Source organism: Syngnathus scovelli, chromosome 22 (genome assembly GCF_024217435.2).
Source record: "Syngnathus scovelli strain Florida chromosome 22, RoL_Ssco_1.2, whole genome shotgun sequence".
Classification (NCBI taxonomy): domain Eukaryota; kingdom Metazoa; phylum Chordata; class Actinopteri; order Syngnathiformes; family Syngnathidae; genus Syngnathus; species Syngnathus scovelli.
In genome coordinates this window covers 6606094-6750272 of record NC_090868.1, presented here as the reverse complement: position 1 = coordinate 6750272, position 144179 = coordinate 6606094, and the positions used below count along the sequence as shown (strand labels likewise).

General features: G+C 43.3%; 5 protein-coding genes and 2 long non-coding RNA genes across 32 annotated transcripts in view; 4 read left to right on the top strand and 3 right to left on the bottom strand.

Annotated features, from left to right (window-relative positions):
- Positions 1-32756: 32756 nt before the first annotated feature.
- On the top strand, positions 32757-45785 carry tmtc1 (transmembrane O-mannosyltransferase targeting cadherins 1). Of its 2 annotated transcripts, none has more exons than XM_049761363.2 (19): positions 32757-33193; positions 34715-34892; positions 35509-35582; positions 36379-36555; positions 36670-36751; positions 38732-38835; positions 39705-39783; positions 40692-40813; positions 40927-41094; positions 41349-41462; positions 41809-41952; positions 42218-42326; positions 42696-42798; positions 42870-43005; positions 43156-43300; positions 43808-43945; positions 44257-44379; positions 44554-44631; positions 44759-45785. In XM_049761363.2, exons 1-19 carry the CDS (start codon positions 32898-32900, stop codon positions 44882-44884), a joined length of 2496 nt encoding a protein of 831 aa, XP_049617320.1. In that variant the 5' UTR covers positions 32757-32897; the 3' UTR covers positions 44885-45785. The 2 variants fall into 2 exon arrangements, with proteins under 2 accessions (XP_049617320.1, XP_049617319.1); XM_049761362.2 differs by having other exon boundaries at positions 39705-39894.
- Positions 45786-46407: 622 nt separating this feature from the next.
- cog5 (component of oligomeric golgi complex 5) lies at positions 46408-58979 on the top strand. 6 transcript variants are annotated; one of them, XM_049761358.1, is made up of 22 exons: positions 46408-46566; positions 46655-46794; positions 47425-47482; positions 47571-47625; positions 47884-47953; positions 48078-48198; positions 49130-49260; positions 49461-49620; positions 50220-50332; positions 50407-50484; positions 51096-51177; positions 51280-51475; positions 51542-51703; positions 52409-52508; positions 52788-52898; positions 52979-53041; positions 53200-53303; positions 54245-54482; positions 54560-54636; positions 56515-56641; positions 56764-56843; positions 57842-58979. In XM_049761358.1, exons 1-22 carry the CDS (start codon positions 46410-46412, stop codon positions 57960-57962), a joined length of 2544 nt encoding a protein of 847 aa, XP_049617315.1. In that variant the 5' UTR covers positions 46408-46409; the 3' UTR covers positions 57963-58979. The 6 variants fall into 6 exon arrangements, with proteins under 6 accessions (XP_049617315.1, XP_049617314.1, XP_049617313.1 ...); XM_049761357.1 differs by having other exon boundaries at positions 56734-56843; XM_049761356.1 differs by having other exon boundaries at positions 56731-56843.
- Positions 58229-70309, bottom strand: LOC125992393 (NADH dehydrogenase [ubiquinone] 1 alpha subcomplex subunit 5). Of its 7 annotated transcripts, XM_049761373.2 has the most exons (12): positions 69701-70301; positions 64703-64934; positions 64477-64584; positions 64212-64398; positions 63736-63860; positions 63593-63660; positions 63385-63498; positions 62495-62648; positions 60833-60877; positions 58673-58789; positions 58548-58613; positions 58229-58389 (listed from the first exon to the last, which is right to left on the bottom strand). In XM_049761373.2, the coding sequence occupies exons 1-12, from the start codon at positions 70162-70164 to the stop codon at positions 58288-58290; spliced, it is 1782 nt and encodes a 593-aa protein (XP_049617330.1). In that variant the 5' UTR covers positions 70165-70301; the 3' UTR covers positions 58229-58287. The 7 variants fall into 7 exon arrangements, with proteins under 7 accessions (XP_049617330.1, XP_049617333.1, XP_049617336.1 ...); XM_049761376.2 differs by lacking the exon at positions 58673-58789 and having other exon boundaries at positions 69701-70306; XM_049761377.2 differs by lacking the exons at positions 58229-58389; positions 58548-58613; positions 58673-58789; positions 60833-60877 and adding an exon at positions 61796-62024 and having other exon boundaries at positions 69701-70309.
- A 6138-nt stretch (positions 70310-76447) lies between these two features.
- On the bottom strand, positions 76448-82349 carry LOC125992413 (uncharacterized). Its single transcript, XR_007489618.2, has 2 exons — positions 77450-82349; positions 76448-77312 (listed from the first exon to the last, which is right to left on the bottom strand). It is a non-coding gene; the product is annotated as an uncharacterized lncRNA (long non-coding RNA).
- An 823-nt stretch (positions 82350-83172) lies between these two features.
- LOC125992283 (uncharacterized) lies at positions 83173-93487 on the top strand. Of its 2 annotated transcripts, XR_011086230.1 has the most exons (4): positions 83173-90643; positions 90769-90840; positions 90919-91157; positions 91234-93487. It is a non-coding gene; the product is annotated as an uncharacterized lncRNA (long non-coding RNA). The 2 variants fall into 2 exon arrangements; XR_011086229.1 differs by having other exon boundaries at positions 83173-90840.
- An 18299-nt stretch (positions 93488-111786) lies between these two features.
- LOC125992022 (pleckstrin homology domain-containing family A member 5) overlaps positions 111787-144179 on the bottom strand; it is a 139727-nt gene continuing 107334 nt past the window's right edge. For 5 of the 13 annotated variants that reach the window (XM_049760550.2, XM_049760546.2, XM_049760552.2 and 2 more), the window contains 16 exons: positions 143232-143285; positions 141389-141469; positions 140364-140420; positions 140203-140283; positions 139972-140124; positions 138849-138950; positions 138660-138765; positions 138467-138510; positions 135133-135357; positions 134109-134247; positions 133908-134032; positions 132697-132891; positions 132483-132620; positions 114812-114954; positions 114540-114700; positions 111787-114459 (listed from right to left, as the gene is read on the bottom strand). In XM_049760550.2, coding sequence (XP_049616507.1) covers positions 114425-114459; positions 114540-114700; positions 114812-114954; positions 132483-132620; positions 132697-132891; positions 133908-134032; positions 134109-134247; positions 135133-135357; positions 138467-138510; positions 138660-138765; positions 138849-138950; positions 139972-140124; positions 140203-140283; positions 140364-140420; positions 141389-141469; positions 143232-143285 — 1839 coding nt within the window. In that variant the 3' untranslated portion in view covers positions 111787-114424. The remainder of the gene's footprint in view (positions 114460-114539; positions 114701-114811; positions 114955-132482; positions 132621-132696; positions 132892-133907; positions 134033-134108; positions 134248-135132; positions 135358-138466; positions 138511-138659; positions 138766-138848; positions 138951-139971; positions 140125-140202; positions 140284-140363; positions 140421-141388; positions 141470-143231; positions 143286-144179) is intronic. The other 8 variants (XM_049760549.2, XM_049760554.2, XM_049760553.2 and 5 more) reach the window with 6 other exon arrangements.
- On the top strand, positions 117845-119965 carry LOC137839848 (uncharacterized). Its single transcript, XM_068649656.1, has one exon. It carries the CDS (start codon positions 118433-118435, stop codon positions 119231-119233), a length of 801 nt encoding a protein of 266 aa, XP_068505757.1. The 5' UTR covers positions 117845-118432; the 3' UTR covers positions 119234-119965.

The window sequence follows — 144179 nt, the reverse complement described above, 5'->3', positions numbered from 1 at the left end:
GGAATGAGTGGAGCCAGGGTGACCAAATGCAGCTTGAACCGGGGTTTATTGAAGGGAAAAGGAAGTTAGAAGGGAGGTAGGTGGGCAACGAAGACACAGACGGGATAGAGACTCATGGCCAGCAAACAGACAGACAGAAGTCCATTCGGACACAGATAAAATTCTGACCGTGAGCCTCCAGACATAACCAGGGGAAAACTGGGCAAGCAGGACAGGAACACAAGGCGCGGACAGGGACGCGAGACAACAGTAGACACCGACAAGGAGGAACACAGGGGCAGGGTTTAAATACATCAGGTAACAAGAGGGAGCAGGTGACAGACATGACGATAACGAAGGGGTGTGGCTTAGGGAAGTTGCCAGCCGAGCGTCTCTGGCACGGCACGTGACACAGAGGACTGTTGATATTTCAACACTTGCTACCAGTGAACAGAAATCTCTTGTCTCTCCTCGTTTGATGAGTGCATGTGCTCTGGACCTGGGTGACCCTCTCCAGCATGTCTTTAACATCAGTCTGGAGAAAGGTGTGGTGCCTCAGCTGTAGAAAACATCGTGCATCGTCCCTGTCCCCAAGAAACCGAGACTAATGGAGCTAAATGACTTTAGACCAGTTGCACTGACTTCTCACGTGATTAAGACTCTGGAGCATTTGCTGCTTCACTACCTCAGGCCTCAGGTTTGCCATGTTCTCGATCCTCTACAATTTGCGTAACGGGAGAACGTGGGAGTGGAGGATACTGTTGCCTATATCCTGCATCGCTCTCTCTCTCTCACCTGCACAGGGGAAAGGGGCTGTGAGGATTACATTCCTGGATTTCTCCAGCGGAGAATTACCTTCCTGGATTTTCAGACAGACCTCAGTACGTGCGCTTGGGAGGCTGTGAGTCAGGCAGGTGAGGATCAGCGTGGGGGGACGGCAGGGAATGGTGCTCTCTTCCTTCCTGTTCACCCTGTACACTTCTAACTTCCCGTACAACTCTGCCATGTGCAGAAGTTTGCAGATGACACTGCTATTGTTGGCTGCATTAGAGATGGACGGGAGGAGGAGTACCGGCCTGGTCCGGCGCTTTGCTGATTGGCGTGGCTCCAACCACCTGCATCTAAACACCGCCAAGTCCAGGGACATGATGGTGGACTTCAGGAGGCCCAGGCCTTGACTTGAGCCGGTGACGATCAATGAAGACTGTGGAGATAGTGCAGACCTACAAATATCTGGGAGTGTTGTTGGATGACAAACTTGACTAGTCTGTGCATGTGAACTTTATGCATAAAAGGACAATGCCGACTGTACTTCCTCAGTCGGAATCCTTTAATGTACATCCTTTAATGTCTGCAAGGTGATGCTGCGGATGTTTTATCGTTCTGTTGTGCCGAGCGCCCTCTTCTTAGCTTAATTAGATCTGTTGATTTGATTGAAGAGTTTGTCCTTAATGACTTGAGACATCAGGCCGTGAATGGCTTTGATGGTCGTCTTATATGGTCGTCTTCGATGGTCAAATGGCGGGGGGGTCACTAAGAGGGATGCCTCCCGCCTGGAGAAACTAGTGAGGAAGGTGGGTTCTATTGTGGGCACGGAGCAACCTCATCTGGCGTCTGGCAGAACAGTGAGTGTTGGCCAGGACAACCCCGAACACCCACTGTCAGCACCATCACTGGACGGATGAGCCGATTCAGTGACAGGCTGTTGACACCGTCTTGCTCCACAGAGAGGGTGAGAGGTTTCTTCCTTCCCTATGCCATGAGCTCGTCGATCTATTTACTTATTTATTAACATTAATCCATATTCTATTATCTATGTTAGTATTGTTATCAATGTATGTATTGTCTATCTTTTTATTTATCTGTGTATTTCTGCATTTAACTGCTGGCACCTGAATTTTCCCCCAGGGATCAATCAAGTACCTACCTACCTACCTACCTACCTACCTACCTACCTACCTACCTACCTACCTACTAGGTAGTAGGTAGGGTCAAAATACAAAAAGTCCTGCCTAGCTACAAAAACGGATATGCTCAAACCTCATTGAATAAAGTACATAAGCAGACAAGTATATTCACATATTAAATAAATAAAAGAAACATTTTAAGCATATAATTATACCTACACACCAAATCAATAAAGAAGACATAACTAGACATTTTTGATAAGTGGTGATGAGAAAGGTTTTTATAACTTTATGATCTGATATATATTTCTGAGGACTTTGAAATAACAAATGACTTTTGATATATTGCCTAAATAGCTTAATGACCCTTAAGGAATTGTGTAATGCATGCCTGATGTTTTTCTCTAAATCATGGACACGGCCAGAGTCGTCTTGACTGTTCAGTACTTGATTGTATCTTATGTTTTGACTAATGCTAGACGCCAGTTTTTGATTACTACTGAACGCTCTGCACAGAGGGCAATATTTTGCCTAACAAAGAAAAGATATGGTTGGAAGCATGATTAAACTAAGAATATAATGACGTAAGCAAAGACATGAAGTATCAAAAGCACAAACTTTACATAGTCAGGGAACAGCAATAGATTAAAGATGTCACAGCCAAAAGCTAACATAATTTCGTACAAAATGACAAAATTGAAAGAATGAGGTACGACAGTGTATGTCCAAGATTGGAGAAGAATGTTCACAGGAAGGTCATGTGGAGATAAAACCAGCAGGTGCCAGAGGGAGCCAGCCAAGGACTCGGCCAAAGATGATCGCCAAGGCCGAAAGACGGGATGGAAGACAACAGCCCCCACACACACACCGAATCGCCCATAACCGGCACCCACTCCCATGGCGAACTTGCCCCACCCCAAAGACTCATCACCCATCAATCTTGGCCCACAATGCGCAACTTAATATAAGCTGATCAAAGAACCTTGAACATTGCCTTTTCTGAATGGAGACTTTCCGCTCTTGAAGGGCCCAGCGCTGTATTGTACTTTCCTGAAAACAGAGCTGTCTGAACAAGAATTGTGATTGAACTCAACCAACCTGTGTAAGTCTAATTTGTGCTTCAGTGTCTTAGCATTTTCCTAAATATGAAGAAATCAAACGAGCACGCAGTGAGTAAATTGGATAACAGGTGATTGGCAATGGCTTCTGCCGTGAGGCGCAGATAACGCACTCCCTAAATTGTGGACAAAATCCAACAAATGGTGACCATCCGACGTGATTTCTTCAGAAGGGAAAGTGCATGCTCCACAAAGGGTTCTTCCTTCTCCGCTCTTGCTCAACAATATTGCAGTCCAATCGGCACAAAAGGTAAGGGGGAACCTTTTTTTCTCTCTCCCAGTTCAGCAATATTGTGGAGTGAAAGTGGAATACAAAAATTAATAATTTCAGCTCTGTGTTCAGGAATGGTGGTTGTATAGAAGTGTGTGTTTGTGTGGAACATGGTAAAAGTGATTTGTGGAAAAAATTAAAAATACAAAAACAGGTGAAGGCGTCGCTGATATAGCAGGACGGATGCCGAGCGATTCCAATAGTGTGACCTTAGAACATTATAGGGCTGTCTAAGGCAAGGCACATCTGGGATGTCCGAGTCGTGGTGAATTAAGAGAAAGGTGGTGAGGACTTTGTCTGATCAGCAAAGGGCGCTCACACCGCTGGAACTTGTGGGATGCCAGTGACTAGCATATGGGCACCTGAGTGGCCTCAATAGTAGACACTTAGGAACTAAAAGGAAATGTGCTTTCGGCAGTTTGCAAACATATTTTTGAGGTTGTGTTAAACTTATAATCATATTAATGTAATATCTAGTATTGGAGTGCTCGTGTGGATTGGTGGGTGGCGAAGAATGTGGAGGCAAACTGCATGAACTTGTTTTCTTCGAAGTGTTGTGGAATAGGCCCAGACAGGGAGTACCGGACGAGAACACCTCAAGGTCGGTGAGAAACGAGAACAACAGCACGTCTATGTGGTCGGGCTTCGCGGGGAAAACACAACCGCCAGACCAGCGACACCTAGACGGGGAGGAGATGGCCATCGACTAATCATCTCACAATATTTTGCATGCATTCATATTCATATTGTGTTTCTTCAAAACCAGGCAGCCCGGAAGAATGTGTCGTCTTTTGGTGGTCACAAAAACGCACGGGTTTTAGTGTGAGGGACCCGGGACCCAGGCCTGTATTAGTGCGCTTTGTCAGGAATAAACAATTGGTAAATTTGGTCTGATTGATCTACTGGTCTTCTCTTTGACAGAACGAGCTCGCAAAATTGTTAGGTGCGCCAGTGTGTGGATTAGGACACAGCAATTTGTGTGTTAAGTGTTGATCACAATTTGGAGTCAGCAATAACTAAACTCCGTAACCTAACAATTTACTGTTGTTTATTTTCTTATTTATTTAAATAAAGAAGTTTTTTTATGTGCTTGTACAAATTTGTGGTGTTACCACAGTACTTGATTTCTTTTCTACCAATATCACATGTAGTTTTTATTACACGTAAAAAAGCCGTTTGGAGCTCCTCTTCCTCTCTGCCATCATGCAGCCACCACGACTCAAGAGTCATCAGCGCTGCTGAACGAGAGCGCGCGCGGAGGGGGGCGGGGAATTAACAAATAGAGCATGAGAGAGCAGTGTGGGGCTCAGACACGCCAGACAGTGAAGGAGGAACGTTGTTGCGCGAGCAGTATAATTTAACGGGGGTGGTGTACTGAATTTGGAGAAAATAAACTGAAACTAAAGTATCGAGCTCATCACGCAAGTATTGATCAATACCAATACCAACGTTGGTATTGATACTATCGATATTTAAGATCGATGCGCCCACCACTGCTACATTGTTCAACATTTTGGCATGTCTGTTCACGTCATGCGTTATGTTAACAAGTCTTTCGGTTAATACTATTATCTGAACGCAATTGCATTTTAAGTGTTGAGAAAAGTGTTGTGCTATAAGTTGTTGCGTGACTACAATTGTGTGTACTCCCAACACTAGGGCAGTGCTTCTCAATTATTTTCTGTTAGAGTAACAAGAAGACAGCAGGACATGACGGCATCAAGCCAGTACGACAACCCCGAACGACAGCAACCAATGATCCGACAGGGAGTGAGGGGCAGACAGGACTTTTATACACGACAGGTAACGAGAGGCAGGTGGGAACAATCACACTGATCATGGGTACACAGGAGGGGAGGGGCGAGCACACAGACAGAAACCAAGACAACAGACACATCGTGGAGCAGTTGGGGACGAGACCTGACAGAGACAAACAAACAGGTAGTGTTATGGCTACTCAAGCAAGGGTGTTAATGCTACCCCTGGTAATTTGGATGTAGTTATTCAAAGACAAAATGATATAGCAGAACTCATTGTCTCACAGCAAAATGTATTGAAGTGTAATTTGGAATTCCCTCTCTATTCCTGTAGGTGGCCTTAGAATGTCCATCTGGCGTCAGTGACACGGTTCTATTCTATATTTGCTGGTCAGGGAGAATTCAGTTTCAGCAATGTGTGCAATCCTATAATAAGGTAAAGTGGCTGTTGTCGTCCATCACCAACAGCGCTGGTCAAGATCTCCTTTTTAGGACTGAAGTAAACTAGTAGATTGAAAACCGCAGCTGGTGCACAAAGCCATGACATCAGCTCCTTGCCAGGTATAAAAGATACGGGCCTGACAGGGGAGGGGGGCTTTTTTGACATCCATGCCTTGTGCCACTCAACTTTTTGGAAAGACTTCACCCTGACATTGGTTGAATAAAATCTTTTCCCAATCAGCCGTGGTCCCTGAAGTGCTCATTCGTCGGGAAACAGCCACCGATCACCGAGTGTTTTTTGAAGACCAGCGAAGCAGCAAAAACCATATACCACATTTTTGGCGTCACGAACAGGATTCGTGTTCTCCAGGGGGACCGCCCCGCCCGCTCTCTCCGTGAGCATCCAGCGGCCAGCCGACGACCTGTTTTGAGGTGAGTTGCTTGCACTCAAAGTCGCCGCAGCATGCTCGCTCTTGGAAAGGGGGGGAGGGAGCGTTGTCCCCCACACGGAGGGCAGTTAAACGGATCTGATGGGGCCACGGCTGGCTCCAGGGAATGTTGTCTCTCCTAGTCAAAAGCCGTCATAATGCGACTTTTGAAGGGGGAGTGGCCCCAAATAGAGACAGCGAAAGAAAAGTAAAATAAAAAACAGGAAAATAAATAAAAAACAATAAATAAAAAGGGAACAGTAACAAAACGTTTTGGGGATTGCACGAGTGAATGGCATGTCTTGTGAGAATGATAAACGAATTAAAAGCTCCAGGGAGAGCGAATGTGAAACAGGACACGTTGTCATGAACAACGCTGGTCGGCTGTCACGAGAAGTAAATAGTAGAAAGTCCCATAAAACGTGGACGTGGAAATTAGTCGTTTCAATGGTCCCGCGGAGGATCGAAATTTTAGCTGTGTGATTGTGGCGGAAACACAGGTACGATTGAACTATGTTGTGACAAGAGATAACTCACACCATCTAGCTCCCAGACGGAAAATACCTGGGGCAAGCCGGGACACTGCAAGCGCCAAGTGCGATTGTCGAGATGTTCGGTGGTTGTGCTAGTCTCTGCCAAAGTCCAACGAAAAAAGGGAGGTTGCGTTGACCGCGTTTGGCTAATAGGATCGAGCGCAACCTTGGCATCCGTACTGTGAGGGTGAATGGAAGAAGATATCCGGCCAGGTCACGGACCTGTGGGCCGAAGAGAATGATGCGCGCGAAGCCACGTCGTTTGGGCACTGATCGAATTAGAGGTGTATGTGAGTTATAAGGCTTGTCAATTTAAATGCTGGTGTAAGATGCCCCCAGGTAAAACGAAGGACTGGCGGTTTTTGAATATTGATTGAGCTGATACGATCTGCTTGCGGTTCGATTCCTCTATGGGGACGTATTATAATAGCATGCACGTCTGTCAAAGTTTGATAAATTTGAGCCTGTACAGACCGCGTTTGGGAAATAGGTGCTGTACGGCATTGTGTGTGTAGAGATCCCTCTGGAGACAGGGAAAACGTGGCAATGAGGCCTCGGAGTGCAAGGATTGGTATACCATAAGTAATAAGTAGTATAAGTAATTTGTGTGCACACTTAAGTTAAATTCTGCAGAAAATAAAGGGGAAAATATAAAGCGCTATTAGAAACGAAACGAAACGAAAGTTAAGTAAGACGTGCGTATTTGTCAGTGCATATCTGCACTGTTAAAAACCAGACTGCATAGCCGCAGTAGGCAAACAGCAAAACGTGGAATGGATTCGAATCCTGCTCTGTCTTCTGTGTTTGTGCGTGAGCGTTTGTCGCTCAATGGCGTCTGTTTGTGTGTGTGTGTGTGTGTACCCATGGGTGTGTGTATGTGAGCGTGCGTGTGTGCGCGTGCGCGCGATCGTGAGTAAGTGTGTGTGTGCTCTTGAATGCGTGCGGGTGAGCGTGCTTGGAGAGGCAGAAAAGAGCTAAAACGATAGTGTGCTTCTCGGTGCTCTGGGGCGCGTGCCCGCCTGCGGTGCCCGCTCGGGGAGGGGAATCTGGCTTCGGGGGCGGGACAGGGAGTGGCCAACCTGTACCTGCCCACCGTGTTTCAAGGCTAGGCACTCCCCGTGTGGGTGACGTGGGGGCGGGGCGCGGGGCCAGAGTTGTGCCCATTTTGGGGTCTACCTTGCTGGTAGCGAGAAAGTGGGACGGCATGCTGAAGGAGCAAAAGAATGCATAACTGAGGTAACTGAAACCCAGGAGAATGAATGTACCACAGCTGTCTAACAAGAAACAAGAAGCACGGGAATGCTACCTAATACGACACTAATATAGATGTGCATGTATGCATCTCAAGAAGGGGTCAGCTGGCGCCCCTAGACCCTCTGGGAGCAATGAGAAATTGAAGTTGGAGAAAAGCCCGACTTGTTAATTTAAATTAAAGACAGAATGATAAAATTAAAAACCAATTATTGATATTGCTCTCTGGGGCTCTCCTCAATACTTCTGATTTTCTGTTTACATAAAAAACCTGAGACGGCGGATACATCCGTTTCTCCAGGGGGACAAAGACACACAGACTGAACTTCCAAGTCGTCTGGAGAAGAGCTTCGTGGAGCGTCGCATTCAAATTCTTAAGGCCAGTGTGATTTTGTCCACAAACTCTTGCATTTCACTCTAACCTGAGAACAGGGATTGCATAGCGGACTGACTACAGACTGATCATCATAAACTTGTGAACAATTGTTTTTCAAACAAGGTGTCATCTCCAATATAAGTTGAGTGCGGGTACAGAAATAGCGCGGACAGAATACACCGGATCAAATATCAATTGAGACAGCCGGTCTTAAGGGGTCCATCTGAGGTTGGCAAAATCGTATGTGCATTGTTTAATTGATATTGTTACCCCCAATCAAAAAAAAAAAAAAAAAAAAAAAAAAAAAAAAAAAAAAAAATGGGAGAAAGGAACTATGCTAGTCCAATGGTGACTACCCCCATCGAGGTAGTTCTGAGAAACTACCCGCTTATTAAGGGGGTTAAAGAAATATCCAAAAGATGGAATAAGAGATGGCCTGACATCGAGAGGCCTTGGCCGGTGGAAGGGACTTTTAACAGGGAAGTAGTTGAGACTATACGTGTACTAGTATCAGCATACAAGGCAGGACATAAAAAAGGAAAAAGAGGAGAAAAGAGGAAGGAAAAAAGAGAATGGGAATTGGGATTGTTAAAAATATTTGACGAAGAGGGACTCAAATTGAACCGAGAGTTCCAACAGAGAAAAGAGAAAATTAAAGCTGAAGTGCAGAAGAATATGGAAGAAGCTAAGAACCTAATGGAAAAAGCAAACATGCCTTTTTCACATGTGTCCCCTGTTAAGAATCCCCCACCGTATGATGTGAGTGAAGACCGTGGAAATGTCTATCCACAACTTCCGATAATCAACCAGGAAGGAAGTTATCAGCTGGAGACGGAGGATAAGGACATTGTCGAAACAGGAAGAGCAAAGACCACCATCATCATGCACCCTAGCCCCGCCCGCAAAAGAAATAAAACACGATTTGCGAAGCATGGCACTTTTGACTACACCAGAAAGGAGCTGCAGTATGACAGCCAGAGTGATGCTGAAGGAGCAGCGGGGGGCTATGACCCCACAATCAAAAGCATTTTGAAAAAAGCGGAGGAAAAAGGACGCACTCCGGGGAAAAAGATTAGAACAAGAACATATTTTAGTAGTACCGACAGTGGAAGTGACAGTAGTGATGATGACGGGGGAGACAAGGATCCCACGCCTACCTCATGCTCCACCCCCACGGCCATGGAGGATTGGAGAAGAACCGCCTTAATGAGCATTAAGAGCAGGAAAAAGCAATGCCTGGAGGAATTGGACTGGAGTGTGGAACCAAAGGAGCAAGAGGAGCTGGAGGAACAATTGCAAAGGTTGGAGGTCGCTGAACGCAAGCTGAAGAAAGAAGCGTCCAAAATACCAGCGTCCCTTTTGAGCCAGGAGCAAAGATCAAGGCGGGTAAATACAATCCTACCAGTTTTGGTAAGAGGACAACAGCTGGAATACAAACCATGGCAGAATTCTGACATGTCAGCCATCCTTGAGAAGCTGCCCACCATTCAAGACGGAGCACACCCTTGGATATCCAAATTGGAAGAGTGCATGGTGGGAACCCAGTTCGCGGTAGGAGACATTAAGAGGCTTCTGGCTAACGTGGTGGGAGTCCACACCATGAAAGATATTTTGGGAAAAGCAGGGTTACACCGCTTTGCTACAACATCAGCAAATGACTCTGACCTGTTTGCAGCAGTCCGAGGCCAGATGTGGGGAGCACTGAAGGCAGCGTACCCGACAAATGTAAACCCGGATAATATTGTGCTCGAACCCCTGGGACTGACAGAGAACGCACGCTCATACGTGGCAAGAGCATATCAGACTTGGAGACACATCACAGGAAATGATCCAGATACAACCCAAATGGAAAAATCTATCTTGCGGGATAAGATCCAAAAGGGCCTGCCCGTGCAAGTGAGGAGCAAACTGGCTGAAGTGGTGGGACTGGGAAGCATGACGACTAATGTCTACACTGATCACATCGCTCATCAAGTCGATTGGTTCCGCAAGAAGGAGATGGCTCAAAAGGAACAGGACCAAGAAGTGGTGAGGAGGCTGAACCAAGTGCAGCTCGTGGACAATAAAAAGGAAAAGAAGCAGACAGTCGTGGTGCAAGCTCCACCGCAACAAATCATTCTACAGCCCACGTCCCCGCATGGCCTAACTCCGCAGGCAGCCATGGCGGTGCCCTTCAGCCCAGCCCCTCAATGGGGAAACAGACCGGCCCATCTCTGGGGAGCCACGGCCCGTGGAGACAAAGGACGGGCAGGAAGGCCTAATCTCCCGGGGGGCCTACAACAGAGACCTAATGCGTGCTATAATTGCGGTCGACCAGGCCACATATCTCGCCAGTGTGATAGGCCCTATAACAACTCCTCTGGAGGTGGCTTCAGAGGGGGAACCAAACCACGAGGCCAAAGGCCTCAGGGCCCGGTAAACCCCTTTGGGGGCCCGGAGCCTGGATTTTAGGGGTGCCCAGAGTGCCCTAAGGGGGGATGTCAGCTGGTAGTGTCAGGTCCGGAACAGGAGCCAACAATAACAGTGAAAGTAAATGATCAGCCTTTGACAGCTATGGTTGACAGCGGAGCGGCTTTCACTTGTATCCGGCCCGAAGACGCTACACATCTCCCCATGTCCGGTCATTTTGTGCGGACAATAGGGTTCGAGGGTATTAAACAGCTGATCCCTTCCACAAGACCAGTAAAGCTCTGCTGGCAAGACCACACAATAAAAATTCCAGTCCTGGTGTCAAACCGTACACCCATTGCCCTCCTCGGCAGAGATGCCCTGTGTGGATTGAACTGTACCATAAAGTGTTCTCCCGTTGGATGTGAGGTTGAAATACCAAACAAAACGTGCCACGAGATGATGATGCAGTCAAGGTCCGGGAAGTCAACGCCCACTGTATTTTGGGTGGGAGATGTCAGCGACAACCTATTGGAACCATACAAGAAGTGGGAAAAGTTTATCCGCTCCAATAGACCAGGAGCAAGGACCCCAGAGTACCCATTCCACTGCACGCTACAATATCACAAAGACCTAACGCAGGCACAGGCAGAAGAGTGGTTGCGTCAGCAACCGCAAGAAGTGCAATTGAACGGCCCTTGCATTATCCTGGGACCACAGGGAGTGGCCATGAAAATCCAGAGAAACGGATTCATCGACAAGGAATTTAAAGTCAAGAATAGCATCCCACATGTGACTTTGTTGATAGCAGAAGACTGGGAGCAGCAACATGTAGGAGAAATGATGGCGGAGGCGGAAACACTCAAGTTTTCCCCGCTGGCAGGAAACAATGCTCTGTGGGTGAGTGTTGATAAACGTTTCATAAAAATCATGGTTTCAGCGCATGGACATGGACAGCTCCAAACGGTGCAGCTGTCGCACGACTCCATCCTCAGTATGACGACGGACCAACTTAAAGAAGACATGCTACGACAGGTACCTGACTACCTGTGGTCTCGCCATAGTACGGATATTGGACTTGTAAAATCTGCACAACCGGTAACAGTGGATCTTCGGCCAGGCTGCAGACCCCCATGGAAAACACAGTACCCGCTGAAGGAGGAAGCGGTGCGGGGGATTGAAACACAGATCGAAGGATTGCTCGTGGCAAATGTGTTAAGAGTGACGCAGACCCCTCTTAGTAATACGCCAATACTGCCCTTGAAAAAGCCTGACAACACCCACCGGCTAGTACATGACCTTCGAGCCGTGAACGAAGTGGTGATTGACAATGTAGCCGATGTGCCAGATCCGCACACCCTGCTGGCACAGATTCCGCCGGACGCGGAATGTTTCTCAGTGGTGGACCTTTGTGGCGCCTTTTTCAGTGTCCCACTCAGTAGCGAATCACAAGGACTGTTCGGGTTCACATTCAAAGGACAGTTTTATCAATATCAGAGACTTCCTATGGGTTACAAACATAGCCCTCATGTGTTTAACAAAGTGTTAAAGGATGATCTCGAAGGGCTCGAAAGACAGGTGCAGAGCACTGTTATTCAATATGTGGACGACATTATTGTCTGTGCATCGGATGTCGAGACGTGCCACAAAGACTCGATCAAACTGTTGCAAATTTTGGCAGAAAATGGTCATAAAGTGTCACAAAAGAAATTACAATACTGTCAAAAACAGGTTGACTATTTGGGCCAGAAAATATCGTATGGACAGAGACGTATCTCAGATGGCCATTTGGAGGCGATACGAACGGCTCCAAAACCCAGAACTGTTCGGCAAATGCTAACCTTTCTGGGAATTGCGGGATATTCGGCCTCCTGGGTCGAAGAATACGCCAAATTGGTAGGGCCGTTAAGAGCTATGATCAAAGACACAGGCAATAATGATCTCCACGCCACGCTGGATTGGACACAGGATGGCCATGTGGCGTTTGAAACAATCAAAACAAGATTGCAAGAGGCTCCGGCATTGGCTTTACCAGATTACTCCAAAAAGTTTGTGTTATTCGCGTCAACCTCGGCGGGGGGTAGGTTTGCATGTGCAATTCTTTGTCAGCCTACAGGTACGGGGTCTGGACCCCAACCTGTGGCCTATTATTCGACATCCTACTCCGAGGTGGAGATGGGCCTGCCACCATGCTATAGAGCTGTGGTTGGAGTCTATTTGATGTATGACAAAGCCTCTGCTATCACCATGGGCTACCCTGTGACAATTCTTACTCACCATAGTCTTCGGACTCTGTTGAACCATGGCAAGTACACCTTGACAGAGCCCCGGCTCCGGGACTATTACAGGCTCTTGGAGCAAGAGGATGTCACTCTAGCAAGGTGTACTACTGTAAACCCAGCTGAGTTTTTGCCAACTTCAGAGGATGGGGACCCCCACGATTGTTTGCATGAGTCAGAAAAATACTCTAGACTGCGGTCCGATTTGCAAGCTATCCCTCTGAGGGAAGCAGATCTCGAACTTTGGACAGACGGCTCTTGTTATCGAGTCGGAGAAAATTTATGCGCAGGCTATGCGGTCGTGCAAGCGCAGGGACCTGAGTTTGTAACGATCAAAGCCGAAGTGGTGCCACAACCGGCCTCGGCCCAACTTGCTGAACTGGTGGGGTTAACAGAAGCATGCCTGCTCGCAGAAGGGAAAAGAGTGACAATCTATACAGATTCGGCATATGCGCATAGCGTGTGCCACCTGTTCGGTGCTGTGTGGAGGAATCGGGGGTTCAAGAAGACTGACGGTTCCCCCATCCAGCATCATGCGCAGATAATGAAGCTGCTGGTGGCCATGATGAAACCTAGAGAAATAGCCATTGCAAAATGTGCTGCCCACAAGTCCGATGCGTCCAGAGTCACGCAGGGAAATAGAGTGGCGGACGAAGCAGCCAGGGCTGTCACGAAAGGCAGCCAGAAAGGGAAAGTTTTGTTGGTTACGCATGAGGTCGACCTCGAAGACAGGGTCACACTCAGAGATGTAATCTTAATGCAGGCAGCCGTTAACCCGATGGATAAACATCTTTGGGAGCAAAGGGGGGCGAGTCAAGACCCTACTGGACTGTGGAGAAATCACGAAGGTCTGGTAGTGGCGCCGCCAGATTTGCTGGGACTATTAATCCAGGAGGCACATGGGTTGGCCCATGTGTCAAGGGGGGAGGTAAAGAGAAAAATAACCGCAGAATACGGGTTTTGGGCGCCATATTTGCTCGAACAAATCGACCAGGTAATTGGAAAATGTGCAATCTGTTTGAAAAACAATGTGAGAAGAGGGGTAGCCACCCCCACGGGTTATATCCCGACTCCTAATGGCCCCATGAGAGAACTAGTGGTGGATTTTGTCGACATGATACAACCTGTCGAAGGGAAAAGATATATGTTGGTGGTCGTAGACCGGTTTTCAAGATGGCCGGAGGCCTGTCCAACTAAACGGAAAGATGCTCAGTCTGTGGCCAAGTTTCTGTGCCGCGAAGTTATCAGCAGATGGGGTCTGCCGGATAGGATTTCTTCAGATAACGGGAGAGAGTTTGTGGATAAAACGGTCAAAATCATAATGCAAAAATTGGGAATTAAACAGCGGCTCGGAGCAGTGTATCATCCACAAAGCCAAGGCATTTGTGAAAAAATGAACGGCGTCATAAAAAATCGAATTTCCAAAATTTGTCAACATACAGGCTTGAATTGGATAGCTGCCTTACCACTGGCACTGATGGTTTGCCGGTCGAGTGAACTCCGCGATTTGCATTTGACCCCACATGAATTGGTAACCGGTAGACGCATGCCTTCGCCGTGTTTGCGTACCAGTGGGAAAGGCCCAAGCCTGTCAATTTTGGAGGAAGAAATGAAAGCCTATGTCAAACATTTAACCACGATACATAGGAATATTTCCACCTATGTTGTTGACAGGCAGAAACAAGAAGAAGCACAAGAGAAACTCGAGGCAAATACTAAAGACACAGTTCAGCCAGGAGACAAGGTGTATGTGAAAGTGTTCCGCCGCAAGTGGTACAACGAAAGACGGCAGGGGCCATTTGAAGTTGTCCGCTGTACCGGAACAGCGGTGCAAGTAAAAGGGTCGCCAACTTGGTACCATCTGACACACTGCGTCAAGGTGCCCAAAGATGAAGAGCCCCAAAGAGGGAGTCGTGGCTGCGAGAACTCCGAACAACTGCCAGAACAAGAATCGCCCAGGGGCCCAGATCGGGATGAAGACGGGCAAGGTCGAGCTGTGGTGGATAACGTGTCTGCTGTATCTGTTCCTGAGGACATCGGGGGCGACACAGCCGACGATCGAGGAAGCCAACAGTTCGACAATGTCAATCTCGACGACGCGCCCTCCCCAGATGCAGGTGACGCTCCCCAACACAGCGACACCGAGCCAACTACCACCGGAGATGGTGTCCCCAATGGACACGGTCACCCAACAGGACCCAGTGACGGACGCCCAGTCCGCCACAGAGTCCGGCCGGAGCGTTACATTGAGCAATGTTGAGGGAGTGTTGGGAAGAGCTGTCATACTGCCATGTAATTGCACAAGGGCAGGAAGGTCCCTGTGCAGACACACCGCCAAATGGGAAGACAACACCGGTAACATCCTTGCCCTGGCTCAGCGAACACATGTGGACAATGTACTGTTACTAAACACATATAGGCGATTTGAGGTGTTAGGAGATTGCGCTCTATTTCTGACAAAAATTTCGGAAACTATACGTGTACCTGTTTCAAAATGGGAGTGGGAAAGGCAGAACGCATGGGCGACCAAGCGACGGTAGACAGTGTTACTTTCGTGACATTGACGGAGAAAAAAGAAATTGATGACGAACAACCAGACAGCCCAGTCACGGAGTATGTTAAGACGGAAAAGACAGTCACAATCAAAATTGACATTGTATCCATGACAACGATTGGCGACAACATTGAAACGCAGTCGGCCGCGGCGGGGACGCTCATGACAACGGCGGAGGCGGTAAGGCCGATGCCTGACGTTCCAGGACCTGTCCATGAAGCGTTTGCGGACTCAGACTGGTCCCCGGCGGAGGTGCGAACCAATTTGCATGCTATGGCAAGACGGGAAGCTGCTTGGAAGGCTTATGGGTTCGATGCTTTGGCATTACCGGGGGCTGATGAATGGGCAGGAAGAAACATGTGGTATCAACTGATGGTGCATTCGATCAAGTCGTCCAAGGCAGTGAGTGGGCCGTGCTTGGTAAGGGTAAAATCACCAAGTACGCTGAAAGCTGTTTTTCAGACTGTTCCAGTGCCGGTATCCGACGATTGCCAACTTAGGCTATTGCTTTGGTTGGTGTACGAGCAGTCGTGGAAAGCACCTGAAACTGACGCTCAGGTCAGGAAGATTTTTAAGCCCACAGGGGTGTGCGCGTGGATAAGTGAACTTCCCTATTTGGATATGCTCGCCGTGCATGAGGACATTCAAGTTGCAGTGCCAGAATCCATAGAGGTGCCATCTATAAAGGTTCCCGCCTGTTTTTGCTCTAATGTGACTCACGGTGGTCCGGGGGTGCCTATGGGGGTGGCAGATTGCGACTATTACTCTATGCAGTTCCCAGGTGAAGCATGGAGGGAAAGGGGAGCCATCCATCCGGTGACCTTTCCTCTACCCGACTCCTATAATGCGATTACTGTGCTGGTGGAGAATCGCACGGTGCCTGGAAACACAACCATAGGTAACCTTAGAGACATCTGGTGGGTATGTGGGACTAAAGCTTATTTGTTTTTGCCTTATGGATGGTTGGGTTGCTGCTATTCTGCTACCCTGAAGCTCCCGTTTGAGGTGATGACAATAAAGAGGGGCCACAAGCCGGAGGGGGAGACTTATCAGGCGGTCCCAAGCAGGGCCAAGAGGGAGATGGCGGCGTTTCACACTACGGATGCGTACCATTGGAGAATTAGCTTGGGAGAAAAATGGGGCCTTGGGATCTTTCCCTGGTATGGGGTGACATTTTTGGCAGATCACATTGATAATATTACGTATACCCTCCAGGGATTTGCAAATGAGACGATCAAGGGCTTCCGGCAGTTGTCACTTACCCAAAAGAGCCATCGGTTGACCCTGCTTAAACATGACATGGCTTTGGATTATATCTTGGCGAGGCAAGGGGGGTTGTGCATAGCCCTAAACTTGACAGATGACGCCTGCTACACTTTGATCCCTGATAACACCGACAACATTACCAGTATCATCGACGCGCTTAAAGTCATTCGAGATTCTTTTGGGCCGTCTGAGGGCGCCGGTTGGTCAGCAACCGGCTGGATACAGGATAGACTGGGACCTATAGGGACGATAGTGGCGCAGGTGTTGGGGGCGCTCGGGATATCACTATGTGTGATGCTTTGTTTTTGCACTGTGATAATGACTTGCGCAAAGGCCATGATATTACGGTGGATAGGCGTGGTAATGCCAAGGGACCAGACCCAGATGCCGCTGCTCCCGATCGACTGTGAGACTGATCTGACTTACTCTGGTGAAATGATAGTGACTGACAGGTACTCGGATTAAACATAATAAAATGTTAAGGGGAGTGCATGGGAGAGGAGAATTAATATCAGAAAAATACAAAAAAATAGAGCTATACACGAAAATGAAAACCCAAAGTTAGGGGATGAAGGAGTGGGAACATCGGCGTAGCGCCACTTCCTTGGGTTTTCATTTTCCTTTTTGTGTGATGTGTTGCATGATTCCACTGGAATGTGATCCACCGTATGTTGTTGCCCAGCCCGCGACCAGTTTACCATCGTTATTGTGTCAAAATTGCATGTGTTTTGCGTTGAGTGCCATTGTCATCACACGATACTGGCAGGAGTTCTTATTCGTTCCAGAACCTCTGGATGCTGACCGGGGCCGTGCAAGGGACTCTATGGACAGTGACCTGGACATAAGGACTTTGTATGGACAGCAGGCCCTGGGCAGTGATACCCAGCACGTTCTATCGCTGAAGATTCGGGGAATGGACTCTGCCTCAGCACGCACTTACACATGAAGAAGGGGGGCGACATTTCGGGGGCTTGTTTTGATAGCATGTTTTGATACCTCATTACTATATACCTCATTGTTTATTCCAATATTTTTACCTCATTTTGTTACCTGCTGGCATGCTGATCATGTGACGGTACAATTTCACTGTTTGTTGTTAGGTGGACATGTCATTCCATTTCCATACTGTTTGGTGAGCTCATACTGTTTTGTGGATTGTAAGGTGCCAGGGCTCCTTACACCTGGGCGACACCAGGTGAGGGGAACCACTGGCGTTAGTAGAAGGGGCCTTCCTCTTTTTCTTTGTCACTAAACGGGCGAGGTTTTTCTAGAGGTAGGGCCGACAGCTTTTTGGGGCTTCTAACGGGCCACGCCAAATTTATTACTTTGCAATTTGTCACCGTTGTAAGGGTATTACCTAAGGGGGGTGGTATCATCGTTTGAATAATGTGGACTTCAATTTTCTTTGCTTGTGGTTCCTGAGATGCCTCAGATTGTTGTCAGGGAGCAATTGGTTAACTAAATAGTTTGAGCTTTCCTAGTTAAAATAACCTTACGTAGCATGCCTTGAGCGTGATTTAGGCTGAAGATTTTTGGGCCAAATTGTAGACGTGAGCATATATAAAATTTGGTTGGGGGAAGATGTTTGGACCTTTATCGATGTCATCTTTTGTTAGACCGTTTCCGGGACTATTACTTTGTCCCGGAAGGGGGGAATGAAGTGTAATTTGGAATTCCCTCTCTATTCCTGTATGTGGCCTTAGAATGTCCATCTGGCGTCAGTGACACGGTTCTATTCTATATTTGCTGGTCAGGGAGAATTCAGTTTCAGCAATGTGTGCAATCCTATAATAAGGTAAAGTGGCTGTTGTCGTCCATCACCAACAGCGCTGGTCAAGATCTCCTTTTTAGGACTGAAGTAAACTAGTAGATTGAAAACCGCAGCTGGTGCACAAAGCCATGACATCAGCTCCTTGCCAGGTATAAAAGATACGGGCCTGACAGGGGAGGGGGGCTTTTTTGACATCCATGCCTTGTGCCACTCAACTTTTTGGAAAGACTTCACCCTGACATTGGTTGAATAAAATCTTTTCCCAATCAGCCGTGGTCCCTGAAGTGCTCATTCGTCGGGAAACAGCCACCGATCACCGAGTGTTTTTTGAAGACCAGCGAAGCAGCAAAAACCATATACCACAGTATCTAAATTACCTGTGAAAGAAACACATGGTTTTGATGGTTATCCATTGGCATATCAGTCGTTTATACATGCATTTGAACACTTAACTGAAGATAAAACTAATAATGTTCAAAACAGACTATACTATCTCGAACAGATCACTTCTGGTTTGCCTAGAGATCTGGTTCGCAGCTGTTTGCACAAGGGAGGAGGCAGGGGCTATAAGGAAGCAAGAGACCTGTTAAAAAGAGAACTTTGGGAATGAAGTAAAGATTTCTGCTGCTTACCTGGAGAAAGCTTTGAATTGGAGAGCGATTAAAGCTGAGGATGGGAAAATGATGCACGCATATGCAATGTATTTAAGAGGATGCTGTAATGGAATGCAAGACTTACAGTATTTAGAGGAACTTGAGATCCCAACAAATCTAAGATTAATCACATCCAAACTGCCCTACAAGCTCAGGGAAAAATGGCGGGCCACAGCCTATGAGACACAGCAGAGAACTGGAAGTAGAATCAGATTCCATTACCTTGTGGATTTTGTGGATGTTAGGGTTTTCCAGGTTATCTTTATCGTAGGATTATGTTGGAATGTAGACTATAATTGTTAGGGTTTGCCAGGTTATCTTTATCGTAGGATTATGTTGGAATGCAACAGGTAATAAATACCTTACCTTGTCCTCCTTATCTCAAGGTCGTAAAACATCCCCTGACATGTTTAGACTAGAGGACAAGGGCTTTAGCCAGCCTACCCATACCCCCACTCTGTTTCTCTTAATAAATATCCACGTGCAGGAAGGAGGGCAGATTTCATTCCTGTAGCGAGTGATCTCTCCACCTGCAGGTGTCTAAAAGAACTTGCCTTGTCTCCTGTGTGGTTCTTGCAAAATAAGTTGGAGTGAGCAAATCTCTAACATTTTGGTGCCGAAACCCGGGACCTCTCATACCCATCATCTGGCTGACGGAGGACGACGCGCTGTACACCGTCGACGGGCCAGCGTCCACTAGCCGGACCTGGTAAAGAAAGACCTGGGAAGGAAATTCTTCGCTGGGCCAGCATCTTAGGTCTGCCTTCGTCTGACAGAGGTGGACTGACGGGACCCGGCAGTGCAACGAACCAGGGGACAAGTAAGTTAAAGGCCTGAAGTTGTGTGATTGTGTTGTTGTTTGTGAAACGCGTAAAAAGGAAGAAGTGCACAGGAATAAGTTTTGTGGAAGGAGGGGGTGTTGTAGAGTCCCCCTCTGGATGAGGTGTCTCTTTTGGAGCAGTAGTTCTCAAACTGTTTTAAAATCTCAGTACCTCCGTGGATCATTATTTGACGACCACTGTTCTAAGGAGTACAACCTCGCGTTGGCAGGGCTGGGGACAGGGACTTTTGTCTTTGGTTTCCAGGGAAGGTGGAGGGTGTTGTAGAGTCCCCTCACTGGATGAAGCAGCTCCTTTTTTAAAAAAGGAGGACTTCGCGTAGGCAGGGATAACTTGTGTGATTGAGTGTGTAACTGGTAGGATAAATTGACTAAATAGCAGTTCTAGCATTGATCCACGACAATAATACAGGCTAGTAATTTGTTGAAAGGTCGATTTAAACCTGCATTGAGGATCCTCAAAGACATAATTAAATAAATAAGTAATAAATAAGTAATAATAATAATAATATTTTTGGGAAAAAGAAATTGTATAACCTAAAATTACTAGAATTAAGATGGGAAATAAAAACGGTAAATCTCTACCTCTTGACGGAGATGAGAAGTACATGGCGAGTAGATTTCTTAATTGTATGCATTATATGCCGAAGTGGAAGAAAAAGTATGGAGTAGAAGGGAAGTTGAGAGTTGAAGTGTGGAAGATAGTAGTTGATGTTTTGGAAGAGAGTGTGGATAAAAAGAAAAATGGACTGAAAAAGAAAAGAAAAGAGAGAGAATTGGATTGTGCTAAAATGTGGTTGAAAGCTTCACAAGAGAGAAAAGAACAAATCCAAAAGACAAAAGATAGAAAGATGAAAGGTGATGAGGATGAGACTATGTTTGTCAGGCCGGAAGACAATGAGGCCGCAGTGCGCAGGCGCACTGCCGCGGCCACGGCTCCAGCCGACGCTGAAGGGGCAGCTCGAGCAGAGGAGCGAGAGGGGCCTTCCGCTCGTACACAAAACTTGTATCCAAGCTTAACAAACCTGCAGCCACCCCCATATAACAGCAAAAGAAGTCAGGGTCACATTACTAGAAGTCCTGTACAAACAAGAAGTTTGACCACTGCTGCTAGATTTTCTCAAAATTTAGACAAGGTTGATGTGTGCCCAATGATACAGGTGCCAAACCCTAATGTAGGGGAAGGCCAACTCCCACATACATATGTTTTCCGGCCATGGACATTGGAAGAGGCAAGAAAAGCAGTTGAAGGGGTTACCCCTGTTGCTGAAGACCCAGCTATATGGGCAGAGGACATGGCTGGAATTATACATTCCTATAGACTGAATGGACATGAGGCAGGAGAAGCTGCAATGTCCTCCTTGGGAAAAGACTGGGCAAAGGTTAGAGGAAATTATACAGGTAGAAATAATCAAGGGCCTTTTCCCTATCCCGTTGAGGGAAATCAATTGGGAGAGGAGTATGCAGCACAATGGAATGGTCTTGTGCAAAGAGTGCAAACTATATTTCAAAGACGAGCGAATTATGGTCATTTGGCAGGAATAAAACAGAAGCCTGGCGAAGATACTGATGATTTTCGTTTGAGATTTGAAAAAGAATTCAGGTTGCATAGTGGGATCCCATTCAATGATACAGCTGAGAGTGCTTATCAACAACAGCTTAAAAATGCGCTCCTCACTAATTTCCGCCCTGAAATAGGCAACTGGGTGAGGAAACATTTGGTGGAAGTGGATGTTGCAAGTGTGACAACAACTATGCAATGGGCCAGACATGCTGAAAAAGTGATCAAAAAAGGCAAAAGTTCTGATGTATTTCATCTAGATAATGATGATGATGAACTAGATGAAGATACAACAGTCTTCTTCCAAGGGTCCCAGCATGGCAGAGGAGGAGGTAGAGGCCAACAAGGTCGCAGGCCGCCATATAATTCAAAACCCCCACGAGATTCTGACAACTGTTGGAACTGTGGGAAACGTGGCCACTGGTCAAAAGACCGTTTTAGAAAAAAACATAACCAATCAAAGGGTGGAGGAAGAGGCAGAGGAAAGGCCAAATTCTCAGCATGACTAGATCCCCCCCCTTTGACCTCTGGTGCTCCTATAGAGGAAGAAATAGTAGATGTCCATACAGCATGGGACATTCTGAGTGCATTAAAAGAAAAAACATATGTTACTCTAAACATTGGAGGCAGTGATGTCGAGTTTTTGTGTGATACTGGGGCTTGTAAAACCGTGATAAAAACTAAAGTCCCAAATCTAAAGGCCTCCCAAAATACTATTTGGGTGAAATCTGCTGATGGGCAGGTACACAAGGAGAGTATCTCCAATCCAGTTGAAGTGAGAGATAAGGAAACTGGAAGCATGGCTTCAGTTTCGATTGTCCTATCTCCAAAATGTCCCATAAACCTGCTGGGACGAGATCTGATGACTCGGTTGGGAATTGCAATAATTCCAGTAAAGGATGGCATGCGAGCATGTAGAGTGAGAGATGTGGACTCGTATGCTGCACAAGCAGGTGAACAGATTTGCTGCTCCTATGCCATCCCTCCTGAACGAAATCCTAAACTCCCAAGCAGATTGCTGGGTGAAGCTCGAAAACAATTGTCCCAACCTGAATCAGAAATGACTTGTACTGAATTACATGTCACCATGAATATTCTCACTGATCCACAAGATGACTATATTGGAAGTTTTCTCAGCGACACAGAAGTAACTTTAACAATCACTGCTCTGTACACTGATCGCAGGTCATTTGCGGCTGCTGCTGTACTCTTGCCCGCTCCTCAGAAAGACAGATACAAATTGTCGGCTGTACCCCACATCTCATTGTTTAAACCTCACAGTATAACGTGGGCAGATGTGGGTTCCTGAATTAAACTTGCTGGATCTGTGACTGATTATGAGGACAAAGGTGATGGGTGGAGCTACAGTACCAGTTGTGACGTGTGGAAGCAAACAGTGTGTGAAGTGGCTGTAGGCAGAGCAGGCGCTTGTGCGCTTCCCTGACTAGTTGACATTTGTTTGAGTGAAAAGGAGGAGGGGGAATTGGCTGGGCTTCCTGAAAAACTGTGGACCAAGGGCCCATCTGATGTAGGTCTTTTACGATCCATTTCCCCAGTACAGATCAAACCAAGATCAGAGTGGCGTCCGAGAGTTAGGCAATATCCTTTAAAACAGGAGGCAATAAATGGGATTGCCCCTGTTATAAATGATCTTTTGGCAGGAGGAATCATTAGGGAATGCCCGGATTCTCCTTGCAACACTCCCATTTTTCCAGTCCAAAAGGCCGACAAAATTAATTGGCGAATGATACAAGATTTACGAGCAGTGAATGATGCAGTGCAAACAAGAGCACCCAATGTGCCTGACCCACACACACTTCTGAACACTTTGAAACCTAATCAGAAGTATTTCACAGTAATTGATCTCAGCAATGCATTTTTCTCAGTGCCAATTCACCCAGACTCACAGTTTTGGTTCGCTTTTACCTTTAAAGGACAAAGCTATACATACACCAGATTGCCACAAGGATTTGCTAATAGTCCAACTATTTTCGTTCAAGCTATCATGGCCTGTTTGGCTGATTTTCAGATGTCAAACAAAAGTCAACTTCTAGTTTATGTAGATGATCTCCTGGTAGCCTCTGAAACTGAAGCTGCTTGCAAGGCAGACTCCTTAGCATTGTTACACTATCTCTGCAAAACAGGGAATAAAGTGAACAAAAATAAGTTACAATGGGTCAGACAGGAAGTGAACTATTTAGGTCACACTTTGTCGGCTTCTGGAAGACAGATACAAAGAACCAGAAAGCAGATTATTTCAGATACACCGAAACCTGAAACAAAAAAACAAATGATGTCATTTTTGTGGCTCTGCAATTACTGCAGAGCATGGATCCCATATTATGCGGAAAAAACACAACCGCTGCTGGATATTGTGCATGGAGTTCCCATGACAATGACAGAAAAAATCATGTGGACACCAGAAGCGGATGATGCTTTTGTAGTGCTGAAACAGGCTCTGATAGAAACCACAACTCTTATCTTGCCAGACTACAATAAAACCTTTGTGCAAACAGCAGACTGCAGGAATGGTTTTATGACCTCAGTGTTACTGCAGAGTCATGGCAGCAAACTAAGACCAATTGCATTTTATTAAAAAAAACTGGATCCAGTGGCTCTGTCTTTGCCAGACTGTGTCCAAGCAGTATGCGCGGCGGCGCTTGCAGTGAGACAATCTGCAGATGTGGTGCTCTTTCACAAAATGGAGCTGCTGGTTCCACATGCTGTAGATGTGTTGCTGCTGCAAAGCAAAATGAACTTTTTGTCACCAGCCAGACATCTGTCCTACACTGCTATACTTCTGTCACAACCACACATTGTGATAAAGAGGTGCACAATCCTTAACCCAGCAACGTTGATCCCGTTGCCAGGGGATGGGACACCACATAACTGTTTGGATGCTACGGAACATCTACAGCTGCCCAGAGAAGATTTAAGTGACACGCCACTTGACAAGGGGGAAAAGTGGTTTGTGGATGGATCATGTTCAAAGGATCCTAAAGGAAACAATCAAAGTGGTTATGCAATTGTGAAATTGCCAAACCAGATTGTTGAAGCAGAGAAGCTTCCATACACCAGGTCAGCACAGGCTGCTGAGCTGATTGCTCTAACAAGAGCTTGTCAATTAGCGGAAGATAAGGAAGTCACTGTATACACAGACAGTCAGTATGCGTTTTCTACTCTGTTCTATTTTGCGAAACAATGGGAGCGCAGAGGGATGACAACATCAACCGGTAAGCCGGTTACCCATGCCTCCTTGTTAAAAGACTTGTTGCAGGCCATTCTTTTACCTGCTAAACTAGCTGTGTGTAAATGTGCTGCTCACACCACTGGCAGAGATGAAGTCTCAAATGGAAACAGATTAGCAGACAAGATTGCAAAAGAAGCAGCTGCAGGGAGACATGGCCATGAAATTTTTTTAATGGGTTCAGAGGACACACAACTCATAGATAAGACTGTACTGACAGATATGCAGGGCAATGCTCCAATGGTGGAAAAACGAATGTGGACGACAAAAGGTGCAATAGTGGATACAGATAATATCCACCGCATCAATGACAAACCTGTTTTACCAAAATCACTTTTTAAGGCAGCAGCGCTTGCGACACATGGGCCTTGCCATGTGTCGACAGGAGGAATGAAGTCCATCATAGATCAACAATTCACTACCTTTGGTTTAGATGCTTACTTAAAAATTTTTTGTAAAGCATGTCCTGTTTGTGTGAAACATAATCCACAAGGAAACATGAGACCTAAGAGAGGCTCATTTCCAAAACCCTCTTATCCATTTCAAATCATGCATATGGATTTTATTGAACTCACACAAAGTGGACCTTACAAATACTGCCTAGTGATGATTGATGCATTTTCAAAATGGGTGGAAGTAGTTCCATCTAAACGCGCAGATGCCTTAACAGTGGCAAAAGCCATCTGCAAAACCATCATACCAACTCATGGCATCCCCCAAACCATTTACAGTGACAATGGTCCACACTTTGTGAACCAAGTTGTGCAGAACATGGCTCTACACCTTGGAATAACGTTAAAAAACCACTGTGCTTGGCATCCTTCGAGCGCAGGCCTGGTTGAACGGGCAAACTTTACCATCAAAAGCAGGTTGAAAAAATGCATGGAAACAACAGGCAGACCTTGGCCAGAGTGCCTCGACTTAGTGAAGCTCTATATGAGAATTACTCCCACTTCAGAAGGACTAACACCTTTTGAAATCATACATGGGAGACCATATAGACTACCAGTGTTCCCTGCAGATTTGCAAAAAGCAGATGAAGAACAGACCTTGGCAGATTATCTAATCAGGACGCTCAAACTGAAAGATGTGTCAAATGCAAATTTACTGCCGCCTGATCTCTCTCCCTCACAGGTGGACAACACCATCAATCCAGGAGACTGGGTCTACATCAAGGTCATCAAAAGAAAGAACTGGGCCAGCCCGCGGTGGGAGGGACCGTTCCAAGTTTTGCTTGCAACTCCCACGGCGGTAAAAATTTCTCAACGGCCCAGCTGGATTCACCTCAGCCACTGCAAGTTGCAGAGAGTGCTGGACCCCTAATTCAGAGTGGTGGGGAAGGCTGACTACAAAGGGGCCCCATCGTTTAGGGTGAGGCGTCTCAATGTTGGTGAAGAATTCATCGATCCCCACTCCGCTAGGCGAGGGGATGTCCCGGTGTCTCTGCCATCCTAGTAGCAACGGGGCTCCATATGCCAGATGGATCCTCTGCTGCGTTGTGGTTGGAGCGTGCTATGGTCTATTGACTCATCTGAACAGACCAAATGACAATGTTGCCCGTGGTAAACGATGGTCACATGATGAGAACTTTGAGGACTGGTCATGGGACCCCAGAAACCCATACAAAACCAACACTTGGTTACCGGTATGTCAGGTTCACTGTGAGAGCTCACACACAGGAGGGATGCTATGTGTGTTCGAAACTCCCCCCTTCCTCCACGCAAGTTCGCTTGGAGGCCAGAGCAATGAATGTCACTGAAGCAAAATGTATGGCATCCATGGGAGGAGTTGGATATCAGCACCGTGCCGTTGCAGTCAAAGATGCCGACCCTTACCGCCCTGGACTTGCTGACGGTGCCTGTGATCAGCTATTCTGGACAAATCTCAATGTGACTGTTAGAGGACGAACAATACCACAAGTGGCCTACACAGAGAGACCAGCTGGAGTGAATTACACATGTTACATCCAAGGTAACAAGACCCACGTCTGCATTAACGACGACTGCTCTCCAGGAGGAAACTGGATGGGAGCTCTGGACATCACCGATGAGTGTCAAGATAAGAGAGCCATTTCAGGTGGGGAGGGCTCTCCAACCAACATGGCTACACCATCGAACGGAACATACTTCATACAGAATGGCTGGTGGCTTTGTGGTCACAAGGTTTATCCGATGCTGCCCGCCAACTGGACAGGAGTGTGTGCACCAGTGTGGGTGACAGACCACACCTACAGGATACGACATCATCTGCTGACAGGAGCACACAACTCTTCTGGACGTCGACGCAGAGCAGTTGCAACCTTTGACCCTCATGACCCTGTCTGGGGTGCGAACGTTCCAGAGGACCATAAAGTATGGTCTGCCGGAGACAAAGTTGTCCTTGCGCTCTTCCCTCAGATTGGGGTTGGGAAACTATCGCTCTTCATTGAGACACTGAACTATCGTTTTCAATCCTTTGTGAATCTCTCGCTGCAAGTCAACGATGGACAAAATAGAGAGATTCAGGCTATTAGACTGATGGTCTTGCAAAACAGGATGGTTCTGGACTTGTTGACGGCAGCACAAGGTGGTGTGTGCCACATCATTGGGACTTCCTGTTGCACATACATACCAGGAGAAAATGACACCCACATAAACGACGCCATGAATTCGCTGAAGAACTTACAGCAGGCCATGTCTAAAGACAAGGTCCCACATCAGTTTGATTTCTTTTCATGGCTATTCTCTGGCAACTGGTGGCAACTGCTGTTGAAATTGCTGTCTCCTGTGCTTGTTGTGCTGATGGTGTTGTGCTTGTTTACGACCTGCGTTATCCCATGTTTGAAGTCTGCTGTGTCGAAGTTTGTGTCCTCTACTGTAGCCCAGGTTCATATACAACTCCTTAGAGATGACGGATGTGATGACGATGATGAAACATGGATTGCGTAGATGCTGTTCTGTTGAGCATGTTTTACAGAAACTTGATGATTTGACCATCGAAAATGCTTCGCAAGTGATGGATACAATGATGTACTGTTTCTGTGTTTTTCTTTTTATTTTTTATTATTCATAGCATTCTGGTCGCCTGTGGCAACGGGGCCGTGTAAGAATTTTCCTGCTAATGACATCTGGCCAGCAGGTTTTTCGCTTACACAATAAGTTTGATCTGGGGTATTGAGGTAATGCCTCATCTTCACTGGAAAGTGTTGCTATCATTGTTTGTTGTTTTTATTTTTACCATTCTACTTTCTTCATTATACGTATATATATATTTATGTGTTTTTTCCTTGCTTGTCTTTGTTGTTTGGGGTGGCATAATCATATGATAAATCAGGAGGGAGATGTTAGGGTTTTCCAGGTTATCTTTATCGTAGGATTATGTTGGAATGCAACAGGTAATAAATACCTTACCTTGTCCTCCTTATCTCAAGGTCGTAAAACATCCCCTGACATGTTTAGACTAGAGGACAAGGGCTTTAGCCAGCCTACCCATACCCCCACTCTGTTTCTCTTAATAAATATCCACGTGCAGGAAGGAGGGCAGATTTCATTCCTGTAGCGAGTGATCTCTCCACCTGCAGGTGTCTAAAAGAACTTGCCTTGTCTCCTGTGTGGTTCTTGCAAAATAAGTTGGAGTGAGCAAATCTCTAACAATAATGATTAACCAATCTTGTCTTGCTCTCACAACGCAGTAAAATAAAGTGGTTGCTTCCTCTGCTTGAGTGACCAGCTGCAGAGGAAGCAATCAAAGTTGTTCTGTTTCACACAACATCGTAAAACACCCCCTGCTCTGATCTTACCAGAGGCCGGGGGTTCACCAAACCAGTCCACTCTCACCCCCACTCTGTTCCTCCTAATAAATATGCCCTTGCAGGAAGGAGACTTTCAGATTTCATTCCTTGAGCGAGTGAACTCTTCACCTGCAGGTGTCTAAAAGGACTTGCTTGTCTCCCGTGTGGTTCTTGCAAAATAAGTTGGAGTGAGCAAATCTCTAACAGTGGAAAAACATGCTAAGATGCCTTTGGATCCCTTATTTGGAGACATTCAAGACCAAAACCCCACAAAAAGGCCCATTCCGAGATTCCAACCAAAATCAATCAAAGGTAAACTGATTTTTCACGCACTGTGGAGGGCGGGGTATTCCGCAAGGACATTGATGGTTCATGTAAAATCAGGGATATAAAATTTTGCACAGCCGTCCTAAATCCTAAATCTAAATCATTCCTCATTGAGTATACTGCTATATGCTTGTCTCTGAAAGTGTTATCTAGAAAAAGGTTCACTGTCAAAGAGGTGTTGAGGACCCTGATTTTTAGGTACAGTGGAGCCTCGGTTTTCGAACACAATCCGTTCCAGAAGGCTGTTCGAGAATTGAATCGTTCCAATTCCGAATCATATTTTCCTATTACAAATAATGGAACAAAAATGAATCAGTTCCAAGCAAAAAAAAAAAACGCCTCTTTTAAGCATTTTTTCATTTGCGCATTTTTGTCCGATCGAGCAACTGCAGCGCACCGCCGAATACGCAACCGTTGCGCATCGCCAACCGCGCAACTGCACCACGCTGATCGCATTATTGTGACAGAGCCGTCGCTGAAATTTAGAAAATATTTTTAAAGTCCTGCTGTACTTTCCAAAATTTAAGTGGACATCAGTGCGCAGTGGGCTTAATTTTGTCCGATCACGCAACTGCAGCGCACCGCCGAACGCGCAACCGTTGCGCGCCAAACGCACAACCGTTGCGCGCCGAACGCGCAACCGTTGCGCGCCGCCCACCGCGCAACTGCATCGCGCTGGTCGCATTATTGTGACAGAGCGGTCGCTAAAATTTAGAAAATATTTTTAAAGTCCTAATGTACTTTCCAAAATTTAAATGGACCTCAGTGCGCAGGGAGCTTAATTTAGTCCGATCGCGCAACCGCAGCGCGCCGGGCGCTCAGTGTCTCATTGCTTTAGGAGCGTCTTTGTGTTTTAGGATGGCTTTACTGCTCCCACTTGCTCCCTTTGAAGGCATGATTAGAGTTGATGCAGGCACGTGCACTCATAGGAGGCAGGTGAGGCAGTGCCTCACCTTGCCACCAGGGGCGGTAAAGGGCTCAACATGGTTTCCTCAGCTGTCACCATGTTGTTAAAAATGAATAATATAATAAAACATAATATAATATCTGTCCTGTGGTCTATGCTTTTAATGCAATTTTGGTGTGTTTCCTATACATTTGGATCATTTTCATAGTCAAAATAGCTGTATTTCTTGTTCAAATAACAACGGGAGACGAGAATCATGGAGGCTGGGCAGTGACAGGTAGTGCCTCTCAAGGCGTGCGTGTGAGAGTGTGCACCACTCACACACTGTACTGAGCGCGTGCAAACGGTGCGTGCTTGTAGTCAGCGGGAAAATACGGGCCTTGAGGCAGCCAGTACCTTTGCCTCAAAAATGGGGCGATAGTGAGCCTGCCTCACCAACCCCAACCCTGGTGATATCGCACCATCACTGAGTTGATGCAATCCTCAGAGTAACGAGAACGTAATAACGAACGGAGTCAGTTGGCATGCGGGTCCCCTCGGCTCATCTCGCGAGGTTCGAAAACCGAATTTCGTCCGACATCCAAAGCAAAAAAAATCTCGAATTTTTTGTTCAAATACCGATTTGTTCGAGAACCGGGACGTTCGAAAACCGAGGCTCCACTGTATTTGATGAGAAAGAGAATGTTGACCCTCAATGACCAGCAGAGACTACATATCTCCTCCAAAAATGTGATCAGTTTCCACACTGAATCAGCAGGGTAGACTTGGTACTCCCAAAGTTATCAAAATGGTTCCAGGACCCACCAGATATGTAGTTAGCCATGTTGACAACATTAAGTCATCATTCAATCAGAAATATTGTTCTTGGGATCACAAATTTAGAGGTGAAGTGAGTGTATGGGGACAGTTGGAAAGACTTGGATGTAATTGACTTGGAAGCATACATTGGCTTGCTAATTTTGGCAGGGGTTTAATGTGAAGCAACAGCAAGCCTTTGGGATGCTGTGACTGGAAGAGCAATATTTCCAGCCACCATGTCTCTGAAGATATTTCAAGTTTTGTCCCGTGTCATGTACTTTGATGACAAACAAACAAGACAGGGGCGACGAGAACGTGACAAACTGGAGGCAATAAGGGATGTGTAGCACAAGTGGGTGCTGCATTTACTCCTGCTTTAAAATCTAGGCCCCAACGTAATATATATTATATGTTACAGTAAGTAGCCACAAATATATTACAAACATTTGCTAAAATATAAGTCATATCCATAGGTCATATTCCATTATCACCAAAACCAGTCTTGTGGACATTAATGTTGAGAAGTAAATTTGAGAAGATTTGTATGAAAACTTCAAGTTAAAGTAATTGTAATTTAGATATTTGACCTGATGGTGGTGCTAGAGAGATCAGCTAACTGATTTTCATGGGGTTATTTATATTTAATAAACAAAGTGCCTTTCACAAAAAGTTGGACAACAATATTCTGTAAATTATTTTCTGAAGGTAAATGTGCCTGGGGTCGAATTGACCCCAAGGACAATTTTTTTTTTTATATTTGAGGACGATAGGAGGGTTAAAACAAAGGATCATTGATTATTTTATTTACTCATTTCACATTAAAATTCCTGGGTACTGTTCCATTTGTCACTGTCTTTATTTAGTTTATGTGGAATTCAATGTCCACATGGACATGCGAGTCACTTTGTTACAATTCACCATCACTGCAACAATTGTCCGGGGGCGTCCAGGGTGCCTGGCAAGCAGAGTGAGCTCAGTGTTATCTGAGAATAGTGAAACTTGACCGCTTCATTTTAATGGAGCCAAGGAAGAGGAGAAAAAGGCCTGCAGGTGCATGCTGGGACGAAAGCGAGTCCACACCCATTAGCTGAGCACGAAGGGTCAGTGTCACTTGCAGCTTTCCGACATGTCGCACCTCTTTTTTGAAAGCCGATAAAACCTTGTTATTTGTTTCCACAGCTCAACATAATACTCATAATGTGACATAATGACTGTACTAATTACAGTAATCCCTCGTTTATCGCAGATAATTGGTTCCAAAAACCATCCACAATAAGTGAAATCCGCGAAGTACGGTCACCAACAAGAAGTACTAGGCTAGCGAGTTAGTGGAAAGATGCTAGTTCGTGATCGTGCTAACACGCGAAAACGGACTTCTAAAGGAATGTAAACGAACATTTGGAGCAATACTACATGGTCCTAAAGTTTAGACACGTTTCCTCAATTTAGAAGTTTTATTTTGACTTTTAATTCTTTTTTAATTTGGAAAAAATATCCGCGATGTAGTGAAGCCGTGATAAACGAAACGCGAAGTAGCAAGGGATCACTGTATCACAATAGACGTTCACTGTATTTGTAATAGTATTTTTCCATTCCCCATCACCAGCACTGAAACTTTTAGACGTATTTCAGTGTTAATGTTAACGTTCGTCAGTGTTTTTGAAGTTTCAAAAATATTATCGCTTTTTGTGGGCCGGGAATAGCGGGAGCAGACTGTATTTGATTAGTTTGCTGCTTTAGATCTGATTGTCATCTCTTTATCCCATTTTCCCATCAGTATAAGAATGTAATAGTATTTTTCCATTCCCCATCACCAGCACTGAAACATTTAGACGTATTTCAGTGTTAATGTTAACGTTCGTCAGTGTTTTTGAAATTTCAAAAATATTATCGCTTTTTGTGGGCCGGGAATAGCGGGAGCAGACTGTATTTGATTAGTTTGCTGCTTTAGATCTGATTGTCATCTCTTTATCCCATTTTCCCATCAGTATAAGAATGTAACTATTTTTATTTGAGGCGACTACAATTTTACAATGTGTTAATACTTCTTTCCATCACAAGCAATGTTTACATATGCTCACTGACGCACTCGTCATCAGTCACGCGCATGCGTGTGAAGGCGGGTTTTGAATGTTGATGTGCGCTTCCTGAACAGTTCAAACTCGTACATTTAAGCATTATTAGGATTGTGTTCTCACGTTAGTCGCACAATCAAGTGCTTTTTAGCTCACCGCTCAGCCTGTGGAATAAGGAATTCATTTGTTACATGCATTTCTGTTATATAATCACGTTTCAACACCTTTCAGCATTTGCAACGCTCTTTTCCAAATTTACCTGAAGGCAGCACAAGCCAACAAACTGTCCTCTTTAAATTCACCTCTCTCACGGACACTCCCTGCCGAGCGGAATGGACGAATCTTTTTGTGCCCCCACACTAATTTGCAGCCCACATGCGCCTTTGGAGAAACCAGGGCTGACATGACATCCCCGGCAAAAGAGCGAAAACCTCCCCAGCATCCGTCAAACCCCATCCGGCAGCTGACGGTGTGGACTGCGAGTCGCTGTGCGGCTTTGGTGACCCTGTGTGTGTTATGTTACAGCAACTCTCTCCATGGGGAGTTGGTGCACGACGATGTTTGGGCAATTATCAACAACCCGGACGTTCGACCGAGTTCCAGTCTCCCTAACATCTTCACCAACGATTTTTGGGGCAAGAAGATGTCGGATAATTCCAGCCACAAATCCTACAGACCGTTTTGCGTTCTCACCTTTAAGTGAGTTCCCCACACTCTTTCAAGACCAATGTTATATTTAATTTGGTTCCATTTTAATTGTGTTGAAATGAGAACGTACGACGTAGCATTATTAGTCTACAGTATAGAGCTGCTGTTTCACGAAGTCACAAATCCACGATCAGTATGACGTCAGGCAGCGCCGATGCCGTAATCTCTTCACACGTCACAACCCCTTTGCATTATTTTATTGAAATGTACCATAGATGCTGCATTGGCATCGACGTGGCATCAGCCTTGGTAAAAAAAAAAAGTCTTTACTTGACATCTTTAAAGTCACATGGGAGGCATCTTATGGTTCAAGTACACATACTACAGAACATAGCGAAGGCATCCATCATAAAGTGGAGAAAATATGGCACAACAGAAATGTCATCAATAACTGGACAATCCTCTAAAAGATAAAAAAAAAATAAAAGAAAAACGTAAGCAAGACTGCCAAAAGCCTGACCGCAACGGTGTAGGAGCAGCAGGAATTTCTGGCAAGTAGTGACTTTAGATTTTTCTTCATATGTCTGGGATATGAGCCAGGGTGGCAAGATAGAATATTTTTCATTTTAGAATATCCCAAACACTTGCGGGATAATTGTGTTGTAATGCAATTAACTTTTTTTAGCCATAATTTAGAACATCTGAATTTTGTTTGGGGTTAATCAGAGGCACGTTTAATAGTGACAGACTCCCATTCAATTTTAAGTTGAATAAGATAAGATAAGATTGAATAATTTTGCCGACCGTGGCTCAGGTAGTAGAGTTCCCAGAGTCCCAATGATCATCGTCACACACACATCTGGGTGTGGTGAAATTTGTCCGCTGCATTTAACCCATCCACATGTGATTTTGATCCATCCACTGGGGGAGAGGAGAGCAGTGTGCAGCAGTGGTGCCGCGCTCGGGAATCATTTGGTGATCTAACCCCCCAATTCCAACCATTAATGCTGAGTGCCAAGCAGGGAGGCAATGGGTCCCATTTTTATAGTCTTTGATATGACTCGGCCGGGGTTTGAACCCACAACCTTCCAGTCTCAGGGCGAACACTCTACTACTAGGCCACTGAGCTAGAGCGGGTCGATTAGTAACCGGAGGGTTGGCGGTTCGACACTAGCTCTGTCACAGTCACGTGTCGTGTCCTTGGGCAAGACACTTCACACACCTTGCCTCCAGGTTATCATTGTAAATGAGAAAATGTTCTCAATTGACTTACCTGGTAAAACATTGAATTAAAAAAAATTGGAGCAGTCGTGTTCACACTTATAAGCGTGTGCACACATGTGCAACTGCATTATCTCAGTTGTTTATTTATTTATATTTAGGCTATAGGCAATGAAAGTTTTAAAAGGATTTATCTTACTCTCTTTTTTACGATCACAGGAACCTGGCATTTGATCAGGGGTGTGTAGACTTTTTATATTTAGTGGATATTCAATCAAATACATTTCATCTCTGTAAAATGAGCTGAAAATGACATTTTATTGTTTAATTCCCCCTCTCTGTGTCTATCAGGTTGAATATCCTTCTTGGTGGCATGACACCTCTCTACTTCCACATTGTCAATGTGTGTCTGCACTGCGCCGTAACCTGCGTGCTCATGCACACGTGTGAACGGTGTGTGTTTGAAGAGTCGCACTTGGCCTTCGTCACGTCCGTCCTGTTTGCCGTGCACCCTGTGCACACCGAGGCTGTGAGTTCATAATGTACACAAATTCTAATCAGCATAACCACGCAAAGTCGTACAAAAATTGTGTCAACTAAACTGACCTAAATAATTTACATGGATGTGCTATAACCTTTGAAATTTGCACAACGAAATGAAAAACAACTTTTAACACAGGGCTTAGCTTTCCAAGTGTTCATGTGGCATTTGGTCAGTATTCTGCGTCTGTGTCCTTCCAATCATTTTTAAATTTTCAATGTCCCTGACACGCCATCTGAAATATCTGGGCCTCTTTAAATTCAAATCAGTTTATTTATTTATTTTCAAATTTTGGGCTGCTTGTATTTTCTTTTAGCGTCCGCTATATAAATAATGATGTATAAAGAACTAGAAAGAAAATAGTAAGGTACATTTTTATATCTCTTTAGGATTCATGCTTTGTAAAGTGAATGGAATTAAAACCATTAGTTTGGTATAATTAGCATATTAGTGACTGACTAGCAGTGTTCAAAGTGTTTTTTCTCCTGTAATCGAAAAATATCAGTGAAAGATCCAGACTTTGATGGGTAATTGTGAAGCGGGAATATTTCCATGCATTTTATGCACAAAAGTTGGGGTTAATTTTAAATATCTTGTCTTGCAGGTATCTGGAATAGTGGGAAGGGCTGATCTGTTTGCTTGTCTGCTGTTCTTGCTAGCATTCCTTTCCTATATAAGGTAAATTGAATTCACGAAATGCTAACGTTTTCCCCCTAAAAATTACAGTACGCTATGGTCAGTTCAAATAAAGCTTATTTTATCAGACAGATCTTGTACTGTATAGAAAACCTAGCCAAATTTAAAAGTTGTCTCATTTCACTAATCCCGCCCCCATTTGATTCTTTGACCCAAAGCCAGACCCCTCCTATTGACGTGGAGGAATGAGCCATGGCTACTAAATTGTCAGCATAACTGCATTTTTACATTTTATAGTGAATAAGATAAAATCAAAAAGAAGTGATGAACCAGCTTGAGAACATCACGAGCACGTGAGTCACGTTTTTGGACTACAAAAGTCTCATAGTAATAAACAAGGCGGATTTGCGAAACCGTTTGGCAACACCAATTACCTTGTTTGTTTTTTCTCGCCCCAACGGATGTGATGTAATAGATAAAAATTCATAATAAAAATCTGAAAAATCTGATCGGAGTAAAAAATAGCCTCCCAAACAGATCATAAAATTATCTCTGCAGCACCTAGTGGGATATATTACACTTTTCTACACTCCTGGTGACTCCAAATACACAAGAAAATGATGTTAAAAGTAAAAAAAGTAGATTTTCCATGAGATGTCGCCTTAATTCTTTGAATGTCTTGGATTTCGGCCTTGGTTTCTTCATTTTTTATTTTAGCCAAGCTAGTATAAAGTTACACAGTTACACACACGCAGTTAGAAAGTTACATTTCTTGTCAAATAAAAAAAATGCCAACATAAAACATTATGTGTTGTCCTCCCATTTCTTATCCTCTCAGGAGTGTTGGTGGGAACGCATCCGAAGACTCAACACCCTCAACAGTATCAGTGGGGTCCCTGCTCGGCAGTTTACTGCTGGGTACCTGTGCCATGTTGGTGAAAGAGACGGGCATCACAGTGTTCGGGGTTTGCATATTTTACGACGCTCTTGTGCTCTGCGGCAAGCCCCTCTTCCGGTAAGCACAGAACATTTTGCTTCCAGCCATTCTGCTTCCAGCCAACACTATAGTTACTTAAGAAGCTTGACCATTTACTGCTTTGTAACATCTATCATTAAATCCCTTTCTCAGTCACCTGTCTGGAACTAGCGTTAGACAACTACTCCAGATTTGGAAACCCTTCATCAAACGAGCCTGTGTTGTCTCTAGCTACGTAAGTAGTTTTTATTTAAAGCTTACATACTGTATCTTCTAAACTATAAGTCACAGTTTTTTTCATAGTTTGGCCGGGGGTGCGACTTATACTCAGGAGCGACTTACATGTGAAATTAATAACACAAATACAATTTCACATGTTATTTTCACACTAAACCGCAGGAAGGCGCTCTATGCCTGTGGAATAATTGGAACTGCAACTAACGATGAGTCTGACATAAGCCACGTAGAAGAGGAAGCGGCGCATCTTCTACTTCCGGGGTTAGCGGAGTTGTTTATAAGTGTCACAGAGAATGAAGATTTCGTTGGATTTAATGATTTGGAGTGACACGGATGGTTCGTTAAACTTGTTATTTATGCTATAGTTATTTGAATAACTCCTAATCTTATGTCAAGCACGTTCTTAGTTCCTTGTTTATGTGTTTATGTAATGTTAGTATACCGTACCGTTCAGCCTGTTGTTGGCTATTCTATTTTTATTTTAAATTGCCTTTCAAAATGACATGTCTATTCTTGGAGTTTGATTTTATCAAATAAATTTACCCCAAAACTGCGACATATACTCCGGTGCGACTTATACATGTGTTTTTCTTCTTTATTATGCATTTTATGGCTGATGTGACTTATACTCCGGAGCAACTTATAGTCCGAAAAATACAGTATCACATTTATAAATTGTTCTGTTTTAAGTTTTATTCATTCAGTTGTGGTTTATATAAAGTAGAACAGCAATGCTTATGTCTGAATTCCTCGTTTTGATAGTATCACAGGTCCCTTTTATACTTGTTCTGAAGTGCGGCTCAGAGCAAGCCGTTTTGGTGCAGTCTCTTTAAATGGAAATTAGATACTATACACCCCACTCCCTCCAGGCCACAAGATGGACACCTCCTTTTACGTTCAGACATTTTTGTAGTTTTTTAGCCGAGGTCGCGTTTACTTGTGCCGCAAACGTTTTGATTGATCATACATACGTACTAACACGTAACAAAATAAATCCCCTCACAATATTTATGAACACGTCTTGTAAACAAGCCACTGCAGTCAGGTGAACCAGTAAGCTCATGCTAGCGTTAGCGAGAAGCTAATGAATGCATTCAACACATTGTGTTCCCCAAGAATAATTCAGCACCTTCGATGCAATTCATCTGATACAAGTACTCAAAATACACCCACAAGAAGTGAAAATAGAGAGCGCACAGCTCCAAAATAATATGAAAGTGAAATACAGTTTATTATTTTTGAGTCATCTCAAACTTATCGCTTTACTGTTATTTCTGAAACATTCGTCCTTGAACAAGCAGGACTTTGCCCACAGATGTACTAGGAACACTGCTTGAAAAATGAAATTTGACCAGGCACTTCTTTGAGGATCTGATGCTGGGGGGCGGTGCAATGAGTTGTGTGGATTTATGCATCCAACAACAGAACATTTTGAGCTTTCCACTTTGGCATTCTTGAGTTGTTTGGACTACAAAAGTCTCTCCAAGTAATAAAGATGGCGGATTTGCGAAACCGTTTTGCCACACCCATTACCTTGTTTGGTAGTCCCGCCCCAATGGATGTGATGTAATAAATAAAAATACGTAATAGAAAATGAAGAATACTGAATGGAGTAAAAGATAGCCCACAAACAGATCATAAAAGAATCTCTGCAGCACCTGGAGGGATAGATTACACTTTTCTACAATCTTGGAGACTCTAAGTACATAATAAAATGAATATAAAAGCAAAAAAAGTGGCTTTTCCATGATACGTCTCCATGGCTTTATTTCATCTCTATTGGCCCAATAAATTAAACTTGGAATTGCTATTATCTCATCAGTGGCATGTTTGTAGCATAGCCACGGGTTTTACTGTTTTGTGAGTCATAGCAAATTTGTTATATATTTTTGGTGCAGCCATTTTACTATAAATGTGAACAAATATTAATGTCTCATATTTGCGACTGCATCATTTAATTACTTTTGTCCTTTTTCAGGTATTGGCCACTGTATCATTAAGACTATGGTTAATGGGAGGTTCCATGCCTCATTTCTCTGAACAGGACAATCCTGCATCCTTTGCACCTTATTTTCTTACCAGGTCAGTGATACACAATTACAGTTACATCTTTTTTTTTTAATGTGTTGTTTAATTCCAGTTGTATATTTGTAATATATACACACATACATGCACAAAACACTAAATAGTATTGCATTCAATTGATTCAAACCAAACTTAAAATCTATACATAAACAGGAAAGTCATTCCAAAAATGTACAAAATAAAGCTGACAACTAGGGTTGTTTGATACCACTTTAATTCAGACATATACCAGTATGAGCACTCAATTCTAGAGTAGTCATTGATACTGATACCAAGCACCAATACCATTAAATAAAATGCCCCCCCCATAACAAGGACAGCTAATCGAGTAAGGTACTGCTGTACTACTTTGTGCTACTTACTCTGACAAGCTAGCTAGCAATAAGTTTCAGCTCGCTACTCGTGCGGCTAAACACATTTTGGAGTTGCTAATCACTGCTTCCATGGTGGCGAAGAAGCTACAAACCATGCTAATTGCTAATTGTATATTTTAAGTGCTTGGGTAGTCACTTTTCACAGATGTCGGGCTGGAACTGTGCTAAATTGAAGCGTGTTCAATTTTGCCCATCAAAGTAGCAGGCAAACGGAAACCGAAAAAGAAATAGTGGCCTTGCGTTACCCAGGAGGATGGACCTTTTTGAGTATTTAGCTGGTACTGTGGGGTTTGCGTTCAAGGTATCATGTAAAAAATGTTGACTATGTTGTTATAAAAAAGCCTGGAAATAGACTTGTAGCAACCGAATCTAGCAGCTACAACAATACATGCAATTGTGACCAAGATATTGTTTTCATTGTCTCCTCAATCTATCTCTCTGCCTGTTGCGTATCTATCCATCCATTTCTTTTCCATGTTTACCTCTCCTCAGAATTTTGACCTACTCTTACCTGCTGTACTTCAACACCTGGTTGCTGATGGCCCCCGTCGTGCTGTGCTATGACTGGCAAGTGGGTAGTATCCCTCTTGTTGAGTCGCTGAGTGACATTCGCAATATGGCCACTGTGTTACTAGCTGTGGTGATGGTTGCCCTCTGTCTGCACTGTATCCATTCATTGCAGGTAAAATACATATTCTTTTCTATTATATTTTTTATTATTGTCGGGGGTTTTAGGGTGGCTCGGTGGAGCACTGGTGAGCACGTCCGCCTCACAGTTAGGAGGGTGCCGGTTCAATTCCACCTCTGGCCCTCCCTGTGTGGAGTTTGCATGTTCTCCCTGTGGCTGCATGTGTTTTCTCCCGGCACTTCGGTTTCCTACCTCTTACCAAAAACATGCTTGGTAGGCCAATTGAGCACTCCAAATTGCCCCTAGGTGTGAGCGCGAGTGCGGATGGTTGTTCGTCTATGTGTGCCCTGCGATCGGCTGGCAACCTGTTCAGGGTGTCCCCCGCCTACTGCCCAATGACTGCTGGTATAGGCTCCAGCACGCCCGCGACCCCCGTGAGGACAAGCGGTATAGAAAATGGATGGATGGATGGATGTCGTGAATTTGTTCGACTGTGTGTGTCGATGAATTCATTGTAACTCGTGTTAGGATTAGCCCTAGTTTGTTTCCACCACAATATTTTGTTAATTTTCTTTTCTTTTTTTTTTGTGGTAGCAACCACTTGTCTATAAAGACGCATTAAAATGCATTTTCCACTTGTGGAGGCAAAACCAAATAACACTTAATTCAGTTGTGGGCAGATCCTTGGATGTAGCGCATGTAGCAGACAAATTGATCAACATAAATAACACTTTGTTGGACATTTGGGTAACTTTGATGCCGCTAACAATAATCTGTATCAGCTTCGTAGCTCTTCTTACCTTTAGGCTTTGACGTGATTAGGTGTAAATGGGGAATACTTTCTTTCACAGAGACAAAAGCGTAAGGAGGTGTTGATGGGACTATTGTTTCTAGTGTTTCCTTTCATTCCTGCGAGCAACCTTTTCTTCAGGGTGGGATTTGTTGTGGCCGAAAGGGTTCTTTACATGCCTAGGTGAGTATCTCTGAGAAATTTGTATTAAATTCTAAAACTAACAACTTTCTTTAGAAGCAGCTTTGCATTTTCTTTCTCTGATTAATTTCATCTTCCCAATTTTGCTCTTGCAGTATGGGTTACTGTATCCTGGTGGTTCATGGCTTCAGTCGTCTCTCTTCTTTGGTGGGCCGTTTTGGCACCACAATCCTTAGTGCCTCCATGCTGTTGCTGCTACTGCTGTTCTCCTGGAAGACGGTTCAGCAGAATAAAGTCTGGCTTTCCAGAGAGGCTCTCTTCAGGTGAGTGCGTGAATTACAGACTATATGACTGGTAATGATAGAAAAAAAATATATATATTTTTTTCATCTGGCTAGAATCTGTGCTCTGAGCGTCATTCATGTTGTTAATTATAAATATAATAATAATAATAATATTTTTTTGTTGATCATTCAAATATGAATGACAGCAAATGAATTTGGAATCATTGTTTTATTTTGAATGTTTTCTATTTGGTGGCTGTAAATAATTATTTCTCCTCTTCACCTTGTTTCAGTTCTGGTATCTGGACTCTTCCTCACAATGCCAAAGTGCACTACAACTACGCAAACTTTCTAAAGGACAGCACTCGGCACCAAGAAGCCATTTATCACTACACCATTGCTCTCAGGTTCGATTCTGACCGATGTATGTATTTAATGCATCTTCATTGCAATGTCTCAGAAAGAGAAGCAAAACAATTTTGCGGAAATTCTGTGATGAAAGCATCAAATCTGATTAGGGTCATTTAAATTTTAAGCCACAACAAATAAGAAAACCAAACATATTTGTAATATACTGTGGTAATTTAAGTTTAGATTTTTGTTGTTGTCAGTTTCAAGTTGTTTGAATGACCTGAAGGATGTTTTCTTTCTTTAACCAAAAACTACAAATTAAAACAAAAGGAAAAATATTTAACAAAACATAATTCTTTGTTTTTCGATAATACATTTTCTGAAATTTCCTTTAATTTTCAGGTTGTTCCCCCGCCATGCCAGTGCTATGAACAACCTCGGCACTCTGACACACAATCTGGAGGAGGCTGAGCGCTACTACAGGAGCGCACTGGACATCAATCCTCAACATAATCGAGCACTCTTCAACCTGGGAAACCTCCTCAAGTCAGTCACACTCTTTAAGCTTTTTTTTTTATTCAGCTTCTCCTTGCCCCTTAAAGAAGTTGGTGATGGGACAAGCACTATCTGGTGTACAGCATTTGGAAATTAATAGGAAATGTTTTTTGTTTTTTTATTGTCCACTGTTTTTTTTAATATTTGGTACAAAAAGAATGAGGTTAATTTATTTGGAGTATCTGTGGAGTCTGTAATGATGTGAAAGTTGGCCTGGGATTATGAACATAATTATGATGATGATGTTATTAATTAGGTCACAGGGCAAGGAGAAAGAAGCAGAAGTACTGCTGAAGAATTCCATTAACTATGGCCCACATTTCGCCGATGCTTATTCCAGTCTATCATCACTCTATGCTGACCAGGTAAATTTTTAGTACAGTTCAAAAAACCTTTGTTGTGTGAGTACTGAGTGGTAGTTTATTAAATAGTCAAATTTTTGACTCTTTTCAAGCCTCATTCAACTGTTCTAAAATTTTGGGGAACTTTGATTCATATAGGTAATGTTGGAGTTACATTCAAGAGCACTTAGAGTCCATTCCCAGCTCAAACCTGAATTTGTGGGGCTTTCATATTCTCTCCGTACGCGGGGCACAATTGCTGCCAAGATAGTCTGGGTATTGAAGCATAATTAGCAAAAGAAAACCATTAAATAGTCTTTTTTTTTTTATAAACAAAATACTTGACGCTGACAGCTTGCACTAATTTAGTCCTCTCTATCTACATTCTTACAGAAACGCTACGCTGAAGCCCGTGATATGTATTTAAATGGTATCAAGAATTGTCCTGACAGCTCAGACCTGCATAATAACTATGGGGTATTTCTGGTGGATACTGGTAAAGTAACCATTTTTAGTTTGAACATTCTCAAAAACTGTTGACTCCTGCTTACACTTCCTCTTCCATAGGAAAGGAGGAGCTGGCAACTGTTCACTACCAGCAGGCAATTCAACTTAAACCAGCTCATTATGTGGCGATGGTGAACCTGGGCCGCCTTCTCCGCTCTTCCAATTTGAACAAAGAGGCAGAGTCCTGGTATAAAAGGTACCTAAATTGATAGTATTTTTTGTCAGATGAATTAAAGAAGCACATAGCAGATTGTCTTAAAAGTAAGAGGGGCTGGTAGTAAGGAACTGTATTATCAAACTGAACAGCTTCTAACTAGTAACCATGATCCTTGACACCTCCCTGCAGAGCACTTCAAGTGACAAGGAAGGTGGAGATTCTCGCACCACTTGGGGCGCTGTACTACAACACTGGCCGCTACGATGATGCCTTGCATGTTTACAGAGAGGCTGTTAGCCTACAGCCAGAGAACACTGACATTCGGCTAGCACTGGTTAGCATACACATAAGCACGACATCCAGAAATAGTTTCATCACATTTTAAGATGATTCCCATAATTCTGAGGAAGAAGTTGAAGGTGCTAGCTTAGATGTTAGCTTATGTGATAACTACAACTGTGGGGCTGTTCCTTTAAAAAACTTCTTTTTGTCATTTCTACTATACCCTCAACTTGACGAGTTGCACTTCCAAGGCTTGGCCAATTCAATACGTGTACCATGTAAAACATATTTTTACATATAAGTGTAACAACACTGACTGCGACCACCACAACTACTCGAGACACAAACACACAGAGCTAATTGCATATCGGCATGCAATTGTTGCATTAGCGACAACAACGTAACCCGCAATTTGTAAAAATAATATTTAAATGAAGAAAGCATTACACAAGAAAGTACTGTCTGGTTGTTATCAGCTTAACCAATAACCTTCCAATAGACAGTCAACACATTACAATAAACCTGTATGGCATCTTGACTTGTCTGTGTTTCCATCCAGGCGCAAGTATTAGCCATGGCTGGCTATACAAAAGACGCAGAGAAAATGACCCGGGACATCATTTCCAGAGGAAACAGATGCATTGAATGTTACCGCCTCCTGTCTTCTATCTACAGCAAGCAAGGCAACCACACAGAGGTGTGCAGTATATTCAATTATTCAAAAGTTGAAGATGTGTTCCATTTTAGTAATTACGATAGAAACTCAGTTTGTATATTTGTTTCTCCTTTTCTATAGTTTACTGTTTATAGTTTTGTACAATTTTTGTCGTAGGCATGATCGTTCATAATGAATAAAATGCCCTAAAATCCTACATATCCATCACAACTGTCTGGATTGCCAGTGCGGCAATTAATTTTGTTTTCTCAGTTTTGTTATGAGAGCACAGCAGAGAATAAAATTGTTAAAGACCATGACGATAAATGGGTGGCTTTATCTGTTTGCGTCAGGCTCTGGAAGCTCTGAACAACGCTCTACACCAGAATCCCAGTGATCTTGCAGTGAGAGCGGAATTGTATTTCTCTAAAGGAAACCAGCTACGAGAGATGAACCAATTGGACCTAGCTTTCGAGGTACCGTTCTTGTCCTTTTGTGTACTTCTGTTGTTTACAGACTGATTCTTGTTTCAATTCACAATCTTCTCAGAGTTACTCAGATGTCCATACAAGCACACTTTGTCATTGTGCTGCTTGGTCAGTGGAGCCATTCTTCTTAATATCTACCTCAATGTTTACGTTCCTCACTAGAGCTATAAATTTGCTGTGGAACTCAACCCAGATCAGTCACAAGCTTGGATGAACATGGGAGGGATTCAACATATCAAGGTATAAAAACTCTCGTCCAAATAAAATTGATAATATCCTTCCTCTGTCTCTCACAGCTCCATTCCAACATTTTTAAACACAAATATGTCCTAAATCAAAGTATGTGGGTCTGTTCATGTTTCTGCAGCGAGACTATACAGCAGCCCGCATGTACTATCAGAGAGCATTGAATCTCAATCCTGGGTCCAAACTTCTGAAAGAAAATCTGGAGAAGCTGGATCGGCTTGAGAGGAGGATGACAGGAGTTCCGTAGTCCCCTTTACTTGATTCGTCCTTGCAACTTCACAAGATTTGCCACAGATTGACCTTTGCTAGGCTTTGCAGCAGTTGGGATCCTGCCTTGCTGGTCACAAGTGTGATGACAGTGTGTAAGAAGGAAAAGGACTACTTGGTATCGGACTCAAGAAGAGCCCCAACATTTTAAGTAAGGAGTATCTTGGAAACAACGGGTGCAATATAGCCATTGTCCACTCTATATGAGCTATACCAAAACATGTACACAGGTGGACAAAATATATAGTACTATCATAGATTACTTTGGGGGTCACTTGTATTTGAGACAGATTTAAACCTGTTTTATACTGTAAAAGTGAAAAAGACAGGTTTGACTGGACAGATCGCCAAGCAATTGCAGGGTTGTTCATTTTTTTTATTTTGTTCTGTAAGAATGAAAAAATGTCAATGTAATCCCATTTCGTCCAGTTAATTTTCCTACACTTGTGTGTATTCTGAAATGTCAGTATTTAAATACCAGCAATTATTGAGAAACGTCATCTTGAGGTACTTTCGGTTTAGAGGTAAGACTGCACTCCACATATAAAGAAAACTAACTGAACCCCATAAGAATCCTTTTTTATGTTCGGACTGAGAGGCCTAGAACTGTTTTCTGTTTGAAATGTCTTTTTTCTTGGGAAAAAGTCACAGAAGCTAGTACAAGATAGTGAATTCATTTACTTGGGCTGATTTAACAAATTAAATTTTTTTTTGTCAGTTAAGCTCAATAGAGTATCATGAGATTATTTTCTTTATTATTTTCAAATACTATATTACAAAACACTTCTTACTCTGTATCATTTTATGTAAATTCTTATAATGTAATCTTTATAAATTGAAAGTCTATATCAGATTATGTTATAAAGTACTTTAAAAGTAAATGGTGATCTTGCTGTTCTGCTCATCAACACTGTAGAGGACAAATACAAATATTTACTGGAAGGATATATGTTGGAGATGGGCACTACTGGTACAAGTGAAGTGAAGCAGTCTGGTTTATAAATTTATGAGTACAAGTGCAATTAAAAGTAATTTCAAAAAGACCAATTGAGATACCAAATAGGAATCAAAATCCAAGAAATGGCAGAAAACTAAGTATAATGATGTGAAAAAAGAAACACCAGGACAGACTCACCACCACTGACTGACTACTATAATTGATCTGGCATATGAAAATGAACAGAGTAAAAAAATAAATAAATGTTGTTTTATTAAAGAAGATGTTGATCTTGCTATTATGCTCATCAACACTGTTGAGGACAAATACAAATATTTACTGGTAGGATATTGTTACCATAATAAATATTGACATTTTCTTTTTTTATATTCTATATATATGTTTAGATGATCCAACGAGATTTGCACTTTGTAGAATGCCGCTTTATGGAAATAACCCATTTATATTCCAGTTTATGGGCGGATTTGCCACATTCAATATGGCAGACAGACTGATATACCGTGGCAGAGGGCTGAACTATCGCAAGGCGTAAGCTTGTATTGTACCTATGGCTGTTTCTACTATATATTGTGTCTATGGCTGCCACGAAGAAGAAAATAACACGCCGAAGAAGAATTCCGAATACTTTGGGTCGTTTACGGAAGTCAACATGGATAACTTGTCTCGCGGCAAAGATGCGTCCATAAATTTGTCGTTAAAAGACGGTAAAATAAATAAAATAATAAATAATAACGTAATTTGAAAAAATATGGGAAATTTTGCGTAAAATGAATTATGTTTCTGAATTTGTAGAGTTCTACGCAGATTTCTTGTCTGGGGATTTCGATGTGAAGGTTTATGCAGCTCAAGCGATCCACCATGCTGTCATCGCTGAACAGCTGGCGAAGCTGGCACAAGGAATCAGTCAACTTGATAAAGAGCTGCACAGCCAGGCAGGAACGCCACACACACAACCTTCAAGTCACCGAATTGTGGCTGACGTTTGCAGTCCATTTTCGAGTTTTACCTAGAGATGAAAGAAAATAGTGATCCCTCGCTACTTCGCGTTTTGTTTATCGCGGCTTCACTGCATCGTGGATTTTTTTCCAAATCAAAAAAATCATCTAAAAGTCAAAATAAAACTTCTGAATTGAGGAAACGTGTGTCTAGCCTTTAGGGCAATGTAATATTGCTCCAAATGTTTGTTTACATTCCTTTAGAAGTCCGTTTTCGCGTGTTAGCACGATAGCGAATTAGCATCTTTCCGCTAACTCGTTAGCCTGCCCAGTACTTCGTGTTGTTGACCGTACTTCGCGGATTTCACTTTTTTGGAACCAATTACCCGCAGAAAACGAGGGATTACTGTACATCGAATTTTGATATTCTGGTTGGAATGGTCAATTCCACCAAAGTAACAAAGCACCAATTTTTAAATTTTTTTAATTGGGTATTGTTTTGTGTGTGTGTGTCAGACATTCGAACTGTAGAGATGACACCAGCACAATGTGATTGGTCTCTTATAGACTATATGTACTCTTTTATAATAAACAACAGTATGTAATATGTTTTTCTTTGCATTCCAGGTAGTTGCCAGACATGAAGACTTACTGGCTCAGGCAACTGGGATAGAGTCTCTTGAAGGTACTGCTATCTTTTATAACACAAAGGTAACATGACAAAATATGATCATTGCAAAGTTTTACTGAAAAAAAAACACCTTTGTCTTCAGGGGTCCTCCAGATGATGCAGACGAGGATCAGTGCACTACAGGCAGCTGTTGACAGGTAAACGTTGTGGCCCCTAACTGTCGTCATGTTCTTTTCCAGACTGACGCAATTATCATTGGATGCTTTTATGTCTCCTGTCAAACACATATTGATAAGTGTAAAACTGTAAGATTATTCAGAATTCAATTTGTTAGATATAAAATGCTCTTTTATTTTCACGTTAAGAAATATGGTTAAAAAGTAAAGTTTACCTGGCCTGGTGTGTTACACTGTGATAATAAAGCGTGTCCTGATTTCCTCCTGATGTATTTTCAGGATAAGAACGAAAATAGTTGACCCGTACAACAAGATCGTGGCCAGGATCACTCAGCTGAGCAGATTACAGGTAAGGCCTGTATATTTCTTTATTTTTCACAATTTTTTTTCTTTACATTTGTCATTGGTATGAGTGATAGTCAAAGCAGTACCTTCACTCAATCACTCGTTTCTGCTATCCCCTCACTGTCCAGGTGGCCTGTGACCTTCTGCGGAGAATTATTCGTATCTTGCACTTAAGCAAGAGGCTTCAGGTTCAGCTTCAGGGTGGCAGTCGGGAGATAACGAAGGCTGCTCACAGTCTCAACGAACTAGGTCAGGACATTGTTTTGTCGAATATACAGTGAAGCCTCTTAGTTCTGTTACACAGGAACACTCTGGATGTACTGCAGCTGTCTTATAGCTTGTTTAAAGAGCCCAGTGAGCAGACCATGTGTAACCAGCACTGTGCAAACACGTACAGTAGCGTCATCATTTAGATGTAGTATCTGTGTATCATCTGCAGAGTTGTGGTTGGACACTTTACAGCTGTGAATGGAAGCTTGTACAGCATGAACAAAAGGGTTCCGGGATTGACCCCTGAGGAACCCCGAAGGTCATAATCATTTGGTCCGAGACGCGATTAACAATTTCAATAAAGTACGACCTGTTCTTGAAACAGGAATTGAACCACTTTAGAGTTGTACCAGGGGTTACCGCCCAGTGTTCTCACCTCTGTAAAAAAACAAACAGAAAAAACAAATGGTACAGCAGAGCAACAACTCTAATTTTGCCCGGATCTGTATTCGGGCGGATATTAGCTGTGTTTTTATTGCTCCATGTCTCATCTGAAAAACAAAGTTTGTAAGAGGAAATAAATGTATTAATGAAATGGTTGTGTGCTGCATGCTAAAGATTATCTAGAGTTGAACTGGATGCTGTATTCTTGTGAGAGATGTAAATTAGAATTCTCTAATCAGAGTCTGAATTTCCCTCTCATCTAATTTCTTGGGGTTGACAGTAATTACTTCAGAAGAAAACGCTTTCGTGGACCTTCAGTTAAAGTCATAGTGGCCATTAGTATTGTGATCTGAGTTGTTGAGGTGGCCTGAGATTAGAATTTGTGGGGGAAAAAACGTTAAATGTTTCATTCATTTCAGATATGGCATTTTTGCGCTCATTCCATAGTCACACTGCCACATGTGGAATTCATTAAAACATTAAATTGTTTTTCCTTTCTCTTTCTTTTCCCCTGCAAATACACCAGATTATCTGTCACAAGGAGTCGATTTGAGCGGCATTGAGGTGATTGAGAATGACCTGGTACTGATCAGTAGAGCAAGGCTGGAGGTGGAAAACCAGGCCAAGCGATTATTGGACCAGGGCACAGAAATTCAGGTAAGAAGTCGCACACACACGCACACGCACACACGCACACGCACACACGCGCACACACGCACACACACGCACACACACGCACACACACACACACACACACACACACACACACACACACAAAGTGGCAGAACATCACATTTCTAATGCGAGTTTTGGATACTCTCTGCAAATGAAATCGTTATTTTCTCTCTGTGTGTCAGAATCCTACGCAGGTTGGTACCGCCTTGCAGGTTTTCTACAACCTTGGTAGTCTGAGGGAGACCATCAGCTCCGTTGTGGGGGCTTACCAGACAAGCATACGGGACAGCATCATCAGTGCTCTGGACATTAAGGGCCTGACACAGCCGTCCAACCCCAGAGGTAAACAACTCAAAACACACAAAATGGTTGAGAAAGATGTTCATGGTTGGAATCAGAGATCCTTGCCGAAAGCAAGAAACACAAAATATAATATGCTGTTATAATTCTCTAGGGCAGGGGTGCCCAATATGCGATCGACCGGTCGATCACCTAGCCACTACTGGTCGATCGCGTGACATTAAAATGTTTTTGGGTCTTTTTCGCACTTGACGCGTGCGCAAACAACGGCGCTAACAACACAACACTAACGCTCGCGAGTTCCCTCCAATTGTCAGATCCCTGTTTTTACTCTTAAACTTAAGAAAGGGTATAAAAAGGGCAGCTGGACATAGTAAAAAGATTTTTAAAAAAAGTATCACTTTCATAGGGAATGGGAGGACTTTTTTCATGTTGACATACATATATATATATATATATATATATATATATATATATATATATATATATATATGTATATGTATATATGTGTATATATATATATAATGTTTGGGCACCCCTGCTCTAGGGCCTCTTTCTTCTTTGTATTTGCACAACCATTGTGTGACTGTGCTGTATTTGCACAAATTTCAAGTGTAGCCAACGGAATATCTTCCCTTCAGGTGCCCCTGGAAGAGCAGTTCTTCCAACTCCAGGCAGCACAGCAGCTTTCCGCGCTGCTCTTTGGACAAACCTGGAGAAACTAATGGACCAGATATGTGCTGCCTGCAAACAAGTGAGGAAGTAAAGAATAGGAGATAATATGAAAAAAAAAGATTTTCAGCAATTCAGTATCATTTTTTTTTCCAGGTGCAGCATCTTCAGAAGGTCTTAATGAAGAAAAGAGACCCTGTTACTCATAAGTGTTTCATTGATGAGATTATTAAGGTAATAGTAATAGTTTAGGATTTTTCATTGTAGTACTCTTTTTCTTTTGTTTTATTTAGTTATATTTTTCAAATGCCTCATGCCTGTTTTTATTAGTTTTAGCATTAATTTTAGTTTTGCAATACAGAGTATTTGTCAAGTGCAAGATGAAGGAGAAAAGTTTATTAGATATTGTGTAAAAAATACGAATATCAAATGATGAGTTAACCTTTCTCCTTTTGTTCGGACATACAGCAAGACCAATTTAAATATCTAATGAGTCTAGAATGAACTTTGAAGGCCAATGTATGATTATTTGATGAAAATGTTTGCTAATGTTAGTTTTATGAACGTAAGATGTAATTTCAGTATTTTTAAAGCATTTTTGGTTTTCTTTTATTAATGCTTTACAGTTTCAGAATTTTTTTTATAACCTTGGTCATCACCATTGTTAAGGATCATAGTAAATTGTTGCATTTTGTTTGACAACAAAAACACAAAATATCGAATTGCCTATCTTGAAGGGTTTTTACCCCAATGTATAGCAGTTCTATTTATTTTTGCTATGAGTGCTCGAATAATGCACATTGAGCCAAAGTATAAAATGATAATTTTGTTTCATATAATGACAGGATGGTGAGCCCGATATACTCCGCACCTTTTGGACTGATGTAACTACCAAATTAAGAGAAGAATTTCACAAAGCAACTCAAGGTAAGAATCTGCTTTACCTGTAAAGTATTTGCAACAGAGTTGGGGGAAAAAATTTTTGACATGGTCAATTGTGCGCCTCATCCTTTATTTTTTCTACATCAGCCTCATCTTTTCTGAAGCAAGCGTTTGAAGGAGAGTATCCAAAGTTGTTGCGACTCTACAACGAGCTGTGGCGTCGTCTCCAGCAGTATAGTGCCAGCCTGCACAGCTCGCTGATTAACAGCGGTGGGATGGACACCACTCTGGAGCCAGAAACGGACAGCCTTGACCTATTCTCTCAAAGAAAACAGGACTACAAGTGAGCATTTCATTTGAAGAAAAATTTGTGTTTGACCTGTAAATCTATCTATTTGTGTGTGCGCAGTCTAGAAAGAGCCCTGAAGGATTCTCTTCAACCGTATGAAGCAGCGTACCTCTCCAAATCTCTCTCTCGGCTCTTTGACCCCATTAACCTTGTGTTTCCAATGGGAGGTCGCAACCCGCCCTCCAATGATGAGTTGGAGAGCATCATCAAGACCATCAGCAGGCAAGTACCATATTTTTCCAACCATAAGGGGAAAGTCTCAATGATGATTTGTTTTGGGGGGAAGTTTCCATATACAGTGATCCCTCGCTACTTTGCGTTTCGTTTATCGCAGCTTCACTACATCGCTTTTTTTTTTTCCAAATTAAAAAAAACGTTTAAAAGTCAAAATAAAACTTTTAAATTGAGGAAACGTGTCTAATCTTTAGGACAATGTAGTATTGCTCCAAATAATCGTTTACATTCCTTTAGAAGTCCGTTTTCGCGTGTTAGCACGATCGCGAATTAGTATCTTTCTGCTAACTCGTTAGCCTGCCCAGAACTTCTTGTTGGTGACCGTACTTCGCGGATTTCACTTATCGCGGGTGGTTTTTGGAACCAATTATCCGCAATAAACGAGGAATTACTGTACGGGACAAACTGGGTTATAAGGCGCATTATCACACATTAATGGAGACGAACCAGTACAGCAAATGAGTCAAACTTTAAAGTTCGTTTCGACATGAATACATAAGGCGCACACAGTCAATTTTGAGAAACAGATTTTAAGTGTGCAAAAAATCCAGCACATTACTTGCGACTTCCCTGAATACTCTGTATTTGCTCAAATAATGGCCCCCATGCAAGATGCCAAGTTTCTTACCTTTTTAAATAGCGTTTAATGAGTTTAAGAAAATCTGTTAAATGTCTTTGCTTTATTGTTTGCAGTGAGCTGAATGTTGCATCCATGGATTCAGACCTTTCTCTTGCTGTTGCCAAGAACGCTGCCAAGACCGTGCAGCTCTTCTGTGTCAAGTCTGAACAGCTGGTACGTTCACCATATATTTCCCGGATTTTAAGGCGCACTTAAAATCTTTTGAATTTTCTCAAAAATCGATGGTGCGCATTATGAATGAATGAATGATGTGTTAAAGTTGAATAAAGGTTTACGTATTTGCTGTACTGGTCTGTTATCTCTTAATGTGCCTTGATGCAATTTATAGTCTGGTGTGCCTTACAGCCCCAAAAATAAAAATAAATAACTCTTTGTATATATGCAGCACCAGTATGGAACAGTTTTGAAACTAATTTTCTTTTGGTTGTGTAGTTGTGTACTCAGAGTGATGCCAGTCAGGTGATTGGCCCATTATCTGAAGGCCAAAGGAGGAACACTGCAGTAGTCAACTCACTCTACCGTCTGCAGCAGGCCGTTGCCAAGGTTTGATAAAGATTCTGAAATTCAGGGATGGTTGGTCTACATATCTTGTTGAAAGTGACCGTTTTGTTTTCATTTCTCAGATCATTTCTGAATTGGGGTCATGTCTGACATCTCCCGTAGAGGCGCTCTCTTTGTCTTTGGAGGTGAACAATCAAGCTCAACTAGATAGAGATAAATGATGACGCAGACAAAATTTTCTTCAACAAGATTTTTAGTTGGACTCCAGTTTGCATTGTAATTTAATTTTACCACTGTATGTGCGTGCATGCAGTCACATTGGTTTCTATTTTTTGGAATTCAGGAAGTGCTGGCCCTGATGAGCAATGCAGTGCAGCCGCTCTTGCAGTCAGTCAGTGATTCTATCGAGGCAATCATTATCACGTTACACCATGAGGACTTCTCGGGGTCAGTTATTTCCTTGAAGACTATAGTACATATACATTATACAGTGTTATGGCTACTCTTGTATTCCAAAAATTGTCACCACAAAAATAAGAGTAGCTTGTAAGGAGTCTTAAACCCACTAAACCAAAAAGCACTCGCGGAGATAGGTCTTCAATCCAACAAAGGTATTTATTTACATTAAACGTAAATCTCTGGGTTGACTTTAATACAAGAAAAATAAAACAATAAAACATAATCTAGTAATGATTTTAGTGGTTGAAAAAAACAGTATCACTACTCCTCCTTCAAAACCAAGAACACCCCCCCCCCCCCCCCCCCCCAAATAAAAACCCTACACCTGTCCTAACTCCCTCATTATAGGTAGAAGGTGGCTGCAAAGGAGGAGGAGACTTGACTGGCACTGGTACTCTCTGGCTTCACATATAAAACAGAAATAATTCATAAGCCAGACCACAAATAATAATTATATTAATACAATCAACATAAGAAATTAAATAGGCTCCAACATACAGTAATCCCTTGTTTATCGCGGATAATTGGCTCCAAAAACCACCCGCAATAAGTGAAATCCGCGAAGTACGGTCACCTACAAGAAGTACTGGGGGGCAGGCTAACGAGTTAGCGGAAAGATGCTAATTCGCGATCGTGCTAACACGCGAAAACGGACTTCTAAAGGAATGTAAACGTACATTTGGAGCAATACTACATTGTCCTAAAGGTTAGACACCTGTCTCCTCAATTTAGAAGTTTTATTTTGACTTTTAAATGTTTTTTTAATTTGGAAAAAAAATCTGCAATGTAGTGAAGCTGCGATAAACGAAACGCGAAGTAGTGAGCGATCACTGTATATAATATTTATAGTATATTTTGTGTGTGTTGCAGTCTATAGTACATATTCATCATATGTAATATTTATAGAGTATTTTGTGTGTGTGTTGCAGCAAGCTGCCCAGTCCTGATAAGCCTGATGTTGTCTGCTCCCTCTACATGAAGGAGTTGCAGGGGTTTATCTCCAGAGTCATGACTGACTACTTCCGACACTTTGAGTGTACAGACTTCATCTACGAAAGCACCGAGTCCATAGCTCAGAGAGCGATCGAGCTGTTCGTTCGGCACGCCAGCTTGTTGCGTCCACTGGGCGAAGGCGGGAAGATGCGTCTGGCCGCTGACTTTGCACAAGTTTGCTCTTAAAATAATGTTTTTTAGTTGACTGTACACATGCGTTATTTGGAGTAATTGTAGTTGTCTTTTCCAAGATGGAGATGGCTGTGGCTCCGCTATGCAGACGAGTGTCGGATTTGGGGAAACCTTATAGAGTGCTCCGATCTTTTAGGTATGTCTTTGACTCTTTAACTTGACATTGAGGAAAAGCTGAGCGACTTTGTCGAAATTGCCAATCATATAAAGAATTTAAAAAGCGATACATTAGCACGTGACACGTTTAGACAAGTTAACTTCAAATGTAGCATAAAACGAGAGTACATTAATTTGTTACGACTTGCTGATCATATAAAGAATTTAAAAAGCGATATATTAGCACGTGACACATTTAAACAAGTTATATTCAAATGTAGCTCAAAACAAGAGTCAATTAATTTGTTACAATATGCTGACAAGGCAGTTAATGTGTTTGCACAAGTATGCTCCCTGTTCCTAGTAGGATGTGGCTGTGTTGAAAATTAACCAATCTCATTCAAGCTCATGTTAAAAACAAACATATAGTATTTGCTCTGCCCTCCACTCGGCCCTCACCCATCTGGAGAGAAAGGACTCATATGTGAGGTTGCTGTTTGTGGACTTCAGCTCTGCCTTCAACACCATTGTGCCGCAGCGACTCATCTGCAAACTCGACGAGCTGGGCCTCAGTACCTCCCTCTGCAACTGGATACTGGACTTCCTCTGTCAGAGGCCTCAGGTGGTGCGTGTTGGCGACAAAATCTCCGCCAGCATCACGCTGAGCACGGGGGCCCCCCAGGGCTGCGTGCTCAGTCCATTACTCTTCACCCTGCTGACGCATGACTGCACTGCGACCTACAGCGACAACCGCATAGTGAAGTTTGCTGACGACACGACTCTGGTGGGTCTCATCACAAAGGGCGACGAGACTCGGTACAGGTCGGAGGTTGACCTTCTGACCACGTGGTGCAGGGACAACAACCTCCTGCTGAACGTTAATAAGACCAAGGAAATCATTGTTGACTTCCGGAAGGGTCACACAACACACCTGCCGCTGATCATCGATGGTGCTGTGGTGGAGAGGGTGAGCTGCACCAAGTTCCTGGGGGTGCACATCAGTGAGGACCTCTCCTGGTCCGCAAACACCTCGTCACTGGCAAAGAAAGCTCAGCGCCGCCTGTACTTCCTGCGGAAGCTCAGGCGTGCATGTGCTCCTCAGGCAGTCCTGTCTACATTCTACCGTGGCACTATTGAGAGCGTCATCACCAGTTGCATCGCTGTCTGGGGTGGTAACTGCACTGAACAGAACTTGAAGGCCCTGCAGCGCATAGTGAATACGGCTGGTAAGATTATTGGTGCTTCGCTCCCCTCCCTGAAGGACATTTACACCTCCCATCTCGCCCGCAAGGCAACCTCGATTGCCAGAGATGTGAGTCACCCGGCTCACTCTTTGTTTGACCTTCTGCCCTCTGGGAAGAGGTACAGGAGCCTGCGCTCCCGCACCACCAGACTTGCAAACAGCTTCTTTCCCCAGGCTGTTAGGGCCCTGAACTCGCTACCCCCTTCTGCGTAGCGTGTGGCACTGTTGCGCTATTTTCGGGAATGTCTGCTGTACGCGCACTTGCTCCTTTTTTTTCTGCTCCTCTTATTTATTTATTTATTGTTGTGTTATTTATTCAGCACGCTTTTGTTATACTTGTTACTTGTTTGTCTGTTGTGAGCCATGTCTTGTCACCGTGGGATAGGGGGGAACGAAATTGCGGTTTCTTTGTGTCTTTGGCATGTGGAGAAATTGACAATAAAGCTGACTTTGACTTTGAATACTCAACATGCTCCTTACGAGCTGCATGCTAATGCTGACATTAAGCTAACTTTGACGTTTGATGTGCAAGTATGGCCAATATTGGTAACGTGAGCAGAAATAGGCTGCTAACCACAATAACAGGCTGTTATTGTGGCCACGGGCAAAGCATAACAATACTTCCAATCAACATTGTTAATGTTACTCTACATTACTGTTGATGCTATCTTTCAGGCCACTGCTGTTTCAGACAAGTAACCTGATAGTCAAGAGTCCGGCTGTGGGTGACCTGATTCCTTACAGCACTGTGCTTCACTTTCTCTTCGCTAGGGCTCCGTCAGAGCTCAAGTCACCTTACCAGGTCTGTACCAATTACACACATTTATCACTGTGAAATTAAAAAAAATAAAAAAACAGTCAAAAATGCTTTTTTTTTTTTTTTTTTTTAAGAAGATTGTAGTTGATGTACGGTTGTCCCCTCAGAGAGCTGAGTGGTCGGTCACTCGTTACTCCCAATGGATGGATGACCATCCGTCAGAGAGAGACCGTCTCACGCTCATCAGGTAATCAATGATTGTTTTTGTTTTTTTTGTGTACTATGATCAGAGATGGGGACTCGAGTCACTGTGACTTGGACTCGAGTCGACTCGAGTCGCTGTTTTGATGACTTGTGACTTGACTTGACAAAAAATGAAAAAACTAGAGACTCGACTTGGACTTGGAAGTTAAAGACTCGGGACTTGACTTGAGACACGATGACTTGAATGACTTCAGTGTTGTTTAGTTTGTTTTCAGTTTGAATATAAAATTAATAATACATTTAAAAAAATATTATCGATAACACAGTAGAGCGCAGGCTGAGAATGGAGTTGTCATGATTGGATCACTACCCTGTCAATCAGTCGTGCCCTCTCTACCTACCAAACGTGTTTATTGGGGAATCACACCCCTTTATATCAGACGTGCGCAAACATGTCAGCGGGAGCGGTACCGCGAGTCATCACCTTCGGCTATCGCAATTACTTTTACGACGGCAAAAGACGGACAGCGCAGTGCGAGATATGCAACAAAAACATTTTGGACAGCCAGACGACAACTTCAAACTTTGTCCGTCATTCTGCCAAGTAAGTGCTTTTCATTTATCTAAATAGGTGTGTATATATAGCTTTAATGCAATGAATATGATGATGAAACTGAATTAAGTATATATGATTTAATATGGAGCAAGTTAATAAATAAAAACTAGTTAACTTGACTTGGACTTGACCTATTTAAGGACTTGACTTGCCCAAGAAAAAAATGACTTGGGACTTGAGACTTGAAGGTAAATACTTGAGACTTACTTGACTTGCACATGTGTGACTTGGTCCCATGTCTGACTATGATGAACACCCGAGACAAATACGTTACAAAAGACTTTTAACTTGCAACCTAATAAAATTATTCCGATCTCATTGTGATTTTACAGCTATCCTCTGTAAAGAAAAAAAAAAAATCTATCAGTTTTGCACTGAGTAAAATAATTTCCAGATGTAAGTTGATCATTTGTATTTTTCAACAGGGGCACTTTGGAGGCGTATGTCCTTTCTGTAAGGGCTCGGCAGGGGAAGGAGTTTGCACCAATCTATCCCATAATGCTCCAGCTGTTGCAGAGGGCCACCTCATTGGAAGTGAAAGGATGATGACAACTGAGTGCTCAAAATGGTTCTATGCTACTACGAGTTAGTTCGACTTCTGCTTTTTGAGTTGGAACTAATGAAAAATTAAACTTTGGCCAAAATCTAATTGTGACAAATCAAGTGGATGAAATAAGGACATTTTAAATCTTAAGTTAAAAAAAAAAAAAAAAAATTCGATGTGAACTTTGGAACATTGTATTTACGTATTTAAAAAAATTGCAGTGACAAAAACATGCTTAATAATTTGGAACCATCACAGTGAAACTAACTTTCTGTCTGAATGGATTCATTTTAATAATAATGGCAGTAATATAGGTCACAAGTATTTTCAGATGGGCCATTTCCACTGGTTAGGAGGAGGCTCCTCAATCAGAGGTTCCCATGGTTTCCACTCGGTCATCTTTCTTGATAGAGCCAGCTCACATTCGGCCTGTAAACATGAAAACAGCACCTTCATTGTATTACTGTGCCGGACTTAAATTTAGTTGTACAATTAAATTGAAATGAAACAGAAAATGACTATGTATCCATCCTAATCATTCAATAATAATTAATGTTCTTTGCTTAGTCAAAATCCCATCTCAGTACCTGAAAAATTATTTCTTCAATTTGTCCACAATTAATCTTCTTCTCTAATTGCTCAACATCAGGCTCCTGCAAACAACATTTACTTGTATTGGATTGATCAATTAAATAGTTATAAGGTAACTGACCGTTTTGACGTGGCTGAACCTCTCATTGACCAACTGTTCAGTATACTTCCTGTAGGCAGCATCCTGTGGCATGCTCTGCACTGATGCCAGGATTTTTGAGTAGAGAATCCTCAGTCGCTGAGTGATGTTTTGAGGAATCAAACAGGTGGGGGGAAACAAAGACATCTTGATTGAATTATGTGTTGGTTCGTTTTTATATTTTCGAACATGCTTCATTTTAGTTTTGTTTTCCTTAGTTTTGGTAGTGTTTTTTCTTAATGGTGTATTTATCAAGTGTTGCTTAATAAAGTATACTGCAAATCTCAAATGACTGTTCGACCTTCCTCTGTTCGGTAAGAAAATAAATTTAAATGAACCCCATAAGCATGTATGTATCATACATAAAATAGTGAAAACAGATCATTTTGTAGTTAATCTGGAATTTATGAAATTTTTTTAAAAAGCATTTTCATTTTATTACCGTAATTTTCGGACTATAAATGGCGTTTGGTTGGGGGCGACTTATGATGAGTGACTTATGTGTTTTTTTCAAAACTCCCCCCCCCCCCAAAAAAAAAATGAAACCGCAATAAACGAACCGCGATGTAGCAAGGGATTACTGTAATATGAATTTCACCGGCATCATTAGCGGCTTTGTTTCTTAGTGACACGGAGGACGAAGAGTTTGAAGGATTTAAGGATTTGGAGTGACACAGAAGGTTTGAAAAACTATTATGGCTTTTACGCACGCCCGGTCCTACTCTACGGAGCTCTCTTTCACCTCCGAGGATAGAAGTCGGGGGCCAGCGCTCGGCCGGGTGGCTATCCGGGGACGGTGGATGGGGCTCGGTCATGGCTTTTACGCATGCCCGGTCCTATTCTATGGATCTCTCTTCCACCTCCGTGGCTGGGAGTCCACGCCACCACACGCCTGGAAGTTTGTTTTGTTAAATACAAAGAACCGTTTACCAAACCCACGTCTTTCCTTGTACTTTGTTAACGCTACAATATAGTTATATACTAGATCTGTGGAATAATGACAAGGCTGACGTCAGGGCGCATGCGCAGCGTTGTTGACAAAGGACGAGGAATTTGATCGATGGATTTAATGATTTAGACTGCACAGATGGTTTGATAATATTATTGCTTATATAATAGTTATTTGATATCTAATTTATATATCGTTATATGGGTCTGTGGAATATTTTGAAGTGCAAGCGCCATCAGCGGCGCGCACCCATTGTTGACAAAAGGACGATCGATGGATTTAATGAATTAGAGTGACACAGATGGTTTTATAAACGTGTTATGTAATAGTTTTTTTAATAACTCTGAATGATACGTAAGGCCCGTTCTCAGCTTTTCGTTTGTGTTTATGTCACGTTAGCATACCTATCGTTTAGCCTGTTGTTGCTCGTTCATGTCTGTTCTTGGTGTTGGATTTTGTCGAATAAATTTCCCCCCAAAATGCGACTTTTGCTATGGAGCGACTTATATATGTTTTTTCACGTCATTGTGCATTTTATGGCTAATGCGACCTATATTCCGGAGCGACTTTTAGTCCGAAAATCACGGTAATTGGTTTTAGTAATTTTTTGTTTAGTGGTTGGGAAAGTTTTTAACTCTTGTTATAACTTTGCAGTGCACCAATAAAACAACAAACCAATAATTCCTATTTTTGAGCTACCTAACTAAAAGCTGCATTATTGTCACAAAGCAATTGACACTGCTGCATTGGTTTAAGTAAATTTTTAGATAGGTTTAAACACTGGGGGAAAAAAAACCCTGAGCTGGACAAACCAACAAACAAACAAAATACATTGATGTTGAATGTTTAATTTGTTTTCTTGCCCATTTTGGAACCTCTGGAGTTTTTCATTTGATGGCGACATAGTATGTAGAACATGACCGATTTATCGTTCTACCAATTAAATCTGCCGATTATAGCTCTTTTTAAAATAATCAACATCAAACCAAATTTGGCCGATTATTTTCTTAGTCTCTCATGCTGACTGGTGCCTGAATGGGGCAGATTGGAATTAGTGAAATGAATTATTTTCTTTCAAGTATAGGCATTGGCCTAAAAAAAACCATATCAGTACATATAGGGGGATTTGTAATTGTTTTTTTTCTTTCTAAATTTGTCATCACGCAAAATGTTGCTGACGCACACTTTCTAACCTCATGTGGATTTTGGGACACTGCCAGGCCAACCAGGCCAGTCGTCTGCAAGAGAGCAATGGGAGATTATTTGAATTACAGCAATGAACACATCACATCCATGATTATACTATCGGATAAAAGAAAGCATTTGTAATTGGTGTAAATTATCTTTGTGAGATAAAGAAACATTTATGCAACTGTTAATTGCAATGTCTACCATTATTTAATGTGAGATGCACATCTTATAGTCCCAGAATATTAGTAATTTATATTACTTAATTTAGTCATGCTCTGCTACTTTGTCTTGAATCATACGTTGGGTATTATTTGCGTTCATTTGAAGCATTGTGTGCACATCAATTACTGCAATGTATTTTTTCCATCGTTACCAATCATATTGGATATTCTTCGATAAATAATCATACAGCATAGCTTTCTTTAGCTAATGCCATGAATCACTGTGAAAGCAGAGCATTTCTACACACACTGATAATAACTAATGGTGTGAACATATTTTATAATATAACACATCATTATTTTACTCTGGTACCCAAACATGTAATGCGTTTAGGCAAAAGTAAGACGAATGGGAAACATTTAATCATTTCCTCAAATCCCAAAATATTTTCTTGACAAATCAGCTACATCCAAATCATAACAAATGGATTAGAGTCTTGCTTGTGGCGAATTGCAAAACTTTTTTTTTTTTTTAACGGTGCTTGTGGAACAGACATGTGGTGAATGTGGATAGTGTATTAGCGGAAATTTACGTACAAATAAGTCAAATGGCTCAAGAAATGAGGTAAGCTACCACGCTAGTTAAAGCGGTCACTTTTAAGCTGTGCATATGACGTCAATTGCAAAAAAACGCTATTGGAACGCGACGATCAAACGAACAAAGAAATTGGCTTCTTTTTAGCTTTTGGTTCATATCAAAACAAAAATCATTGACCTCTACTTGTACCTTTTTCAGCAGTCCAGCCATCGGATCAACACGGGACGGTTAGCGATTTCCGGCCACTTGTTATGACGTCACGAAAGGAGCCTGACACGGAGGTTGGTGGGGGTACGCTTCCCAACTTCGTTATATTGTGCACCAGTGGTTCTTTACCTGGGTTCGGTGAATCAGCTTCAGGGGTTCGGCGGAGCTGGTATGTCATTGCCCCGCCCCCCCGTCTGCGGATGGCCGAACACATCGGTACGCCCCTCCCTAAGAAGGGTTCGGTGAATGCACATATGAACCTGATGGGGTTCGGTACCTCCAAAAAGGTTAAGAACCACTGTTGTACACCCTCTGAACTGTGAGGCGAACCAGTGCCGCCTACTACCTAAATTAGTTTTAAAATAAATACGTACCATATAATTACTATTAAACTCCAAAACCCTTATTCTTTCTATTGCTTGTGTGTTTTGGCACGATCTATTACTGCAGAACCTAAGTTTGCTTCAACCTGATGTCACAAACTGATACCCAAATATTTTCCCTCAGGAATTTCTGGTAAAGAGCCAAATTCATGATTCAATCAATCACAGTAAGTCACCCAGTACAATAATGCAAAGCAGCCCCAGACAATTACAGTACCCCCACCATGTTCAACTCTTGATATTTTGTTTTTCCTGAAATGCTGTTTTTACACTTTCCAAAAATTCAACTTTGATTTGACTGACATGTTCACTCACCTTAACTAAGGCCAGAGAGGCCTGCAGTACTTCAGATGTGACCTCCTGAATGAGTCGACGCAGTGCTTGGGAAAATTTCCGTAGGCGAAGCATCATGACTTTTCTACGTTTCCTCCATTTGGAAATACTAATTGCTCTCATCGTAGCTCTTTGCCTTGTAAATACAAATGAATATCAGAATACTACATTTGTTAAATGTGTGGCCTGTTAAGAAATGGAGTCCTGTAGTTGTGCACTTGAAATAAGCCAAGTAAACGTTTTTTGTCAGAAAGATGTTTACGATGTATAATTTGTATGTGAATAAGAAAAGACGGATGAAGTCTCAATTTGGGATCTTTATATAACTAAAAAAACACAAGTTACACTACACAGAAACAATACAGCAGATAGACCAGTTGTTTTGAATCACTCTGATTAAAAATCACATTTTGTAGAAATGAGTTAAAAAGTGGTACAGCACTAATGACGGTTAAGGCAATCTCCTGGTTTTCATGGTGCTGACAATACCTGATAATGACCTCGATAAAACCAACTATTTAAAAATATATTAAAAAAAAAAAAGGTACATACAGCTACAGTCCGTTTTGAGAAACTTTTCAAAGTCAAGGTAAAAAAATATATTACAAATCTCAAGTATTTACAAACTGCTTTTCTCTACAAATGTGTCTAAATTGACTCTGTTCTGAATCTAGTAAGAGTAACACATCCCTAAATATCTTACGACATTAATCTCCTAAGCACAAAAATAAGTCTCTAAACGCTCCAAAAATCTTTGTATATAGTAGCTCTACTTCATTCCTGGGAGAAATCCTTAAAAGAACATCCTGTGAGTGGGGACACAATATATATATCAACAAAAGTGATTCTCCTGCGCCTCATTTGTCACACACCTGTAAATGTTGGGATCCAGGAGAACAGCCGTGTCGGTCGGCAGCTTGGACAAGTGCACAACTTTGGTTTTCTGCTGCAATCGGTCACTCTCACTCACCCAAACGTCAGGGAGTCTTCAAAAAAAAAAAAAAAAGTTATCCGTCGACATTTAAAGACAGATTAAGATAAGCACAAAATCACAAGAATGGGAGTGAAAGAAAAAACTACATGTCTTCAGGTGTCCAGTGCAGAAGGACTTTCACTTTGCCAGATTCTTCTTTCCTCCTTGCTATTACCTGGAAACACACATATGCTCATAAAAACGCAAAAACACGAGTACAGTTGTTTTTTTTTTTAACCTATGTGTGTACCGTGCTGTGGAACACAACACTGTGTCCGTTTCCAAGGCTCTCGATATGTGTGGCCAAGTTGAGGCATATAGCTCGATGGCGGATGGCGTCCATGGTTTGGGCGTCAAAGAAATCATGTGGACGGGCTAAAGAAAGAAGGGGGGGGGGGGGTCGATTCATGCATTATTTGTCTAATTTATAGAATTTATTACAATATGGGTAGTTCTCTATAAGAGTGGTCCAATTGGACGGCTAAACCCCGGACTCGCGTCGAGTCATTATTTTCTTCCCTTTACAATCAAAAAAATTACTCCAGACAGAGATAAAATTAACAACCTGAGCTGTGTGTCAAGCGTGGGGTCCGTTTTATTGATAAATTATTTTCCGTCAATTGCACGCACATGTGCGCGAGTCAGCAGCATATTTACTAATTTGAGATTGAAAACGGATTTTAATTACTTGTCAAAAATGTTTTAATGGTCATGCGCTGTACGTACGGAGTGAACGTCTATGCTTGTTCTTGAGCTTCCTCCTCTTGTTGAGGCCAGCCTTGGACGGAGATTCCTCCTTCATTTTGCCTTGATTGGAGACTTTGGACGAACTCTGCGAACTGAAGTGAGTGGGGACATGGCGGGCCAGCCCACCCTGGGAGGCAAATGTGGCATTGCAGCCTCCAACCACACACTGCACCCATACAAATACATTACAAGCCAGCAGACAAAGTGTGCGGTTTTGACAATCAATTCATGAACCGCGTGTCACCTTGAATGGTTTGTCGCCGCTGTGAGTCAACATGTGTCTCTGTAGCCAGCTCTGACTGGTGGACGGTGTGTTGTACACTTTACAGCCTTTCCACAGACACACAAAAACCTGTGCGGAGCAAACCGAAAATGCAAGTCGAGAAGTGACTTAAAGTAGCTTTCAAATTGAGAAAATCAAAATTAACAAACTAACAGGTACTGTCATACAAACATGGAATAAAACTCACTCCTCCTCTCTGTCCATCAACATGGGTGGCTCGGATGTGATCGGCCAAATCGGGGCTGGAGGAAAAGTGCACTTGGCAGTGATCCCAACAGCACGTATAACTCAACGATTTGCTGTTCACCGGAATGGAGCCGTTGCCAACAATCACGGCCCCGCCGTGACTGTTCAACGTTGCTGGTGTGGAACGGCCACTTGATGCTATGCTCTCCATGTCCATTAGAGTGCTGCTGATACTAGAAGATCAAAGACAACAAATAAGTTAGGGTTGTGATGGCAGAATGGGTCTTATGCTTCCTCATATAAAACGTGAGTGGGCCTATTTTTTTGGACTGATATGCTGGATAATATGGTACCTCAATAATATTAAAATGTTGAGTGAGTTACTTTAGAGAGGAAAAATAGAACATAAGTTCTTATTTTGTGTTCAGTAGTTTTCTGCCATGTGTGAATGATGACAGTACGTCGTCATAATTTTGAAAAGCAGAATGGCAGAACTGTTAAGTTGAACTCATCATTTATTTTATTTAACTTCTGTTATCCCACATTTACACTTTGTTTTAACCAGGGCTGTGGACTCGGACTCGGGGACTCGGTCGGACTCAGTCATTTTTGGCGGACTCGGTGCTGATTTTGACAGAGTCCACCGAGTCCGACAATAAAAAAAATATCCATCCATCCATCCATTTTCTGAACCGCTTAGTCCCCACCGGGGTCGCGGGCGTGCTGGAGCCTATCCCAGCTGTCATCGGGCAGTAGGCGGGGAACACCCTGAACCGGTTGCCAGCCAATATGTTCAATTTTATTTTCATCATGCTGCTGAGAATGCGTCCGGCCTCAAGGCAGCGACTCGGACACTAACAGCAATGCCAATCAGCCAAGTCAGCGTAGAGCGCCTGTTTTCCGGGCTCAAGTTGATCATCTCTGCTCAGCGCGGCGCGATGAAGGCTGACTTGGTTGAGGCGATTTTGTTCCTAAGAACAAACTCAAGTCGTTGAATTGAAACTTGAAAGTATCTGTTTATTGTATTCATTTATATGTTTAATAAAGCCCCTTATGATGAGTGATATAAATGGACTTAGTTTTCCCTCGCCCGGACGCGGGTCACCGGGGCCTCCCTCTGGAGCCAGGCCTGGAGGCGGGGCTCGAAGGCGAGCGCCTGGTGGCCGGGCCTTTGCCCATGGGGCCCGGCCGGGCATAGCCCGAAAAGGAAACGTGGGTCCCCCTTCCCATGGGCTCACCACCTGTGGGAGGGGCCGAAGGGGTCGGGTGCAATGTGAGCTGGGCGGCAGCCAAAGGCAGGGACCTTGGCGGTCTGATCCCCGGCTGCAGAAGCTGGCTCTTGGGACATGGAATGTCACCTCTCTGGCTGGAAAGGAGCCCGAGCTGGTGTGCGAGGCAGAAAAATTCCGACTGGATATAGTCGGACTAGCCTCCACGCACAGTTTGGGCTCCGGTACAAGCCCTCTCGAGAGGGGCTGGACACTCTTCCACTCTGGAGTTGCCCACGATGAGAGGCGTCGAGCAGGTGTGGGTATACTTATTGCCCCCCGGCTGGGCGCCTGAACGAGAGGGTAGCCTCCCTCCGCTTTCGGGTTGGGGGACGGGTCCTGACTGTTGTTTGTGTCTATGCACCTAACGGCAGCTCAGAGTACCCACCCTTCTTGGGGTCCCTGGAGGAAGTGCTGGAGAGCGCTCCTTCTGGGAACTCCATCGTTCTACTGGGTGACTTCAATGCTCACGTGGGCAATGACAGTGAGACCTGGAAGGGCGTGATTGGGAGGAACGGCCCCCCCGATCTGAACCCGAGTGGTGTTCTATTGTTGGACTTTTGTGCTCGACACGGATTTTCAATAATGAACACCATGTTCAAGCATAAGGGTGTCCATGTGTGCACTTGGCACCAGGACACCCTAGGCCGCAGTTCGATGATCGACTTTGTAGTCGTGTCATCGGATTTGCGGCCGCATGTTTTGGACACTCGGGCGAAGAGAGGGGCAGAGCTGTCAACTGATCACCACCTGGTGGTGGGTTGGCTCCGATGGTGGGGGAAGATACCGGTCCGACCTGGCAGACCCAAACGCTCTGTGAGGGTCATCTCAACATCAACATCTGGCAGAATCTCCTGTCAGGAAGAGCTTCAACTCCCACCTCCGGCAGAGCTTTTCCCACGTCCCGGGGGAGGCGGCGGACATTGAGTCTGAGTGGACCATGTTCCGCGCCTCCATTGTTGAGGCGGCCGACCGGAGCTGTGGCCGTAAGGTCGTTGGTGCCTGTCGTGGCGGCAATCCCCGAACCCGCTGGTGGACACCGGCGGTAAGGGATGCCGTCAAGCTGAAGAAGGAGTCCTATCGGGCCGTTTTGGCCTGCGGGACTCCGGAGGCAGCTGACAGGTACCGGATGACCAAGTGGAACGCGGCTTCGGCGGTTGCTGAGGCAAAAACCCGGGCGTGGGAGGAATTTGGTGAGGCCATGGAGAATGACTTTCGGACGGCTTCGAGGAAATTCTGGTCCACCATCCGGCGTCTCAGGAGGGGGAAGCAGTGCAACGTCAACACTGTTTACAGTGGGGATGGCGTGCTGCTGACCTCGACTCGGGACGTCGTGAGTCGGTGGGGAGAATAGTTCGAAGACCTCCTGAATTCCACCTTCACGCCTTCCATTGAGGAAGCAGGGCCTGGAGACTCTGAGGCGGATTCTCCAATCTCTGGGGTCGAAGTCACTGAGGTAGTTAAAAAACTCCTCGGTGGCAAGGCCCCGGGGGTGGATGAGATCCGCCCCGAGTTCTTAAAGGCTCTGGATGTTGTGGGGCTGTCATGGCTGACACGCCTCTATAACGTTGCGTGGACATCGGGGACAGTGCCTCTGGATTGGCAGACTGGGGTGGTGGTTCCTCTCTTTAAGAAGGGGGACCGGAGGGTGTGTTCCAATTACAGGGGAATCACACTCCTCAGCCTCCCTGGTACGGTCTATTCAGGGGTGCTGGAGAGGAGGGTCCGTCGGGAGGTCGAACCTCGGATTCAGGAGGAGCAGTGTGGCTTTCGTCCTGGCCGTGGAACAGTGGACCAGCTCTACACCCTCGGCAGGATCCTCGAGGGTGCATGGGAGTTTGCCCAACCAGTCCACATGTGTTTTGTGGATTTGGAGAAGGCGTTCGACCGTGTCCCTCGGGAGGTTCTGTGAAGGGTGCTTCGGAAGTACGGGGTGCCGAGCCAACTGATAAGGGCGGTTCGGTCCCTGTATCACCGATGCCAGAGTCTGGTCCGCATTTCCGGCAGTAAGTCGGATTCGTTCCCAGTGAGGGTTGGACTCCGCCATGGCTGCCCTTTGTCACCGATTCTGCTCATAATTTTTATGGACAGAATTTCTAGGCGCAGCGTTGAGGGGGTCCAGTTTGGGGACCTCAGCATCGCATCTCTGCTTTTTGCAGATGACGTGGTGCTGTTGGCTTCTTCAGGCCGTGATCTCCAGCTCTCTCTGGAACGGTTCGCAGCCGAGTGTGAAGCGGTCGGGATGAGGGTCAGCACCTCCAAATCCGAGTCCATGGTCCTCGATCGGAAAAGGGTGGAATGCCCTCTCCGGATTGGGGATGAGATCCTGCCCCAAGTGGAGGAGTTCAAGTATCTTGGAGTCTTGTTCACAAGTGAGGGGAGGATGGAGCGCGAGATTGACAGGCGGATCGGTGCAGCGTCAGCAGTAATGCGGACCCTGTACCGGTCCGTTGTGGTGAAGAGAGAGCTGAGCCAAAAGGCAAACCTCTCAATTTACCGGTCGATTTACGCTCCTACCCTCACCTATGGTCACGAGCTATGGGTCGTGACCGAAAGAACGAGATCCCGGATACAAGCGGCCGAAATGAGTTTTCTCCGCAGGATCTCCCTTAGAGATAGGGTGAGAAGCTCGGTCATTTGGGAGAGACTTGGAGTAGAGTCGCTACTCCTCCACATTGAGAGGAGCCAGATGAGGTGGCTCGGGCATCTTATCAGGATGCCTCCTGGACGCCTCCCTGGGGAGGTGTTCCGGGCATGTCCCACCGGTAGGAGACCCCGGGGACGACCCAGGATGCGCTGGAGAGACTATGTCTCTCAGCTCGCCTGGGAACGCCTTGGGATCCCCCGGGATGAGCTGGATGAAGTGGCTGGGGAGAGGGAAGTCTGGGAGTCCCTCCTAAAGCTGCTGCCCCCACGACCCGACCCCGGATAAGCGGAAGAAGATGGATGGATGTTTAATAAAGACAAAGCCATCACAAAACTGTTGCAATTATTTAGATTTTGATCTAAATTAGCCTTGAATAAAGACTAAGCAGTCACATGAATTAACAGAAAAAATTGACAGCCGGACTCTGTCTCGGTGGTCATGAGGCCGGACTCGGACTCGGTGCAAAAATCCGACCGAGTCCACAACCCTGGTTTTAACATTTATAGTTAATGTTCAAATCTATCTGAAAACATTGTAAGTACAGTTAAATGTTTTATGATGACAAATATTTGACCCTCAAATGGATTGATTCCATTTGGTAAAATGTGCTGTTAATTTGAGGGAATTGATTACGATTGTTACCTTACAATTTTTGTTGATGCTTAAATTGGATTATTGCAATTGACCATTTATTTTTTCTTATAATTTCATAGCTTGAGTGAGAAATGTCTTTGGGGAAAACCAACCAATTGTAGACCCAGTTGCTACATTTCGGTGCGTTTGTTTTAATGTGTCTATAAATCAAGTTGAGTTCAGAGTGAAACAACAGCGCCACATCTGGTTACAGCCAGGTATTGCACTCTAATTTCTTTCAGTTGTTTCAAGACATGAGGGAGGATGGCAGCGGCACGCATTTAAATTTTAATATTCTTTTCATTTTGGCTGAATGTGCCGTTATTTGCACAGGAAAGGTTTAAAAAGGCTGGCGCGTTTGGGTTATTTTAGGGGAACCTATTCTTAGGAGTAATATTTAGACTACCAGTGACCAAGTCGCCATGCTTCTTGAGTTACTACTTTCCCAGACCTGTCCTCAGAATCCATCCGACTGAGCGGCTCCCCGTCCGACGAGGTCACTTCCACGCTGGCTCGTCTTTTCACGCCGTGCTCGTGTTTCTCCGCGGCCTTTGTATGCTCGGAAGAACCGTTGCCTCCCTCCCTTTGTTCTGCTTTCAGCACCCGGGAGCCCTCTTGGGCCGACTCGGTGCTAGTCGCCAGACTCCCCTGTGCAGGACTTTTCACCGGCTCGGAGAGTTTGCCGTAGTCTCCCTCGTCTTTGCCGTCGTCAAGCAACGAGTTGTTTTCCACTCCGGCACGGCGACCGCCACGAACGTCCATTCCGAGCCCAATGTCGTTCTTTTTATCCAGTTCCTGTTTGGTGTCCGACACGGCCTGTCCCCCAAAGCCGGTGTGGACGGTTTCTCCGTTGTCATTGTGCTCCAACGTTGACTGAGAATCTTGTTCAACTCCCCTGGAAGTTATCTGAGCCATATTTGCCCTTCAATTTTGTATTTTGGGGTTATTCCAGTGAAAATGTTGCTTTCCTGACGCTTTCCTCGTCCACTCAGTCTGCAATTCAAGCATTGAACACAGCAGGCGTTCGTGGTGACGTCACGACTCTTCACGGCCGAAGATCGTAAAATCTAATTTATTGTCACTCGTTAACTTAAATTTACTCCGCCCCAAAAACTATGGACTTTCAAAATAACATCCCGCATGTGAAATAAGCAATTAATCTTAGCAGCGCTACGTTGAAGAAAAAAAAAACTGAAACAGTTGCAACTTAACTGCAAATCCAGCACCACCGCTTTAGTTGGTAGTAGTGATTCATTTTCACTCACATCGAAAATCTTTGGCATTGTGGTGGAACCCCTCCACGTGTTCCAACAAACAGAAAATGAAGAAATTCTCATCTTGCAAGGTGCATGTAAGATTTCACTTTTATCATTATTATTATTATTATTTTTTAAAGAATCCCACAGTATACTTAATGAAACGAAAATTGTTAATTTCTGACCAACTGAAATACGCACGACCCTTGACACATTTTTACGATTTTTTTTTTCTCTCTCCCTCAAATCAGAGATGCTAGTAAACTTTTCTGAATTAATTTTTGGGTGCTAATTCCAAATCCACCCCATTTTTTTTTCACTGCACACAGATCTCCATTTGCCTTGATGGATGGATGAGGGATGGATAATACAAATATTTGTCTGCATACTAGCCTTTTGTGCTTTTTAAACTTTTTTTTTAGGCATTTATTGTTAGAACGGTGTTCTACTTATACTGACCCATATAATTTGGCCAGAATTGTATTTCACCTTCAGGAGGTAGTGATGGAACTGTTTTTAAAATACAGCTTTAATTTTATGAATGAAATATAGCTTTATTTTCATATACAAACAAATAAAAGTTCCCCCACTACCCCGATGGAGAAATGCAATTCTGACCAAATATATATACGGTAATCCCTCGTTTATCGCTGATAATTGGTTAAAAAAAAAAAAAAAACACCCGCGATAAGTGAAATCCGCGAAGTACGTTCACCCTCTCATCTGTACATTTTTTTGTGTCAATAAATGTATATGAAACCATTTAAGTGCATATTTTATTATTAGAACATTAAATAATTTTTTCAAACATGTAAATAATACATTAATAGTATAAATAACATACAGAATTTTTTGTATAAATATTGAAAATATAAATATTATACGTGTGTGCGTGTAACACGTTAACAAGAAGTACTGGGCAGGCTAACGAGTTAGCGGAAAGATGCTAATTCGTGATCGTGCTAACACGCGAAAACGGATCTCTAAAGCACGGTGTCAAACTCAAGGCCCGGGGGCCAGACACGGCCCGCCACATCATTTTATGTGGCCTGCGAAGACAAATTGTGCATCAAATTCGTGTGTCATTACTAGAATTGCAAATTATCTTCAGTTTTAATAATATCTTTTTTTTAAAATATTTGTCCAGTTTTTACTCGTCTAATTTGAAAACGAGTTATTTGTCAGTTTGTTTTGTAGCTTTTACTGTATATAGGTGCTCATACATTTATTTGACATAGTGGCCCTCCGAAAGAAGCTATGACTACCAATGCGAAAAAAATGAGTTTGACACCCCTGCTCTAAAGGATTGTAAACGAACATTTGGAGCAATACTACATTGTCCTAAAGGTTAGACACATGTGATCGTTCATTTCTCTTGTTAGGAGACCCACTTACTACATCGTCAATGACTCTTGTACCACTGTAACTGAGATATGTACCAAACGTAAAACAGGAAGTAGTATCACCTGAAAACGGCCTTCAAAATAAAGCACCATACCTCAAATCAAAGCACGACTGAATAACATAAATAACATGGAGAAATCTTAACACATACTGTAAATATGATTTTAGAATTATTATTATTATTTTATTATTATATTTTTTTCATAACACCAGATTGTTTACTTGTTTGTCTGTTGTGAGCCATGTCTTGTCACCGTGGGATAGGGGGGAACGAAATTTCGGTTTCTTTGTGTGTCTTTGGCATGTGGAGAAATTGACAATAAAGCTGACTTTTGACTTTGAAGGTACAAGTGTACTCACTGTAAATATGTTTTTAGAACTCTTATTATTATAACTATTTTCTATAACACTGTACAACACTGCAAATATGTTTTTAGAACTCTTATTATTATAACATTTTTTTTTTATATAAAAAGGTACAAGTGTACGCATTGCAATTGTGTGGGCACTCCTTGCCTTCTGCTGCCGTGTGGGCAAGTTTTGTGCCATAATTCTTCAACTTAGAAGTTCTATTTTGACTTTTGAATTTTTTTTAATTTGGAAAAAACATCCGCGATGTAGTGAAACGGCGATAAACGTATATATACGTATATATAAAAAAACTTTTCCCTTCAAGCTCGGGTCCTCTACCAGAGGGTTGATATTTCTCAAGTTTCTCATGTTTTTCCTAATGTCAACTCTTTGTCTACCACCACAATGTCCGGTTGGTTCGCCATTACCATTCTGTCTGTCTGGATCTGGAAGTCCCAGAGGATCTTGGCTTGGTCATTCTCTACCACCTTTGGAGGTGTTTCCCACTTGGATCTTGGGACTTCCAGTCCATACTCTGCACAGATGTTCCTGTACACTATTCCAGCTACTTAGTTATGGCGCTCCATGTATGCTTTACCTGCCAGCATCTTACACCCTGCAGTTGTGTGCTGGATTGTCTCAGGACCTTCTTTGCACAATCTACACCTGGGGTCTTGTCTGGTGTGGTAGATTTGGGCCTCTATTGCTCTGGTGCTCAAGGCCTGTTCTTGTGCAGCCAGGATCAGTGCCTCTGTGCTGTCCTTCAGACCAGCTCTTTCTAGCCATTGGTAGGATTTCTGGATATCAGCCACTTCAGCTATGTTTCGGTGGTACATCCCATGTAGGGGCTTGTCCTCCCATGATGGTCCCTCCAGCACCTCATCTTCCTTTGATGCCCAATGTTTGAGACATTCACTGAGCACGTGATCCGTTGGGGCCTTATCCCTGATGTACTTATGTATCTTGGATGTTTCATCTTGGATAGTGGCTCTCACGCTCGCTAGTCCTCGGCCTCCTTCTTTACGGCTAGTGTACAGTCTCAGGGTGCTGGACTTGGGATGGAACCCTCCATGCATGGTTAGGAGCTTCCGTGTCTTGATATCTGTGGTCTGTATATCTTCCTTTGGCCACCGTATGATTCCTGCAGGTATCTGATTACTGGTAGGGCGTAGCTGTTAATGGCTAGGGACTTGTTCTTGCCGTTGAGCTGACTTCTTAGGACTTACTTGATGGGGGTATTTGGCTGTGGCTGCTTTCCTTGTTTCCTCGTCAAGGTTGCCATTTGCCTGTGGAATTCCAAGGTATTTGTAGCTGTCCTCAATGTCTGCTATTGTTCCTTCTGGGAGTGAGACCCCCTCTGTCTGGATTACCTTTCCTCTTTTAGTCACCATGCGGCCACATTTCTCAAGTCCGAATGACATTCCGATGTCAGAGCTGTAGATCCTGGTAGTGTGGATCAGGGAGTCAATGTCCCGCTCGTTCTTAGCGTACAGCTTTATGTCATCCATGTAGAGGAGGTGGCTGATGGTGGCCCCATTCCTGAGTTGGTATCCATAGCCCGTCTTGTTGATTATTTGGCTGAGGGGGTTCAGTCCTATACAAAACAGCATTGGGGACAGAGCGTCTCCTTGGTATATACCACATTTGATGGTCACGTGTGCAAGTGGCTTGCCATTGGCTTCAAGTGTGGTTTTCCACTGTTTCATCGAGTTGGCGATGAAGGTTCTCAGAGTCCCATTGATGTTGTAAAGCCTCCAGCATTCAGTGATCCAAGTATGTGGCATTGAGTCATATGCTTTCTTGTAATCAATCCAGGCAGTGCTCAGGTTGGTACGTCTGGTTCTGCAGTCTTGGGTAACTGTTCTATCCACCAGGAGTTGATGTTTTGCTTCTCTGGTATTTTTACCAATCCCTTTCTGAGCAGTGCTCATGTATTGATCCATGTGCCCGCTGATCTTATCTGATATTATGCCCGACATCAGCTTCCATGTTGTGGAGAGGCAGGTGATTGGCCGGTAGTTGGATGGGACTGTACCCTTTGAAGGATCCTTCTGGATCAGGCCCTTGGGTTAGCCATTCAGGGTGAGTCCCATCCCTTAGCAGCTGGTTCATTTGTGCTGCCAGGCGCTCATGGAGAGTTGTAAGTTTCTTGAGCCAGTAGCTGTGGATCATGTCAGGGCCTGGTGCTGTCCAGTTTTTCATTCCTGAGACTCTTCTCTGGATGTCTGCCACTGTGATGGTTACTGGGTTCTGTTCAGGGAGCTTGCTGTGGTCCTTTCTCAGAGCCACCAGCCACTGTGCATCCTTCTTATGTGATGCCTCCCGCTCCCATATATCCTTCCAGTACTGTTCAGTTTCCAGCCTTGGTGGGTCTGCTCTGCTATTATTCCCCTGCCACTGAGCGTACACTTTCGCTGGTTGTGTTGTGAACAACCTGTTTATTCGTCTGGCTTCATTCTCTCTTGTGTACCTCTTTAGGCGGCTGGCCAAGGCTTGGAGTCTTTGTTTGGCAGTTTCGAGTGCTTCAGGTATGGGCATCTGGCTGTATTTCTTGGGAACTTGGTTTTTCATTGCACCTTTCTGGGCCTCTGTTATTTGGCCCACTTCTCTCCGTGCTATCTTGATTTTGGCCTCCAGCCTTCTCTTCCATGGTGGGCACTGTTGTGGTCGCATATGGTCATTCTTCTTGTAGCCAAGCATTTATAGGATCACTGCTGCTGAGGTGTATATTAGCTCATTGGTTTCAGTGATGGTAGCCGTAGGAATTGTTTTCAGTGCTGCATTCACATCTTCTAGGAGACTTTCTGAGGGTACTTCACTTAGCCTCTGCAGTGTGTACCTAGGTTCCCGAGCATTCATTCTCACCGTGATCTTGTTCTTCAGGTCAGTTGCTGCCTCGTTCAGCTTGATTGTGCTTATTGGGGTTTCGTACCCAACCTCTGGACTTGTACATGGATTTAACTCGTCTCTGACCTGGTGCTCTGGTTGACCTTCGCTATGGCATTTGTGTTGTATCTCATCAATCTCGAGCTGTGATAGCAGGTGCCGTTTATGGATATTGGAACATTGAGCTACTAGTTCAGGTATGGGCAAACTACGGCCCATGGGACCGTTTAATCCGGCCCGCCAACCCTAAATAAATTGTATTATTAAACGTTTTTTTCTTTTTTTTTCGGGCATTTTGCCTGCAACGACTGTGTTTCCCCAGTAGATGGGGAACCACTCGCCTGCGCATTTACTACCGGAAGCCGTGTCAGAAAGCTCGGTGCACACTCACAAGTGCGTGTACGTACTCAGTAGTACGGAAATGGCGCACTCGCGCTCTATTTGTATCAGTGCCGAAATTAAAGCGTGGGCTGTGACGACAGCATTCTTGTAATTTGCGCGCCGAGCTTTCGGATACAGTTTTACGCTAAAGCCACCCACAAACCTTCCCCTGGAATCCTTCCATTAAAATGAGTCGCCCATGGAAAAGCAAGGTGGACACTGAGTGCCGAGTGTTTAAAAAGAGTGGCCAATTTGGCTCGACGTACGCGACGTGACGTTCAGCCACATGAACATCAACATCAACCGTCACAGATCTAGGTAAACGGACCAACACCTCGGATCTCTCCTAAGAATTGCCACAACAAATTTTACTCCAGACTATGACACACTATCAAAAAATGGGAGATCAACAACACTGTTCCCATTGAAAATGAAGGGGAGGCTTTCAAGTTTGTTGTAAAAAAATGCATTTTCAATATGATCTGTACAAATAGCAGGGATTGAAACTAGCGACCATTCTCATTTTCAAACAATGCAGGATGCTCAAGGACATTGATGCGCCACCTGTTTGTGACTAATCTTAACCTGTAAAGTTCTTAAGGCTTACTTTAAGGAAGTGTTTCCCGTTTCCTCACCTCTGTTACCAGGTGTTTGTGAGTTAAAACTCTGCTCTCATTTTCAGATACCCCTCACCGTGTTGCCGTTTTGATTACTTTATTTGGATGTATGCTTTCACCGATTCTTCAAGATGATATATTTGGTCAGAATGTTTGCCGTTTGATGTGATCTCATAAGATAAACATCTTTCATTAATCTGACCTGCAGGCACTGAAGTGATGGAGACTGTTATTCATAACAACAGTGTTAGAGATTTGCTCACTCCAATTTATTTTGCAAGAACCAAACAGAAGACAAGCAAGTTCTTTTAGACACCTGCAGGTGGAGAGTCCATTCGTCGCTGTCTGAACAGCGATTATCGAATGAAGTCTGAACTCTCCTTCCTGCAAGGGCATATTTATTAGGAGGAACAGAGTGGGGGTGAGAGTGGGCAGGTTTGGTGAACCCCCGGCCTCTGATAAGATCAGAGCAGGGGGTGTTTTACACTATTGTGGGAAACAGACTCTGCATTGTGAGGGCCAGACGTGATTGATTTAATTATTACATTGTGAGGGCCAGACGTGATTGATTTAATCATTACAGTCTACATTCCAACATAATCATAGGATCAAACTAACCTGAAAACCCTAACATCTCCCTCCTGATTTATCATATGATTATGCCACCCCAAACAACAACGATAAGCAAGAAAAAAAACATATACGTATAATGAAGAAAGTAGAATGGTAAAAATAAAAACAACAAACAATGATAGCAACACTTTCCAGTGAAGATGAGGCATTACCTCAAACTTATTGTGTAAGCGAAAAACCTGCTGGCCAGATGTTATTAGCAGGAAAATTCTTACACGGCCCCGTTGCCACAGGCGGCCAGAATGCTATGAATAACAAAAAATAAAAAGAAAAACACAGAAACAGTACATCATTGTATCCATCACTTGCGAAGCATTTTCGATGGTCAAATCATCAAGTTTCTGTAAAACATGCTCAACAGAACAGCATCTACGCAATCCACGTCTCATTATCATTATCACAACTGTCACGTCTAAGAAGTTGTATATGTGCCCGTGTTTTCGTCAGCTGATGATGTTCTAGTCTGTAGGTGAGGTCAGTCACACACACCGGCGCACACACTCTTGTCCAGTTGGCAGGCAGCATCGGACAACTCCTGTGACCACAAAACCATGATCCGTACTGAACAGGCACGTGCACTCATAGGATGCAGGTGGGGCAGTGCCTCTGAACTTCTGGCTGAAGTAGGTCCCGTCCGATGGTGCAGCCATGTTGGTAGTAGAGCCCTTACACCTTGAAAACGGCTCTCTCATCCTGGCACACAGCGGTGATGTCCAAAGCTCCCATCCAGTTTCCTCCTGGAGAGCAGTCGTCGTTAATGCATTTGTGGGTCCTGCAACCTTGGGTGCAACATGTGTAGTCAGCAAGACTTGGAATGGTCCCTCCCGTCGTGGCTGGCCCAGTTCTTTCCTTTGATGACCTCGATGTAGACCCAGTCTACTGGATTTATGGGGTTGTCGACCTGTGAGGAGGAAAGATCAAGCGGCAGTAAATTTGTCTTTGACACAGTTTGAGCGTCCTGTTCATATAATCTGCCAAGGACTGCTCTTCATCTGTTGTTTGCAACTCTCGTAGTCAATTGTAGTGCCCATTTAACTGGCAAATAGGAATGTTTGCGGGAAGAGTTTGAACACTTCCTAATGATTCCCTTTAACCAAAAACTATTTATGACAGGGGCGTTCCCATTTATTGCCTCCTGGTTTAAAAGAGATTGTCTTATCCATGCCTTCTTTGTCCTCACACACACACACACACACACACACACACGCACCCACGCAGACAAAGAGATTCTAATCCATCTCTCATGTAGCTTCTCTTGATAGAATCTCCTATTGGTAAATGTATAGCAGACGTTTTAGCATATAATCCCATACTCTGCTCTCTCACTTCTACTTTTTCATGTCGGTGCAGTCGTAGGTGGCCCCTATTGCAGTCATTGTCTTGTTAACTGTCGCCTTGTGACTCCTATGCATGACTGTGTGAATGTCAAAAATTGAACGTACCTAACTTTCTGACCATCCAACCTCCACTGTGGTATAAAAAACCTTACTATTGTATTGAGTAGGTACATTGAGCAACCTAGCTTCCTCCTGACTGCCAAATGTCCTGTTCTAAAATTTATATAACTCGACCTCTACGTCTTAAGCTTGATGAGCCAAAATATAAGATCTTGCTCTTGTTTCCTACCGTTTTAGTCTATTTGTTTTATCCAAATCCGTTCAATCTCTGATTATAATCTGTAGCCCTACGTATTTTTCAAATTTTTATTTATTTATTTATCAAATCTCCTCAGTTCTGTCAAACTCAGTGCACAATGAACCTCCCTTCCACTTTGAACCAAGCTTCACCAAATTTGGGAACGCCGTAGCAAGGAGTGCGATTTGGTTGTCAGACACTCCAAGTCCATATCTTTTTGCCGCACTTCACCCTATCAAGTTGGTGTTCTTTTGTTGTTGCTTCGGAGTGACCCCATCCATCACTCTTGAATGAGTCCATTGTTCAAATGAGTCAATTTTCATCATTGTGAGTTCCTCCGCTTTCCACTGTCTTTTCTCGTCCCCGAGGATGTTGTATTTCCTCTGGAGTGTACTTGTCCTCCTCCAAGCACAACAGCAGTCTTTTCTTGTCCTTCGCCAAAGGTCAAAGGTGCTTCAGAGCCAGGCACCATTTTGTGGTTGTTCACGGCTGCAGGCGAAGACTCGGATTGGGTTTCAGGGGCCCTGACACTGAGAATGACAGGCTGGTTTGAACACTTGTAAGACTATCTCCAAATGTAGCTGCTTCCATCAATTTGCTGGTAATGTTTGTTTACCAAACTTCAAATTCTTCTAATAACAGAGGTCTCGTTTTTATATCGTAAATCCTGCAACTCATCCTATTTTTTGAGCTACATTTTATCTATCTATAGTTCCAATTTAATCGGACAGTATGTTGTCTTCAGTATCATTATTGAAAATCAACTCATCGAGGTCTGCTTTCCACATCAAGCCCTGATCTGTATGTCTTGACCTATCACATGTTATTGTCATGCTTGCTCAAAAATGTGACTTAGAGTATGGTGCTGTGAATTCTCAATCTCCCCAATGAAATTGGATCTCCCCTCGTAGTTCTTATCTTTCTCATGTTCCTGTTAGCCTGCAATTGTCCAAATCAAAAATGTTTTCTTTTAACTGTCTTTCTTTTGAACCTCTAAATCTCTCGTGTTGCTAAACTATCTACACCAGAACAAAAAATTTACCACAATATAACACCAAATGTATTCGAAAATTCATTGTCATAAAGTGTTGTATTATTACTATCTTCCACTATCTGTCCTACTCACTCCCCCCCTTTTTGAGGCCTGGCAACGCCCATGCCTCACACCTTGACAAACTTTTTGGGAGAATGTGTTCTTTACTACATACGATTCCATCATTATTTAATTTGACTTTCTTTCCAAAACGCTTCTCAATTTCTCAGTTCACACATCTTCTACATGTGTTACTGGTTCTCCAGTTTTTTTTTTTTTTTTTTTCTAGTTAATTATCAATCCAAAAGCTATGTGTTTCTTTCTAACATTCAACCTGCTCAAAATCACTCTTTCATCAAAGTCGCTCTACTAATTTTCTATAGTAGTCACCAACAACTTCAACCATTCAACCTGTAATTTCTTTTCATTCAGGCTATCATTCATCAATGTTCATTTGCATCTCACACGCAGTCTCCAAAAAGGAGTCTTTCTATCACATTGGTCCCAATTCATCCAAGCTCACCACACAACATTCATATATCATTTTCAACTTAGCTTTCCTGGTAGAACAATCCACCAATTCAAAAAAAACTTAACTAAAACAAACAACTGGCAAATTAATCTGAATTTTTTCTTTGTTTTTAAATTTGAAGAACTCAATCTCTCAGATTTAGCTTGCATTTAGAATTTTGTATAATCTTATAACACAACCAATCAATTATTCCTATTAAATGTAGCATTGCAAAATCTTAAATTCACAATTTAGCTTCTTCCAATTCTTGAAAGCATGTTCTGTCATTTTTTTTTTTTTTTTTTCTTCGAATTTCTCATGTGGGCTCGACACTTAACATGCACTAGTGTGGATTAGTTTCTGCTTGCAAACAGATTTCTCTCTTTTTCCTCTCATTTTTATCTTCCAAAATCATTTCTGTTCTGCGGTGCAAATTGGATAGACCACAGTCTAGCAAAAAAATTTTTTATACTAAAACTTTAGCCAATGTTCATCATTTTAACATACGCACACACATGCACAGCTCTCGCACGCAAAAGGTAGTTCCCAGCACCAATGATTCGTCACAGGCTGACCATTTCCTGTGGTCGATCATGAGCTGGTCCCTCCCATGCACACGAGGACAGCACATTCTAATTTTATTTATTTATCTTCTAGAAGCAAGTTGCATTTCTTTACCACTTGATTTGCATATTTTAACTTCAGTGTAACACAATTTGAGCTCTAGTCATTTGTAATTTGGGCATACAAACAGCATTGTCATACTTCTTGGATGGACAGGACTTCTAATAATCTAAAAAAAATTCTAATAATCTGACAATGACATGTTTTGCTGTCATATGGGCATCTATTCTTTCTTTCTCTGTATGAGCATAAGCGGTCAAAGAGGAGGAAGCTTGTCATGCTAAAAATGAGGCTTTTCCTCTTTTCCTTCCTCCACCCTTTGATTGATATTGTTTTGCAAAACGACACTCTCGTGCGAAGTGTCCTCGTCTCCCACAGTTCCAACAGTTGTCAGAATCTCGTGGGGGTTTTGAATTATATGGCGGCCTGCGACCTTGTTGGCCTCTACCTCTCCCTCTAACCTGCTGGGACCCTTGGAAGAAGACTGTTGTATCTTCATCTAGTTCATCATCATCATTATCTAGATGAAATACATCAGAACTTTTGCCTTTTTTGATCATACATTTTCTTCCACTTCAGCATGTATTGCATACAATTAAGAAATTTACTTGCCATGAACTTCTCGTTTTAAAGAAGAGCAGAGCAAGAGATTTACCGTTCTTATTTCCCATCTTAATTTTAGTAGTTTAAGGTTTTACAATTTTTTTCAATTTTTTTTTTTTCTTTGAGGATCCTCAATGCAGGTTTAAATTGACCTTTCAACAAATTACTAGCCTGTTTTATTGCCGTGGATCAACGCTAGAACTGCTTTTTAGTCAATTTATCCTACCAGTCACACACTCAATCACACTAGCTCCAGCGCTTTTTTTTTTTTTTTTTTTTTTAGGCCTCATGGCTCGGACAAACCAAAGCCGTATCTCATAGCTCGGACAAACCAAAGCCGTATCTCATAGCTTGGACAAACCAAAGCCGTATCTCATAGCTCGGACAAACCAAAGCCGAATCTCATAGCCCGGACAAACCAAAGCCGTATCTCATAGCCCGGACAAACCAAAGCCGTATCTTTAGCGCTTTAACTTACTTGTCCCCTGGTTCGTTGCACCGCCGGATCCCGTCAATCCACCTCTGTCAGACGAAGGCAGACCTAAGATGCTGGCCCAGCGAAGAATTCTCTTCCCAGGACTTTCTTTTCCAGGTCCTCCTAATGGACGCTGGCTTGTCGACAATGCAGCACGTCCTCCTTCGCCGGTCAGATGGTGGGTATGAGGATCCCGGGTTTCGGCACCAAAATGTTAGAGATTTGCTCACTCCAACTTATTTTGCAAGAACCAAACAGAAGACAAGCAAGTTCTTTTAGACACCTGCAGGTGGAGAGTCCATTCGTCGCTGTCTGAACAGCGATTATCGAATGAAGTCTGAACTCTCCTTCCTGCAAGGGCATATTTATTAGGAGGAACAGAGTGGGGGTGAGAGTGGGCAGGTTTGGTGAACCCCCGGCCTCTGATAAGATCAGAGCAGGGGGTGTTTTACACTATTGTGGGAAACAGACTCTGCATTGTGAGGGCCAGACGTGATTGATTTAATTATTACATTGTGAGGGCCAGACGTGATTGATTTAATCATTACAGTCTACATTCCAACATAATCATAGGATCAAACTAACCTGAAAACCCTAACAAACAGTGTCGTATTTTATGACAATCACTGATAGCAGTTTTTTAGGGATTTTTTTTTTTTTTTTTAATGCTGTTAATAAATGCATTTGTTTTCAAAAACCTTTTTGGAATATCCATGCTTTACTACCTACTAAAAGCCAAAACCTTTTATGCATTGACCTTTACAGGTCGTTTATATTACTTCACACAAACACTACATCCATCTGCTCCTGGTTCGGCCCCCCGGTCAAAATTTAGAACCCAATTCGGCCCGCAAGTCAAAAAGTTTGCCCACCCCTGTACTAGTTGCTTGGCCGATAGTGTTGACTGTGGGTATCGAAGTTGCCATTGTTCCCGCATTTTCCGCATGTAACCCCTCTCGCTCGGGTTGCTGGAGTAGTAGCATTCCAACAGATCCTTATTCTCGCATCTCGCCCATTTGTGTCTTGTTCCCGTAGCCCATTTTTCATCAGGGTGCTCTGGTTCCCCAGCACCTGACGCAGACCTTGTTTGTCCGGGCGACGTCTGAGCCGGCATGTCTTTCGTTTCTTGTACTCTCATTATGTCTGAGGTAGGCGGTATCGTTAAGGGTCTTGCCTAAGGACCCACACTGACTGTTGGTAAGGTAATCGCTCATTGCTCATATTGTGCCCCTGCCGGGAATCGAACCCGGATCTCCCGTTTGTAAGTCATGTGACTTACTGATTGAGCTAGTCAGCCGTATATATATATATATATATATATATATATATATATATATATATATAGATACGGCTGACTAGCTCAATATATATATATACATGTATAATGTATAATAATGTATAATATATACTATGTATATTATATATGTGTGTATATATATATATATATATATATATGTGTATATATATATATATATATATATATATATATATATATATATATACATATATAATATACATAGTATATATTATACATGTGGGTCCGCAGGTGGGCATAGAGGCTGATCCGGGAGCCACATATTTTTGTGCAGTGTGGGCAGGTGGTGGGTTGTGGTCGTGCTGGAGCCTGTTTTTGTCTTTCCTTACGAAGTTGTCGTTTGGTTTCTGCGACACGGCAGAGTTCATTTTCGTGATGTGCTGCGCCTTCTTGCACCGCTGCCTTCCAGCAGTTCCTGTTCAAGGCGATGCGCTCCCAGTCCTGAGATGTTATTTGGAATTTCTTGAGATTGGTCTTGAGGTTGTCCTTAAAACGTTTCTTTTGCCCGCCCGGGGCTCGCGGACCTCTCTCCAGCTGGGAGTATAACATCTGTTTGGGGAGGCGGGTGTCAGCCATGCGGATGAGATGTCCTGTCCATCGGAGTTGGTGCTGCATTATTGTGATGCTCGGTATCCTGGCTTCCTCCAGAACGCTAATGTTTGTGCGTCTGTCCTCCCATTTGATCCTGAGTGTTTTCCTCAAGGTTCTCTGGTGGTGCTGTTCAAGAGCTCTTAGGTGCCTGCTGTAGGTTGTCCATGATTCTGCCTCATAAAGTAAGGTGGGGAGAACCACAGCTTTGTAACCCAGGAGCTTGGTGTCAGCCCGGAGGTCTCTGTCTTCAAAGACTCTTTTCCGGAGTCTGGCATACGCTCCACTGGCACAGCTCAGGCGATGGTTGACCTCAGAGTCAATGTCCGCTTTGGAGGAGAGAAGGCAGCCGAGGTAGGGGAAGTGGTGAACATATTCAAGTGCAGTGTTGTCCACATTTATGATGGGCGGAGTAGATGGCTGGTTGGGTGGGGGGTGATGTAGCACCTGGGTCTTCTTGATGTTCACGGTCAGACCCAGGTGTTAGGTTCAAAGTGCTAACTGAATATCTGTATAAAACGCATGATAACATATATATATATATATACAATTTTTCTAACACCAGGGCTCTGTATGTCTTAGCGAAGGAGTTCAGGATGCCCTGGAGGTCTTCTGCAGAGTGTGCTGCAATGGTATTATCGTCTGCATACTGGAGCTCCACAACCGTGGTGGTTCTGATCTTGGTTTTGGCTTTGAACCTGTTAAGGTTGAAGAGCCTGCCATCAGTTCTGTACTCAATTGAAATTCCGTGTGGTAGTTCTTCGTTGATGAGGTGGAGTATGGCGGCAATGAAGACAGAGAACAGGGTGGGTGCAATAATGCATCCCTGTTTGACCCCTGTCTCTACAGTGAAAGGCTCAGTCAAGGAGCTGTTGTTGAGCACTGTGGCTGTCATTCCGTCATGTAATAAACGCAGTGTTCTGACGTATTTATCCGGGCAACCATACCTCAGAAGGATGCTCCATAGGGCCTGGCGATCCACTGAGTCAAAGGCCTTTGTCAGGTCTATGAAAGCCATGAACAAAGGCTGTTTATGCTCACGGCATTTCTCCTGGAGTTGGCGTGCTGTAAAAATCATGTCTGCAGTGCCTCTAGCTGGGCGAAAACTGCACTGCGATTCTGGGAGAACTTGGCAAGAACACGAGCAAGTACTTTGCCAACTGTTGAAAGGAGCGAGATGCCCCTATAGTTTCCGCAATCCGCTTTGTCCCCTTTCTTGAAATTGGTCACTATCAGAGCTTCCCTGTGCTCCGAGGGGAGTACTTCTTTTTCCCAGACCTTCAGAAAGAGGGAATGGAGGTGGCGCTGGAGCTCTAGTCCACCTTCCTTTAGGACCTCAGCTGGCATCCCATCTGGCCCAGAGGCCTTGTTGTTCTTCAGGCTCCTGATGGCATCTTGGACCTCTGCTAAAGTGGGAGGTTCACCCATGTCTTCCCTGATGGGACTCTGAGGGATGTGACTGAGGAAATCTGACTGAGTTGTGCTGTCACGGTTGAGGAGTTCCTGAAAGTGCTCTCTCCACCGGTTGTTTGTGGACTCATTGTCCTTCAACAGCTCCTGCCCGTCGTTAGAGCGCAGGGGGTTTTGGCCGCGATGGCTTGGGCCGCAGACAGCCTTGGTAGCACTGAAAAAGCCTCTGGTGTCACCAGAGTCTGCCAAACTCTGGATTTCCAGTGCCCTTTCTGTCCATTTTTAATCTGTCTCACCCGGCTCTGGACGTCAGCCTTGGCTCTGGAGTGAGCCTGTCTCTTTGCTGTGCAGGTGATGTCATTTTGCCAGACACAAAAGGTTTCCCTTTTCTTGGAGATGAGCTGTTCTATCTCTGTGTCATTCTCATCAAACCAGTTCTGATGGTTTCTGGTCTTGTACCCGAGAGTGGCACTGCAGGTGTCGAGGATGGAAGACTTGAGCAGGCTCCAGTGTTCTTCAATGTCCTCAGGGTATTCCTGATTGAGGCTTTCTCCAAGAGAGGCCTGAAACAGCTGCAGGGCAGCAGTTTTACTCAGGGTCTCAAGGTTTAGTCTTTGCCGGCTCAGCTTCTTTTGCAGTCTCCTCTTCCTCTTGAGTCTGATGGACATCGTGGATTGTATCAGGCGGTGATCTGTCCAGCAGGCCTCTGAATCCATCATGGCTTTTGTGATGCTCACGTTGCGCTGATCCCTGGCTCTGACTATGACATAGTCAATAAGATGCCACTGTTTAGAGCAATGTTTCCCAACCACTGTGCCGCGGCACACTGGTGTGCCGTGAGAGACGTTCAGCTGTGCCGTGGGACTGTCCAATATTAATTACGGAGCGCATTGTAAACAGGATCGCCAAACCACTGGTCAGTTCGCGCAAGGCCTCGTCACCCACTTGCTAATCGTGCATGTGTGGAGAATCGGAGAATCTTGAGATTTCATATTGTGTCGATATGATTGTATTGCATCGGCACATATTCAGTTTATGTGTGTGTTGCTGTGTGCTTTTGCTAACAGTGACAGACACTATGACGGTTGTGGTGCGTTTGTGGTCCGATGGAAATCAGAGAATGCAGTTCAACCGGAGAACCTGGATTGGTTATTTTTCACATACGTAAAATAAGCAGTCAAGTCGAGACTCCTCGACTGTGATAGCCACTCAGCTGCTGTCAGAACAGCAGAGCGTCTTTAAAAGTGACTTTGTTCTTATTGTTGCAATATTTAAAGACCTAGTCTAAAACAGTAAACAAAATCACGTTGATTCTTTTATTTTAATCACAATCACGTTAAATACTTTATTTCTTACACCGTCTAAAACCTTTTTAAAAAATTGTCACTTTTATTTAAAAAAAAGGAATACAATTTAAAGAATATTTAGTATTTATTTCTATTAAATTATTGGACTCTCCATACATATATAGGAATAGGACTCTACATGTTTCGTTGTAATATAACTGATTTTAATATAGGAGCTTAACAGATTTTTGTTGGCGGTGTGCCGCGAGATTTTCTTAATGAAAAGGTGTGCCATGAATGAAAAAAGGTTGGGAAACACTGGTTTAGAGCGAGGGTGTCTCCATGAGCCCTTGAGTTTGTTCTTCTGGCGAAAGATGGTATTGGTGATGATAAGGTCGTATTGAGCACATTTCCTAAGAAGCAAAACCCCGTTGGAGTTAATGTTTCCAATGCCTTCCTTTCCAATGGTGCCCTTCCAGAGGTGGTGGTCACGGCCCACTCTGGCATTAAAATCTCCCAATATAATAACCTTGTCCTCCTTGGGGATTTTTGACAATACCTCATCCAGACAGGCATAGAAGTCATCTTTTTTGTCCTCATCGGAAATGAGGGTAGGTGCATAAGCACTAAGAACTATTGCCGTCTGGTTGTTGGCCAGCACCAGGCGGAGGGTCATCAGGCGCTCACTGATTCCCACAGGGAGTTCAGAGAGCTGACTGATCAATTGGTTCTTGATGGCAAAACCAACCCCATGGATCCTAGGCTCATCTGTGGCCTCTCCTTTCCAGAAGAAAGTGTATCCACCCTTTTCCTCCTTCAGATGACCTTCAAAGATGACCTGAAAGAGCAGCTATGTCAATCCGGCATCTTCTCAGTTCCTTTGCAATGATGGCGGTTCTCCTCTCCGGCCTATCACTGGTTACACTGTCCATTAGTGTGCGCACATTCCATGCTCCAAAATTCATGTTTCTGTGTTTTCGACCGCATATTGGTGATCCCTCTGAACGCGGTAATCCAGTCGGGAGGTTTGAGGCAGGCCATGTTTAGGGCACCTTTTCTAGCCCCTTCCCCCACAGGGATGAGCAGAGTGGATCCTAAAAAGGGCTGCTCAGTCGTGGATGCAGCTACCAAAGAGCTCTTCTGCCTTGGTCCAAGAGCCCAACGATCATCTAACATCCACCACCTGATGTGCCAGCTTGTGACTAGGGGCTTCCAGACTTCACAATCCTGCCCCCGTTGCCACTTATTGGTCGCCACAAGACTTTAATCCGGGATGTAAGGTGGATTCCCTGAAAAAGACGCCTGTGCGTGACTTTGTTTAGAGTGGGGAGACTGGTGCACAGACAGTCACCACACTGTCCTTGACAGATCAGGGTCAGAGTCTAGTGACAAGGAGACCAAGACGACTGGTGACCCTTTTCTGCTGCAGCCTTCATCCGCCTTTCCAGCCGTTGTGACGCCACCCCTTAGGTCAGCCATCATCCTCCGCCTGGTCCACCGTTGAGGTCTTCACTATTTACCCATTGCTGGAGCTGTTTACCCACAGCCGGGACAGTGGTTGATGGGCAGTAGGGCATGTCCACACACCGGTGGGCCTGCATGCCACATCTCTGGGGCCCACTGCTGCTCCGAGATCCTGCAGAACTTAGCCTGGGACCACAAGGTGCCAGTTACCGTGTGTGGCCACGAGGAGGCGTGTGCAAGTCTTGGCAATGTGTACCGGCTGAGGAGGCTTATGAACTCGGCTCCTCTTTTCACCCCCGAAAACAGAGGGCTAGCCGGTGGCGGTAGCTGAAAGCAGAAAAGTGGCAAACAGAGGCAGCATGCAGCATGCACAAACTACAGGCACTACTACTCCAACACTACTGCACTGATGCATCACACGCCCTGTGTGCTGATGGCACACACACACACACACACAATATATATATATATATATATATATAATATATATATATATATATATATATATATATATATACACACACACAGAGTAATCCATCGCTACAAATATACAGATAGATAGATAGATAGATAGATAGATAGACAGACAGACAGACAGACAGACAGACAGACAGACAGACAGACAGACAGACACAGACAGACAGACAGACAGACAGACAGATAGACAGATAGATAGATAGATAGATAGATAGATAGATAGATAGATAGATAGATAGATAGATAGATAGATAGATAGATAGATCTACATACGAATTTAATTTGTTCCAGGATCTACTTCGTATGTTGAATTAGTCGTATATTGGATCAAATATTTCCAGTAGAATACACTGTAATTCGTTTAATTTGTTCGACAGCCAAAAAAGCAATAATAACTTCTTCATAAATACTGCAGATAATTACACATAGTAATAAAACAAATGCATTATATCAGAAAGATGTAAAAATGAATAAATTACTAAGAAAGAATCAGTAAAAAGGGATTTTTATTGTCGCTGTACCTTAGAGCCAAAAAAGCAATAATAACTTATTCATAAATACTGCAGATAATTACACATAGTAATAAAACAAATGCATTATATCAGAAAGATGTAAAAATGAATAAATTACTAAGAAATAATCAGTAAAAAGGGATTTTTATTGTCGCTGTACCTTAGAGACATTAGAAATACATACTACGTTCCTTAACTTACTGTACAGTATGTGAACTTCAAACCAACTTTGCTTATTTGTTTTATTTTTTTATATTTTATACACATTTCTTTCTAGTTTTCAGTTTTATTTAATCCAACTTGCATAACGTTAACTTAAAACGAACCTAGCTTTTTTTTTTTAAAATATATATTTTATGTATTCATTTTTACTTTCATCTTCACCCTCTTCACTTCCACTCAATCCAGACTTTCTTTTCTTTGCTTCATTTACCTCCTCACCATCACTAGTCCACTTTGCAGATTTTTTAAAGAAAGGCGTTCCATCTCTTCCAGGGTAGGGATGGTGATCCCTTGGATGGCTTGATTCCTCTGAGGACTTCCTTGATTGTCGGAATGCGCTGCGGTTGCGGGATTGGACCAAATTAAGCTCTCTGCGCACTGAGGTCCATTTACATTTTGGAAAGTACATCAGTACTTTAAAAATATTTTCTAAATTTCAGCGACGGCTCTGTCACAATAATGCGACCAGCGCGGTGCAGTTGTGCGGTCGGCGACGCGCCACGATTGCGCGTTCGGCGGTGCGCTGCAGTTGCGCGATCGGACAAAAGTGCGCAAATGAGAAAAATGCTTAAAAAAGGCGCTTTTTTTTGCTTGGAACGGATTTTTTTCCACCGTTATTTGTAATGGAAAAACATGATTCGGAATTCGAACAATTCACTTCTCTTCTGGAAAAGTTAAAGTTAAGTCCCAATGATCATCGTCACACACGCATCTGGGTGTGGTGAAATTTGTCCTCTGCATTTAACCCATCCCCATGTGATTTTAATCCATCCCCTGGGGGAGAGGGGAGCAGTGAGCAGCAGCGGTGCCGCGAGAGAGAAGATCAATGCCCTAGGCTTTGATGTCTATTCATGAGTTAGGGGTCATAAAATTTTATGACCTTTTTATGACTTGTTATGGTATCATAAATCACCCTCTTTTGAATTGTGGCGGGGTTGGGGGCATCAAGATGGCGCCAGTCGTGACGGCGCCATCTTTGACTGTCGCCATTTTGGTTTGCTGGCGCCATTTTTAAGATGTGGCTATGTACGGGCATGTATTTTTATGAATCAAGACAGGTGTAGCATCTGAGCTAGCTTTGCTACCACCCCTCTGAGCTAGCTTTGCTACCAGCCCGCGCGTGTGGGTTGAAGGGGCCCGTTTTGTTGAGAAGGCGAAGGGGAGGGGGTGTTTGTGTCAGTGTGGGGTCGTGAGAGTCGTCATTATTGGTGCCAAAAGTTGTCTGGATGAGAGTCGCATATAATTTGAGAAACATTAGTTTAGCCAAAGGTGTCTGAAAGCGAGACGCATGTAATTTGACAAACAATAGTTTAGAGGATCAAGGGGGTTTTTGTTGAGAAAATCATTGAAATGTCGTTAGCATGGTGCCAGAGGTATCTGAAGGGGGTTTTGTTGAAAAAATCATTGAAGTGTCGTCAGCATGGTGCCAAAGGTATCTGAAAGATAAAAAAAAAAGCAAGGTGTTGATGCATAATTTGAGAAACAATACTGACTGGGGCCAAAGATATCTGATGAGCTAGAGCCTTTGATACGTCATCAACATACGGCCAGAGTTATCTGATTTCCCGCGACACGTGATCCCATAGGCGTGGTCTTATCCCCGCCGAATTTAAAGTTTGGTGTGGACGAGCATCATTTTGGACAAGACAAGCCATAGCTCTGAGCAACGGAGTCGAAGCGCGTCAAAAAGCTGTTTCGAGAATGGTTAAAGGTAAGTCATTTTAATACCTTTCTCGCGATAATAATAGTAATAATAATAACAAATAATAATAATGACAAATAATAATAATAGGTTATTTTATAAAACAAGATGTATTGTTTATATAATATTTGCAGACATCATCGCTCTTGTCCACGCATCTTTTGACGACGATTTTAGCGACGTTTACCTAACACAATCAGACTACGGTGAGTCAATCGCGCATCTAAGATAGTTAATATAGAGGGTATTAGTTGCTGATTTTATTTTATATATGTATGTATCAGATCTCGTGGCCGCGGCCACTAGGAAAAGCGTTCGGCCGACACAAGCTGCCTTCGACCGCCATATTGGAGCAGTCGAAACGACAGAGCCAGCGCGACCAGCGGTATCGGAGTCATGTGTTACTGTTGAAACCAATCCACTCTCAACCCGCACCGCTCAGCCGGAATCAGCGACGGATTCTGAACTAGTTGAGGCTCTGTCTACTTACGAAGGTTTAAACCATCATCATCAAGAGTCGGAGGTATTCCTTATATATTTTCTCTCTTTATGTGCTATCATACTTGCTATTTTCGGTATTATAAAGGATTAACTTGCAGGTGAGCGTCGTGACACGGAGGCTCAGAGAGAGAGGAAGAGGAGAAGGAGGAGGGGGCACCCCTTCTACAACACACGCCACTCAACCAGCAGGGGGCCTGTAAAGTGCCGTGGTAACTGTATCTACAAAAGACGGTTACAAGAATGTTTTAAGATTATACGTGCTCTTACAGATTTAGCCGAATCAAAATAGGTTTGTGTTGTTTCTGTTGTGTTTTGTAAAAGAAAATATAATGGATCATCCAAACCTTACGTCAACGGAGTCAGATTTCTTAGCAAACATTGATGAAATAGATTTGCCGTCATTTTGCGGGACAAGCCAAAGAAGTGACACACCAGAGCTAGATTTATCAAACGTTAACAATACGTGTACGAGTCAAATAACAGATTTGCTCAACAATGTGAGCACGGCTTTGTCAGAGGGGGAGAGACCAGACAGTCCTGCTATTCTCACCCATTTACAAGCTGTCATAGATGAATTGAACAATCAAAGTATGAATGAAGGTGGACAGAGTCCGACACAAATCCCGTCACAATTGCTAAACATGATAGCAGAATTAAACAACCAAGCTAATGGCAACAACGGGCGTATCAGTCCTGACATTCCTGTCCAGTTGCTTAACATTATCCAAAATCTAAATACGCAGCCTCTGGTTGACCCGTCAACCGCTAACACTGTCGATTCATCGCCGGTTGCTATTGATGACATTCCACCGACATTTCAACCTAACAACTGCTCTGTTATAATTGATCACGAAATAAATGTTATTGATGACAATACACCAGCATTTCAACACACGCCCCAGCAATCTAACAGCGGTTTTGTATTAGCTGATCAACGCGGCGGTTCTGTTGTGATCAATAGGCCGCATTTCAATAATGTAGAGATAAGGCGACAGTTAAATATACCATCGCAACAGAACATTAATGATTTTGCCACCTTCTACCTCCAGATTGAAGATAAAATAGATGATGTCATGCAAGAGGTAGCTAGCAGAACCCAAACAGGTGATGTAATTCAGATCGAGCTAGCTAGTGGTAACGATAGAGCTCACATCTACCAGCAAACTAGTGATATAAACTCTATCAGAGATAATGTATCAGACATGCTTGAACGTTTAGCCCAATCAAATACAGAGCTTCTGGCTGATGACGGCTTAGAGCTCATTGTACAAATAGTCACACCATTGCGCGGTGGAATGCGTCGCAGGCTGTTGAACACTACCAACAGAGAGATTTTGAGGTTGAAAAAACGACACCTACACATACCTCGTAATAAAGACAACAATTTGTGTTTCGCTCTCTCACTAACCTATCTGCTAAATGACACACTTACAACAAAACAAGCCACAAGGCAGGCACGGCTCTTACATGAGAGTGTAGGATTGGATTGTCAAACACCTGTGAGTCTGGGCGATGTCCATTGTTAGAATAATTTTAAGTGAAGCTTTGGCCTGCCAGACCTGGAGGCCTCGCCTTTACGAGTTTATCTTTCCTTTTATCTAGGTTCTTCCTTTTTAGTGATAGGGATGTCTTTTGATCCCTGTCAGCCATTTGTATCCTTCCTGTCCTTATGTTGTCTGTGTGTTTTGGTTCCCGTAAGAGGCCTTCACTAACAATGAGCAGGGCTTATTTGCATAGGTGACATGTTCTTTGTTTGATTCACAGGAACTTCATTCCTTTTCATTTAAATGTAGGTTTGGTTCATAGATTGTAGTTTATCAGACCTATTTATCTTTGTTAAGGGTTACATACAGTTAGAAGTAGTTGCATAAAAGTTATCCCATATTTACTCAATGTTTGTTTAAGGAACTGCATACCGGTTACCTCACATTTGTTTAATGTGTGTTGAAATGTTTAGGACAAGTTACTTATTATTATTATGTGTTAATTACCAAGTAGATAAAGTTAGCAACGGTCTAGTTGCATTTGTTCCACAGCAAAGCGGCAATCAACGTGCTTCAGGGTATTTGACCCCGGTCGAGGAAGAGTCAGCCAACTGAGGGAGGACAGCTGGGGACGGCCTCTGCGGGGGGTCACGAGCCAACAACGAAGTGCTAATTCACACCACACTACATTCTTTAACTTATCAGCGTTGCTACAGACACAATCCCCCCTCCCTTTAGTGTAGCAACGCCTCTGTAACCAGGGCAAACATAACATTAAAAAGAGGGGCACGTGGAGTAAGGACTCAGAACTGATGGAGGTTGTAACTGAGATTGCTTTCTCTATCGTTCTCCTCGCGAGTAAACCTGTTCTGGTTGTCTTCTCCTCTTCATTCCAGCGAGTGATTTAATGTCTAATCGTATTTAGACCCAACATCCATAAATTTGAGAAAGTCCTCAAACGGAAAATAACTGTAATGTATCAAAGAGGACTGCCGCCCCATGACCTTTTTCGACACGCGTTACCCCAAAACAGATAACGATACCTTATTTGTCTTACACATCGAGGACCATTATTACGGTGTGAAAGCGATAGAGGCATTCGTTGGTCATGCATTCTTTTGCAGGCATTGTTACAAAGGGCATGAGAATTGGCAACAGCACCAGTGTGAAGGACACTGTGGCGTTTGTCTTGTAAACAGCGACGGATTAAACCTCTCATCTGCCCCGACTGTAACAAAACTTGTCGTAATGAGGAATGCTTTACCAAACATAAAGAGTCTCGATCAATGAATCGTGTGAGCAACTGCACTTCATACAAAAAATGCTTGCAGTGTGGTCTTCACTATTATGTGAATGCTGATGGTACCGGTGCTAAACATCGTTGCCCCGTTAAAAAATGCACAGTGTGTGATGAGATCTTAAATCAAGATGACGCCTTGTTGAACCCCCACATGTGCTACATTCAGCCCATCAAACCTCAACCACGGTGCAAAAATGTAGTCTACTACGATTTCGAAACTTATGTAGATACAGACAGTTTACACAAACCTTTTCTCATCTGTTGCAAATCAAATAGACTGGCGAAGCATTGGTATGGCACAGATTGTGTTGATGAATTTCTCAGATTTTTCCGAAGGCCACGGTTTAAACAAACTACGTTTGTTGCACATAATGCGAGAGGTTTTGATTCATACATACTGATAAGGAGAATGCTTGAATTAGGTCTCAAACTTGACATTATGATGCAAGGGAGTAAAGTTCTATCATTTGTCGATTTAGACACAAAATCTCGATTCATAGACTCTCTCTCATTCTTGACGATGCCTCTAAGTGCAATGCCTAAGGCCCTGGGGTTTGAAGACAAATCAAAGGGTTACTTCCCACACAAATTCAGCTCTTTAGAGCATCTAAACTACGTAGGGTCTCACCCTGACCCCACGTACTACGGCACCGAGCGAATGTCACCCTCCCAACGGTCAAAGTTTGACGAGTGGTATGCCAAAGAAGCTAGCAATGTGTTTGATTTTGCTAAACAGGCGATAGCCTACTGCGAGAATGATGTTGATCTCCTAATGCAAGGGTGTGAAAAATTCAGGAGTGAGTTTTTTGAGGCCACCGGAACAGATCCATTCAATGCGGTAACAATAGCGTCGGCGTGCATGAAAGTTTTTCGAGCTAATTTTCTAACCCCTCAAACACTAGCCATTACACCATCAGACAACTATATGCGTCAGCACAAAGCTTTCTCGCACGATTCTATTCAGTACATGCAATGGATCATGCACAGCCAAAATATCCAAATTAGACATGCATTGAACGGTGGTGAAGTTAGGATAGACAACTACACTGTAGATGGCTATTCTGAAATCGGGGGCGTAAAAATAGTGTTTGAGTATTTTGGTTGTTATCACCACGGCTGCGCAGAATGCTTCGACCTCTCTAAAATATGCCCGACAACCAAACGCCCTTTTCAGGAGAGGTTTGATAAAACACAAAAGAAAATTCAGGATCTACAGCTTAGACAGGATGTGTACCTTGTAATTATGTGGGAGCATGAATGGTTGCAAATGAAAAAGATGGACATAGAGGTGAAGGAATTCCTTTAAAAAAACAAATTTCCTACACCGCTCAAACCGAGGCAGGCTCTTTTTGGGGGCCGAACAAACGCATTCGTTTTAAGATACATGGCAGAGCCAGACGAGCGTGTGTTGTATGTTGATGTGACATCATTATACCCTTTCATCAACAGTACAGGCACCTACCGTATCGGTCATCCAACGATTATCCACGGTGATTTTAAAGACCCTAGGTCGTATTTCGGTTTCATCAGCGCCACAGTCAACCCACCCCGTGGTTTGTATTTTCCTGTTCTACCGTTCAAAACAGCTAAAGGTAAACTCGTCTTCACACTGTGCCGCACATGCGCCGAATGTAACAACCAGCAGACGGCTTGTACACATAGTGATGAGCAAAGATCGTTAACAGGTGTTTGGACAACCCCTGAATTTGTTAAGGCACTTGATCTCGGGTACACGGTTGCAGATATTACCGAGGTATGGCATTACACAAGAACGAGCGACACAATTTTCCGCGATTATATGCGTACATTTCTAAAAGGTAAACAGGAATCTTCAGGTTATCCGGCTCACGTGGTCAACCAGGCTGATAGACAAAGATACATAGAAGGGTATGCCATTCACCAGGGTATCCAACTCGACCCTTCCAAAATTGCTGTAAACCCTGGCAAAAGGCAAGTGTCAAAACTCTGTCTTAACAATCTGTGGGGAAAACTCGTGCAACGTGACAACATGGCAAACCCAAAAATTGTGACAAAATCAGAGGATTTTTTTGAACTTCTGTTTTCAGGTCTGTACAATGTGAAATTCTTCCATTTTATCAATGAGAAGCTTTCAATTGTGCAGTATTGTATCAACATAAACAATGAGATCCCCGCCTCAAAAACATCAAACGTGGCTCCAGCGTGTTTCACAACAGCCTATGCACGCCTAAAAATGTACAGCTATTTAGAAATTTTACAGAGGCGTGTCCTTTACACCGATACAGACAGCATCGTGTACACTGTGAAGCCAGGCGAAAATGTTCTCCCTCTAGGGGATTATTTGGGTGATTTGACAGATGAGCTTTCGAATGACAGCATTTTAGAATTTGTCTCAGCCGGCCCCAAAACATACGCTTACAAAACACGAGGATCATCTCAGACGGTCATGAAAGTGAAGGGTATCACACAAAGTCACGAAAGCGGTCGCAGCATCAATCTCGATAGCATGCTCAGTCTGGTTCAAGGGTACATGGATACAGCAGGTGCAACCTCAGATGTGCTATACGCTCCCCAACATAATATCGTTCGCGATAAGAGAGGGTTTCATCTCAGAAATATGTCATTTTCCAAGCGGCTTTGCGTGGTGTACGATAAAAGAAGGCTGCTAGAGCGAGGCACCACTGAACCGTTTGGCTACTGACATTTCTATCTATCTACCCATACATGTGTGTGTGTGTGTGTGTGGAAATGGCTTTTAACCAGATTGAATTTGACCCTAGATTAGAACTTCCTTTTTCATCTCTAGTAGCAGGGCCTTCAGGTTGTGGCAAGACTTTCTTTGTAAAAAATGTATTGGAAAATCCTGAACATGTTCTAAGAAAAAAAACTGATAATATTGTCTGGGTTTATACTTCATATCAGCCAATGTACGATGAGCTCAAAAACCTGAATAAAGACATTGTTTTTATCAAGGGGCTGCCTGAATCTTTTGATGACGAGAAGCTGTTCCCGCCACAGCAGCAGCATCTACTGATTTTGGATGACGCCATCTTCCAAGCTTCGGATAACCCTGAAGTGGTCCGAATATTCACCCAATATAGACATCATAAATATTTAAGCGTTATAATGCTAACGCAGAATGTATTCCATCAGGGCAAATTCAGCCGTACTATTAGTTTAAACAGTAATTATTTGATTTTGTTCAAAAACCCCCGCGATAAACTGCAGGTGAGTGTCCTGGCGAATCAAATTTCTCCCAGCAACCGGAAGTTTTTCCTGGAATGCTTTGAAGATGCTACAAGAGAGCCGCATGGGTATTTACTGGTAGATTTGACACCCTCATGCCCAGAACAATATAGACTACGTACAGGTGTACTACATAACCAGTGGCCTGTCGTTTATATACCCAAACAATAAAACGATGACGAAGCTTTTAAAAACAAACGCACCGTTACTCAAATCTCTGTTTACATCCAAACCGGCCAAACGTAAGCATTTGCTACTCAGAGGCCCCAGTAGTTTGGTGAAAGCATTGTGTGAGATTGCTCTAAATCTTCTTAAAGGACATGTACCCTTAAAATCAAAACTTTACAAGAGACTTAAAAAGCAAAAGAAAAATATCCGCTTTTTGGCTGATAAGAAAAATACTTTGAAGAAGAAAAGAGCTGTGTTAGTTCAGAAAGGTGGTTTTATATTGCCGTTACTGGCCGCTTTCGCACCAGTTCTCGGAAGTGTCATTAGTGGCTTTATGAACAAAGCATAAAATGAGTTTGAAAACAGCTCAGAAAATGTTCCTGATTTCACCTTATCAGCTCGAGAGGCTGAATCGACCCGCTCCGACCATCCGTGATACAGCCGAGCATTCTTGAAACAGGTTTTGGATAATAAAAATTTAAATCAATATGAAAAGATCAAAATTTATCAGACCTTAATGCAGCGTTACTTGGGGTTGGTCAAACAAAAAGACTCCGAGCAAATTCCTATTACGATTCGCAACGAAGCCAATGAGAGGGGTGAAATAAAGACCGCTGATGAGACCACAATTGATGTGACAGGTAGACGCTATGAGGATATTTTGGACGCCATAGGTCCACGTTTCTGACGCAATGCCAACTATGTGCTGAAAAGGCTGTCGGCAGAAGATGTAAGCTGGACGCCGTTAAGTGAATTTGTTTTTAGAGGAAAAACTATCAAAGGCTCCCATATGAGCGATTTGTTGAGACATTTGTGTGCGAGTGGGAAAAAAATCAACGAGAAACCGTTTCTTCGGACGTTAGCCCGGTTAAACTTACCGGAAACAAGCATCTCCAACCCCTTGGCTCGCGCAGATTTTAAACGTTTAAAATACGCTACAGGTGAAGATGAGGATGTTTCTTATGTAGAAGATGTAAGCATGATGAATAAAAAAAAAGAAAGAGGACGTCGCCGGTAGTAAAATGGGTTAGTTATTAGATGATACTCTATTGTTGTTAGTGAAAAAAAAAACAAAAAAAAAACGCATGACTCTGTAACTCTCTTTAACAATGTTTATTGAATAAAAGAGATTTTATAAAACATTAACACGGTTTCAGACAATGACATTTTCTAAATTTATGCAATGAACATGATGTTTGCCCGCCGCACATCCGGTCTGGTCTTCGACATTTTTTGACAAACTCACTAACCATGGCGTCGTTATGGAGAGGATCGGAATTGTAATGAGTCAGCACTTCACGATAGGTGAGCCCCCATCCACGTTGGCTTAAATGCTACACACAGTGTTGGCCACAGGTGTCTGTCAGCTCGTGTTGCAGCTGCCCGTTCTGATATTCGACCCGTTTAGAATGCTTCTTCAAAAATCTGTATATACTCGACGGGTAGTAAGGGCTGTCCGGTGGCAGACCAAAAGGATTAAAGAATGTGGCCGAACCGTTCGCTTCTAAAGTCAAAGCGAGCCAGTGCTCTCCGGGTAAATGTCTTGGATGCGTGTTGACAATGTAATATTTTGGAGGCGTGTCTCTGATGTCAGCTAACTCATCCGATGCAAAAACGCCTCCAAATAAGGTTCTCTGCATCCGGGTCATAATCATGTCCAATTCACGAGCGTTCATAGCGTTAATAATAGTCCATCAATACCTCCCTCTTAGCATTAATCTCTATAAGCGAATCATAAGCCGCGTATACAATGAGGGTCGCTGTGTGTGGTAACGGCGTTCTGAAACGTAAATCGAGTCTCAGGACCCCGCTATTAATCGGCGTTAACGCGCCTGAATCATCTACCTGACTTAAATTGAAAACAAAAAGCGAGTAGCCCTGACTAAAATCCTGTTGATCGATACAGAGAGGTAGATCTTTTAAAAAACGCCCTGTTGGTGTGTATAAATTATGAAATTCACGTGTACATATCCCAGCTTCGAAATTGGGCTGAAAAGCTTTGGCAGGTATTTGTCGACCTTGGTGGCTGAGAGCTAAATACGCTATGTTATAATGCAAAAAATTAAATGGGTTTAAATCTCTCCGTCCCATGAAACTGTTGTGGTTTACGAGCGCTATTACAATTTGCTTGGGGATATGTCCGAGGAAGAGATTATCCTGATGACAAATTCGTGAGTTTTGCGGGACAGAGTAGGTCTTCATGTTGACACGAGTTAACGGATAAAGTGCGTTACCTTTCTGTAAAGCGGCGACGTGACCTATTGCTACAGCCGGTGAGATTGATACTTTTTGCACAAATAAGGACGCTCCTAGTATTTTGAGACACGAATCGCTGTCTGGAGCGCTCATGAGACAGAAATCATCAGAAGCTCTAGTTAACTTAAGACGCAGATCCACATTATTCAATAGATGGCGTTCGGAAAAGAAAATATCTCCATGAAGCGGTCCCATGAGATGAAATTCACGTGAGCCTGCAATCTGTTGTGCGCGCCGCACAAAACCATCGTTGGCGCCCGCCCCTTCGAGCGCGATGGAGTCCATACGCCCCCTAGCGTCTTTTGCGAACATTCCTGCTGTGAATTGTGACTCCAAAGAATCGTTAGAAAAGTTTAACAGCAGCTCGATGATGGATCTGTAGGCGTGTGTGGCACTAGATTGTGAGATTAACCGCCCACCCAACGAAATATCTAATTGATTAAAAATTGTGTTTATAGAGAAATTCACGATGCCGACTTGTTCCTGCGGTGGAATATTTGTCCCATCTCTACGCGTCACCTTTGCACGGAGATGTAGTAAATCCATCCATCCATCCATCTTCTTCCGCTTATCCGGGGTCGGGTCGCGGGGGCAACAGCTTCAGGAGGGACTCCCAGACTTCCCTCTCCCCAGCCACTTCATCCAGCTCATCCCGGGGGATCCCAAGGCGTTCCCAGGCCAGCTGAGAGACATAGTCTCTCCAGCGCGTCCTGGGTCGTCCCTGGGGTCTCCTACCGGTGGGACATGCCCGGAACACCTCCCCAGGGAGGCGTCCAGGAGGCATCCTGATAAGATGCCCGAGCCACCTCATCTGGCTCCTCTCAACGTGGAGGAGTAGCGACTCTACTCCGAGTCTCTCCCGGATGACCGAGCTTCTCACCCTATCTCTAAGGGAGAGCCCGGACATCCTGCGGAGAAAACTCATTTCGGCCGCTTGTATCCGAGATCTCGTTCTTTCGGTCACGACCCATAGCTCGTGACCATAGGTGAGGGTAGGAGCGTAAATCGACCGGTAAATTGAGAGCTTTGCCTTTTGGCTCAGCTCTCTCTTCACCACAACGGACCGGTACAGGGTCCGCATTACTGCCGACGCTGCACCGATCCGCCTGTCGATCTCACGCTCCATCCTCCCCTCACTCGTGAACAAGACTCCAAGATACTTGAACTCCTCCACTTGGGGCAGGATCTCATCCCCGATCCGGAGAGGGCATTCCACCCTTTTCCGATCGAGGACCATGGACTCGGATTTGGAGGTGCTGACCCTCATCCCGACCGCTTCACACTCGGCTGCGAACCGTTCCAGCGAGAGCTGGAGATCACGGCCTGAAGAAGCCAACAGCACCACGTCATCTGCAAAAAGCAGAGACGCGATGCTGAGGTCCCCAAACCGGACCCCCTCAACGCCTCGGCTGCGCCTAGAAATTCTGTCCATAAAAATTATGAACAGAATCGGTGACAAAGGGCAGCCTTGGCGGAGTCCAACCCTCACTGGGAACGAATCCGACTTACTGCCGGAAATGCGGACCAGACTCTGGCATCGGTGATACAGGGACCGAACCGCCCTTATCAGTTGGCTCGGCACCCCGTACTCCCGAAGCACCCTCCACAGAACCTCCCGAGGGACACGGTCGAACGCCTTCTCCAAGTCCACAAAACACATGTGGACTGGTTGGGCAAACTCCCATGCACCCTCGAGGATCCTGCCGAGGGTGTAGAGCTGGTCCACTGTTCCACGGCCAGGACGAAAGCCACACTGCTCCTCCTGAATCCGAGGTTCGACCTCCCGACGGACCCTCCTCTCCAGCACCCCTGAATAGACCTTACCAGGGAGGCTGAGGAGTGTGATTCCCCTGTAATTGGAACACACCCTCCGGTCCCCCTTCTTAAAGAGGGGAACCACCACCCCAGTCTGCCAATCCAGAGGCACTGTCCCCGATGTCCACGCAACGTTGTAGAGGCGTGTCAGCCATGACAGCCCCACAACATCCAGAGCCTTTAAGAACTCTGGGCGGATCTCATCCACCCCCGGGGCCTTGCCACCGAGGAGTTTTTTAACTACCTCAGTGACTTCGACCCCAGAGATTGGAGAATCCGCCTCAGAGTCTCTAGGCCCTGCTTCCTCAATGGAAGGCGTGTAGGTGGAATTGAGGAGGTCTTCGAAGTATTCTCCCCACCGACTCACGACGTCCCGAGTCGAGGTCAGCAGCACGCCATCCCCACTGTAAACAGTGTTGACGTTGCACTGCTTCCCCCTCCTGAGACGCCGGATGGTGGACCAGAATTTCCTCGAAGCCGTCCGAAAGTCATTCTCCATGGCCTCACCGAACTCCTCCCACGCCCGGGTTTTTGCCTCAGCAACCGCCGAAGCCGCGTTCCGCTTGGCCATCCGGTACCTGTCAGCTGCCTCCGGAGTCCCGCAGGCCAAAACGGCCCGATAGGACTCCTTCTTCAGCTTGACGGCATCCCTTACCGCCGGTGTCCACCAGCGGGTTCGGGGGTTGCCGCCACGACAGGCACCAACGACCTTACGGCCACAGCTCCGGTCGGCCGCCTCAACAATGGAGGCGCGGAACATGGTCCACTCGGACTCAATGTCCCCCGCCTCCCCCGGGACGTGGGAAAAGCTCTGCCGGAGGTGGGAGTTGAAGCTCTTCCTGACAGGAGATTCTGCCAGACGTTCCCAGCAGACCCTCACAGAGCGTTTGGGTCTGCCAGGTCGGACCGGCATCTTCCCCCACCATCGGAGCCAACCCACCACCAGGTGGTGATCAGTTGACAGCTCCGCCCCTCTCTTCACCCGAGTGTCCAAAACATGCGGCCGCAAATCCGATGACACGACTACAAAGTCGATCATCGAACTGCGGCCTAGGGTGTCCTGGTGCCAAGTGCACACATGGACACCCTTATGTTTGAACATGGTGTTCATTATTGAAAATCCGTGTCGAGCACAGAAGTCCAACAATAGAACACCGCTCGGGTTCAGATCAGGGGGGCCGTTCCTCCCAATCACGCCCTTCCAGGTCTCACTGTCATTGCCCACGTGAGCATTGAAGTCACCCAGTAGAACGATAGAGTCCCCAGAAGGAGCGCTCTCCAGCACTTCCTCCAGGGACCCCAAGAAGGGTGGGTACTCTGAGCTGCTGTTTGGTGCATAGACACAAACAACAGTCAGGACCCGTCCCCCCACCCGAAGGCGGAGGGAGGCTACCCTCTCGTTCACCGGGGTGAACCCCAATGTGCAGGCGCCCAGCCGGGGGGCAATAAGTATACCCACACCTGCTCGACGCCTCTCACCGTGGGCAACTCCAGAGTGGAAGAGAGTCCAGCCCCTCTCGAGAGGGCTTGTACCGGAACCCAAACTGTGTGTGGAGGCTAGTCCGACTATATCTAGTCGGAATCTTTCTGCCTCGCACACCAGCTCGGGCTCCTTTCCAGCCAGAGAGGTGACATTCCATGTCCCAAGAGCCAGCTTCTGCAGCCGGGGATCAGACCGCCAAGGTCCCCGCCTTTGGCTGCCGCCCAGCTCACATTGCACCCGACCCCTTCGGCCCCTCCCACAGGTGGTGAGCCCATGGGAAGGGGGACCCACGTTTCCATTTCGGGCTATGCCCGGCCGGGCCCCATGGGCGAAGGCCCGGCCACCAGACGCTCGCCTTCGAGCCCCGCCTCCAGGCCTGGCTCCAGAGGGAGGCCCCGGTGACCCGCGTCCGGGCGAGGGAAAACTAAGTCCATTTATATTACTCATCATAAGGGGCTTGTGAGCCGTGCTTTGTCTGGCCCCTCACCTAGGACCCGTTTGCCATGGGTGACCCTACCAGGGGCATGAAGCCCCCGACAACATGGCTCCTAGGATCATAGGGGCACGCAAACCCCTCCACCACGATAAGGTGACGACTCGCGGAGGGGGAGATGTAGTAAAGTGTCGGATAAATCAAAATATTTTGAGCCGTCCCCAGGTATAAAAAATTCTATTGGTCCTTGGTCCACGATTGCGGATAACGGTTGAAATTCGACATATGAGCTATCTTCTATGGAGAATTGCATCAAGGGCGCCGAAAACAGGTCAAGCCTTGATAACGTCGCCTCTTGACTTTTAAAATGTAGAAGGGCCATTTTTTAAGAGAAAATATCCACCCGGCGTCTAGTTCGCTTTTTTTTTAACGACTGACCTGAGACCGGTGGAGCGCCTTTTCCTTTTAACGCTCCTTTTTCTCCGCCCACCAGGATGGGGCCCCCCAGCTAGCCCGGAACCTTCTTGCTCGGGGCCTTGTTTCTGGTGGATTCTTTGAATGACGCGCCCCGCTACATCCGTTGCTATGTTTTTAGCGGCGGTTTGAAGATGCGGCTTCGCCAAATTAAACCCGTTTTTGAACATAGGCATCACAAAACGGAATAATTTTGCAAAAATAGACCCTAGGCCACGCCCGTATTGCACTGGCGAACCTACAAAACCAGCTTGAAACGAGCCCCCCACTTGTGTTTCATAATAATCAACAAAACGATACAAGTCGGGATGCATTGACAATGACGTCATTTTTATTTTTTTATTATTATTTTTTTATTATTATTTTTTTTAAATTTATTATTATTTTGATCGAAAATGCAGAGTGAGAATGACCTTCCCGTATTCGAAATCTATCGGGTTGTTCTGGTCTGTTCGCAGGTAAACTGAAATGGTTTCAATGTGGCTTCTGCACACATCTAAATAGTACACCGGATTAAAAGTTTTGTTTATTACATCGCCATAGTTACCCTCAAGAGGCAGGGTTCTAAGCATCGGCGCGTACGCGTCACCAACTGTCTGATGATGTATGACATCAGTGTAGATGAACATAAAATATGATCCGGCCCGTCTGTCGGCAGGATGTTGTGCGTTTACGCCTTCCGGTTTGAGTGAGAGCCAATGCTCAGGATTCATTCCGACAATGTACGCCAGGGGGCTCTTGAACATAATTCTCAATCCTTCTTCGCCCGAAAACATGAACCTCTGTTTGTGTTGATCAAATTGGACGTCAATCTTTTTGTTACTCGCTTTAGTTAATAGAGTTTGAATGTCCAAAGCTAACGAGTCATGATTTTGATAAACACCTCCTTTTGTTTTGAGCATGGTCCGAATTTCTGACTCATCTTGAAACGTATCACCTCTCGGAAACGGGAACTTAGGCTGTTTCAGATAGAAATTCCATTTTTTCTCAGGAATGGTGGGTATTGAGTTGATGTATGAAATCTCACATAAACCGACCTCCCACGAACCTTTTAAATCGATATGTTGAGCCAGTTCGGTTTTAAATTCTGTGAGGGTGTTTGAGCTAAATAGATGTATACTAGCATTTGACGCTAATGTGACGTAGAATTCTCTCTGGTGTTCACCCATCTTGTAATTTCCACAGATTGGCCGTTTTAGATATCGTCAGATGTTTTTAATACTCTTTGTGGGTACCCAACTGTCGAATTTGGCTGGCCAGCCCACCCAGTGGACGAGGGACTCGCGTTTACCTGACACGGTGCGTGATTTAAGAATTTTCTGTATGCGAAATTTTTTTTATTTTTTATTTTTACTTTTTGTAATTCCGCTTCGTAAAAGCTACCTTCTACAGGCATACCATCCAAGTCCGATATTTTATAGACGGGAGGAACACGGTGGAGACGTTGTCTTATTCTGACAATTTCATCCGTGTAACTTTGTAAATAACCTTTTTCAAAATTGCCTTTTATTTTGGAAATTCTCACAGTTTCACCCGGTGTGAACCGGAACTTGTACCCCCGTCGGAAAGGATTTTTGGCGTACAGGTTGATGAAAACGGTATCCTTATTCCCTTCGTTTACAGCGTTCGGTGTCATTTTTATACTGCTGTGAAAACTGTCGTTATAACTGACAATAAAATCCTGAATTACATCCACGTATCGTTGTGTGTTCTTAGCTGTGAAATACCTCCACATGCGCGTTTTCAATGTTTTGTTGAACCTTTCCATCGTTTGCGCTTTAGTGTCTGAGGCGGTGGAAAAATGTGTAATATTGTGCTTTCTCATTAATTTCTGGAAATGTTTGTTAAAAAACTCCGCCCCTTTATCTGTTTGAAGGCGTAATGGTGAAGCGCTAACTGATAGGATATCTTCAAATGCTTTGGTGCGTACCTGTTTTAGCTTTCAAAACACGTACATATGCATATTTCGAGAAAATATCGATTACGGTTAGTAAATATTTATAACCATCGTTGTAGCGTGCTAGTGATTGCATATCGCATAAATCTGCTTGGAATTATCTCATAGGACCTCGAACAAAAACTTTATTTCTAGGAAAAGTTATTCTGGCTGGTTTGTGTAAAGTGTCTTGATCGGATAAAAAAGCTTTCACTTTTTTAATGTTAGTGTTTTTACACCTAACAGCCGCTGCTCTGTGTAGACGTGTCTCTCCCCCAAAACTAGCTGGATTCTTAGCACAATAATAGAGTCTCTGAAGACACCTATCGCCACCCATTGTTAGGTAAGTTCTGTTGGATATCAGAGTGTGGTGCTGATAATAAAACAAGCAGGTATGATCTTGTGATTTTAAATTGAACACAGAGAAACAGTCACTTTTCCGGTCACAATAGTTTATAACAGAAAAAAATCAAACTAGTTCTTAAAAAAACATTACTAATAAACAGTATAAAACATGGTAAAAATAAAAACATGGTAAAAAAATGTTTTTGTATGAATCCTAAGGTTTAACATAACGCATGAATGAAGATAACATAGATGGTGTTACTTTGGACCCTATTAGAGTTTTAAACTTCTTTAGCTGCCCCCCTGTTAAATCTAAAAGTACTGTTAGGAAAGCCTTCAATTGCCTCCACATTTTCTTCACAAAACCTCCCATTGCGTCTTTCCAAACGTTCTAAATAATAGAGCGACTTCGTTGCTACTCAGAACAGTGTCACGCGCTTCTTGTTTTATCGCACGGAGCCGTGTGAAGATCTTGCACTCATGAGCTAGGTCATGTAGAATGGCAGAAACAGAATTGCGAATGTTTATAAGCGATGCAGAGGTTTTAAAATAGAAAAACATTGTCGACAACGTGTGGAGGAAGTCAGCATTGCACAGCTCAGCCGTCACTGCTTCGTAATTCGCATAGAAATAAAAGTTTCGATCCTCAACATACAGGCACGTATGATGCATCTGGCTAAGATCATCAAGGGCACATCCGTCACACTTAAATTTAGCATGCTTAATCAACGCATCATACAAAAGATGCGCGAGCATAAGTTTGAGCCGCGTATAATCTTCAATAATCAACCATTTAAGCGGCTCGACACTCATATTATACTCTGAGCCCTGTTGTGTGTTGATTTTCCCAGGCGTCGAGGTCATCGGAGGAACGACCCCAAACTCAAGGGCCAGCGGAGGGTCGTTGTCAAGGATCGTGTCGTCAGCCTCCTCAAAATCACCGGGCACCTCTGCCTCTTTGAGTATGACTCTAATGTCAGCAGCAGACAAGCTGGGCAAATCCATGCCATTTTCAGGATAGCGTGCGCAGGCGTCATCAAACAACTCGATAGCTCGTGACGTTGACCACGCTTCATGCTGTTGAGGCCTCTGCTGGTGCTCCTGCTGCCCCATCGTGCTTGCTAGGTTGTGCCCCAAGGTTTCAGGGGTTTCAAACACGTCAAACGTTGATGGCAAAGCTCCATAGAGAGAATCGGGTTGCAGATCGTCGCGGCAGATCGGTGACATGCGTTCGGGTGTAGGCATTGGAAGAATCTCAAACCTTTCCGCCCTTGTCTCAGGCCCCGCTGGCTTTGGTTCCAGTTGTTCAGCAGCCGTGCTTGGGCGTAACGCCTCGATGAAAGCTGTGTCCGCATCATCTGTCTCGGCATCAGAGTTGTCAGGGCTGGACCAGAATGTGATGCCGGGCTCATTGCCCATAGGTACAAAATGTGGTAAAAGTCTTCTGCCAAGGATTTTTTGAGCCATCTTCTTTCTCTTGTGCGTGCGTGTGTCAAAGGGGGTGTCTGCATGTCCGCTCTTATACATTTTAGATAGTTATGCTAATGACTACAACCTCACCTTTCTGTGTTTGCAGGTGAGAAAAAGAGGGGGGTATGAGGGGGTAGGAGGAGGAACAGAGTCTTGTGTGCTGTTGGGGGGCCAGGGGTTTAAACTTAATTTTTTAGTAAGGGTTAATCTAAAGCCAGTTTACGTTTCACTCCGACGACGTTTGTCCAGACATGGCTTGATAGAAAAAGCCCCGTAAGACTCTCACCATATGCTTGCATCCTTTCATACCACTCTGTTAATGGTATATTTAATATCGTCTGGAAAAGGCCGCATTCGCTGCTAAACACTTCTAGTGTTAGATACAATAGATCGATTAGCTCTCCGTCTTCTGCCCCATCAACAGTTTGAGGAGAAACTTTAAACCGGAAAAAACATCTCCCGCCGGCTGTGATTTTTGAAATCCATGTTGCATTCAGCTCACCTTCTAACCCGTATTCATTGAGAAATTCAGTCAAAACCTCTGGCAGGAGTTGATTTAAAACACCCCAGTCATTTGAGTTCAACGTACCGTATGCAACGGTCTGCTCATAGTTGCTGTTGTTTGATCCAGAGCTCTCGTTGTTTCTCATAAAGAAAGACAACTCACCAGTCGTAAAAAAATTTAAATCCCCATAGAGTCTCTGGTGTTAGATGCCAGCTCCGCTCAAGTTTTTCTGTAGGCCTTTGTTGCATACGCCTTAGATACATTTGTTTCTTCCTAGGGGCATCTAGCAAACCATCGGGGCCTTTACGGCAAAGACGGATACTGACTGGTGTTTCTGCTTTCTTTGCAGTTTAACACCACAGCTTTAGCTTAGCTCTTTTCTATGAACTATCAGCAGAATACTCTCGCACAATATATGCACAACAGGTCCGGCCCCTCTCTCAAACCACACCTCTGTGTATCACGTGTTTTTTTTGTTTGTTTTTTTTTTAATCAGGATATGTTTTAAACTTAGACAGCCTTCATAAAAACAGAGGCCTTCGTCTGTCTCCCTCTTGCTTTTTTTTTTTATCTTTCAGATACCTTTGGCACCATGCTAACGACACTTCAATGATTTTCTCAACAAAACCCCCTTCAGATACCTCTGGCACCATGCTAACGACATTTCAATGATTTTCTCAACAAAAACCCCCTTTATCCTCTAAACTATTGTTTGTCAAATTACATGCGTCTCGCTTTCAGACACCTTTGGCTAAACTAATTGTTAGGTTCAGATTCAGCACAAGGATCAGCAGACAAAACCAGTGAGACAGAATGTTGATCTTTTCTCGCGAGGAGTGCATCCAGACTTACAGCAATCCAAAATACACTAAAGGTCTTGTTTACACTCCTCTCTTTTTATTAAGGAATGCCCTACCTACAATGTGAGACTAGCCCCTGATAGGTGGGGGGGAAAGCGTGGGCTAGTCTCAAGAGTGAAGAAACGAGATTCTATGTGAAACTAGAAGTCGCGGACAGGATCCCATGAGAAACGAAAAGTGAATGTTATGGGAAACAAAGTAGTCATGAGAAAAGAGTGCATAGACAAAATGACATGTGCAGACATCAACAACTTTCTTGGATTCCCAGATGTGTAGAAGGTCAGGAAGCTCCAGACAGCATCGTTTGACTTGCTGTGGACTGGGTGATGTCTGCAAGAAGAAACAGCAAGCATTCTGCGCAATAACTTTATTAATAAGTACTCATTAGGGAACGCATGATAACATATATATACAATTTATCTAACACTAATGTTTCTCAAATTATATGCGACTCTCATCCAGACAACTTTTGGCACCATGCTAACGACTCCACACTGACACAAACGCCCCTCCCCATTCTCAACAAAACGAGGCCCCTTCAACCCACACGCGAGGGCCAAAGCTAGCTCAGATGCTACACCTGTCTCAATTCATAAAAATACATGCGAATACATATCCACATCTTAAAAATGGCGCCAGCAAACCAAAATGGCGACAGTCAAAGATGGCGCCGTCACGACTGGCGCCATCTTGATGCCCCCAACCCCGCCACAATTCAAAAGAGGGTGATTTATGATACCATAACAAGTCATAAAAAGGTCATAAAATTTTATGACCCCTAACTCATTTGCATATGAATAGACATCAAAGCCTAGGGCATTGATCTTCTCTCTCGCGTAAAAAGTAACTCCGAACATGTTAGAGAATTAAATAACTTTCGTGGTTATTTGAGACACGAGTGAATTTCAATCCGTTTGAAAGTTTGCTTCGTCTGAATAAATTAACGAAAGTGTTTAAATCGGATTATTGGTTTGGTGTAGAACTGAAAGTAATTTAATTATTTGAAGGGCGCAGGCCCGTTTCCCCTTTTGACGCGCGTAAAAAGTAACTCCGAACATGTTAGAGAATTAAATAACTTTCGTGGTTATTTGAGACACGAGTGAATTTCAATCCGTTTGAAAGTTTGCTTCGTCTGAATAAATTAACGGAAGTGTTTAAATCAGATTATTGGTTTGGTGTAGAACTGAAAGTAATTTAATTATTTGAAGGGCGCAGGCCCGTTTCCCCTTTTGACGGGCGTAAAAGGTAACTCCGAACATGTTAGAGAATTAAATAACTTTCGTAGATATTTAAGGGAAGAGTGAATTTTGTTAAAAGTGAATTTGTTTGAAAATGTACTTCCTCTAAATAAAATAACGACGATGGTTAAAATAGATTATTTGAGTCGGTGAAGGATAGAAGTATTTCGATTGTCCGACGGGCGCGGCCCAGTTCCTAAATTTGTCGGGCCGCGTCAAAAGTTAAACAGGACGCGGTCGAAAAATAGACTTGCCTTCCAAATTAATTACTGGGCAAATCTAAATAAGAGTAAGACATTTTTATTCGTTTTAGGAAAGTTGTTACTCTTTTTAAAGCAATCAAGTGGGGTAAAGCACTCCGACAGTTAAGTGCTAGATCTACATATAAGAAGTTAGAATTAATAATATAAAGTGCATTAATTTTCTTCTTAAATGCTATTATTACACTTTTATTAATTCGATTCTCTTTCGAATAAAGAAGTTGGTCGGCTCGCTGCATGAGCGACCAAGTGGAACGGACCCATATCAACATTTACATCGGCAAAACTAGTGCTTGGGTGCGCTATACAAACGAATCCCTGAGGTCTCAACAAAGACATCTAAAAATATCCGTAACATAATAAGAACTTCAAACGATAGCGGGGACCCATCAATACGATGCGGTCACTTCGAAGTCTTGCCTCGAATTGAGTTACTCGGCTCGAGCTTCGGGTGACTTGAGAGGGATTGGCGTCGTACAGAAATTAGATTGATTCCGGTGGAGTTAATTTAACTCGGGTGGTTAGATTACGGACGAATCTCCGAACCCGGCTAAGACAAACCCGTTACCGGGAAGCCGGGGGCACCTTATTGAAAGAGGTGCGTTTGACAAGTGTTATATACAGTTTGAAGTAGTTGCATATAAGTTATCCCATATTTACTCAATGTTTGTTTAAGGAACTGCATACCAGTTACCTCACATTTACTTAATGTGTGTTGAAGTGTTTAGGACAAGTTACTCATTATTATTGTGTGTTAATTTACCAAGTAGATAAAGTTAGCAAAGGTTTAGTTGCATTGTTCCACAGGAAAGCGGCAATCAACGTGATTCAAGTTATCTGATTAATCGAGGACGAGTCAGCCAGCCAGGGGAAGACAGCTGGTTGAGGAAAGAGGACAGACTCTGCGGGGGTCACGGGCCGACAATGAAGTACTAATTCACACCACACTACATTCCTTAGCTAATCAGCGTTGCTACAGCCACAATCTCCCCTCCCTTTAGTGTAGCAACACCTCTGTAACCAGGGCAACCAAAACATTAAAAAGAGGGGCACATGGAGTAAGACTAAGAAATGATGGAGGTTGTAACTGAGGTTCCTTTCTCTATCGTTCTCCTCGCGAGTAAACCTGTTCTGGTTGTCTTCTCTTCGTTCCAGCGTGTGATTTAATGTCTGACCGTATTTAGACCTGACAATATCTATCTATCTATCTATCTATCTATCTATCTATCTATCTATCTATCTATCTATCTATCTATCTATCTATCTATCTATCTATCTATCTATCTATCAAGATCATTGTTTTCTATTTAATGAAAAAAATAGATTGAGTAATGGATTTAAATTAGTGCAACAAAATGATAGTGGGTAAAGAGGAAAAATCAGAAAAAAAGCAATCAAGTTTGTATGAACATCAACATTTATTCCACAATATAAAACACATGGGGTATGAACGTTTTGCATATTGGATCTAATAACATTAATAATAATCTCTATAATATATTTGCTCTTTTTCTTTTTAATTTGTACATTATTATATATACAGATTTTTACATCGCTTTCATTTCTTTTCTGTTCTCAAGTCCCACTTATTGCTTTGTACATGTGCTATTCTCTTTATTTTCTGTTTTAGGGTGTCTACCTTTTTGCCTCATACTCAGCCCTTGAACAGAATAAATGTCACTGGAAATGACACTGGAGAGCCAACCCAGATGGATGAAAATGATAACTTCAAACAGAAGCCAGTTGTGTTCACTTTGGAGTTGAAGTAAAGCACTGCATGTGTTGTGTTTTGGTGCCATTCGCCGTACTAATTCTCAAATGCTCCATTATATACAGCTGTACACAAAATTTATCGACTACCCCCCCCCCCCCCCCGCAGGCTGTACAATGTCATCGTTATATTATAGTCTAGTTTGAATACTCATATCAACAAATTGTATGTACTGCATATCAAAATGTACTTGTACTGTAGTTAGAAACAAAATCTAATTACCATAATTTCACATTTCATTCACAAAATTTGTTTGAATTGCTAAACGTCCGAGATCACACTGTTTGTAAAAGCAACACAATTTCCCACTTTTAATCTTCAGATAATTTTCCGCCTTTCTGGGAAATGGTGTAGCTTTGTGAAAGCGCGTGATTGTGGAGGTATCCAGCTTTTGCACAAAGTGTAAAAAGGCAAAGACAAAAAAATCTTTCTTTCCGCCGCTGATGTAGGACACAAAACTAAGCCTGCAAAATAAATAAATAAAAATCAGAGATAGTGCATGTATTTGTATGTAAACCGATGAAGTATTAGTGCTACACTGTCATAAAAATATTACAGTGAAGAAATGAAAAATAACGGATAAAGTTGTAGTTTAGTCGATTTGTCAGATTAATGTTGGACATTCGTGAAGAAAAAAAAATGAGAATAAAGCATATACAATTCAACCGTAATGTTGCACGAAAATTTTCTGAACTTTCTAGGTGACAAACTTCAATACAATTTTACGTTGGGCATTCTAATTGAATATTTTACATTTTGCCGTTTCCAGAATCGTTGTTCCTTGTATTGTACCCCCAACTTCAACATTTAAAACCAACTTGGCAAATTGTTTCAGAGCGAACAACTTGCTTGCTTTGTTGTGCTAAGTAATATAGTTGCCGTAAATGTCAATAATTGATATTTTAGGCCCTCCCTCAAAATACAAGTTGTGTTTTCTACAATGCATCTATCAATTTATCTACTTTTACGGAAATAATTAAATCCTGCAAAAGTGGTTGGGAAAACAAGATTTCATGTTATTTTATGAGAAAAAGGTTAATTTTGTGAAAAAATATGTTGCTAATAGGATTAAATCAACACATGAGCAGAAATTTACTACATAGGCGAAGAACAAGCTGATACATGTTTTTGGTACTGTTCTTGGTAAAGACTATTTGAAGTTTATTATGATTTCACAAATTAATGTTAATGTCACACTATGATTTATAATTAGTAACATTCAAATCTTGAAACAAAGCCTTGGTCGACTGTGCAGCATTACTGACTTGCCATTTCTGAAACATCTGTATTCAAACCTACACTGCCACCTAGTGGAGTCAAAAAATACAAGTTGGTCATGAAGCAAATTTGAAGCTCCATTTCCCCCCATCACTACATAATATGCTTTATTCTTGTAACTATGTCTTTTTGTTCAGTTTTCAGTGTATACTTAATACTTCTTTGCACAAACTAAAGTAGTTAAATTGGTTGTGTTGCAAAATGCATCAAGTTGCATTATTATCCGTTCGATTGATTCAGGCTCAACTAATTCAGTTTCCTCCTTTCGCTATGGCAACGTTCTCTGAGCAGCATGGAAACAGGACTTTTGAACATTCAGAGATTTAATTCATGAATAAATTAATAAATATTATTGATCCATTTGTTTTTCTTACAATTGTAGTCAGATGCCCATCCACTCGTCACGTACAACTGCTCAGCAGCAAACAGGTTAGAAAATTGTTCAGAAGCTTTTATAACAAAATAATGAACTGGTGTAGAAACTGAAACAGAGAAAGCTAACTTACAAGACTTTGTGGACAAATATAGTCTAGTTTTGTTGGAACATATTTTAGGCAAGTACGCATGAAAATTTCCAAACAACCAATAAACTGAATATTATTATATACCGGTTCATCTCAAAAGTTAGACAATTGAATGCAATTTCATTTTGTTTCAGTAGTTTAATTCAAAAAGTGATACTTGTGTTGTACAGATTTAAATACTACATGGGAAAAATACTTCATTATATAATATGAGGTTCACTTTTTGAATTGAAGTACTGATACAAAGTTAGTTCGTTTTTTTTTTGTTAAACTTTAAAAAACCTTTGGGATAAGAACATGTACACCTAAAGTCTCTGCCTCGACCACTTGCCATCATCTTTTTCAATCTCCTTGTTGTGTCATCGTAGTTGTGTTCTAAATGTGGGTAACTGGGGGAGTGAGCTTGTTGTAACTTGCTACATTTGGGCTCTATGGGATGCCATCGTAGATGTCCAGGTTGATGCTCATGTGTCATTGCTCACCATCGTGAATATTTGTGCTGTGAGGCAAAGAACAATGAAAGTTATGTTGTTTTACTTCGCAGTATTTACACTGATTCTATCTACTGTATTTACTCACAAGCCAATAAGTTGTTATTGTTTTTTTTGTCATTTTCTGGTAGCTGGTTGTAAGATTCTAAGTGCTTCTCTAGGCTTTCCTCCCTGGAATTTTGTTGTAGCACATCTACCTCCCCTTCTTTTGGCTCAGGACTTGGCGTCTCTGGATCAGGACTCTGGAAGCTGGTTATTAAATATGACAGCAATTTGGAATTAGTAAAAGAGATGATGTTGAGAAATGATTTGCACACAAACATTGAATATTATGGGAGAATACTCCAAACAAGCACACACCTATTTTCAGTTGTGATATTGGTTGGTGAGCTGGTCATATCGCCTCTGCTGTTGTCATCCTCAAAGGAGTGAAGGCTTACAATCTCCACATGCTGGGTCTCAGTGTGCTGGTCCAAAATCACTACTGTCTGCATTTCACACAGCTAAAAAATACAACACAAACATGATGTCATATCATTTCCAAACAAACATGAGGACCTTTGTATTGTTATCTCATACTGTGTGACTTGCATGTATTAAATACATTTCAAATGTATCCTGAGGACTGGTAAAGAGAACACTGGAAAGCAGCCTAGACCCTGGCTGCATCCAGCAGATAAAACATTTAAAGCCAAGCTGACTTCCTTTAAAATTCCACAAATCTTGGCACAGATTACACTCTGAGATGATAGTTGAGCTTCATTGGGAAAGTAACCACACTCCAGCATGCAAGATAGGATTACAAATGGTGCTTTAACATTGATAGCTGTAAGGTGTGTCAGTAATTCTTGCTTCTGTAGAAGCTGCTTTGTTACCAGCTAAAAATCCCGAAGATAGAAATGTATTTTCTATTCCATTTTCTAGCAGTGAAAATTGACAGAAAATTGACAAGGGAAGCTTGTAAAGACCAAAGAATTCTGGTTCAAGTACAGACCCCTGCGGTACACCGTATTTAATAGGCATAGAGTTTTTGCCTCTATTTACAAACTGTAGGATGACAAGTATGATTTAAACCAGGGGTGTCAAACTCGTTTTTATCACGGGCCGCATCGGAGTCAGTTTCTTTTGGAGGGTCATTATGACTGTCAATGCCTTATGCGATATATAGTATCACACACCTAATGAACTGCTGCCACTTAACGAAGCCTCGCCCCCAAATTTTGTGAGCTCGCATGAGGCACGTCCTCGAAAAAAGGGTGGGGGTGTCGCCCTCATCTCAAATTCTGAGCTTAGATTTAGGCCTCGCTCAATTCACGTATTTAAAACATTTGAAGTTCTCATTGTGCGATCCACTGCTTTACCGTCATTCTATCTTGCTGTTATTTACCGTCCATCCGGGGCTTACTCTGGCTTCCTGGATGAATTTTCAGAATTTGTGGCTGATCTAGTGACAAATGCAGATAATATAGTTATCATGGGTGATTTCAACATCCACATGAATTCACCGTCAGAAACACTGACTTCGGCATTTCAAACTTTAATCGATACGTTTGGTTTTACGCAAGCCGTACAGGCAGCAACGCATAAGAATGGAAATACCTTAGATCTGGTATTATCCCGGGGACTAGCAACCTCAAATATAGCAGTACTGTCATACACTACTGTTCTGTCTGATCATTTCTTAATAAAATTTGAAATTTTAGTTCCTTGTCAAGAGAGCAATCAGAATTATAGCAGCCGTAATTTTAACTCCATGATTGCAACTGCGCTATCTGAGTTACTGTCGCCGACAACCGCCATGTTTCCCGCATACAGCGGCTCTATTGATAATCTTACAAATGAATTCAATTCGACATTATTAAAAGCCATCGACTCTGTGGCACCGCTACATCTGAAAACTCGCCGTAGATGGCCAACTCCGTGGTTCACAGATGAAACACGTACGCTTAAACAATTATGTAGAAAGCATGAGCGCAGATGGCGTTTAACCAAACTTGAGGTTTTCCATCAGGCATGGAAGGACAGCCTCCTGAAATATAAAGATGCGCTTATTTTAGCAAAAACTCGTTATTTTTTGCAAGTCATTAATCTCAATAAAAACAATCCTAAATACCTATTTGATACAGTGGCAAAGCTAACTCTGCGCCAGGCGACCCCCGATAGCTCCTTCCACTCAGCTGACAAGTTTATGAAATTTTTTGCTCAAAAGATTGAGTCCATTAGGGACGAGATCAAGAATACCATTCCAATCGCTCCGCCGGTTACTAGCGCTGGGGATCATGCAATAACCCTCTCAAATTTTAAAAGTGTGTCCCTTGAAATGCTTACAAAATTGGTTAGTGTGGCTAAACAAACAACATGTTTACTCGACCCGCTTCCAGCCAAACTACTTAAAGAATTATTTCCAATTTTAGGACCGTCCGTCTTAAATATAATCAATCTGTCTGTTTCCTCTGGGATAGTGCCAACAGCCTGTAAAACCGCTATTATTAAACCGCTACTTAAGCGAGCAAATCTTGACCAACTTCTTGAAAAAGTAGTAGCGCAGCAGCTTATTGATTACATGGTCGCTAATAATCGATATGACTCTTTTCAGTCTGGTTTTAGAGCTAATCATTCCACAGAGACAGCACTTGCTAAAGTGACTAATGATCTCCTCATAGCTATGGATTCAAATACGTCGTCTGTATTGTTATTACTCGATCTTAGTGCTGCCTTTGACACTGTAGACTTCGATATTTTATTAGGGCGTCTTAAAAGTTGTGTTGGTATCTCAGGGTCAGCACTCAGCTGGTTCAATTCCTATCTATCAGACAGGACGCACCGAGTGGTCCATGGCAATACGTCCTCTGAGCTCTATAATGTTACGTGTGGTGTCCCACAGGGATCGGTACTCGGACCGATTTTATTTACCGTATTTGCCGGTGTATTGGTCGACCTTTTTCGATCCAAAATCGACCGAAAAAAATCGACCTCGACTTATACACCGAGTCATAAAATTTAACTTCGTATTCATCGCTTCAAATGTGATGGTAACCAAGGCCGTTTCTCATGCATCTCATTGTGCGTTGCGTGCGCGGCCCGCTGGAAGTCGAATGAGGCGCCGCGATCTCCTCCGCGGTGCTTATAAAGTGCCGATCCGCTCGGCTTGGAGCTATTTCCGGCCTCCCGTTGGTGCCGGGCGGCGTGCGCGAGCTCGCCGGCCGCTGGAAGTCGAATGAGGCGCCGCGATCTCCTCCGCGGTGCTTATAAACAGCCGATCCGCTCGGCGGGGGCTATTTTCGGCCACTTGGCGCGTGCGCACGGCCTCCCGGATGTGCTGGGCGGGTGCGCGAGCTCGCCGGCCGCTGGAAGTCTAATGAGGCTCCGCGATCTCCTCCGCGGTGCTTATAAACAGCCGATCCGCTCGGCGAGGGCTATTGTCGGCCACTTGGCGTGTGCGCACGGCCTCCCGGATGTGCCGGGCGAGTGCGCGAGCTCGCGGGCCGCTGGAAGTCGAATGAGGCGCCGCGATCTCCTCCGCGGTGCTTATAAACAGCCGATCCGCTCGGCGGGGGCTATTTTCGGCCACTTGGCGCGTGCGCACGGCCTCCCGGATGTGCCGGGCGGGTGCGTGAGCTCGCCGGCCGCTGGAAGTCGAATGAGGCGCCGCGATCTCCTCCGCGGTGCTTATAAAGTGCCGATCCGCTCGGCTTGGAGCTATTTCCGGCCTCCCGTTGGTGCCGGGCGGCGTGCGCGAGCTCGCCGGCCGCGATCTCCTCCGCGGTGCTTATAAACAGCCGCATGCGCACGGCCTCCCGGAATTTGAACACATTTCGTCAATAAATTTCGCATATTGAATTTTGAAGTTTAATATAATGCAACAATTGAGCTCGACTTATACAAAGGATATATCATAAAATCGTAAATTTCCGTCGAATTTTAGGGGGTCGACTTATACACCGAGTCGACCTGTACACCGGCAAATACGGTAATATTTATATGATTCCGCTTGGGGACATAATACGTAAATATAATATTAGTTTTCAATGCTACGCGGATGACACCCAATTATATATGCCGTTATCGATGACAGATCCGCGGGACTGTTGTAATCTTGAGGCATGCCTTGCGGAGATCAAGCAATGGATGTCTCTCAACTTCCTTCGTCTTAACCCAGATAAAACTGAGATGTTGATAATTGGTCCTACTCGTTATCAACACTTATTTAAGGAAACCACTATAACTATAGATAACCGTACTATCACTCAGAGTGATACGGTAACTAATCTCGGGGTAATATTTGACCAAACGCTCTCCTTTCAAAAACACATTAAGAATATAACCAGGATTGCGTTTTTTCACCTTCGTAATATTGCTAAGATTCGCCCTATCCTCTCGACCGGGGATGCGGAAACTATTATACATGCGTTTGTCACGTCGCGCCTGGACTACTGTAATGTATTATTCTCTGGTCTTCCTAAGTCCAGTATCAAAAGTCTACAGTTAGTGCAAAATGCCGCTGCGAGGCTGCTCTCACGGTCAAGAAAATTTGATCACATTACCCCAATATTAGCCAAATTACATTGGCTCCCGGTCCATTTAAGATGTGACTTCAAGGTTCTTCTACTAACCTATAAATCACTGCATGGCTTAGCGCCTTCATATCTCGTCGACCTAGTCGTTCCTTATGTTCCGTCTCGTAACCTTCGTTCGCAAAACGCTAGTCTTTTAGTTACACCGAGGGCCAAAAAAATGTCTGCAGGGTCAAGAGCATTCTCTATTCGGGCTCCAGAGCTTTAGAATGCCCTACCAATGGATATTAGAACTACTACCTCAGTAGAAACATTTAAGACACGTTTAAAGACACATTTGTATGAGATGGCCTTTAACTAACTTATAGTGGTCGATTTGGCCGGAGTTTGTTTTATTCTCTCTGCCCAGCCCCTCCCTGGCTGGGGGAGAGGGTTAGGTGGCTCAAAAGCTGATAGCGGCTAGCTGGATTCTCGGGGACCAATTCAAGATGAAGAAACTGCAGCTCAACCTCCTTGAAGACAGTGCCAGGACAATCGAGGGCACCTCCGACATCCATTTTTTCATTTGATTTTCATATTATGTATTACTTGTGCCCTCTCTGCATCCATTACAACCTGGTGATCCTGAAAGGGGGATCCTTCCATCTGTGGTCCCTTCTCAAGGTTTCTCATTTTCCCCTGGCAGGTTTTTTTTGAGTTTTTCCTTGCCCTTTTGGGAGCTTAAGATCAGGGGATGGTTTGAGAATAATTGTCAATTTTGGCTATGTGAAGCCCTTTGAGACTGTTTGTGATTTAGGGCTATACAAATAAACTTGACTTGACAACAAAATGATGAATAGTTTTGAAATCAGAGATTAGTAAAATTAGTAAAATAATTAAAAATTTAATAAAAGATTAAAAATTTCTATTTTTTAAAAGTGGAAATCATCTGTAATTTTAGTATTGACACGAAGTACCGTAATTTTCGGACTATAAGTCGCGGTTTTTGTTCATAGTTTGGGTGGGGGGGGCGACTTATAATAAGGAGCAACTTATGTGTTTTTTTTCTCAAAAATTTCCCCCCCCCCAAAAAAAGTGAAACCACGATAAACGAACCGCGATGTAGCAAGGGATTACTGTAATTTGAATTTCAAGTGACGTCAGCAGCGTGACGTGGCGGAAGTTGTTTACAAAAAGGACAAAGATTGATCACGGGATGACGAAGATGACGAAGGGCCCCACGTACTACCGGCATCATTAATGGCTTTGTTTCTAAGTGACACGGAGGACGAAGAGTTTGAAGGATTTAAGGATTTGGAGTGACACAGAAGGTTTGAAAAACGATTATGGCTTTTACGCACGCCCGGTCCTACTCTACGGAGCTCTCTTTCACCTCCGTGGATAGAAGTCGAGTGCCGGCGCTCGGCCGGGTGGCTGTCCGGGGACGGTGGATGGGGCTCGGTCATGGCTTTTACGCACGTCCGGTCCTATTCTATGGATCTCTCTTCCACCTAAGTGCCTGGAAGTCCACGCCGCCACACGCCTGGAAGTTTGTTTTGTTGAATAAAGAGCCGTTTACCAAACCTACGTCTTTCCTTGTACTTTGTTAACGCTACAATATAGTTATATACTAGATCTGTGGAATAACGACGAGGCTGACGTCAGGGCGCACGCGCGGCGTTGTTGACAAAGGACAAGGAATTTAATCGATGGATTTAATGATTTAGAGTGCACAGATGGTTTGATAATATTATTGCTTATATAATAGTTATTTGATATCTAATTAATATATCGTTATATGGGCCTGTGGAATATTTTGAAGTGCAAGTGCCGTCAGCGGCGCGCACCCATTGTTGACAAAGGACGATCGATGGATTTAATGAATTGGAGTGACACAGATGGTTTAATAAACGTGTTATTTATGTAATACTTTTTTTTAATAACTCTGAATGTTACGTCAGGCCCGTTCTCAGCTCTTCGTTTGTGTTTATGTCACGTTAGCATACCTATCGTTTAGAATGTTGCTCGTTCATGTCTGTTCTTGGTGTTGGATTTTGTCGAATAAATTTTCCCCCAAAATGTGACTTACGTTCTGGAGCGACTTATATATGTTTTTTTCACGTTATTGTGCATTTTATGGCTAATGCGACCTATATTCCGGAGCGACTTTTAGTCAGAAAATTACGGTACTTTTGATAGTAGTGACACATTTAGTTGATTTATTGGTCTGCCACATAAAATGATATGGCGGGTCGTATCTGGCCTCCCCTGGGCCTTGAGTTTGACATCTTTAATTTAAACAAATTTAGAGGTGGTATGATGTAGTGATCATAAAAACAGTATATCATATACCGTAATTTCCGGACTATAAGCCGCGATTTTTTTCCAAAATTTTGAACCCTGCGGCTTATAGTCAGGTGCGGCTTATATAAGATTTTTTTCGTGATTTTTGTGATGACTTGATCACTTTTATACACTCGTAAAAAGGCTGTGGACCACTGTTGTGCGGTATCTTGAAGAAAAAAACAATAACAAAAATACTATTTTGAAACACTACTATGGCTGCTGCTTATTCTGGCTGTGTTGCTTGTGACTATTATGAGCTTTAGTAGGAATGCACGCTAGGTGACCTGCGTCAAAGGGCTCTAAATCCTTTCTCTTACTCTGCCATGTGACTCAGAGATTACACAAAGCAGTGGCGCTGTTTGGACCATCTGCATTGTATTAAAACCCAATCAATCAGCATTTAAATTCAATTCTTCTGACACTTTGCTCACTGTTAGATAAATTGTATATATATGTTATCATGCGTTCCCTAATGAGTACATATTAATAAAGTTATTGCGCAGAATGCTTGCTGTTTCTTCTTGCAGACATCACCCCTTCCACAACAAGTCAAACGATGCTGTCTGGAGCTTCCTGACCTTCTACAATCCAAGAAAGTTGTTGATGTCTGCACATGTCATTTTGTCTATGCACTCTTTTCACATGACTACTTTGTTTCCCATAACATTTTATCCTTGCACACTTTTCGTTTCTCATGGGATCCTGTCTGCGACTTCTAGTTTCACATAGAATCTCATTTCTTCTCTCATGAGACAAAGCCTACGCTTTCCCCCCCACCTATCAGGGGCTAGTCTCACATTGTAGGTAGGGCATTCCTGAATAAAAAGAGAGGAGTGTAAACAAGACCTTTAGTGTATTTTGGATTGCTGTAAGTCTGGATGCACTCCTCGCGAGAAAAGATCAACATTCTGTCTCACTGGTTTTGTCTGCTGATCCTTTTGCTGAATCTGAACCTAACAGATTTTTGGGGGCTCGTTCCGGGATCTCAATAGGACTATTTCTGCTTCCGGCCGACTTTTCGACGCAGGACAAGTCCTTGGCCAAGGCATATTGAGGAAACCCTTTTCACGGGGCTGACTTGATCAGTTGGCTGGACACCGGAGTGGTTGACGAGTGTTAGATAAATTGTATATATATGTTATCATGCGTTCCCTAATGAGTACATATTAATAAAGTTATTGCGCAGAATGCTTGCTGTTTCTTCTTGCAGACATCACCCAGTCCACAACAAGTCAAACGATGCTGTCTGGAGCTTCCTGACCTTCTACAATCCAAGAAAGTTGTTGATGTCTGCACATGTCATTTTGTCTATGCACTCTTTTCACATGACTACTTTGTTTCCCATAACATTTTATCCTTGCACACTTTTCGTTTCTCATGGGATCCTGTCTGCGACTTCTAGTTTCACATAGAATCTCGTTTCTTCTCTCATGAGACAAAGCCCACGCTTTCCCCCCCACCTATCAGGGGCTAGTCTCACATTGTAGGTAGGGCATTCCTGAATAAAAAGAGAGGAGTGTAAACAAGACCTTTAGTGTATTTTGGATTGCTGTAAGTCTGGATGCACTCCTCGCGAGAAAAGACTCAACATTCTGTCTCACTGGTTTTGTCTGCTGATCCTTTTGCTGAATCTGAACCTAACATCATCCGAGGAGAAGGCCCAGCAGACTGTGAGTACGAATCTTGATTCTGTTGAAGTAATGAAAGTGCAGTGACAAGAGGTCACTTAAAACCTTGACAATTCTAGACCCTATCAAGTGCAATTAGAAACAGTAAATTCTGCTGGGATGTTGGAGTCCCCTGACTGATGAGTCAGTTAAATTCCATGGGAAAGCGGACCCATCTGTTTTCTAGAGAAGTACAGGTAATTTGGAGCAGTTAAATTCCGCTGAGGTGTCGTGGGCCTCCTAATTAACCTTCCTAATGTGTTAGTGTTAGCTTTCTGCTGCCATCTGTGGTGTTTTCTTAACTCTGGTTTAGCTGGTTTGGCTTCTTTATCCGTGAAAAGATAGGTTTTATATCAGCTTTGGGGAAAAAGCAAAAATAGGGTTTTTCTTACACAATAGGAAGGTTAGAGAGTTTAGATTTTGTTAAGTTCCACGGGAGGGCGGACTCCCCTGCTTGCCTGTGGGAAGATAAGAGTGCGCATTGTGTGTGTGTGTGCGTGTGTGTGTGTGTGATTTGACTGAGAGTGATCTCCTTTGAACTCTCCTTTGTGTAAAATACACGGGACTGTAAACCGTGGCTTTGTGTGGACGAAAGCAGGGATTCTCCGTTTCCTCCGGAGACTCACCACACATCGAACATTTAAACACTGTCCTGTGAATAAAGTCAAAACTGAAATTTAGAAAATAAACCATGGGGACAGCGAATAGCAAACAAAAACCGCTACCCCGACATGAATTAAAATGCAAAGATTGGAAATTGATGGAAGAAGGCGACCCCGAAAATGTAAGATATCTTGATAAATGGATAACTGATTACAAATTTGATGGTCAGCTGAAAACGAATTCGTTGAATAACCTAAAGCAAGCAATTGATGCTAAATGTGGTGTAAAGAAGAATAGAGACGGGTATCATCTGATAGTACAATGGGAATTAGAAGCGGAAAAGAGAAAATGTGGGCAGATAAGAGAAAAATTGAGAGATAAGGAAGACGAAGAAAAGATAAAAAAGAACTTGCTGTTGCACAGGCAGGAGGATGATGAGACAGTGTCAGCTCGGACCCGCTTGAAGGCCGAGGCTGACAATGCGATGAATGAGGATGAAAAAAATGATCAAATTGTCAAGGCGGAGATTGCGGCACGCCGAGGCGAACCAACTTTTCCGTCTTTATACCCCAAATTACCAAACACAGATCATCCTCCTGAGTATAGTGCTTCTGCTCGTGGTATGTTGGCGCGGAGCCGTGCTCGTGGTATGTTGACGCGGAGCCGTGCTAAGTTGGATCCTTCGGCTGACGCATACCCGATGATTGAAGTGGCAAATCCTCATGATGATGGAGGACCCACAATTTTAGTGTACAGAACATGGACCAGTGCTGATATAAAATCGGCAATTGAGGGTATAGCGTTGCCCACTGAAGATGTTGATCAATACTGTACTGACGTGAAACAACTCATTGCTTCGTATAATTTGAGAGGCGATGAAGTACAGCAGGTTTTCATGGCATCCTTAACCAAACATTGGGCAAGCGTTAAAGGCACCTGGGATCCTTTTGATTCCAGGGGCCGTCCATTGGAATGTAACGTGGTGCCATTGCAGACAGAAATTGACCGCCTATTGGGCAGGATAAAAATAAAATTCGAACGTAGAGCAAATTACACAGACATTGGCCGAACCAAACAAAAAGAAGATGAGATGTTTGAAGACTTTAGACACAGACTCGAAAGAGTGTTCAAAGCCAATAGTGGCTTGGAGCATGGAACTGATGTTTATGACCAACAACTCAAAAATGCTCTACATGCAAATTCGCATCCAGCAATCCAAACCTGGATCACTAAACATATGATCACTTTCCCGACATCTACCTTGCCACAGTTCATTGATCATGCAATACACGCCGAAAAAGTTGTCAATTCAAAAAGAGCAAAAGATAAGGGGAAAAAAGACACCGTGTTTTTTGTTGAAGGAGGGCAGTCTGAAGTGTTCTATCAAAATAAGACCTTCGAACCACGCCTAGGGGGGCGTGGTCGTAACAAATTCCGTGGCAGAGGTAGCGGGGGGTACAGTCGTGATTCTCCCAATTATGGAACAAATGACCAGCCCGCTTCAGGTCAGTCAAAGCGGTACAATTCTGAACCTATTTGCTGGTCATGTGGGAAGAAAGGCCATATAGCAAGAAACTGCCCAGGTAATTACAAGGGCGGGAGTAGACCTCCCTTATGACTAGACAACGATCAAAATACAGTTGGAACAACTGTCTTGTCAACAGCTCCCCCTGTTGATGTCGATTTGAACATTCAAGATTTGTTGATGAACAATATTGAGAAGCCAGTGATAACTCTAATGGTAAACGGGACTCCAATAACCTTTTTGTGTGACTCGGGCATGTGTGACCACATGTCGTGACATACCTGCAGGTGTGCAACCAAACGGTAAATCCTTTTGGGTGAGAGCAGCAAATGGGCTGGCAACCCCAGTTCCCCAGTCTCGACCAGTTTGGATACGGGACCTGGAAGGGGGAAGTTGTTGCATTCCCATTTTGCTGATGCCCAGTTGCCCTATTAATTTGCTAGGTAGAGATGCTCTCACTGCCCTTGGGCTTTCCCTTGTGTCTCTTGACGGTCAAATTGTTGTCAAAAGGCGACACCAGCTACAGATGTTTGGTCAATTTCACTGCTACTATTTTTTTTCATTGGATTTGGCTGATGCAGAAGTGATGGAATTTGGTTCCCCTCTTTTGGCCCGAGTGGCCACTCTTTTGCGTTGCCCTGAACAGGCAATGGAGGCCGATAAACTGCACCTAACTATGTGGCATAAAGACACACCTGGTCCTGATCACAACTACGAGAACATGCTTGAGGCTGCTACACCTGCCACTTTGACGGCATCTTTCCTTCTGCATGATGGTGAAAGCCGTGCTTGTGTGGTTATACAAACGGCTCCCCCTGCTGTTCAAAGATTGCACATGTCTCCCACTCCGCTCCACATCTCTCTCTACAGGCCTCACACCGCAGCGTGGCAATGTTTGGGATTTATGGCTGGTGATGCCTTGGCAGCTTCTGACTGGACTCAGGTTAATTCTGACTCCTTTTATAGTCCTTCCACCAAGCTTTTCAAACAAAATATGGCTCGAGACTTGTCATTCATTAGTGGAATCCATGCTGATCCTGGTGTTGAGCAGACACCCTCATTTTGAGATTTTGTGCTGACGTCAGATGACGAGCACGTCCTCGCTGAGGTCCCGAGTCATCTTTGGTCTACGGGTCCTTCTGACGTTGGTTTAGTGAAAGGTGCGCTTTTTGTTGTCATAAGACCTAAAACTGAATACCGCCCTTGTGTGAGGCAATATCCTTTAAAATCTGATGCCTTACAGGGGATCGCACCTGTTATTTCTGATTTATTAAAAGCAGGTGTCATTGTTCCTTGCCCGGATTCTCCTTGCAATACTCCAATTTTCCCTGTGAAGAAGGCACTCCCTTCTGTTGGGTGGAGACTGGTGCAAGACTTGCAAGCTGTAAACAATGCGGTTATTCAGAGGGCACCTTGTGTCCCTGACCCGCATACCTTATTAAATTCATTGACACCTGATGCGAAATTCTTCACAGTGATTGACATTAGCAATGCTTTTTTCTCTGTCCCTATTGCGGAAGAAAGTCAGTTTTGGTTTGCGTTTACATATGCTGGCTCCAGGTACACCTTTACGAGGTTGCCACAGGGGTATTGTGAAAGCCCGACAATTTACTCACAGGTGATGGCAGCCAGCATGGCTAAATTTGTCCCGCCAATGGGAAGTCAAATCTTGCTCTATGTTGATGACATTTTGATAGCGTCTCCTGATTTGGCCTCTTGCCAGACAGACACGCTTGCTGTGCTGCATCACTTGGCAGGTGAAGGCCACAAGGTCAGCAAGAACAAGCTTCAACTGTGGTCCGCTGAAATTAAGTATCTAGGCCACAATCTGAGTTCCCAAGGTCGATCCATAATTGAGAGCAGAAAGGCCTCTATTTTACAAGCTCCTAAGCCGCTAACAAAGAAGCAAATGATGTCTTTTTTGGGTCTCACGGGTTATTGTAGAAGCTGGATACTGGATTATGCCCAAATTGTTGCTCCTCTGTCCAAATTGATGTATGTGGAGGACATCTCGATGTCCACTCACTTAAAATGGACTCCTGAAGCTGAGGATGCTTTTGTTTTGATCAAACAGACTTTGGTCTCCAGCTCCACTCTAGCCTTGCCCAACTATGAAAAGGTATTTGTCTGTTGACTGCAAAGGTCATTACATGACCTCCGTTTTGCTCCAATCACATGGCTCAAGGTTGCAACCTATCGCTTTTTATTCCTCTAAATTGGACAGTGTTGCATGTGCTCTCCCTCCGTGCGTGAGGGCCGTGGTGGCGGCCTCCATGGCTGTGGAGAGCAGTGCTGGTGTTGTGTTGTTTCATCCTTTGACGCTGAAAGTTCCTCATGCTGTCTCAGCTCTTCTGCTGCAGACTAATATGACCTTCCTGTCGCCTGCGCGTCATCTTTCTTGCATGGCTACGTTGCTGTCTCAGCCACATCTGACCGTTGAAAGATGCACGACACTCAATCCTGCCACTCTCATTCCCCTTCCTGGCGACGGCGAATTCCATGATTGTGTCGATGCTGCCCAACAAGTTGCTAAGGCTCGGCCTGATTTGGAAGATACGCCTCTGCCAGATGGTCATGTGTTTTTTGTTGATGGGTCTTCTAAGAAAAATGAATCTGGTGTGACCCTTACTGGGTATGCCATTGTTACTGCCGACATGGTTTTGGAGGCTGCTAAACTGCCATCCAATATGTCTGCATAGGCCGCTGAGCTCATTGCTTTGACTGGGGCCTGCAAATTGTTTGCAAACAAATCCGTCACTATCTGGACTGATAGTCAGTATGCTTTTGCTACAGTACACGTGTTTGCTCAGCAGTGGCGCAACCGTGGCATGATAACTTCTGCAGGGAAGCCCGTCACCCATTCCACATTGCTGACTCAACTTTTGGACGCTGTCCAGCTGCCTTTAAAGATAGCAGTTTGCAAATGTGCTGCTCACACTGCGTGCTCTGATCCTGTTTCTCTCGGTAATGCTTTTGCTGACAAATCCGCGAAGGCCGCTGCAGAAGGCCTGCTCCATGTCCTCTCGTCTCTCACGGCTCATGATTCGATGTCACACATCCCCCCTGATGTGTTGCTTGACATGCAGTCTCAGAGCCCCTCCCAGGAACGGCTCTCTTGGGAAAAACGGGGTGCAACTAAAAACGCTGTTGGTCATTTTGTGTGACCTTTGGGCAAGCCTGTCTTGCCTCGTAACTTATTCAAATGGGCTGCTATTTCGAGTCATGGGGTCACCCATGTCTCGACGGGGGGTATGGTGAAACAAGTTGAGGCTATTTATACAACGTACGGCTTTGCAGCTTTTTCAAAACAATTTTGCAGAGCGTGTTTGATCTGTGCTAAACATAACCCACAAGGCAATTTAAGACCTCAGAGAGGGAAATTCCCGACTCCATTGTATCCGTTTCAGATAATACATATGGATTATATCCAATTACATAAATGTGAAGGGAAAGAATATTGTTTAGTCATAATAGACGCATTTTCTAAATGGGTAGAAACATTTCCTACCAAACATGCTGATGCACTCACAGTGGCAAAAGCCTTATGCAAAGACATCATTCCAAGATACGGTATTCCAGAAAAATTTACAGTGACAATGGTCCACATTTTGTAAATCAGATCACATTGGGAGAATGTTCCACATAAATCTAAAGAACCATTGTTCCTATCGTCCACAATCAGTTGTTGAGAGATCTAACGCGACTATAAAAGACAGATTAAAGAAATGTATGGAAGAAACCAAACGACCATGGACTCAGTGCTTAGACCTGGTCAAAATGTACATAGATATTACAAGTACAACAGGGCTAACTCCCTATGAAACTATGTTTGGAAGGCCTTACAGGCTTCCTCAGTTCAGGAACACATGGGAGATCCCCGAGGAAGCCACGTTAGCTGATTACATGAGAAAAATGTTGGAACGTCAAAAGAATCTAACCAATAACACTGATGATGAACCCATTTCTCCGCAGGAAGACCCCAAAGTGGTACCGGGAGACTGGGTCTTGATCGAGAGTATCAAGAGGAAGAATTGGCATTCACCCAAGTGGGAAGGTCTTTTTTTGGTACTACTCACGACACCTAATGCTTTGAAAATAGCCGAACGCAGCACGTGGATTCATTTATCTCATTGTAAAAAGGTGATCTCTGCAGACCCAACCTAAAGTACGGAAGGTGAGCAAAGTCTGGTAATAGTGCCTGATCCTGGTGCCAAGATCCAGGGTTGACACGAAAGCTAGCAGAAGCCAATTTCCAAGACACCAACCCGAAGCTCAGGGTGTTGACTCTGAGGAGATCCAAAAACATGAGCATTAGAGAGTCATTTGGTGAGTGCTTTAATCAGGCTGTGGCCTGCGCTAAGTCTGCCATGTGTTTTTGGTTGCTTTAGCTGGTTTGTGTTACCATTGTGTTTTTTTCGGGTTTTTTTTTATTTGGAGGGATAGAGTACCATGAGCCTCGAACATTATTCTCTCAGGCGACTGCTAACGCTAATTCTAATCGATATGGCTCATGGGGAGAAATTGCTAGACATAAGCGCGACACTAAATCCCCTTTTGATCATGTTGTTTGTGTTCCAGGAGCCGTCCGTGTTCCAACCTGTGTACCATGGCTTTTGTCTTGGGCTTATAATAACTCATTAATGTTTACTGTGGCTCCTAATACATCTTCTTCTATTATTTTACCTTTGAAAAGTTTGAAAGGGTTTCGTAATGGTCGCCCCACTACTGGAGATAAATGGCTCGGGTATTGGTGGTATTTAACTGGCCACCCGGTTAACACCGGCTGGGGCACCCTTGTCACCACACAAATGCGAGGGTATTGGCCCTCTGGTTCCAGTGACGAGGCTGTGTTCTTTGCTAAACGAGTGACTTTGATAAATCGGGGCACAAGCCTCCTTTTGACTCTTACACTCCCTGATGGTCAAATTCGTCCTCCAAATGCCACCTTGTTTAACACTTCTTGTTGGGGTTTTCAACTGTGGGCTTGGTCCTCTGGAGTCGATCCTCGCTTTCCTATTGCTATTTGCCTTAATAGAACAATGTCGGTCGCAGACCGTCCCGTTACAAATAAATACACCCTGTCAGCAGGAGCAAAAATCACAAGTACGCTCCTCACTGATGTAGACAGCTATTTTGTGGCCTCCACAGGGATAAGCGGTCATACTAACAACTGGCTTCTTATGGCTGAGCAGGCCGCAAAGATGGCTGGCGCCAGTTGCGTTGCATGCATGGGTCCAAGACCTCTTTTGAAAATCATACCTGCGAATATAGGTCCTAAGTGTGCTGTTACTTTAATGTTAAGCCTGTCCATTTCACCCACTCATGATTGTTTTAAATGGGATAAGGTTTACCCTGTTGCCTCTATGACAAAATATAAACCCCTTTTATCGTCCGATGTAGCTAAGGGTAATTTTACCTGTCTTAGATTACCTGGTACCGGTGAGAAGCTCGGCGCCCTGCCTCCTCTATGGTGTGGGTCCATGACCAATGTCACTGCCCCTTTTTTGCCCATTGCTCGTAGTGATGTTTGGTTTTGGTGTAATAGTAACAAACTTTATGATAGGTTGCCTTTCGACAGCTCCGGAATTTGCGCTTTGGTAACCCTATTGCTACCTGTTCATTTGATACCGATGTCGTCTTATGATCTAACATCTGTTGCTAAGTCCGTGGTTCCCGTATTCTGGCCGAGAACGAAACGAAACGCCGAATGGCGGGGCGCGACTAATCCAACTTACATTGACGCCATTGGTGTTCCTAGAGGAGTACCGGATGAGTATAAGCTGGTGAATCAGATAGCAGCTGGTTTTGAATCCGCCCTGTGTTGGTGGTGTACTATTAACAAAAATGTTGACAGGATTAACTACGTCCATTACAACGTGCAGAGGCTTGGAAACTGGTCCGGGGCGGGTTTCAAGGCGGTCCACTCCCAACTGGCCGCTACTTCCCTCATGGCTTTCCAGAATCGAATGGCCCTTGACATGCTACTCTCAAAGGAGGGCGGTGTCTGCGCCATGTTCGGTGAGCAATGTTGCACGTTTATTCCGAATAATACTGCAGCCGGCGGAAGCCTGTCCCAGGCCCTTGAGGGCCTGCGGACCTTGAACGGGAAGATGAAGGAGCACAGTGGGGTGAACACAGAGGTTTGGACCGACTGGTTGAACGTGTTCGGAAAGTACCGCACCCTGGTTTCCTCTGCCCTGGTCTCCATAGCCGTTTTCTCTGCCATTTTGACCTTGTGTGGATGTTGTTGCATCCCTTGTCTCCGATCCCTAATTAACAGACTAATTACAACTGCTATCTCTCCACCAGCTGAGACTTTCCCGTTGCTCCAAAGGGATGACCTTTCGATCGACGCGGGTTCCTTCTCTAGTGACGACCCGGTCGGCGACTCTATTGTGGTAAACCTGTCCGGTTTGTTTCTTGACCCTAGCTTTGCCGATTATGACTCAGTTTCCTCCTGAGTGTAAGTTAGTTCTTGCGAAATGTGATCCCTTGGCTGAAAATCTTTTTGAAGTAGCCATATGGGTGATGGGTTGTTCTCCGGGAACTTATGATAAGACAGGGGGGAATTGTTAGATAAATTGTATATATATGTTATCATGCGTTCCCTAATGAGTACATATTAATAAAGTTATTGCGCAGAATGCTTGCTGTTTCTTCTTGCAGACATCACCCCTTCCACAACAAGTCAAACGATGCTGTCTGGAGCTTCCTGACCTTCTACAATCCAAGAAAGTTGTTGATGTCTGCACATGTCATTTTGTCTATTCACTCTTTTCACATGACTACTTTGTTTCCCATAACATTTTATCCTTGCACACTTTTCGTTTCTCATGGGATCCTGTCTGCGACTTCTAGTTTCACATAGAATCTCGTTTCTTCTCTCATGAGACAAAGCCCACGCTTTCCCCCCCACCTATCAGGGGCTAGTCTCACATTGTAGGTAGGGCATTCCTGAATAAAAAGAGAGGAGTGTAAACAAGACCTTTAGTGTATTTTGGATTGCTGTAAGTCTGGATGCACTCCTCGCGAGAAAAGATCAACATTCTGTCTCACTGGTTTTGTCTGCTGATCCTTTTGCTGAATCTGAACCTAACACTCACCAAAAACAAGTTGTAATGAATGTGAACTTTTAATGCATTTTATTCAGAAGGTTACTTTGAACCCTGAGGCTTAAATGGTGGCGCGGCGTATTTATGGATTCTTACGGCTTTCTGTGTACTGTCTTTCTTTGTAAAAAACTAATGTGCACGTGCGGCTTATAGTCCGGTGCGGCTTACGTAAGAAAAAAACTAAAATATCCCTGAATTTTAGTCCGGTGCGGCTTATGGTCCGGAAATTACGGTACTGATGAGTTGTTTAGCTGTGGTAACTAATTATAGCAAAATTCTATTAACCTCTGATGACACTCTCTGTGTGTAGGTTTCACTTTCAGCTTCCGTCCTGCTCTGCTCATTGTGAAACATCGTAACTTGCTTCAGGGCTGCTTCCAGCTCAATTGGGTCTGCGCAGGCTCCCTCTGTGAGATCCCGGAACTGAGTACATCAACATAGAAATTTCAAACACTTTCAAACACAAAAACGCTTTATTTCGATGTTATGTTTTTATCACCTGTGGCATAACAAAGGGCTCGTCTTTGCCAAACGAATGCGAGCGAGATAGGGCTTCTCTTCTCTTCTCTCGTTCAGATGATGCCTCCTGGTGTCTTCTCATCCTTTCCATCTGCTCCTCCACACTCATCCTGGGTCGGCCTACCTCTCTTTCCCCGTAGCCAATCTGGTCTACGAGTGCACTTCTGGGACGATCCTGCAAAGACCGAAACACAGACTTAAGAGTATTTAATCAATCTTAGAGGTGTTGTCCACTGAGGGTGTTTTCACACCTGGACCCTTTTAAAAGAACCAAAGTCAGGCCTCTTTTAGGGTGCTTCCACACCTGGACCCTTTTAAAAGAACCAAAGTCAGGCCTCTTTAAGTGGACCAAAAAGTAGACCAAGAGGAAACAAACTCAGTTCTTTTTGTGTTCACATTGTGAGTGTATTTCAAATAGGACCGAGTTCTCTTTTTGGTTCAGTTCAGCCTTGATGGGGCCTCAGTCCTCTTTCTGTTCACACTAGGTCCTCGAGAGCTCTCACACTCCCACTGCACTGCATTCTGGGTAGTTTTTGATATCCCCTGACTCCCTACTTTTTCGCATTTTATCTCGAGTAGCTAAATACTTTAGTTTTTTCACTTTTATTCTGCATTGTATAGAAGTTCTATCAAAACCGGCTGCTTTCATTCTCTCAGAAAATTCTTGAAATACTTTCGCATTACGGTGGGTCGTAGATAGTTGTGATTTAATGCTGTCGTTGTTCCAAATTTCCAAAAGACATTCCGTTTCGTCTTCTCCCCAAACTATGCCGCGTCCAGGTGCCGTGGCAGAACTTTGAACGGCACATGCTTCTCTACGTTTACTATTAGAACCACGGTCACGACCACGACTTGCTGCTGTCATACTTTGGATTCTCTGTTCTCTACAGTTTTGTTTTTGCGCCTGCAGTCACGTGACCAATCTACGGCAAGCCAAGGAGGTTACAATACAGTGCAAAAAGGCGAAGTGAACCCAGTGCGCTTTGTGTTCACAATGCACAGATTAGGTGAACCGCGAACCGTACTGAGACCACCTCCTGAGGTGGTCTCAGTACGGTTTGTTTTAAAGGGGTCTGAGTACGGTTGGCGTGTTCACATATGCACAAAAAATGCTGAGTCATCGATCTGAGTTCGTTTAGAGGGCTGAAAGGGACCAAGTGTGAAAACACCCTAAGTTAAAGCAAAACATACCGATCTGGATTCTGTCTTTTTAGTCTTCCTCAGGGTGACGTAGGAGGCAATAGTTGTGGACTCGGGAGGGCTCATGGGGGATTTGGTTCTCGGAGGAACAATGCCCACTGGGTAGAGGGGTACAACTGTGTTGAACAATCATCATAATTAATCATAAGTTATTCAAGAGAATCAGTCAAGTGTAAAAAAAAAAAAATGTACCTTTTGTGGCTACAACGTCAATATTCTCAGCAGTTTCATTCTTGTCCTTGTCCTTGTCCTCACCGTTGACTTCATCCACTTCCTCTTTGACTGTGGTCAGCTCAGGTTCGCTCTTATACAACCGATAGTCTGGACCTTGCTGTGTGGTGTAGGGGTGGAGAAACATTGAGTGACGTTGAGGCACACACAAAGTATTTCATGTCTGACCAAACACAAAGAAACATAACACTGATGGGGTAATTTTAATCGTCTGTTATGAGATATTGTCATGAAATTCATTCAAATATGCGATTTTTGTCCTTAACGTTTTATTTCATGCCACACTTCACAGTAACATTGGCGTTGCAAACCACACCAAGAAGAATTGCATGCGTAACCCACACACACACACACAAAAAACACATGCAAACATCTGTGCGAACTGCTTGTAGGTGACAAACTGAGATGGTTGATGTTGAATGAATTTTTAGAAAAATGGCAACATAATAAAGCTGCGTGGATCTGGGTACCATGAGTCCTTTCCAAAAATTTACAAACAACATGAACAAAGTTTAATTTTTTTGTGTGCAATAAATATATTAACTTGGGAAAGATTCGTTATTCCCTATTTTCAATATTTTTTAATAGCTCTTTACATTAATATCATTGCTAAAAATAAACATACGGATTAAAATCCGTTAAAATAATACACAATAACCAGATTTGCTTTCATGTGGGCTCCGGCTGCCGAAATCCTAAAATCTCAGAACATTTCGTTTTAAGCACTTTGATGTCACCCAAGCGTCCAGAAAAAAAAGTCATCTTGAAGTGATTTTTCTCGTCAATTTTGAATGAAATTCTAGTATTAAAAGTCAGCTCCTCAAAAACTGCCAAAACGAGCTTCAGCATTCAACTAAGGGTCTCAAATAAAATGGGAATACATGAAAATGAATGTCAAACAACAGCAAGAACACAAAATCGTCTGAGGATGACCGAGTGACATCACAGACAAAAACTAGACCAAACATATTAACAGGATACGCACGCTATGGACGTTTTGCGCTGCTCTTACACTGTGCGCACCATTCCTAGAGCCGGTTTTGCGGTCCTCGGGACGTTGCGTATAAGGAGGCGGACGGCTGCTGGAGTTTGGATGGTGGGAAGGGATGTGAGGGGGTTGCTCGGATGAATAGTAGTACTGTGGAAGAGGTGGACGGGGGGGAACGCCGTTTCCCGTCTTGATAGGACTGAGTGGCAGCAATGTCACTGCCTGTTAAAAGTTAACACAGCGGCTGGTCTCAATCCAAGAAACATGATGTTACTTGGTTGACCGATGACGTGCAAGAAAAGGGGAAGGGGGCAGTGTCGCTGTTTGTAATTGTTGTTTCTGACAATCAATTGTTGTTTCTGACAATCACAATCCTCAATTTAAAGGTTTAGGTTTGTAAGCGTTAGACAGTGAGCTGTAATCACAAAGTGTTCTTTTTTGTGTGAAAAGCATCTAAAATTTGATTTGAAGACCACATTGCGAAGGCCAATTATTGCATGTAAAAGTTAATCCAGTGTCGATATTCAGAAGAACCTCTGACTGGTATGAAACACAATTGGGTTCAGGATGTCGGGTGAGTTTTTATTGGAAATCATGCAACGAGTAAAAATCTGGTCCGGAGCTGTAATGAGGCCATCGCAAAATCACAAATCACATGATTAAGTGATGAAGAACTAGATACTGCAATTTCACAAGTACCGTAATTTCCGGTGTATAAGCCGCGACTTTTTTCCAAAATTTTGATCCCTGCGGTTTATAGTCAGGTGCGGTTTATATAAGATTATTTTCGTGATTTTTGTGATGACGATCACTTTTACTCTTGACACTATTATATACTTTAAAAGCTACAAAACAAACTGACAAATAACTCGTTTTCAAATCAGACGAGTAAAAACTGGTCAAATATTTTTTAAAAAGATATTATCAAAAGTGAAGACAATTTGCAATTGTAGTAATGACACACGAATTTGATGCACAATTTGTCTTCGTGGGCCACATAGAATGATGTGGCGGGCCGTATCTGGCCCCCGGGCCTTGAGTTTGACACCTGTGCTCTAAACCCTTTCTCTTCCTCTGCCATGTGACTCAGAGATTACACAAAGCAGTGGCGGTGTTTGGACCATCTGCATTGTATTAAAACCCAATCAATCAGCATTTAAATTCAATTCTTTTGACATTTTGCTCACCAAAAACAAGTTGTAATGAATGTGAACTTTTAATGCATTTTATTCAGAAGGTTACTTTGAACCCTGAGGCTTAAATGAATACGTACTTATGGATTTTTACGGCCTCCGGCCTCCAGGGGGCGCTCTAGCAGGAAGCAAGAGCGAGACAGGCGAAGAAGAGATAATGCGCCGAAGAAGACGTGCTAGTTTGTTTACAACATTTCGCGCATCACGCAGAACGCGATCAAGACGGACATTACTGAGCTTTTATACACAAACCGTCATTATGGGGGACAAAAGAAATGCATATAATGCCGCTTTTAAGCTAAAGGCAGTCGATGTTGATGACATTGTGTTGCCGCACCCTTTTCTTTATTTCGTGGACCCTCATCATGGAAAATGCTAGAAGAAATGGATAAAAACGACGACGAAAGAGATACTGAGAAAGTGTGTGGCGAAGGATATCTAACGCTATTCCAATCGGAAATTGAGGAGGAAGACTTCGACGGTTTCAGTGCACAGGAGGAAGATGAAGACGATGAAGCTCTTTTTTTTACTTTTACTTTGACCAGCCCTGTTAGTGCTGTGCTACCGTGTTGCTGCTGTATTACTGCCGCGTCACAGGCAGTGTTTGGAAAGAAATGTTAAGGTATGTTGTTAAAACTTTAAAAAAGCTTTCTGTGTCCAGTATTTCTTTGTTAATAACTCGCGTGCACATTTCCGTGTTGCTGCGGTACTACTGCTGCCCCACAGGCAATGTTTAGAAAGACATGTTAAAGCATGTTATTCAAACTTCAAAAAGGCTTTCTGTGTACTGTCTTTCTTTGTAAAAAACTCGTGTGCACGTGCGGCTTATAGTCCGGTGCGGCTTATGTAAGAAAAAAACTAAAATATCCCCGAATTTTAGCTGGTGCGGCTTATACACCGGTGCGGCTTATACACTGGAAATTACGGTACAAGACATCTGTACTTTTGTGTAATGAGGTACCCCGATTTGTTATTCTCTTTAATTATCAGAGTGGGGAAAAAAATTGAAAACAAAAGATTGAAAACATACTAATTATGTGTAAATATTTTTAAATACAGGTTAAAAAGATCTTTCCTACCTTTTCTCATAGCAATCATTAAGGTCTTTCAAAGCATTTTTAAAATCATGTTTTCCAAAATATTTTTTCTTACAGTGTGTGCTCTCTTAGTTAGATACCTTTTGTTTCTTTATTTTGCTTCTAAATGCTATTAATTGGTTTTGAATGTTGTACTTTATGTGAAGTACATTTGAGTATGTTTTATGTATGTCGCCTAAAACCTCAGACAGTGTGATGACGCTATCTAGTGGCTACAAAAGAAAATGACACTAACGTACGTTGAAGAATTATAACATAAATTCTAACAATTGTTAGGTGACTTTACAATATGCTAATAGTACTTACAACACTTTTGTTTTTGTATTTTACACCCCCCAGGTATTAGCGAACTTATAAACTGTGAATTTCTTTCCTTGTTTTTTTCCCACTGAACCTTTTACAATAATCCACACGGATTTTAGATAATTGTTTTTACAAAAAACATTTTTTTAAAAATGCATATTGTTCACGGGGATTTTGGTAAACCACTGTGAAAAAAAAAATAAATAAATAAATAAAATACTGCATGCTGAAGAAAATCATCGCCGGTACATAAAAAGCAAGGCCACAATAAGTTGGTGTAGTTCATCTCAGCATGGCCTAGCCAGCGAGACATTAGCATATAAAATTTGAAGAATTACAGATTTTTTTTTTTCCAGCGGACCTCATTTAACGGATGGTTTATGGGCTCCAGTGAACAGACTGGCACAGTTGTAGGTTAGTTTGGTTTGGAATGTTAAAGGTTTGCATCACGGTGAGCAGCCACAATAACAAAACAAGTGTTATTCTTATTGTCTTTAAGATTCATCTTCAGATTCATCTGTCTCTTTTCTCTGTCCATCCATGTTGTACAATCTACACGACTTGCATTTCGTGGGTTTGCGTGTACACCCTGGACAGGCCAGTAACTCCCAAGGTCTCCATTTAGAGAAACCTTCACATTCACGCCAATGGGACAATGTCTTAAATTCACCTAAAATACATGTTTGTAATTATGTATAAAGGTTAAACAAGATTAAAAAGTGCTAAGCAGAAGCTTACCTCATTCTTGTGTTGGCTGGATAGTGGCTTGGAATCAGAACAACCTGTAGAAATAAACCTTTATAATTAGACTTTAATTGACATTTCTCAAGTGTTTGTTAGCTAAATTGAGAAAATAATTAAATGTTTTTTTGCTTTATTCTGTGATTCTCACAACACAAGAACGCATAGCTCATTCACGAATGACACTCACTGTCCATGCTGCGCTGTGGTTTATTTTTAGTCAATGCTTCCATCACATCCTGAATTCTCCACAGCTCCTTCTGAATTTGAATGTGCCGCTGGCTTGGAGGCTCTGTCTAAAGCCCCAGATGAATAAGGACAGAAAACCAAATGTAAATAACTGGCAAAAACGTGACTCTGTGTGTAAGGTGTGTGTAACCTGTGGGCTGCCCAGAGCTTCCAGCTGCTCCAGTAGGTTGGATTTTGCCAATGTGACACCTCCCTCCAACCTATCATACTCCCTCCATGAGCGCTCCAGCTCCTGAAAGCAACCATGATGCAGCCAATGTCATTCCTGGTTTTTGTTGGCACGCCTGACAATTTGGTGGCTGAAAGTAGCCTAAACTTGAAGCTGCCTGGTGGATGTCATCATATTGCATTCATAAATATGACAACGACGTGCATTGAACTCTCTCAATCAATGTACCGTAATTTCCGGACTATAAGTCGCGTTTTTTTTCATAGTTTGGGTGGGGGGGCGACTTATACTCAGGAGCGACTTATATATGTTTTTTTTCATAAATTTTTACTTGATCATTAAGACATCACTTATAAGTATAGTTGACCACTTCCCATGTTATTTTTAGTATAGTTGATCACTTCACATGCTTTTATATCTTTATCTTGAACATATTCAAAACATAAAAAATAGAGAAAACATCAAATAAACCAATTAACACTTTAAAGCACCATATCCAAGTCCACTGTCTGCTGTATGTACACTTGCTCCATTTTTGGTCCTCTTATATTTATTATTATTATTTATTATTATTTGTTTATTTATCATTTATTCAACACTCTTATTTATTCATTGTTTGTTGTCCTTCATGTAATAGTTGTCCTTAATCACTCTATATGTTACGTCAGGCCCGTTCTCAGCTCTTTGTTTGTGTTTGTCACGTTAGCATACCTATCGTTTAGCCTGTTGTTGCTATCGTTTAGCCTGTTGTTGCTCGTTCATGACTGTTTTTGGTGTGGGATTTTGTTGAATAAATTGCCCCCAAAATGCGACTTATACTCCGGAGCGACTTATATATGTTTTTTTTCACTTTTTGGGGCATTTTATGGCTGGTGCGACTTATACTCCGGAGCGACTTATAGTCCGGAAAATACGGTAGTCATCAATCCAAATCATATCCCGAGTGATTGTGTTTATGGCTGTGTTTACGCCCACAACGGGGCAGACCTCCCTTTTGCTCCTGCATAAGACAACAGTGTGTGCTTCAATGAGCGCTAAACCCAACCGTGCTTGGACTTCTCACTGAATATAAAGGAATTCTCACCATATTGACTCTGGAAAGTTCTCTGCAAGTGCTAAGGAGGCCATTTTGGAGCACATCTCGCTGCTGGACCAGACTTTGTGTAGCTGACGCACTGGGATTACTCTGGTCACTTAACTCTTGACTGGCGGATAGCAGCGCTGTCTCCAGAGTGTGCTGGAAATGGACAATGCACATTCCAATATAAAGTTTGCATGAAACATAAGATCCAACACAACGAATGACACGCATTACCTTTTCTCTGTGTAGTTGCTGTAATTTCTCCTCTTGCATCCTCACTAACTTGTCCTGCTCACAAAACCTGCTCAATTTGGTCTAGCATAGCAAATCATAAAGCATTAACGACAGTCGTTTGTGACATACATATGGCTAATATGAAATACAGTTTGTCTTACATCAATGTCGTCGGCGGGTTGGATTATAGAGCAGTCTTTGTAGTCATGTGGAGTTATCTGGAGAAAAAACAAACACGGGAGGAAAATGTTTATGCATAAAGGGTGGATGAATTGAAATCATTCAGGGAAAAAAAAATCCGTTTATGTGATGAAAAGCAGACCACTTTAACACTCTAAAAAGTGCGATGGGAAACTGTGAAACCTTCCAAATACCAAATAAGAAAAATCACCCTTCCATAATGATGTTTTGATGTGTGGAATTAACTTTTCAAATAGCAATCATCCCATGCAGTTTGAAGCGCAGTACAATAGAAATGAAGTTAAAATAAGAAACTTAGTTTCTTTGACAGGTTGGAAGATTAGGAAATGTGTTTACCAAAAAAGGGCAAATTTAGGAAAATGCACTGCTCTGCCACATGGCAACATTCAGCAAAGTGTAGAGTCAACCCACAATTTTGCTTGAGAACATCTTTAGCAGTCCAGGATAAAACCTTCCATTCATTTTTCCTATGATCAATTCACTTTTCTCCACCTTCCACTACCCATATGAACCCAGTAATCATAGTAGGGAGGCAAACAAAAATGCGAACACAGAATGACATGTAACTGTTCAAAAAAAACAACAACAACCAAGACTCCTTATTTGAAGACACAATGTTCACCATTAACAGTATAGTGGACAAGGATGGGCTAAATGGGAAATCCATGACTATATAGCATTGGACTATAAGCCATGTTCATGTCAACTCAACAACAAACAGCCAGTGAAATAAATTAAAACCATGTATGCAAATGAGAAATAATGAGCTTTTTCTGTGGACGTGATGAATACATCCAAAATGGAGAAATGGGAGGTGCATACTGAAGGGGAAACATAGATAACTACATCATGTCAGATACAAAGCAACAGGTCTGGTTTGAGTCGACCGTCTGAGAAAAGAAACATTTGTTGCTTAAACAGTTTGCTGAATGCTAATTTGACTGACTCAACAGTGACTCAAGCCAGAACCTGCTTGAAATCTTACTTGCTGGTAGAGTTGTGGCCGTGGTGCTGAGTTCTCGATCATAGTGTGAATCATGAAGATAAGAGGCTCATTCTCCTTTTTCTAGCAGAATGTTAAGGGAAAAGAGGACATGTAGCTGTCATCTTTGTTTCGATGGAAGTTTCTTCCAAGGTGGTATTTTAGCAGTGATGGGAAAATGAAGCTTCAAATTTGCTTCATGAAATCTTCTTTGGACTCTAGATGGCACTGTTGGTTGAAATAAGGGACTGAGTAAATTGCAAGTCAGTTTTCTTTCAGCCCAATGTTAAACAGAAAGTGCCATCTAGAGGAGTCAAAAAATACAACTGGTTCATGAAGCAAATTTGAAGCTTCATTTATCCATCACTATATTTTAGAAGACGCGCTGCGCTGCAACGCACCCGCAAGCTGAAAACTAGCAGGAATTCTCTTTTGGCCATAGCAGGGCAAATTTTGAAAATCTACCAGAGGCCCAATTACGGTATGTCACATTGTCCTTGTCATGATGACACCAGGGATGTCAAACATACGGCGTTGCCTTCCAGAACCAGAACTGAATTTGACAATAATAATGTACAGAGTATCTTAACAGCAGTTTCTGTCCCGATTCGTCCCCGGTTGCTTTATGTCTGTTACCATGGTTTCTGTTCGCGTTGCCCCTCCCCTGCTGTGTCACCTCAATCAATGTAACCACAGTCACCTGCCTCTTGTTACCTGTTTTGTATTTAAATCCTGTCTGCCCCTCACTCCCTTTCGGATCATTGATGTCGTCACGTCTGATGTCGTCACGTTTGATGTCTTTTTGATTCCTGTCGTTATCAAGTCTGTTTCTGGTTGCCATCCCTGTCGGTCGGTCAGTCAGTCATGTTATTAGTTTGCTAGTTCTCATCTCTTTCTCTTGATGCTTCGTTCCACTTCCCTTTTCCCTAAATAAATCCTGGTTCAAGCTGCATTTGGTCACCCTGCTCTATCCCGATCCATGACAGTTTCTTTACAGTTCATTAGAAACTTCACATACGGACAGTTGAACACTTCAGTTGTTTCTGGCAGGTCAGTGTACAACGACCAGAAACAAAGTACAGTGGATAAGACTCACCCCCGAAAGAAAGAATTGCTTCTGACACCTGTTGCATCTCTCAATGAACCAATCATTCTCTCTATCAACAGGAGAATTTTGTCAAAATTCAGATCCCAACATCTAGAAAATTTTGCTCCATGATGAACTGATTGGAAAGATACCTTAGGGCTGTCGAGCAACAGCACAATATACTTTATCTTCATTCCCAAAGTGTTGAAACCGTAAGGCCAAATCCTTCACTTTTGCTTTAGGCTTAAAAACGTTTTGACATCAGTTGATTATGCAACTTGTAGCATCGTTTCAAAACAAATTGGCCTTACTGTTCCAAACTCTTAGAAGGGACATCCTCTGTCAAGTGTTATCATCTTAACCCCTTCCACCAGAGACTCTACTAAGGACTCAAAAAAACCACCTATGGAGTTCTCAGAGAGTAGTGTTGAATCAATCAATCAATCAATCAATCAATCAATCAATCAATCAATCAATCAATCAATTAAAGTCATTTGCTTTTGTACTGCATCCTCAAATAATCTTGATGGAGTTCCATCAATTATAGATCATTGCGGCGTAATTAACTGGATTCAAATCGACTTTTGGTTCGCAAATAAGAAACGAGACGGAGCCCTGGTGTGGAGTTGGCACACTTTTTGAGTGGACCCTCAGAAACAAAAATGGTCCAATTATTGCCTCTTGATCACATTGTATTCCTTGTCATTGAGACCTAACAATCTCATATGGAGTAGGGCATAGATACAGGTTTGTCCTCACCTGGTTGTCCAGGTAAACAAGGTTCCTCTGAAGATGATGAGAAAGAACATCAGTCTGCAGTGGCAGCAGGAAAAGGAGGGAAAAGAAGCAGAAAGCGAGCTCTGTTTGGTAAAATAGGATCAAGGAATCTACCGACATTGGATTGGTCTTCTGTAGACTTGCAAAACAGTTAAGACCGAATCAACAGCACCTCTGCTGGTTGAAGCTCAATAGTGCACTCAACTTTACTTCAATTGCTTCAAGGAGGGATCAATTCACATGAGAGAGAATTAAGGAGGAAATACTCAATTAGCATGCGAATTCAAAGCAGGAACACATGGTATGCTGACAGAACAGCAGAGATTCATAAGAAAAGTACAGTACAAAGACGGTAAGGAAATACACACAAGTGCATAATAGGGATCACTATGCGCAAGTGAGATGATTGAGATGTAAGATTGAGCAACACAGCGATTTTCAGACCTATACTTGTACAAGTATTTATCGATACCACTTATAATTATTATACATAAAAATTCAATTTAGACAATGACAAATAATTTGCTATCTGAATGAAACCTTTCTGTCTTTCTGACACACAATACTGAACTAATGCCAAGGAAGACTTACTCGATTGTCAGAGTTCTATTTTTTGCTTTAAGTGTCAGTAGCTGGTATCGGTATCCCCCACAAGGACTAGATACCTTGAAATCTGCCTGATATGCGCCCATCCCTACTATAAAGTCTTTATTATAACAAGTTGTTGTGCATAATTTTACTCTCCAAATAATAAAAATGACTAGAGAATTATGAATATAAATAAATGGTTTAAAAACTCTCATTAATGAAGATTTATAAGTGGACAAATGCAACATAAATGTCAAATGCATCTACTACTACAAATTCACAGTATTACAATGCTGTCACAACGTGAATATGCATGAGCAGAGAGCGTATATTCATGCTCAA

Coding starts and splice junctions, on each gene's coding strand:
- tmtc1 (XM_049761362.2), top strand. CDS start 32,898: ATGACATCCCCGGCAAAAGAGCGAAAACCTCCCCAGCATCCGTCAAAC. Junction 34,893..35,508: donor ACCCTGTGCACACCGAGGCT/GTGAGTTCATAA, acceptor CTTGTCTTGCAG/GTATCTGGAATAGTGGGAAG. Junction 43,946..44,256: donor AGCAAGGCAACCACACAGAG/GTGTGCAGTATA, acceptor TGTTTGCGTCAG/GCTCTGGAAGCTCTGAACAA.
- cog5 (XM_068649541.1), top strand. CDS start 46,410: ATGGCTGTTTCTACTATATATTGTGTCTATGGCTGCCACGAAGAAGAA. Junction 47,954..48,077: donor CTCAGCTGAGCAGATTACAG/GTAAGGCCTGTA, acceptor CTCACTGTCCAG/GTGGCCTGTGACCTTCTGCG. Junction 53,042..53,199: donor CGCTCTCTTTGTCTTTGGAG/GTGAACAATCAA, acceptor TTTGGAATTCAG/GAAGTGCTGGCCCTGATGAG.
- LOC125992393 (XM_049761373.2), bottom strand. CDS start 70,164: ATGGCTCAGATAACTTCCAGGGGAGTTGAACAAGATTCTCAGTCAACG. Junction 64,935..69,700: donor CGGATGGATTCTGAGGACAG/GTCTGGGAAAGT, acceptor TTGATCTTCTAG/TATCAGCAGCACTCTAATGG. Junction 62,649..63,384: donor CTGGATCCCAACATTTACAG/GTGTGTGACAAA, acceptor TGTATTTACAAG/GCAAAGAGCTACGATGAGAG.
- LOC137839848 (XM_068649656.1), top strand. CDS start 118,433: ATGATTCCGCTTGGGGACATAATACGTAAATATAATATTAGTTTTCAA.